The sequence below is a fragment of the Polyodon spathula genome, chromosome 38 (genome assembly GCF_017654505.1).
Source record: "Polyodon spathula isolate WHYD16114869_AA chromosome 38, ASM1765450v1, whole genome shotgun sequence".
Taxonomy (NCBI): domain Eukaryota; kingdom Metazoa; phylum Chordata; class Actinopteri; order Acipenseriformes; family Polyodontidae; genus Polyodon; species Polyodon spathula.
This window is the reverse complement of record NC_054571.1, coordinates 1,843,417-1,987,595: the sequence shown is the minus strand read 5'-3', so window position 1 is coordinate 1,987,595 and position 144,179 is coordinate 1,843,417. Positions and strand designations below refer to the sequence as shown.

General features: G+C 45.2%; 3 protein-coding genes across 6 annotated transcripts; 2 read left to right on the top strand and 1 right to left on the bottom strand.

The window, feature by feature from the left end:
• The first annotated feature begins 28,680 nt into the window (after positions 1-28,680).
• Positions 28,681-45,537, top strand: LOC121304492 (E3 ubiquitin-protein ligase Rnf220-like). Its single transcript, XM_041235657.1, has 12 exons — positions 28,681-28,714; positions 28,949-29,072; positions 30,958-31,012; positions 31,350-31,448; positions 31,533-31,575; positions 31,867-31,913; positions 36,582-36,699; positions 37,163-37,250; positions 37,629-37,712; positions 39,100-39,196; positions 43,448-43,522; positions 44,425-45,537. Exons 1-12 carry the CDS (start codon positions 28,681-28,683, stop codon positions 44,494-44,496), a joined length of 936 nt encoding a protein of 311 aa, XP_041091591.1. The 3' UTR covers positions 44,497-45,537.
• A 3,354-nt stretch (positions 45,538-48,891) lies between these two features.
• Positions 48,892-78,647, bottom strand: LOC121304588 (regulator of G-protein signaling 5-like). 4 transcript variants are annotated; one of them, XM_041235796.1, is made up of 7 exons: positions 78,383-78,647; positions 72,686-72,751; positions 72,217-72,263; positions 70,244-70,410; positions 64,981-65,144; positions 59,452-59,490; positions 48,892-50,197 (listed from the first exon to the last, which is right to left on the bottom strand). In XM_041235796.1, the coding sequence occupies exons 1-7, from the start codon at positions 78,424-78,426 to the stop codon at positions 50,164-50,166; spliced, it is 561 nt and encodes a 186-aa protein (XP_041091730.1). In that variant the 5' UTR covers positions 78,427-78,647; the 3' UTR covers positions 48,892-50,163. The 4 variants fall into 4 exon arrangements, with proteins under 4 accessions (XP_041091730.1, XP_041091731.1, XP_041091732.1 ...); XM_041235797.1 differs by lacking the exon at positions 59,452-59,490 and having other exon boundaries at positions 78,383-78,645; XM_041235798.1 differs by lacking the exon at positions 59,452-59,490 and having other exon boundaries at positions 64,937-65,144; positions 78,383-78,643.
• A 1,383-nt stretch (positions 78,648-80,030) lies between these two features.
• Positions 80,031-95,409, top strand: LOC121304472 (regulator of G-protein signaling 8-like). Its single transcript, XM_041235630.1, has 7 exons — positions 80,031-80,658; positions 82,009-82,430; positions 82,809-82,873; positions 87,997-88,110; positions 89,753-89,814; positions 92,333-92,499; positions 93,327-95,409. The coding sequence occupies exons 2-7, from the start codon at positions 82,089-82,091 to the stop codon at positions 93,498-93,500; spliced, it is 924 nt and encodes a 307-aa protein (XP_041091564.1). The 5' UTR covers positions 80,031-80,658; positions 82,009-82,088; the 3' UTR covers positions 93,501-95,409.
• The last annotated feature ends 48,770 nt before the right edge of the window (positions 95,410-144,179 follow it).

Below are 144,179 nucleotides of genomic sequence, written 5' to 3'. Positions count from 1 at the left end.
TGGGGCACTGTGGCAGTGGAGGATGCGTGGGGCACTGTGGCAGTGGAGGATGCGTGGGGCACTGTGGCAGTGGAGGATGCGTGAGGCACTGTGGCAGTGGAGGATGCGTGAGGCGCTGTGGCGGTGGAGGATGCATAGTGCACTGTGGCAGTGGTGGATGCATAGTGCACTGTGGCAGTGGAGGATGCGTGGGGCACTGGCAGTGGAGGATGCGTGGGGCACTGTGGCAGTGGAGGATGCGTTGTGCACTGTGGCAGTGGAGGATGCGTGGGGCACTGTGGCAGTGGAGGATGCGTGGGGCACTGTGGCAGTGGAGGATGCGTGGGGCACTTTGGCAGTGGTGACGCTGGCAGAGGTGCGGGGCACTTCGTCAGTGCCATTGGACAGTGGACTACATTCTACAACAAGGACTATAAAAAAAGGGAACTAATCTTCTCGGAGAAAGGATTCTCGAGGAGGTTCAGAAACATTTAAACTAGAAAGGAAGGGCGAAGAAATCAACAAAAAAACAAAAGGGAGACCACATCAAAAATTGGATAAGACAGCCATTAAATGTATTTATCTAAATGCTAGAAGTGTCAGGAACTAAATGTTAGAACTCAAAGCTACTGCTTCAAGTTCTAACTACAATGTGATAGGTGTTACAGAAACTCGGTTGTCTGAGAGTGATGGAAATTAATATAATATTAGTGGGTTTACACTGTATAGGTGTAACCGAGCTTCACTCACTCGGGTTTGTTTGTCCCTTTAAGAACGTAAGACCCAGACACACACTTGAGTTTTATAGCGCTTATGTGCTATTTTTAATACAAACACAAAATGAAAACAAACACCTAGCTCCTTCAAGCACTTTCTAGACACTTATGCAGTTTCCCTGACTAAATCTCAGGACAGCTAAGCTGTTTACCTGACATACACTACACAACACACAAAGTTCACACAGTGCCTTCGAACACATTATACGGTGTACCGTCAGGCAGTTCACACAGCAGCAGCCCTGTGCAGACTGACTGCTTTCCTTAAGTACTGGCAGTTGGCTCTAATTTGCAATATCGAGCCATTGCCAAAACAATGAAACAATTAACAAATAACACAGTTAAATTAAACAACACGTGCATACGCTCATGTTTTCTTTTTTAGCTGGGAGGAATTAACCCTTGCCCTTCTCACAATAGGAAAGACAGGCAGGACAGAAGAGGCGGAGGGATAGCGCTATAAGAAACAGTCTTGAAGCCCAGGTGTTAAATCTGGATGAAGAAAACAACGCTGAATGAAGGGCTTAATAATAGGAGCATGCTGTAGATCTCCAAATTCAGATGCCGACCAAAATAATCTGTTATAAATAGCATTAGAAATGTGTGTAGCAAAGGAGAAGCCATACTAATGGGGGATTTTTACTTCCTCAATATAAAATGGGAAAACCTGGTTGGGAGCACGACAGAGAAATTGAAATGGTGGAAATGATAAATGACTGCTTCTTAACGCAATTTGTGAAGGCACCGACTAGAGGGGAGGTAAGCCATGATTTTTCAAACAACGAAAACTGAATTTAACTCTATTTTCGTTTCTCCAACATGGACCCAAGACTCTTTATCCTAACTCTCCACGCCGCCCAGCTGCCAGCCACTCTGCCTGAGGATGCTGCACTGGTTAGTGACGGATCTATCCCTGTGTCTTTTATGTCTCTCATCGAGAGTGTCTTTTCTGTTTGTCTTCTCATTCTCCTTGTTCGACCAGCAGCTAAGAGACGCTGTTTGGCTAACATCCTGGACTGAGAGCTTTGTCTTTATTTGTTCTGTCTCTCATTCTCTAGCCGTTCAGCGCTGCGGATGCAGCCTGACCCTGTGAGACGTGAGAGTTCAAAGTGTTTTATATTGTACATCTTGTCCAGCTATTTTCTTCTCAAGCTGTCCAGCTTTATGTCTCTAATTCCTTGTTACACAAGCACCCCCGTTCCTCAAATCAAACCCCTTTTATACTACTCTACTCAAGCCCTTGTAAGCGACCATAGAGAAAAGTGTAAGGTACTGCACACAGGCAATAAAAATGTGCATTATAAATACCATATGGGAGGTACTGAAATTGAAGAAGGAATCTATGAAAAAGACCTAGGAGTTTATGTTGACTCAGAAATGTCTTCATATAGACAATGTGGGGAAGCTATAAAAAAGGCCAGCAAAATGCTCGGATGTATTGTGAAAAGTGTTGAATTTAAATCAAGGGAAGTAATGTTAAAACTGTACAATGCATTAGTAAGACCTCATCTTGAATATTGTGTTCAGTTCTGCTCACCTCGCTATAAAAAGGATATTGCTGCTCTAGAAAGAGTGCAAAGAAGAACGACCAGAATTATTCTGGGTTTAAAAGGCGTGTCATATGCAGACAGGCTAAAAGAATTGAATCTGTTCAGTCCTGAACAAAGAAGACGACGCGGCGATCTGATTCAAGCATTGAAAATTCTAAAAGGTATTGATAATCAGATAAAGGGGCATTCAGAACAGAAAATAGGAGACACTTTTTTACACAGAGAATTGTGGGAGTTTGGAACCAACTCCTCAGTAATGTTGTTGAAGCTGACACCCTGGGATCCTTCAAGAAGCTGCTTGATGAGATTCTGAGATCAGTAAGCTACTAACAACCAAACGAGCGAGATCCTCCTCTCGTTTGTAAACTTTCTTATGTTCTTAAGACAGTTCTTTTCCAGGGTTCAAGGGAAGTTGGCTAGCTGGAAAGGTGCATTAACTCATTGACGCGGAAGGGAAACGATGTTGCATTCGAGGATTGAAGGGGCGGCTGCACTCGTTTACCAAGGGGACATGGGTGACGGCAAAAAAGGGGACGGAGACACGCAATCTGTTCCTTCTCTTTGGTTTACAAATTGAACCTGAAAGGACTGGTGAGAGAACCAGTGAAAAAGTATCCTGAGTGTTTGTTTGTATAGTTCCATACATATTAACGCATCATTGTTACACAGATCTACTTTCATATACATGTCATAGCCTAAGCCATAGGAGGCTCAAGTTGCTTAGACTGAGGCTGGGACAGTAGCAGCACCTCTCGTCATGAAACAAGACAGGGTGCAGTGCTAGCCAGTAGAAACCACGCTTTGCACCCGAGAAAGACAAAGCTTGTTAAAAAAAAAAAGCTAAGAAAACATGTCAACTTTCTATCTGTCTGTCTGTCTAAATGATGTCATGAATGCTTCTTCATTTGCAAGGGAAGCAGATAATGAGAAAGACAGAGAGTGTGAGGGGGGGACCAATAGGATTCACAGGCAGCTGGTAAGCCCCCCCCCCCCCTCCCCCCCCTTACTTCCCTCTATCTCATTGTCACCTCTGAGACTGGTATTTAACTCTGGTGTTGAGAAGGGGCTGCTGTGACTTCTTGGACACTGGACTGACAAGACTTTAAAGTGTACTGTTGAAAATTGATAAACTGTTCCTGTCATAGAGAGAGAGAAAGAAAGGACGGCTAGGGTACTGGATAGAAAAAGACAAGACAAAAAGAAGAGGCTCAGTGAAAGAATAAGAAACAAGGACTCGATTTAAAGGACATTATTATGGGATAGGAGAACGCTGAAAAAGAAAACAGGTTTACAGAACACGCTTCGTCAAATGCAGAATTGATGCCACAAGTTAGAGTTGTATTCAATATAGATTGTTCTTAAGAAGAAAGATTATAGTTTTAGATTGGACAAGGAGAACTAGAAAGAAAGAAAGAAAGAATATCTATTTAAGAGAGTTAACTGGATATTTAAAAACACTGCCTTCTAAAAAAGTGCTTTTGCTGCTTGTCAATAAACTGAGAAAAATTCATCATCCCTGGACTTTACCCCATCCTGAACACCCAGCTCAACACAAACCCACGACACGGTAAGAACTGTTTCATATCTCCAGGGCAGGTCATTGTGTTTTGTACAAACTAACATTGCAGAATGAGCCAACTGAATTGTAATTTTCTGAGTCTGTGAGACGGTGACTTCTACCTCTCACCCGAAGAAGAGACTTTTGGAAAGCTAGTGGTATTTATACTGTGTTTGTGTGTGTGTGTGTGTATATAGATGTGTTTCATATCTTAGGCTCTTAAAGGTACAGTATCACTAAAAAGAAGTCTTGTTCATGCATATTCTACGTGGAACAGCTACTCACACTTAAAATAAAAAGTCTTTTAAAATATTTTGTAATTATTTATTTTTAGACAGACTAAGAAACTTGAATTCAATTCAAACGTTCAGTGTATTCAAAAAGGACTTCTAGTGAAAACGTTGAATTGAAGTTTCTTTTAGTATTTGTAAATTCAGGAGTGTTGTAATAGTTATGGATGAACTATATGTTTTTATTGTTATAAATATACAAATATACATCAATACGGAAGTGTATTATTAAATAATTAATATATTTGTTACATTCAATATTGTGTTTATCCACAGTTTAATGTCCTGCATTGTGTGTTTGGTCTAAAGATGCTGTCTGGAATGTAATGGGTTCTAGCTTTGTAAATTGTGACATCATCAGTAAATCAACCAATCAATCAATCAACCCATTAGTGAATTAATAAACAATGAATATGAAATCGTGGCGGTGAGGCTGCATGCACACGCTTCAGTCAGGGTTGTTTATTTGGGTTACAGTGTGTTTGAAGGAGCTGTGAACCCACACAGTGGTGCGCCTGGGCAGAGCGCAGTCCCACACAGACACACATTATAAACTTATTCATTGATTTGTACTTTCTCAGTTGAATTTGGACCAATGGAAGTTGATTCTGAAAGCCTTGTATGAAACAGGTTATCATAAATCCTAGTCTAGTCAAACACCAGAGCGAGGTTCATTGACCATGTCAGTGTTTAAATGAATAACAAATAATGTGAAATACATCAAGAATGGAGTGTTTGTGAGGGTCCCGGTCTTTTATTTATTTATTTGTATTTAGTCATTTCAGACCCAGGGTTTTCCTTTCTTTCCTTCCTCCTTCCCTCTTTTCCTTTCTTTTTCTTTCCTTCGTCCCTTTTCGTTCTCTTTCTTTCTTTCTTTCTTTCTTTCCTTTCAGTTTAAAGCTTTATTTTAATATTTTCACTCCTTGAACAGCAAAGTAATGAGAGGTCATTGAAGAAAACGCAAAGAACTGCAAACAGAGTTAATAGAAAGAATCCAAATGAAATAAACGAAGTGCTTTTAATAAGAGTGGACATTTTGTACAGACTCAAATTAGCTTATCTTCTTGCTTTCACAAGCTAACAGATGCTGGTTCTTACACATTGCTAACCTGTCTGTTTGTTGGTCATTTATTGAATAGAAAACCGTGTCGACCCATTTCTTTAGGATTTCATTTGCAATATTTTTTTATTGAATAAGTAAATTCTGATGCAGCTCTTTCAAGCAGTGTATCTCAGCAGAGAATGATTACAACAGCAGTTTCTGGGAGAAAATGCTTGTTTTCAATGCAATTAAACTAAACAACTACTCGCAGGTAGTCAATAATCCCTAATCTTCCATTCTAGTTTCTTTTACATTCTTTTCTATTTTGTTTTTTTTTAAAGCCATTTTTGTTCATCATAAATCAGTCCCCAGTGAAACCTACTACTAGCAGCAGCTGCACTTCCCAGAGTGTGGATCTGCACTCACAATGTATAACATCATTGAGAGTGTGGATCTGCACTCACAATGTATAACATCACTGAGAGTGTGCACTCACAATGTATAACACACTGAGAGTGTGGATCTGCACTCACAATGTATAACATCACTGAGAGTGTGGATCTGCACTCACAATGTATAACATCACTGAGAGTGTGGATCTGCACTCACAATGTATAACATCACTGAGAGTGTGGATCTGCACTCACAATGTATAACATCACTGAGAGTGTGGATCTGCACTCACAATGTATAACATCACTGAGAGTGTGGATCTGCACTCACAATGTATAACATCACTGAGAGTGTGGACCTGCACTCACAATGTATAACATCACTGAGAGTGTGGACCTGCACTCACAATGTATAACATCACTGAGAGTGTGGACCTGCACTCACAATGTATAACATCACTGAGAGTGTGGACCTGCACTCACAATGTATAACATCACTGAGAGTGTGATAGTGTGGACCACTCACAATGTATAACATCACTGAGAGTGTGGACCTGCACTCACAATGTATAACATCACTGAGACCTGCACTCACAATGTGGATAACATCACTGAGAGTGTGGACCTGCACTCACAATGTATAACATCACTGAGAGTGTGGACCTGCACTCACAATGTATAACATCACTGAGAGTGTGGACCTGCACTCACAATGTATAACATCACTGAGAGTGTGGACCTGCACTCACAATGTATAACATCACTGAGAGTGTGGACCTGCACTCACAATGTATAACATCACTGAGAGTGTGGACCTGCACTCAGTGTCAATAACAAAGCATTTGGGATGTTTAAACTACAGCAGACTCTGTATAAACAGATGCAGTACTTTTTAACTTCGATTTAATGACTTCTAACATGCTTTCTAAATGTTGGGTGGATGTCTGTAAACAACACGTACAAGTCATTTAGAAAACAAAAACATTCAATAACCAAAAATGTCCAAAGATTTAACATTCATTGAAAGATTTTTAAGTGAAAATGTGAATTCAAAGATTTTAAGGTGAAAGATTTTACAAAAGTACAAAACTAGTAAAACATTGAGCATACAGAAAAAATAAATTTCCAGTACGATAAGTCCTGAAAGCCTGGAGGATAGGACGCTTATACATCTGAGTTGCATCCCGTATGTTATAAGTGATCCTCTTCAGGAATTAGAATTGCAAATGCTGGCCCTGTTGCTGGAGGTTGCTGCTGGTTAATTCGAGGACAGAGGGGTGATTTTTTTTAAACAGCTCTTCACACCAGACTCAGAGATTTCCATATCCTATTGCTTTCCAGCGGAAACATCCTGACAGATTGAAGCTGTCGGGTTTAATCACGATCGCTGTCGAAGGCTCACTGCCCCCACACCTTTATTTTCTCAGTGCTAATGGGTTATTTATTTACAGAGTCCAATTCCAAAGAGACCCATTCTTTATACCTAAAGCTGGTCTCTAAAGCCTGAATATATTTTAATAATGACTGTTTTAACAAAAACAACATGAGAATGCTAATTGTAGCTATTTACAATGTGTTGTATAATTGCACGATTGTATCAAATTTTACAGTATAGTAAGTTCAGCAAATTACTCTATAGCAATGTTTCCTGTGTTATTTTAATTAGACAGGGCTGTCCCACGCATGGCTGTTGAATCTGTATGCTTCATGAGTGCCACAGTATGTCTCGCTTGATTTCAAGGTGAAATCTGAAATCTGTAGTTTTTAAGTAGAAAAGTCAGGATGCAAAAAAAGCAAATTATGTTATGTGAGTGTAAACATGTAAACATTGTAGAAAACATTTAATCTGGGATCAAATGTTATTATTGGAACTGCTGCCCTCATTGCTGCTTTTAAATTAATTACCAAATCACAGAAGGGTCTTTTTTTATCACAGGTGTTGTTTGTTTGGTGATTTGGTTGTTTTTTAAATACTGACAGCGGTGCTGGTTTTGAAAGCATAGGGTGGGCGCTTCCTACAGGCGGTGAGGCAAGTGTGCATCGTGTAAGTTCATGTATCTGTGTCAGGTGTGGTGCATGTGTGTGTGTGACATTTATTATTGGTTTCATTGGCATGTGTGTCAGTGTGTGGGTGTGTGTGTGTCAGTGTGCATGTGTCAGTGCATGTATATGTGTCAGTGTGTGTGTGCATGTGTGTGTGTGTCATTGTGTGTTCTCTTCATCACAACTGCTGTTTTACTGAGATATAGAGAAACAGAAAACAAAGCAAAGAAAGAGGCAGTGACTGGACTGACCTGAATTAAACTGAGGGAGAGAGATTAAGATAGGAGGGGTGCTCAGAGGGAGGGGAATATGCTACTCTAGTGATAGTCAGTGATAGTCACCTCTTGTGCAGGTAATGAGTTGGTTTGAGGCGCTCTTAGCTCTAAGTGATCTGTAATAGATTTTGTCACCTCGCCATTGTGTCCCCAGCACACAGCCTTTACAGGGACTGCCCTTTCTCATTGGGGCCCAGTTACAGCTCTCCTGGCTATTGTCAAACACTTCAGACTCTTATCTGCACAATCCAACCCCCCCTGTATAGACACACACAGGGACTGTCACTAATAAAACCATGGCGATGACTTGTCAGCGACAACACACAGACACATGCACATACACACAGACACACGCACGTACACAGACGCACAGACGCACACAGACACAAATACACAAACATGCACACATACACATGCACGCACACACACACACATACGCGCACACACACAGACACATACACGCACACACACAGACACACACACATACACACACACACATACACATGCACACACACACACACACACACACACACACACACACACAAACGTGCATTCACCCAGACACTCATAAACCGGTACTTATTTTACTTATAAAACAATTAGAAATGCATAAAACTCCCTGGTGTTTACAGATTTCACTTCAGTTCTTGTTGTTTTTGTAATTTGATTGTTTGTTTGCTTTTCTTACCTTAATGTTTTTAATTATTTTTGCAGCGACTGGTGAAAAGAAGACGACAGACATCAGAAAGGACGAGTACTGGAGAGAGAGGGTGTGTGTGTGTGTTGATTATTGTGAGTGTGCATACCTGTGTGTGTGTGTGTGTTGATTACTGTGAGTGTGCATACCTGTGTGTGTGTGTGTGTTGATTACTGTGAGTGTGCATACCTGTGTGTGTGTGTGTGTTGATTATTGTGAGTGTGCATACCTGTGTGTGTGTGTGTGTTGATTACTGTGAGTGTGCATACCTGTGTGTGTGTGTTACTGTCAGTGTGTGGCAGTGCCTCCCTCCTCCTCACAGAGCCATGGAGAACCCCCCTGGCCTGTTGAACCCGCTTGCCTCTCCTGCCCTCATGGTTCTGGCCTCCACAGCAGGGGATCCCTCTCGGGGGAGCCCCCCCTGCCAGCAGCAGCAGCCAGGACGCCAGTTTGGGGTGGACAGCCCCGTGCCCTTCCTGGGCGCCTCCTACTCTCTGGCAGCCATGTACCATCACTCGGAGAGGCTGAGCGGAGCTCGCGACTACTCCCCCTCCTCCTCCCACCTCCTCCCCTTTCCCCACCCCCCCGCTTTCGGGCACCCCGGCCTAGGGGGGTATGGAGCCCTGCGACCCTTCCACACGCCCCCCCTGCCCTTCCCAGATGAGGTGGAGCGCTTCTCCAGCGCCTACGCTGCAGCCGTCGCTGCCGCCAGCGGAGCCAAGCACCGCACCAAGCTGCCCGTGGAGCCCCCCCAGATCAGATACCTGCCGCTGGACAAAGAGGGGGCCCCCTCCTCCCCCCTCTCCCAACCACCAGGGTCCAGCTCCGCAGGGAAGAGAGCCCGCACCCCGGCCAGGCCTCTGAAACGAACTCTCAGCCCCCTGCCATCCAGCGTGGGCAAGAGAGGTGAGGAACTGCTTACATTATTGAACATGTTTAACCAGGAAAAACAACTCCTTCCATGGTGTCTGCTCAGTGTTATTATTATTATTATTATTATTATATTATTATTATTATTATTATTATTATTATTATTATTGTCTCAATGTCTTCAGTGTTTCTTTTAGTATTTCTGAAGTTCTGTTGAGCTTTTAACACGCTGTGCTCTCTCTTGGTTTATCCAGTCTCCAGAAACCCTTTGTTGAATTACACTGTACCATATTGCTGGGTGTCGATTCCTTCTTTAAAATGACAGCATTATTCAGAAACACCACTCGAGTGTTGGTGTGCACTTAAGGGTTTACTCATTGAGAAAGCACACCTACTAAGTGAGCTCTCAGTGAGTCTTTTGTCAAACTGGCTGAGTTTCGTTTGAACGCTGTACCTCGGAGTCACTTCATCAGCGGGTCAGAGCCATGTGGACTGGAGTTCGGTGGGAGTGTGTTAAGCTGTTGTCTTGAGCCTGCGAGTCTGGGGATTGAGAAGGGAGCTCAGGGACTGGAGTTCGGTGGGAGTGTGTTAAGCTGTTGTCTTGAGCCTGCGAGTCTGGGGATTGAGAAGGGAGCTCAGGGACTGGAGTTCGGTGGGAGTGTGTTAAGCTGTTGTCTTGAGCCTGCGAGTCTGGGGATTGAGAAGGGAGCTCAGGGACTGGAGTTCGGTGGGAGTGTGTTAAGCTGTTGTCTTGAGCCTGCGAGTCTGGGGATTGAGAAGGGAGCTCAGGGACTGGAGTTCGGTGGGAGTGTGTTAAGATGTTGTCTTGAGCCTGCGAGTCTGGGGATTGAGAAGGGAGCTCAGGGACTGGAGTTCGGTGGGAGTGTGTTAAGGTGTTGTCTTGAGCCTGCGAGTCTGGGGATTGAGAAGGGAGCTCAGGGACTGGAGTTCGGTGGGAGTGTGTTAAGATGTTGTCTTGAGCCTGCGAGTCTGGGGATTGAGAAGGGAGCTCAGGGACTGGAGTTCGGTGGGAGTGTGTTAAGATGTTGTCTTGAGCCTGCGAGTCTGGGGATTGAGAAGGGAGCTCAGGGACTGGAGTTCGGTGGGAGTGTGTTAAGCTGTTGTCTTGAGCCTGCGAGTCTGGGGATTGAGAAGGGAGCTCAGGGACTGGAGTTCGGTGGGAGTGTGTTAAGCTGTTGTCTTGAGCCTGCGAGTCTGGGGATTGAGAAGGGAGCTCAGGGACTGGAGTTCGGTGGGAGTGTGTTAAGCTGTTGTCTTGAGCCTGCGAGTCTGGGGATTGAGAAGGGAGCTCAGGGACTGGAGTTCGGTGGGAGTGTGTTAAGCTGTTGTCTTGAGCCTGCGAGTCTGGGGATTGAGAAGGGAGCTCAGGGACTGGAGTTCGGTGGGAGTGTGTTAAGCTGTTGTCTTGAGCCTGCGAGTCTGGGGATTGAGAAGGGAGCTCAGGGACTGGAGTTCGGTGGGAGTGTGTTAAGGTGTTGTCTTGAGCCTGCGAGTCTGGGGATTGAAAGGGGAGCTCAGGGACCGGAGTTCGGGGGAGTGTGTTAACAGTTGTCATCGATCACTGATCTGTGTTTGAAGTGAGCATCTGTTCTGAGACAGAGAAGAGAGGGACAGTCACTTGGGACCAAGTAGAGAGTACAGGTGGGAGTGTGTTAAGGGTTCCTTGAGCCTGCGAGTCTGGGGATTGAGAAGGGAGCTCAGGGACTGGAGTTCGGTGGGAGTGTGTTAATGGCTTGAGCCTGCGAGTCTGGGGATTGAGAAGGGAGCTCAGGGACTGGAGTTCGGTGGGAAACCTGTTGTCTTGAGCCTGCGAGTCTGGGGATTGAGAAGGGAGCTCAGGGACTGGAGTTCGGTGGGGGTGTGGGAAGCTGTTGTCAGCCTGCGAGTCTGGGGATTGAGAAGGGAGCCCTGGAGTTCGGTGGGAGTGTGTTAAGGTGTTGTCTTGAGCCTGCGAGTCTGGGGATTGAGAAGGGGGCTCAGGGACTGGAGTTCGGTGGGAGTGTGTTAAGCTGTTGTCTTGAGCCTGCGAGTCTGGGGATTGAGAAGGGAGCTCAGGGACTGGAGTTCGGTGGGAGTGTGTTAAGAGCCTGCGAGTCTGGGGATTGCAAGGGAGCTCAGGGACTGGAGTTCGGTGGGAGTGTGTTAAGCTGTTGTCTTGAGCCTGCGAGTCTGGGGATTGAGAAGGGAGCTCAGGGACTGGAGTTCGGTGGGAGTGTGTTAAGCTGTTGTCTTGAGCCTGCGAGTCTGGGGATTGAGAAGGGAGCTCAGGGACTGGAGTTCGGTGGGAGTGTGTTAAGCTGTTGTCTTGAGCCTGCGAGTCTGGGGATTGAGAAGGGAGCTCAGGGACTGGAGTTCGGTGGGAGTGTGTTAAGCTGTTGTCTTGAGCCTGCGAGTCTGGGGATTGAGAAGGGAGCTCAGGGACTGGAGTTCGGTGGGGGTGTGTTAAGCTGTTGTCTTGAGCCTGCGAGTCTGGGGATTGAGAAGGGAGCTCAGGGACTGGAGTTCGGTGGGAGTGTGTTAAGATGTTGTCTTGAGCCTGCGAGTCTGGGGATTGAAAGGGGAGCTCAGGGACCGGAGGGGTTAACAGGAGTCATCGATCACTGATCTGTGTTTGAAGTGAGCATCTGTTCTGAGACAGACCCGAGAGGGACAGTCACTTGGGACCAAGTAGAGAGTACAGCACTGTGGCCAGGGCTCCAACACACGGCCAGGGCTCCAGGCAGTGCAATACGGCTTACTGGCACTACAGTAAAACCCTGGGGATCCAAACCTCTCTCTTGCCAGAACAGCCCCCTGCAAGCCTGTCCTGTTGTGTGCTGTGCATCTCTACCAACCCTTCAATCTCTGCTATTTACAGTGCAGCAGGGTTGGCAATAAGACCCATTACATTGCAGTTTGATCCATTCCTGGTTTTACTATACGTTTAATCAGACACACCTGAGCTTGTTACCTGCACACTGCTGCTAATCAAGCTTGTAGTAAAACACGGACTGGGTAATACTGCTGTGCAATAGGAGTCTTATTGCCAGCCCTGGTGCAGCAGTGTATGTTATGTATTTAAAAGTAAAGGGGTAATGCATATCTTTTTAGGAGGTTTCTTGATTGGGAATGTAATTTAAACAGTTTTTCGGTAAACAAAATGTAAATGTTGTAAACAAATAGCAAAGTGTAGTGAAAAGATATTGAAAGCATAGCAAAGCACATACAGGGTTAGGAAAGTATAGTGCTGTAGTAATAAAACTGTGGTTACCAGTGGCACAGCCAACGCATCGTATAGGATTTGGAATGGAAACTATGTTTTTAAGGAGTGTTGTTAGCATTAAAAAATCACACATCTTCATCCTTATGTAATTTGTTCATTTTTAAAAAGCTGGTATAAGTGTAGCAGCCCCATCCTATAGTGTCTCCCCTCCTTCCCCCTCTAACACCCTTCTCCCCTTTTCTCCCCCTCTCCCCTTCTCTCCCTCTCACTCCCCTCTCCCCTTCTTTCCCTCTCATTCCCCTCTCCTCTCCATCTCACACCCCTCTTCCCTTCTCTCCCTCTCATTCCCCTCTCCCCTTCTCTCCATCTTACACTCCCCTCTCCCTTTCTCTCTGTCTCACACTCCCCTCTCCCATTCTCTCTGTCTTACTCCGCATTTCTCCCTCTCACACTCCCCTCTCCCCATCTCTCCCTCTCACACTCCCCTCCCCATCTCTCCCTCTCACACTCCCCTCTCCCCTTCTCTCTGTCTCACTCCCCTTGTCTCCCTCTCATACTCCCCTCTCACCTTCTCACACCTCCCTCTCACTCTCCCCCTCCCCTTCGCTTCCCTCTTTCTCCCTCTCTCCCTCTCTCCTGTCTCTCTCTCCTCGCCTGTCTTTTTTTCTGAGCATCGGTCCTGATCACAGATTGAATTAGCGGTGTGAAATGATCTCCTATTTGAAGTAGAAAGGACCCTGTGTCGAGGCCTTGTCCTGGTAATTGCCGCGTTAAGAGGGGAGTCAGTAGAAGCTGGTCCCTTTGTGTCAGGGGAGAGGAGGAGGGGGCACTGTAGAGGGGAGGAGGGGAGCGGAGGCAGGCGGGGGGAGTAGCAAGCTGTTCTGAGCAATTCACAAATTTGTTCAATCTCAGGGGGGTGGTATGGGTGGGTGCATACGATGTAAAGATTTCTTCTTCTTGGAAAGACACAAAAAAAGGAAGACACCCCCTGACCCTTTTTAAATGTGCTCCGAGGGGGGGGGGGGGGGGGGGGGGTGAAAGGGTCAGGGACTGTGATAATAATACTGTAGAAGTCTACATGTTCAGAGAGCTGCTTAGAATACATCCAGGACGGTTGTAAAGTTGAAACCTTAAAAGAAAACATAGCTATTTAATCTGAAGTGAATGTAGCCGTGCAAGTCAGTTAGAACTTATCAAAGTTTTGTAAGAATATGGGCCATATCCACAATGCATCTAGGAACTAGCAAGAAACAGCTCTTACACTAACCTCCCTTACACAGTGATTTTGCAGCTTTCCCCCATGGTTACACAATGCATTTACCAGTTTGCCATGTATGCTTTACCAGACCTCTCTTACCAGACCTCTCTGTGCTTTACCTTCCCTGCTTTACCAGACCTCTCTGTGCTTAACAATGCTTCCCTATGCTTTGCCAGACCTCTCTATGCTTTACAATGCTTCCCTGTGCTCTACCATACCTTTCTGTGCTTTACAATGCTTCCCTATGCTTTACCGTACCTCTCTGTGCTTTACAATGCTTCCCTATGCTTTACCATACCTCTCTGTGCTTTACAATGCTTCCCTATGCTTTACCAGACCTCTCTGTGCTTTACGATGCTTGCCTATGCTTTACCATACTGCTATGTGTTTTACAATGCTTGCCTATGCTTTACCATACAACTGTGCTTTACAATGCTTCCCTATGCTTTACCGTACCTCTCTGTGCTTTACAATGCTTCCCTATGCTTTACCGTACCTCTCTGTGCTTTACAATGCTTCCCTATGCTTTACCGTACCTCTCTGTGCTTTACAATGCTTCCCTATGCTTTACCAGACCTCTCTGTGCTTTACAATGCTTCCCTATGATCTACCGTACCTCTTTGTGCTTTACAATGCGCTCCTGTGCTTTACCATGTTTTCACTGTGCTTTATTACACTTGGCTGCACTTTTACTGTGGGGAGTTCTGATTCTCAAGTTCTGCAAGCTTGAAGGACCACGTTTTAAAACTCCTTGACCTTAGCTGAGAGTGTCCCAGCTGCTACGGGTGGAGCCGGGTTTAGTTCCCGTTTCCAGATTATTTCCACCTCTTGCTCTTCTTATTCTCCCTCTTATTATCATTCCTAAAGACCAGCTTCCTGATTTAATAGGATTAAGAGAGGGGGGCGAGGAGGTATAGAAAGGGAGAGTGGAAGAAAGAAAGGAAGGAAAAGTAGTGTATTCCTTTTAAATAATCCCCTGCTGCAAATTAACACCTAAGAACAAAGGGATTCTAACCTATTGATGTAAACAGCACCGTACCTAAACACTGCCGATCACTGAAGCCAAGCTCTGCGTGCCAGTACGTTATGAGAAACAACACGGCCGGGGAGACTTTAAAAGAAATAACATTGTGTATACCCTATTATAGGGGAGCAGGGTACAGCACAGGGGAGCAAGGTGCAGCACAGGGGAGCAGGGTACAGCACAGGGGAGCAGGGTGCAGCACAGGGGAGCAGGGTACAGCACAGGGGAGCAGGGTACAGCACAGGGGAGCAGGGTGCAGCACAGGGGAGCAGGGTACAGCACAGGGGAGCAGGGTGCAGCACAGGGGAGCAGGGTACAGTGCAGGGTACAGCACAGGGGAGCAGGGTGCAGCACAGGGGAGCAGGGTACAGCACAGGGGAGCAGGGTGCAGCACAGGGGAGCAGGGTGCAGCACAGGGGAGCAGGGTACAGCACAGGGGAGCAGGGTGCAGCACAGGGGAGCAGGGTGCAGCACAGGGGAGCAGGGTACAGCACAGGGGAGCAGGGTGCAGCACAGGGGATCAGGGCACAGTGCAGGGTACAGCACAGGGGAGCAGGGTGCAGCACAGGGGAGCAGTGTACAGCACAGGGGAGCAGGGTGCGGCACAGGGGAGCAGGGTGCAGCACAAGGGAGCAGTACTGTACATATTTAGCTTAACACATAAAGATAATAGATTGGAGGGCCCTAAAGTATAATCTTGACCAGCGTTTAGGTCAGCTGAATAGACCTAAATACTACAATACTAATAACACGAAGAGAAACGAAATTAAAAGGGAGACAATTGCTTCTACAAAGAGCCTTTTTATCAGCGTCGTACGTACAGACCTCGAAGTCAGCTTAATAAAAAAAAAAACTACCCCTCTCTCTCTGTACTCTCTGTCCTTCTTTTCAACAGACTGCTCTTTTTTTCTTTCCTTGGCTCGCACTACAGCCCACCCAAGTGCTATCATTTCCACAGACTTTCACACGTCCATTCAGATCCCTGTGATATCTTCCTTCAAGCACTTCCCTCTCTTCTCATGGAAATTAGAGTGATGAGCTGAACACTGCAGGGGGGGTGCGGGGGGGTGTATTGTTTAGCCACCTGCAAGAAGCTTAAGGAGAGCTGCTCTTTTTTCTTGGGGGGGGGGGGGGGGGGGAGGAGTAAGTGGAATAACAGGATGTTAAAAAAAATACAAGATTTAAAAGAAAAAGGTGGTGCCCTCGAATCCCCCCCCCATACTTAGATTCTTTAGCAGTCTTCTGAGCTGTGCGCTTGTAAATCAGGGGGCTTGTGGGGATCATAAAGAGACTAGTAGCAGTGGGTTACTGCTGTCACCTGCATGCCATGCGTTTGAAACGAGAGAGAGAGAGAGAGAGAGAGAGAGAGAGGAGAGAGAGAGAGAGAGAGAGAGAGAGAGAGGAGAGGGAGAGAGAGAGAGAGAGAGAGAGGAGAGGGAGAGAGAGAGAGAGAGAGAGAGAGAGAGAGAGAGAGAGGGAGAGAGAGAGAGAGAGAGAGAGAGAGAGAGAGAGAGAGAGAGAGAGAGAGAGAGAGAGAGAGAGAGAGAGAGAGGGAGAGAGAGAGAGAGAGAGAGAGAGAGGGTGTTTCTGTAGCATTGGAAGGCTTTTACAAGTTGTATACGGTTTGCTGATTGCAGATCAGAAGGTTAGGGGGGCTGAGTTTCAATTAAAACTCGCATATGAAGATAATTGCAATTCTGTTTTATTTTTTTGCTTACATTGAAGCAGTGCAAGTACTTGATTAGCCCCACTGATAATAGCTTTGCATTGAGTTAGGGGTTGATTTAAAATGACACAAATCCTTCCGCAAGTCAGCCGCTTCGGTTTATTACCTCCTAGTGCTGCAAGCGTAAGAGGGTGATGAGCTGCAGTGGGGAGTTGCATGTCAACAAGGTCTGCTTTTTTATTCTGATAAAGCAGTGTGTGTAAAACTGAACTCAACAAGAGAAATGATAAATTAGTTTAAATGTCAGCAGTGTTAATATCATTGAACCACAGTATATTTTGGATTCCCCTGCTGACCTATGCCCTCCCTACCCGGGCAGCGCTCGGCCAATTGTGCACCACCCCCTAGGAGCTCCCAGTCACTGTCGGCTGTAACATAGCCTGGACTCGAACCTGCGATCCCCAGACTATAGGGTGCATCCTGTACTCTACCTGGAGCGCCTTTACTGGATGCACCACTTGAGAGCCTCAACTGTGTGTGTGTTTGAGGGGGTGTGAGTGATTGAGTGGGTGTGTGATTGAGTGGGTGTGTCTGAGGGGGTGCGAGTGATTGAGTGTGTGTGTGATTGAGTGTTTCACTGGTTGAGTGTGTGCGTGTTTGAGGGGGTGTGATTGAGTGTGTGTGTGTGTTTGAGGGGGTGCGAGTGATTGAGTGTGTGTGTGATTGAATGTTTCACTGGTTGAGTGTGTGCGTGTTTGAGGGGGTGCGAGTGATTGAGTGTGTGTGTGATTGAATGTTTCACTGGTTGAGTGTGTGCGTGTTTGAGGGGGTGCGAGTGATTGAGTGTGTGTGTGTGTTTGAGGGGGTGCGAGTGATTGAGTGTGTGTGTGATTGAATGTTTCACTGGTTGAGTGTGTGTGTGTTTGAGGGGGTGCGAGTGATTGAGTGTGTGTGTGTGTTTGAGGGGGTGCGAGTGATTGAGTGTGTGTGTGATTGAATGTTTCACTGGTTGAGTGTGTGCGTGTTTGAGGGGGTGCGAGTGATTGAGTGTGTGTGTGTGTGTTGAGGGGGTGCGAGTGATTGAGTGTGTGTGTGATTGAATGTTTCACTGGTTGAGTGTGTGCGTGTTTGAGGGGGTGCGTAGTGATTGAGTGTGTGTGTGTGTTTGAGGGGGTGCGAGTGATTGAGTGTGTGTGTGATTGAATGTTTCACTGGTTGAGTGTGTGCGTGTTTGAGGGGGTGCGAGTGATTGAGTGTGTGTGTGTGTGTTTGAGGGGGTGCGAGTGATTGAGTGTGTGTGTGATTGAATGTTTCACTGGTTGAGTGTGTGCGTGTTTGAGGGGGTGCGAGTGATTGAGTGTGTGTGTGTGTGTTTGAGGGGGTGCGAGTGATTGAGTGTGTGTGTGATTGAATGTTTCACTGGTTGAGTGTGTGCGTGTTTGAGGGGGTGCGAGTGATTGAGTGTGTGTGTGTGTTTGAGGGGGTGCGAGTGATTGAGTGTGTGTGTGATTGAATGTTTCACTGGTTGAGTGTGTGCGTGTTTGAGGGGGTGCGAGTGATTGAGTGTGTGTGTGTGTGCGTGATTGAGTGTGTGTGTGTGTTTGAGGGGGTGCGAGTGATTGAGTGTGTGTGTGTGTCGAGTGATTGAGTGTGTGTGTGTGTTTGAGGGGGTGCGAGTGATTGAGTGTGTGTGTGATTGAATGTTTCACTGGTTGAGTGTGTGCGTGTTTGAGGGGGTGCGAGTGATTGAGTGTGTGTGTGTGTTTGAGGGGGTGCGAGTGATTGAGTGTGTGTGTGATTGAATGTTTCACTGGTTGAGTGTGTGCGTGTTTGAGGGGGTGCGAGTGATTGAGTGTGTGTGTGTGTTTGAGGGGGTGCGAGTGATTGAGTGTGTGTGTGATTGAATGTTTCACTGGTTGAGTGTGTGCGTGTTTGAGTCTCAGAGTCAGAGTCTCAGCCCGGCGCTGGTAATAGCGGGTGTGTCGGCTTGGTGTGCTGCCTCTCGGAGCTGTGTCTCCCGACGAGGAGCGCTGATCTGGTACAAATTGAAGCTTCTCACTGGCAAATGAGTGTGCTCTTACCCCCTGCCCTGCCTTCTCTTCTGCAAAATGAGCAACTAGTTCAACCCCATGGACTAAATCCCCTCTCCTCCTTCCTCCTCTTCTCTAATTCAAAATGAGAATCTACCAGTCTTCTTCCTTCTCTCTCTTCTCTCTCTCCTGAAGAAGTATTATTGTGAAGAAGGCACTAGCCTAAACGTTTGTCTACTTGACTTATTGTTCTATTACAATTTTGATTGAGATTGAATGGATGATTCTTATAGTTTAACCCTTTGTGTTGTTGAGCCTCTGTCTGTCGCATTGCCGTTAAAGATCTTATGGGAAAGTGAAAGAAGGCTGGACTTTACCCCTCTGACTGAACCATGGTGGCCTTTAGAAGCGCCATCTCTGGCAACCTGACTCTTTGTCATGGTAATCACAACCGTTTATTCATTCCTCCATTATTCTGAGCACTGGGGTTATTGTTCCTATTGGGGGGGGGGCTCTGAGCGGAGATGCACCAGATGGAGCTTTGAGGGAGGAGAGAGAGGGAGGAGGGAGAGAAAAAAAGAGCAAGAAGAGGCAGAGACGAAAAAGTTCAAACGCATTAAAAAGATATGAACAGTCTTCATATGCAGGATTCAAATGAATTATAAAAAGATATGAACAGTCTTCATATGCAGGATTCAAATGAATTATAAAGATATGAACAGTCTTCATATGCAGGATTCAAATGAATTATAAAAAGATATGAACAGTCTTCATATGCAGGATTCAAATGAATTATAAAAAGATATGAAGAGTCTTCATACGCAGGATTCAAATGAATTATAAAGATGTGAACAGTCTTCATATGCAGGATTCAAATGAATTATATAAAGATATGAACAGTCTTCATATGCAGGATTCAAATGAATTATAAAAAGATATGAACAGTCTTCATATGCAGGATTCAAATGAATTATAAAGATATGAACAGTCTTCATATGCAGGATTCAAATGAATTATAAAAAGATATGAACAGTCTTCATATGCAGGATTCAAATGAATTATAAAAAGATATGAACAGTCTTCATATGCAGGATTCAAATGAATTATAAAGATATGAACAGTCTTCATATGCAGGATTCAAATGAATTATAAAAAGATATGAAGAGTCTTCATATGCAGGATTCAAATGAATTATAAAAAGAAAAAGTTGTCTGGAGGCGTATTGTTCATCGAGGTACATCCACTTTTAAGTCAAGACTTTGAACAGAAACACATTATAAACCCTTAACACATTATAAACCCTTAACACATTATAAACTCTTGGGTGATTTCAACCTTCAAGTTGACATGAATTCTGAGTCTAATTTGTGAGGCTGGATTCCTCATGTTACTTGTCAAATGTTCTACGCGTAATTGTGGCCATACTTTAGATCTGGTCATTTCTCATGGTTTAGCTGTTAAGGACATCATAACCCTAGATCTTACTATTTGTGATCATCTTGCCATTCTTTGACGTGAATCTGCTGGTATCTACAAAGACTGTACATTTAAATCCCAGGTAATTAATTCTTCAGCTGCTGTTAAGCTTTCTGATGTATTGAGCTCATTCCTACAAAACTATTAAAAGATTAGGGCTTAGGTCGGCCAGGGTGTCCTCAGTAAAATTATTTCTGTATCTGATGCCGAGAGACTGATGCATGCCTTTTCTGGAGTCCCAGAACGTGTGGTACCCCGCTTGCAGCTTTTTCAGAATACCACCCCTAGAATTCTGACTAAAACCAGGAAAACTAAACATATCATCCATGTTTTGGCCTCTTTACACTGGCTCCCTGTGCAGCATAGAATTAATTTTAAGATTTTGCTGTTAACTTTAGCACCAAACCGCACTCTGAGATCCCAGGATGCGGGGCTGCTGGTTATTCCGAGGGTCAACAAAAGCAACACGGGAGGAGGGAGGGCTTTTTCTTGTAGAGGTCCGAAATTATGGAATGCTCTGCCTTCGTTTGTCAGGAAGCTGGAGCTGTTACAGTTTTCAAGTCAAGATTAAAAAAACACTTTTATAAAATGGCTTTCTTTTCTCAGTGGGTTTTAATGCCACTTTATAATTGCTGCTGTTGTGTTATTATGTGATTTCTGTTATTTAAATCTGTTATTTAAATGACTGTGGCAGTTGTATGTTTGACATGCTATACACACGCTTTGAGGTTTGTTTTTTTTCTGCTATGTACAGTGTTTGTGACACTTTTGTATAAAAAGCACTATATAGATGCAGTAAATAAATGATACAAGTTTCTCACAGTAAAAGTACAGCAAAGCATAATAAAGCACAGTGAAAGCATGATAAAGCATAGGTAAAGCACAGAGAGGTATGGTAAAGCAGTTTAATAAACATGTCAAACCAGGGTAAACTATGGTAAATGCACAGTGTAACCATGGGAAAACTGTAAAAATACTGTGGTAAACTTGTATAAGAGAAGTATAGCAGACAGGAAACCAAACAAAGGAATTAAGTAAGAAAAGGACACAGCTCTGGAAGTGTTAGCGCTGTGCTTTAGTGTTAGCGCTGTGCTTTAGTGTTAGCGCTGTGCTTTAGTGTTAGCGCTGTGCTTTAGTGTTAGCGCTGTGCTTTAGTGTTAGCGCTGTGCTTTAGTGTTAGCGCTGTGCTTTAGTGTTAGCGCTGTGCTTTAGTGTTAGCGCTGTGCTTTAGCTGTGCTTTAGTGTTAGCGCTGTGCGCTGTTAGTGTTAGCGCTGTGCTTTAGTGTTAGCGCTGTGCTTTAGTGTTAGCGCTGTGCTTTAGTGTTAGCGCTGTGCTTTAGTGTTAGCGCTGTGCTTTAGTGTTAGCGCTGTGCTTTAGTGTTAGCGCTGTGCTTTAGTGTTAGCGCTGTGCTTTAGTGTTAGCGCTGTGCTTTAGTGTTAGCGCTGTGCTTTAGTGTTAGCGCTAGAAGGATCAGAGATATACTCTCATACCTAGAAGCCCTGCAGCAGTCTTTCTGATGGCTGTATTCAAAACACTGTAAATAGTATAACGAAAGGAGAAACAGCTGGACGTAATCCGTTTTTTTATTTTATTGAGTGTTATATAAATAAATCAACAACTGAAGCGCATATATATATATATATATATATATATATATATATATATATATATATGAACGTTTCTTTTACGTATCAAAACATGTAAATAAATAAACATCTGAACAGACATTGGTTTACAGCATACATATTTATAAAACTGAAACGATAGCAATACATTTTAAACTTTCAGCAGCAATCGGCTGAGCAAAAGCAACTGAACAACATAGATAATATACTTAGAAGAAAACACTTTACAGAAGTGCACAGCACAGATTTATAAAAAACTTTTTCGACAAAAGGGTATCCCTTTACCTGGAGTCTAAGGCTGTTCACAATCAACATTCTTTGTAAAGTACCTGGGAGTTGATGGCTGCTGGATCCAATACATTGTAAAACACCTGAACAGACCACCGTCGGGAGCCAGCTTTCACAGAATACCCCATGCCATCTCATCCAAAACACCAACTCCATATTTTGTTGTGTTGTAAAACTCCACGGCTCTGGTATTTACTGTCACTAGTCCCGATGCTAATCGACTGACCAAAACAGCACAGCTGGCAAGCAGGGGCCAGCCTTCGAAGGGCTGATTGAAAACAATAGATTGTCAGTCATTCACTCAGGCAGAGAGTAGAGACTAATCAGATTACAGCTAAACACATTGCGGACTGGTAAATAACAATAATAAAGTAGAATACCGTTCTGTATAATCACAATGCAATTGTTTTCTGTGTGGCCATCAATGTGTCTGCTCTCGGCGCTTTTAGGTATAATGTAATATATCCTCTTTATTTCAGCACTCCTGCGTTTCATGCTTTGTGAGAATATTTAATAAATACAGACAGAAAGGTACATGAACGCGCAGCCCCATATGTGTTACGCGACTGGAGAAAATTACATTTTAAAACCAAAAACCGTCAAAATGACTGCCACGGGGCTTCTAGTGTTAAATATATTTTAGGCTAAACTATGTTCTAAACACATTGCTGTTAATGTTGAATACACAGTTAAGAGTGACTGGCGCAGTGTTTGTAATCCAGGTTGGATGTGATGCTCCTGTGTTGAATACACGGTTAAGAGTGACTGGCGCAGTGTTTGTAATCCAGGTTGGATGTGGTGCTCCTGTGTTGAATACACAGTTAAGAGTGACTGGCGCAGTGTTTGTAATCCAGGTTGGATGTGATGCTCCTGTGTTGAATACACAGTTAAGAGTGACTGGCGCAGTGTTTGTAATCCAGGTTGGATGTGGTGCTCCTGTGTTGAATACACAGTTAAGAGTGACTGGCGCAGTGTTTGTAATCCAGGTTGGATGTGATGCTCCTGTGTTGAATACACAGTTAAGAGTGACTGGCGCAGTGTTTGTAATCCAGGTTGGATGTGATGCTCCTGTGTTGAATACACAGTTAAGAGTGACTGGCGCAGTGTTTGTAATCCGGGTTGGATGTGGTGCTCCTGTGTTGAATACACAGTTAAGAGTGACTGGCGCAGTGTTTGTAATCCAGGTTGGATGTGATGCTCCTGTGTTGAATACACAGTTAAGAGTGACTGGCGCAGTGTTTGTAATCCAGGTTGGATGTGGTGCTCCTGTGTTGAATACACAGTTAAGAGTGACTGGCGCAGTGTTTGTAATCCAGGTTGGATGTGATGCTCCTGTGTTGAATACACAGTTAAGAGTGACTGGCGCAGTGTTTGTAATCCAGGTTGGATGTGATGCTCCTGTGTTGAATACACAGTTAAGAGTGACTGGCGCAGTGTTTGTAATCCAGGTTGGATGTGATGCTCCTGTGTTGAATACACAGTTAAGAGTGACTGGCGCAGTGTTTGTAATCCAGGTTGGATGTGATGCTCCTGTGTTGAATACACAGTTAAGAGTGACTGGCGCAGTGTTTGTAATCCAGGTTGGATGTGATGCTCCTGTGTTGAATACACAGTTAAGAGTGACTGGCGCAGTGTTTGTAATCCAGGTTGGATGTGATGCTCCTGTGTTGAATACACAGTTAAGAGTGACTGGCGCAGTGTTTGTAATCCAGGTTGGATGTGGTGCTCCTGTGTTGAATACACAGTTAAGAGTGACTGGCGCAGTGTTTGTAATCCAGGTTGGATGTGATGCTCCTGTGTTGAATACACAGTTAAGAGTGACTGGCGCAGTGTTTGTAATCCAGGTTGGATGTGATGCTCCTGTGTTGAATACACAGTTAAGAGTGACTGGCGCAGTGTTTGTAATCCAGGTTGGATGTGGTGCTCCTGTGTTGAATACACAGTTAAGAGTGACTGGCGCAGTGTTTGTAATCCAGGTTGGATGTGATGCTCCTGTGTTGAATACACAGTTAAGAGTGACTGGCGCAGTGTTTGTAATCCAGGTTGGATGTGATGCTCCTGTGTTGAATACACAGTTAAGAGTGACTGGCGCAGTGTTTGTAATCCAGGTTGGATGTGATGCTCCTGTGTTGAATACACAGTTAAGAGTGACTGGCGCAGTGTTTGTAATCCAGGTTGGATGTGATGCTCCTGTGTTGAATACACAGTTAAGAGTGACTGGCGCAGTGTTTGTAATCCAGGTTGGATGTGATGCTCCTGTGTTGAATACACAGTTAAGAGTGACTGGCGCAGTGTTTGTAATCCAGGTTGGATGTGATGCTCCTGTGTTGAATACACAGTTAAGAGTGACTGGCGCAGTGTTTGTAATCCAGGTTGGATGTGATGCTCCTGTGTTGAATACACAGTTAAGAGTGACTGGCGCAGTGTTTGTAATCCAGGTTGGATGTGATGCTCCTGTGTTGAATACACAGTTAAGAGTGACTGGCGCAGTGTTTGTAATCCAGGTTGGATGTGGTGCTCCTGTGTTGAATACACAGTTAAGAGTGACTGGCGCAGTGTTTGTAATCCAGGTTGGATGTGATGCTCCTGTGTTGAATACACAGTTAAGAGTGACTGGCGCAGTGTTTGTAATCCAGGTTGGATGTGATGCTCCTGTGTTGAATACACAGTTAAGAGTGACTGGCGCAGTGTTTGTAATCCAGGTTGGATGTGATGCTCCTGTGTTGAATACACAGTTAAGAGTGACTGGCGCAGTGTTTGTAATCCAGGTTGGATGTGATGCTCCTGTGTTGAATACACAGTTAAGAGTGACTGGCGCAGTGTTTGTAATCCAGGTTGGATGTGATGCTCCTGTGTTGAATACACAGTTAAGAGTGACTGGCGCAGTGTTTGTAATCCAGGTTGGATGTGATGCTCCTGTGTTGAATACACAGTTAAGAGTGACTGGCGCAGTGTTTGTAATCCAGGTTGGATGTGATGCTCCTGTGTTGAATACACAGTTAAGAGTGACTGGCGCAGTGTTTGTAATCCAGGTTGGATGTGATGCTCCTGTGTTGAATACACAGTTAAGAGTGACTGGCGCAGTGTTTGTAATCCAGGTTGGATGTGATGCTCCTGTGTTGAATACACAGTTAAGAGTGACTGGCGCAGTGTTTGTAATCCAGGTTGGATGTGATGCTCCTGTGTTGAATACACAGTTAAGAGTGACTGGCGCAGTGTTTGTAATCCAGGTTGGATGTGGTGCTCCTGTGTTGAATACACAGTTAAGAGTGACTGGCGCAGTGTTTGTAATCCAGGTTGGATGTGATGCTCCTGTGTTGAATACACAGTTAAGAGTGACTGGCGCAGTGTTTGTAATCCAGGTTGGATGTGATGCTCCTGTGTTGAATACACAGTTAAGAGTGACTGGCGCAGTGTTTGTAATCCAGGTTGGATGTGATGCTCCTGTGTTGAATACACAGTTAAGAGTGACTGGCGCAGTGTTTGTAATCCAGGTTGGATGTGATGCTCCTGTGTTGAATACACAGTTAAGAGTGACTGGCGCAGTGTTTGTAATCCAGGTTGGATGTGATGCTCCTGTGTTGAATACACAGTTAAGAGTGACTGGCGCAGTGTTTGTAATCCAGGTTGGATGTGATGCTCCTGTGTTGAATACACAGTTAAGAGTGACTGGCGCAGTGTTTGTAATCCAGGTTGGATGTGATGCTCCTGTGTTGAATACACAGTTAAGAGTGACTGGCGCAGTGTTTGTAATCCAGGTTGGATGTGATGCTCCTGTGTTGAATACACGGTTAAGAGTGACTGGCGCAGTGTTTGTAATCCAGGTTGGATGTGATGCTCCTGTGTTGAATACACAGTTAAGAGTGACTGGCGCAGTGTTTGTAATCCAGGTTGGATGTGATGCTCCTGTGTTGAATACACAGTTAAGAGTGACTGGCGCAGTGTTTGTAATCCAGGTTGGATGTGATGCTCCTGTGTTGAATACACAGTTAAGAGTGACTGGCGCAGTGTTTGTAATCCAGGTTGGATGTGATGCTCCTGTGTTGAATACACAGTTAAGAGTGACTGGCGCAGTGTTTGTAATCCAGGTTGGATGTGATGCTCCTGTGTTGAATACACGGTTAAGAGTGACTGGCGCAGTGTTTGTAATCCAGGTTGGATGTGATGCTCCTGTGTTGAATACACAGTTAAGAGTGACTGGCGCAGTGTTTGTAATCCAGGTTGGATGTGATGCTCCTGTGTTGAATACACGGTTAAGAGTGACTGGCGCAGTGTTTGTAATCCAGGTTGGATGTGATGCTCCTGTGTTGAATACACGGTTAAGAGTGACTGGCGCAGTGTTTGTAATCCAGGTTGGATGTGATGCTCCTGTGTTGAATACACAGTTAAGAGTGACTGTTACTTTAAGTTTCGCTTGTCCTTCACAGGTCTTTCCATAACCATGAGAAAAGGTAAAGATTGCTCAGCCACACCCCCGATATACCCTCAGTCCTGCCCCCTTTGCTATCGAGTGCAATCACGTCTCCTCCAATCCATGACTGACACATCTCCTACCGTATTAAGGCGCTGATTTCTGGTATTGTGACTCCTCCCCCTTCCTGGATTTCCGACTGACCCTGGAATGAACTGCCAAACCATCCAGTCCGGGGCACACTGGTCCTGTTATACAGCGCCCTCACAGGTTGGGAGGGAGATTGTTGACTAGGATTCATTCGCTCTCTGTCACAAATGCACTATGTGGTTCTACGACCCTTTTCCATTGTAAAAGCACAGCAAAGTATAATAAAGCATTGGGTAAGCATGGTAAAGCACAAGCAAGCATTGTTAAAAATAACAAGGTATGTTAAGGCATTTTGATAAATGTGGCAAACCAGGGTAACCAAGTGTAACCATGGTCAACTTTTATAGGGGTCTGCATGCTTCAGGTACATTCAGAAATATATACTGTGTGTGCAGAAATTCATATGGCAAATCCCATTACAATCCCAGAGAAGAAAGCACAGTTCAGCACAGCCATTAGCAGACCACTAGCAGTGGGAACGCAGTGGATGTGCGTGGGATCAGATATTACACAGTGCAGTACAGTGTCTTCATATAGTACTGTGCTCTTGCAGTGGATTACCAACACTGTACGTTGGTTCATATATCACTGTGGAAATATTCTCAGTGTGGTTCTATTCTCTACCAATGGCAGCCTCGTTCCATTCCGCACTGCTGCCATTGCCCCAGAATGCAGAACCATTGCATTGCCATTGCATCACCAATGTCTGTCTGCATTGCTGTTTGAGATCATTTGGGAAGGGAATATTTAGAATGCTGTGGTCCCATTCTACCAATACAAGCCTCATCCCATTGTAGCTGCCCTATACTTGTGCTACCCTTGCCCCTTTGCATAATTCACAACCATTGCGTTGCCATTGCACTGCCACTGTGTGTCTGTGTTGCAATTGGAGAGCATTATGATTTTGTTTTAGTGTACACACATTCAAATGAAGGGCTGTTTAATTTAGTGGTTTCTATAGACAGTAGTGCAGGGAGGGGAGTGCTTTTCTCATTCTATTTAAATACAAAGTCGATCAAATTTCACAGCCTTTTCAAGAGGATGATTAAACCTGCAGTTTTCTACTTTGGGGGTGATGTCAATTAACGGGAAGAACGATAACAAACAAAAAAAGAATTGAGAAGATCAAAGACCACTTGAGTCCCCATTCCAATTTTACGCTGATCGTTCAATGCTGTAATTTGTAGATGACCCCTTACCCCCCTAACTCAGCAGCCTGGCCCACAGTGCTTGTCAATGTATTCCATTCTCATCCTCCCAGATGAATTACAGCGCAGGGGTAAGAGGGTGTCAGCAAAGGTCAGCTGTTGCAGATTAGCACGGGTCAAGGAGTGGCCCTCCCCTTGTTTCACGCCAATAATAGACCCCCTCTTTCAGCACAGCCAGTCTCCTAATTTGTCCTTCTAGCGTTTGGCACGTCTTTTGTGTTTCAGTGGGCAAAGGGAGCGAGTGAGGGACAGTTGAAAAGATAACACAATAAACAGACTTGCTTGACTTTAGACTCAGGGATGGTGTGTGTGTGGGGGGTAGGGGGGAGAGTCAGTTCCATCTTGTTATTTCTCATGTCTTTCCAATTACCCTTCCCACCCGGTAGCGTAAAATTCCCGATTTCATCCTGCAGGGAGGCTTTGCTCCGTAACTTGTATCTGACATGGGGATGCATTCATCAGATATTTCACGCCCTGGGGGGGTGCTCCACTGTTGTTTTTTATCATGGCGAGGTGACAGATCATCGCTTTAAAACTTCTGCTAAAATGTTTTAGTGTCTATTTTTGTTGCTGCTGTAACACTGAAGACATTGAGAAAGGCTTCTAGTGGAAATGTCACTGAATGCGCTTTTTAATTTAGCATGACTGTGTTGTAATGGATCTCTTCCTAGTGGCTGATGAGTTAATCGTACTGATATCATCACAAGACCCGTGCTTGCCTCTGGAGTGCAGAGCTGGCTCTTTAGTTGAACAGTAAGTCACTTCTCTTTGAATCGTATGGTTAGCGGTTCAAGTCCAGCCATCGCCGTTCCATTCAATTCAGTGGGTTGACATTACAGTGACGCCCAATGGGAAGAGTCCTGACTGTTGTGGTTGAAACAGGTAATTAGAGCTCTGTGCTCTTTGCTGTAATTGAACTATAGCATGTCAGCGAGACATGTGACTCAGTAAAGTCACTCAGAATCCTGGGGGAGGGTGACGAGCCCTTGCCTCTCCATTCAGACCAATGAGGTGCCAATTCATTGCAGAGTGTGTAACGGTTATGGGTGAAGTTATAAGAGACGGAGCCGGTAGATATTTCTGCACAGGTGAGGCTCATGTTGATTTTCTTCACAGAGAAGCGCAGCGAGGGGACGCTGCTGAGTCTGCGATGCCCGCTGTGTCACCTGGAGCTCACCAGAGCAGACCTGCAGGATCATCTGCGCGGCGAGATCGAGAGACTGATTCAGCTCAGCCCCAGGTGAGACCAGCATAGTGTAGGGGGTTAGTGGCTGAGAGACCTGCACAGTGTAGGGGGTTAGTGGCTGAGAGACCTGCACAGTGTAGGGGGTTAGTGGCTGAGAGATCCGCACAATGTAGGGGGTTAGTGGCTGAGAGACCCGCACAGTGTAGGGGGTTAGTGGCTCAGAGACCCGCACAGTGTAGGGGGTTAGTGGCTCAGAGACCCGCACAGTGTAGGGGGTTAGTGGCTCAGAGACCCGCACAGTGTAGGGGGTTAGTGGCTCAGAGACCCGCACAGTGTAGGGGGTTAGTGGCTGAGAGACCCGCACAGTGTAGGGGGTTAGTGGCTGAGAGACCCGCACAGTGTAGGGGGTTAGTGGCTGAGAGACCCGCACAGTGTAGGGGGTTAGTGGCTGAGAGACCCGCACAGTGTAGGGGGTTAGTGGCTGAGAGACCCGCACAGTGTAGGGGGTTAGTGGCTGAGAGACCCGCACAGTGTAGGGGGTTAGTGGCTGAGAGACCCGCACAGTGTAGGGGGTTAGTGGCTGAGAGACCCGCACAGTGTAGGGGGTTAGTGGCTGAGAGACCCGCACAGTGTAGGGGGTTAGTGGCTGAGAGACCCGCACAGTGTAGGGGGTTAGTGGCTGAGAGACCCGCACAGTGTAGGGGGTTAGTGGCTCAGAGACCCGCACAGTGTAGGGGGTTAGTGGCTGAGAGACCCGCACAGTGTAGGGGGTTAGTGGCTGAGAGACCCGCACAGTGTAGGGGGTTAGTGGCTGAGAGACCCGCACAGTGTAGGGGGTTAGTGGCTGAGAGACCCGCACAGTGTAGGGGGTTAGTGGCTGAGAGACCCGCACAGTGTAGGGGGTTAGTGGCTGAGAGACCCGCACAGTGTAGGGGGTTAGTGGCTGAGAGACCCGCACAGTGTAGGGGGTTAGTGGCTGAGAGACCCGCACAGTGTAGGGGGTTAGTGGCTGAGAGACCCGCACAGTGTAGGGGGTTAGTGGCTCAGAGACCCGCACAGTGTAGGGGGTTAGTGGCTCAGAGACCCGCACAGTGTAGGGGGTTAGTGGCTCAGAGACCCGCACAGTGTAGGGGGTTAGTGGCTCAGAGACCCGCACAGTGTAGGGGGTTAGTGGCTCAGAGACCCGTACAGTGTAGGGGGTTAGTGGCTCAGAGACCCGCACAGTGTAGGGGGTTAGTGGCTCAGAGACCCGCACAGTGTAGGGGGTTAGTGGCTCAGAGACCCGCACAGTGTAGGGGGTTAGTGGCTCAGAGACCCGCACAGTGTAGGGGGTTACTGGCTCAGAGACCCGCACAGTGTAGGAGGTTAGCGGCTCAGAGGCTCAGCTCAGCCCTAGGTGAGCCCGTGACCCCCCCATATGTAATAGAAATATATTTATATGTACGAGTGTGGGGGGTTTGTAAAGTATAAAACAAAAAAAATCGAATTTATTTCATAACAACAAAATGTTCACAGCAATTGACCGATTGTGTGAGAAGGTATTTAAAAAACAAACAGCATGCCATCTCATCCACAATAATGTTTTACCCTTGAAAAGTAACAGCTCTCTAATGGAAGGCTTGTCATGATGGCTTTTCTGATTGCTTACAAAAAATGACCCAATATGTTAAAGTCGTTTAAACATGTTCAATTCTAAAGTTTGAAAGTTTAGGACATTAAACAAAATGTTCACAGCAATTGACCGATTGTGTGAGAAGGTATTTAAAAAACAAACAGCATGCCATCTCATCCACAATAATGTTTTACCCTTGAAAAGTAACAGCTCTCTAATGGAAGGCTTGTCATGATGGCTTTTCTGATTGCTTACAAAAAATGACCCAATATATTAGACTAACCCTGTGTGTGTCTGTGTGTCTGTCTCTCTCTGTCTGTCTCACAGAAGCCAGTTTCACGGTGAAGCAGTTCTGCAGAGCCTCACACAGCCCCCAGCACAGGTGAGTCAGCGTGCAGAAAACAAGAGCGAGGCAATGCATGTCCCTGTATGTGTGTGAGTGTATGTCCCTGTATGTGTGTCTGTATGTGTGCTTGTCTGTGCGCGTGTGTGTGTATGTCTCTGTATGTGTGTGTGTCTGTATGTATGCTTATGTGTATGTATGTCTATATGTATGTGTGTCTCTGTATGTATGCGTGTGTGTGTGCGCGTCTGTGTGTGTGTGTGAGTGTGTGTATGTCTGCGTGTGTGTGTGCGTTAGTGTGGGTGTGTATGTGTGTCTGTGTGTGTGTGTGTGTGTGTGTGTGTGTGTGACTAACGCCCACGTCTCTGTGTTTCAGTCTCCATCCCCAGTGTGCACAGTGAGACCGGGGGACTGTGACTCACCCCTGGGGTCCCCTCTGTCGGGGGACGAGCCACACAAACTGGACAGACAGCAGGTGAGTGCCGAGTCTTCACTTCACTTCATACAGCCAGGAATCGGGGGCGTACCATCTGACGAGCTTCTCCTTTTAACCCTTCAGATATTCCAGCAGGTGAAGACTAACAGGGAGGGCAGACTAGGAGGTGAGGCACAGTCTGAGAACCTTGTGATCAGAAATGCAGAAGCGCACGTTTCCAAGACTAGAATATAGAAAATCTGTGTTTTGTGTTCTCAGTCTGTTACTTTCTCATTTTATTTTTAGACTGGAGAGAATCATTTTTTATATATGTCCTCTCTCCCTCGTCTCTGTCTACCTCTTTCTTATTCCCACACTCTGTATCCCCCTATCTTCTCTCTCTATCCCTCTCCCTCTATGCTGCAGCGCCCCCTGCTGGTGGTCTCTGTGTTTATCTCTCTGTTTGTTGTTTTTGCAGCCAGAGCTGGCCGGTGTAAAAGGATGAAGATTGCCGATGATGAGCAGGTGCAGCTTTCTGACATATATATATATATATATATATATATATATATATATATATATATATATATATATATATATATATATATATATATTTCATTGTTTTTTCTGTGCAATGAACACCGGAAAACACCGGAAAAACTGTGGAAATGGTTAATCAATTCAGGTTGACTTTACCCTGTTTTCATAAAAAATAAAACCTACTACAAAAATAATAATAAATATACATTTCCCAGTGCTGCTGGGCAATGTCCCGCCTTCCTGACTTGTATCTGTCATTGATTCGTTCAGAATACTTTAAACCCGCCCCAACTACTGAGTGACAGCACATTCCTATATTTCTATTGGAGACTCTTCTTGCGAGATTTAAAACGAGATTACAATCAGGAATGGAGGCTTGTTAGCGGGATTGAAAGCAGTGTTACAGTTAAAATACAGAGGATTTAAAACAGCATTGTGGCAAAATGTACAAAAATGTCTCCACACAAAAACCCCAGAGGGATTTCGCTGTGGAAGACAGCAAAGGAAGGAAGGGACAACTAAGTGTGCAAGTCCTGTAGAGTTACTGCTATACATACTCTGACAGAAAAAAAACGCTCAAGCATTTTGAACGTAACCAAAAACACTAATTTCATACAGTATATCAAAAACGAAAGCGATGAAAAAAGGATTTACAAAAAACTTGCATAATAAAACCCGAAAAACAGAAGCCCTAAATATAATACATAACATCTGCGTTTAGACAGTGACAGCACTGCAGTGTATGTTTCAGTTAAACAGCTGCAACAGTGACACCTGGTGGCCGCAGGGTAAAACTTGGTTACTACTGCTTCTCTGTACAACATGTATATACTGTACAGTGGGGGTATGTAGGTCTTGGTATATATAGTAAATATGGACTGGAGAGGAGGGCTATAGTGGAAAATGATTTGACCCGAGGGAAGACTATAGTTGCTGGCAGGGCTATAATGCCGAAGCCTCAGGTAACAATAGTCTTCCCGAGGGGTATTTAGTTTTGCACTATGAGCTGAGTGTTCAGTATGAGTCAGTCAAAAACATAAGTGAGGCAAGGTTGGATAATAAATATGACTTTATATATGTTGTTTAAATATAGCTGATACAACATAAGTAAATCCATGTTATTTATTGAAGTTCAGCATACAGTAGTTTTGTAAAAGTTTTCTTGGTGTCCAGCTCTCCATGTGGCTTGCTGACTGCTGCATAATCCACATTATATTCCAGCTGTCCATATTTGTTTAGAAGGGCGTTCCTTTGAAATAACTATGATGTTGATAAGTGATTAAAACCAGAAACGTGGTTATCTGAGAGTGATGGGGATATTTGTTAATCACACTGTATAGGAAAGATGCAGGCAGGACAGACGAGGAGGAGGGGTAGCGCTATACAGGCCAGGATTTCCAAACTGTTATATATTTGTATGAGTTTACTTACACTGTATATTAAAAACCTGCAAAACGTACATGCTTCAAAATGAACATAGTTACTACATTGAGTTAAATAAACTTATTGCAATTTCTTCTTCCTGTGTGTGTGTCTGTGTGTGTGTGTGTGCTAATGGGACGGGCTGCTTCTCCCAAATAAAATGGGAAAACCCGGTGGGTGCTGTGCTTGAAATGGTGGAAATGACAAATGACTGCAGTGTAACAGTTTGTCAAGGCACCGCTGAGGGGAGGCATGCTCTTGATCAGTGTAACGAAGATAGAAAAACTAAAAACAGTGAACCACTCTCAAACTGAGGAAGTGTTTTTTAAATCCACAGTGCTGCTGATGGGCTGCTCTGTCAGTGTCAGTGTGCTGTGCTGACGGGCTGCTCTCTCAGTGTCAGTGTGTGTGCTGACGGGCTGCTCTCTCAGTGTCAGTGTGTGTGCTGATGGGCTGCTCTCTCAGTGTCAGTGTGTGTGCTGATGGGCTGCTCTCTCAGTGTCAGTGTGTGTGCTGATGGGCTGCTCTCTCAGTGTCAGTGTGTGTGCTGTGCACAGAAAGACGGGCTGAGTGTCAGTGTGTGTGCTGAAAATGGGCTGCTCTCTCAGTGTCAGTGTGTGTGCTGATGGGCTGCTCTCTCAGTGTCAGTGTGTGTGCTGACGGGCTCCTCTCTCAGTGTCAGTGTGTGTGCTGTGCTGACGGGCTCCTCTCAGTGTCAGTGTGTGTGCTGATGACGGCTCCTCTCTCAGTGTCAGTGTGTGTGCTGTGCTGACGGGCTCCTCTCTCAGTGTCAGTGTGTGTGCTGTGCTGACGGGCTGCTCTCTCAGTGTCAGTGTGTGTGCTGACTCTCTCAGTGTCAGTGTGTGGAAACTGACGGGCTCCTCTCTCAGTGTCAGTGTGTGTGCTGACGGGCTCCTCTCTCAGTGTCAGTGTGTGTGCTGACTGACGGGCTCCTCTCTCAGTGTCAGTGTGTGTGCTGACGGGCTCCTCTCTCAGTGTCAGTGTGTGTGCTGACGGGCTGCTGACAGGCTCCTCTCTCAGTGTCAGTGTGTGTGCTGTGCTGACGGGCTCCTCTCTCAGTGTCAGTGTGTGTGCTGTGCTGACGGGCTCCTCTCTCAGTGTCAGTGTGTGTGCTGTGCTGACGGGCTGTCTCTCAGTGTCAGTGTGTGTGCTGTGCTGACGGGCTCCTCTCTCAGTGTCAGTGTGTGTGCTGTGCTGACGGGCTCCTCTCTCAGTGTCAGTGTGGTGCTGATCTCCTCAGTGTCAGTGTGTGTGCTGTGCTGACGGGCTCCTCTCTCAGTGTCAGTGTGTGTGCTGACGGGCTCCTCTCTCAGTGTCAGTGTGTGTGCTGTGCTGACGGGCTCCTCTCTCAGTGTCAGTGTGTGTGCTGTGCTGACGGGCTCCTCTCTCAGTGTCAGTGTGTGTGCTGTGCTGACGGGCTCCTCTCTCAGTGTCAGTGTGTGTGCTGTGCTGACGGGCTGCTCTCTCAGTGTCAGTGTGTGTGCTGTGCTGACGGGCTGCTCTCTCAGTGTCAGTGTGTGTGCTGTGCTGACGGGCTCCTCTCTCAGTGTCAGTGTGTGTGCTGTGCTGACGGGCTCCTCTCTCAGTGTCAGTGTGTGCTGTGCTGACGGGCTGCTCTCTCAGTGTCAGTGTGTGTGCTGTGCTGACGGCTCCTCTCTCAGTGTCAGTGTGTGTGCTGATGGGCTGTCTCTCAGTGTCAGTGTGTGTGCTGATGGGCTCCTCTCTCAGTGTCAGTGTGTGTGCTGATGGGCTGCTCTCTCAGTGTCAGTGTGTGTGCTGATGGGCTGCTCTCTCAGTGTCAGTGTGTGTGCTGATGGGCTGCTCTCTCAGTGTCAGTGTGTGTGCTGATGGGCTGCTCTCTCAGTGTCAGTGTGTGTGCTGTGCTGACGGGCTGCTCTCTCAGTGTCAGTGTGTGTGCTGTGCTGACGGGCTCCTCTCTCAGTGTCAGTGTGTGTGCTGTGCTGACGGGCTCCTCTCTCAGTGTCAGTGTGTGTGCTGTGCTGACGGGCTCCTCTCTCAGTGTCAGTGTGTGTGCTGTGCTGACGGGCTCCTCTCTCAGTGTCAGTGTGTGTGCTGTGCTGACGGGCTCCTCTCTCAGTGTCAGTGTGTGTGTGTGCTGACGGGCTCCTCTCTCAGTGTCAGTGTGTGTGCTGACCTCCTCTCTCAGTGTCAGTGTGTGTGCTGCTGCTCTCTCAGTGTCAGTGTGTGTGCTGACGGGCTCCTCTCTCAGTGTCAGTGTGTGTGCTGACTGACGGCTCCTCTCTCAGTGTCAGTGTGTGTGCTGTGCTGACGGGCTCCTCTCTCAGTGTCAGTGTGTGTGCTGTGCTGACGGGCTCCTCTCTCAGTGTCAGTGTGTGTGCTGACGGGCTCCTCTCTCAGTGTCAGTGTGTGTGCTGTGCTGACGGGCTCCTCTCTCAGTGTCAGTGTGTGTGCTGACGGGCTCCTCTCTCAGTGTCAGTGTGTGTGCTGACGGGCTCCTCTCTCAGTGTCAGTGTGTGTGCTGTGCTGACGGGCTCCTCTCTCAGTGTCAGTGTGTGTGCTGTGCTGACGGGCTCCTCTCTCAGTGTCAGTGTGTGTGCTGTGCTGACGGGCTCCTCTCTCAGTGTCAGTGTGTGTGCTGTGCTGACGGGCTCCTCTCTCAGTGTCAGTGTGTGTGCTGTGCTGACGGGCTCTGACTCTCTCTCAGTGTCAGTGTGTGTGCTGTGCTGACGGGCTCCTCTCTCAGTGTCAGTGTGTGTGCTGTGCTGACGGGCTCCTCTCTCAGTGTCAGTGTGTGTGCTGTGCTGACGGGCTCCTCTCTCAGTGTCAGTGTGTGTGCTGTGCTGACGGGCTCCTCTCTCAGTGTCAGTGTGTGTGCTGACGGTGCTGTGTGTGCTCTCTCAGTGTCAGTGTGTGTGCTGACGGGCTCCTCTCTCAGTGTCAGTGTGTGTGCTGTGCTGACGGGCTCCTCTCTCAGTGTCAGTGTGTGTGCTGTGCTGACGGGCTCCTCTCTCAGTGTCAGTGTGTGTGCTGTGCTGACTCTCAGGGCTGTGTGTGCTGATGACGGGCTCTCTCTCAGTGTCAGTGTGTGTGCTGCTGTCTCTCAGTGTCTGTGTGTGTGCTGACGGGCTCCTCTCTCAGTGTCAGTGTGTGTGCTGTGCTGACGGGCTCCTCTCTCAGTGTCAGTGTGTGTGCTGTGCTAATGGGCTCCTCTCTTGTTTCTTTGTACAGCTGGAGAGTCTCTCTCTGAAGGGGATGAGGCTGCCACAGTCTGAGGGGGACAGTCTGGAGGATTTCGAGGTCCGCAGCCCAGCTCAGAGCAGCTCACACACACTGCTGGACATCAAAGGTACCGCAGAGCAGGAGGCTTACTGCAGTGTGGTGTGCATTGCCAGAGCTGCACCGGGCAAGCACAGGCATTTGAAGACAATGAGAATGGCTTCTAGACAAAATGTTTGCCATTGAATGTATTCGGTTTATTTTATAATTTCTATGGAAGACATTGGGAAAGATTTGTGGTCTCTTTTTTTGGTATTTGGTAAGTATTTCTGAGATTCAAATTCAGGTTTAGTTTGGGTGTGGGGGAGGGTCTTGATCCTGTTGTATAGAATTGTTAGAACTCTTAAATAAAAAAAAGAGTGACGACTAGAAGAATGGCTGTAGGAGAGAGAGAAGTCCATGTTAGAAAGCAGGTTTAAACAAAAGAACACAGTCCAGAGTTAATTCCCTTTCTTCATGTCTGTAGTTGGTAGTGCAGCAGTGGGATGTTCTGCACTGGCTTTGTGATCTCAGTGCTGCCTCCCTATCTCTAGGCTGCAGACTGGGGACCCCGCACAGTCCTGACAGTGAGCTGGAGATTGACTCGGACCCTGACGACTCCTCACACCTCACTCACACACAGTATCCTTTCACACAGCCAGACAGGACCCTTTACTACCAGCACCGTGCCAACAAACTCTTTACAGTGCACAGGGAAGCATCAGCTACTAGGGAATTGTATTCATTTTCATTCATATGATTTTTTTTTCCTTTTTTAAGTAGCTTGTGTATAATAATATGTACTACAGCAGCCTGCTTTATATTACAAGGTTTGGAGCTACGCCCATGTGTATGGAATCACACATCAGTCATTTGGAACTTCTATAAAAATACATTTTGATTTGTGTACCTGATGTTAATGAGGTCATTCCTGGTTTGGTTAGTTAGTGAGCCTGATTAAAAGCTCATGTTTCAGTGAGCCAATGACATTATTGCTTTCTGTAACCATGGACACTGTAGAAGCCCAATCAAAAACAGGGTCCAGTCCCGGGAGGCGGAGCCCAGCACACTACAGGAGGAAGGCTTAGCGAATCAGGGGACAGGGTAAGTGAACCAATTGGAGAGGGTCAATCATTCAAAGAGCTTTTATTGAAATTTCAATTTGTATTTTATTGAAATCTTTTATTGAAATTTCAATGGGTATTTTATTCTAATTCTTTGGTACGAAGAGAATAACCATTGAGGTGCACCATCTTGTTTACAAGGGTGTCCTGGGAGAGAGCACAGTCCAGTTACATCTCTCACACCGAGACATCACAAAACATGGGCAATGCACTTATATTGAAATATTACACACACAGCCTGTTTGAAATCATTCAGGGAAGTGCTTGTGAATTTGTGTTTGTTGTGTTTGATCTGTATGGTCTGGTGTAAGAGACTCACACACTGTCCAGTCCAGTCTGCATGCTGTGTTTGATCTCTATGGTCAGGTGTAAGAGACTCACACACTGTCCAGTCCAGTCTGCATGCTGTGTTTGATCTGTATGGTCTGGTGTAAGAGACTCACACACTGTCCAGTCCAGTCTGCATGCTGTGTTTGTTCTGTATGGTCTGGTGTAAGAGACTCACACACTGTCCAGTCCAGTCTGCATGCTGTGTTTGATCTGTATGGTCTGGTGTAAGAGACTCACACACTGTCCAGTCCAGTCTGCATGCTGTGTTTGATCTGTATGGTCTGGTGTAAGAGACTCACACACTGTCCAGTCCAGTCTGCATGCTGTGTTTGATCTGTATGGTCTGGTGTAAGAGACTCACACACTGTCCAGTCCAGTCTGCATGCTGTGTTTGATCTGTATGGTCTGGTGTAAGAGACTCACACACTGTCCAGTCCAGTCTGCATGCTGTGTTTGTTCTCTATGGTCAGGTGTAAGAGACTCACACACTGTCCAGTCCAGTCTGCATGCTGTGTTTGATCTGTATGGTCTGGTGTAAGAGACTCACACACTGTCCAGTCCAGTCTGCATGGCTGTGTTTGATGTGTATGGTCTGGTGTAAGAGACTCACACACTGTCGAGGGCTAACTAAACTAGAGGAAAAAAGAGTCAAAAGTTATGAACAGATTGTATTTTAAGACAGCCCTTATAAAAGTTTCCCCATGCTTTTCCCATAGTTATACTATACATTTACCATAGCTTACCCTGGTTTGCTATGTTTATTAATATGCTGTACCACACATCGCTATTCTTTACAGTGCTTACCTGTTCTTTACCATGCTTTCACTGGGCTTTATTACACTTTGCTGTGCTTTTACTGTGGGACACTTGTGGAGACCCCACAGAAGACTAGGGTATGGAGCGAGGGGGGGCACCAACAGAATTATTATGAAGGGAAAGCGCGTGGGACACGGTGTAATCAGACAATAAGTGATTGATGTTTTAACCCCGCTGCTGTGTGTGTGTGTGTGTATGTGTGTGTGTGTGTCATGTTTCAGCAGTGCCAGGGACAGTGCCGAGACCCTCAGGGCTCAGATCAGCGCCCTCACCCGAAGATTGCAGCAGAGGGAGTTGTACCGCTGCCACGTCTGTCTGGTGAGCTCTCGTAAAAATAACTCTTTAAATACATTGCTTCAATGCTTGGCTAGAATGTGTGTTTGCAAGTGCTGGGTGGCTCCCTCGAATAGAGTGGGGAGAGTATTTCATTCTCAGCACTCGACTTGATTAGAGGGAGCCACCCAGCATAAACATATTAGAAAGTCTTGAAATCTAAATAAACAAGCTGATATTAACTGATTTATTTAATGTGTTTCTATAGAACCTGTTGTGGTTTAATCATTCTGAATGCTTTGTCATTGTCATTGTGAGTGTGAGATGACACTGGCAGTGCTGTTGCAAGTGTAGCTGCTGCTGTAGGTTCCAATGAGCGCTCTTGTGTAAGTCTTACAGTTCCAGGGCAGGGTGAGGAGTTGCAGGGCTGTTTATTTTATAGTCTATATGTCCTATATGAACATGGCTGTCTGGTAAGTCCATGCTGGAAGCCTCTTGGCCCCCAGTCCCTTTTCCAATACATTCTGTAGAATTACATGAAACATAAACCATTCGCAGCCAATAAACACCAGATTTGGCCTTAAATCTGTATGTTATAGACACCATTCAGCTAAATGCATCGAGGAAGGGTTGGGTTGTTGTCTATGCTGGTCTCTCTGTGCTGTGTTTGATGTTGTGCTGGTCTCTGTGTTGTGTTTGATGTTGTGCTGGTCTCTCTGTGTTGTGTTTGATGTTGGGTTCTGAATTGTGCTGGTCTCTGTGTTGTGTTTGATGTTGTGCTGGTCTCTCTGTGTTGTGTTTGATGTTGTGCTGGTCTCTCTGTGTTGTGTTTGATGTTGGGTTCTGAATTGTGCTGGTCTCTCTGTGTTGTGTTTGATGTTGGGTTCTGAATTGTGCTGGTCTCTGTGTTGTGTTTGATGTTGGGTTCTGAATTGTTGGTCTCTGTGCTGGTCTCTCACAGGTATACGTACGACACAAAATGACATGTGATGGTATTTCTGGTTGGTGTATGTTCCACCATAAGACGATTACGACCAGTTGTGACAAAGACAACTACAAACAACGACCAAAGGAGTGTTTGACACCAGTCTGAATTATTCGCTGGTAACACACAAATGATGTTGGGGTTATATTGTTGGTGCTGTGTCTGTGTGTGTGTTTGATGTTGTGCTGGTCTCTGTGTGTTGTGTTTGATGTTGTGTTTGATGTTGTGCTGGTCTCTCTGTGTTGTGTTTGATGTTGTGTTCTGAATTGTGCTGGTCTCTGTGTTGTGTTTGATGTTGTGCTCTGTCTTGTGCTGGTCTCTGTGTTGTGTTTGATGTTGTGCTGGTCTCTTGTTGTTGTGGGATTGTGTTGTGTTTGATGCTGGTCTCTGTGTGCTGTGTTTGATGTTGTGCTGGTCTCTGTGTGTTGTGTTTGATGTTGTGCTGGTCTCTCTGTGTTGTGTTTGATGTTGTTCTGGTCTCTGTGCTGTGTTTGGTGTTGTGTTCTGATGTTGTGCTGGTCTCTGTGTTGTGTTTGATGTTGTGTTCTGAATTGTGCTGGTCTCTCTGTGTTGTGTTTGATGTTGTGCTGGTCTCTCTGTGTTGTGTTTGATGTTGTGTTCTGAATTGTGCTGGTCTCTGTGTTGTGTTTGATGTTGTGCTGGTCTCTCTGTGTTGTGTTTGATGTTGTGCTGGTCTCTCTGTGTTGTGTTTGATGTTGTGCTGGTCTCTCTGTGTTGTGTTTGATGTTGTGCTGGTCTCTCTGTGTTGTGTTTGATGTTGTGTTCTGAATTGTGCTGGTCTCTCTGTGTTGTGTTTGATGTTGTGTTCTGAATTGTGCTGGTCTCTCTGTGTTGTGTTTGATGTTGTGCTTCTCTCTGAATTGTGCTGGTTGTGCTGGTCTCTCTGTGTTGTGTTTGATGTTGTGCTGGTCTCTGGTCTTGTGTTGTGTTTGATGTTGTGCTGGTCTCTCTGTGTTGTGTTTGATGTTGTGTTCTGAATTGTGCTGGTCTCTCTGTGTTGTGTTTGATGTTGTGCTGGTCTCTCTGTGTTGTGTTTGATGTTGTGTTCTGAATTGTGCTGGTCTCTGTGTTGTGTTTGATGTTGTGCTGGTCTCTCTGTGTTGTGTTTGATGTTGTGTTCTGAATTGTGCTGGTCTCTGTGTTGTGTTTGATGTTGTGCTGGTCTCTCTGTGTTGTGTTTGATGTTGTGTTCTGAATTGTGCTGGTCTCTGTGTGTTGTGTTTGATGTTGTGCTGGTTGTCTCTCTCTGTGTTGTGTTTGATGTTGTGCTGGTCTCTCTGTGTTGTGTTTGATGTTGTGCTGGTCTCTCTGTGTTGTGTTTGATGTTGTGCTGGTCTCTCTGTGTTGTGTTTGATGTTGTGTTCTGAATTGTTCTGGTCTCTGTGTTGTGTTTGATGTTGTGCTGGTCTCTCTGTGTTGTGTTTGATGTTGTGTTCTGAATTGTGCTGGTCTCTGTGTTGTGTTTGATGTTGTGCTGGTCTCTCTGTGTTGTGTTTGATGTTGTGTTCTGAATTGTGCTGGTCTCTCTGTGTTGTGTTTGATGTTGTGCTGGTCTCTCTGTGTTGTGTTTGATGTTGTGCTGGTCTCTGTGTGTCTGTGTTGTGTTCTGATGTTGTGCTGGTCTCTCTGTGTTGTGTTTGATGTTGTGCTGGTCTCTCTGTGTGTGTGTTTGATGTTGTGCTGGTCTCTCTGTGTTGTGTTTGATGTTGTGTTCTGAATCTGTGCTGTGTCTGATGTTGTGTTTGATGTTGTGCTGGTCTCTCTGTGTTGTGTTTGATGTTGTGCTGGTCTCTCTGTGTTGTGTTTGATGTTGTGCTGGTCTCTCTGTGCTGTGTTGTGTTTGATGTTGTGCTGGTCTCTCTGTGTTGTGTTTGATGTTGTGTTCTGAATTGTGCTGGTCTCTGTGTTGTGTTTGATGTTGTGCTGGTCTCTCTGTGTTGTGTTTGATGTTGTGTTCTGAATTGTGCTGGTCTCTGTGTGCTGTGTTTGATGTTGTGCTGGTCTCTCTGTGTTGTGTTTGATGTTGTGTTCTGTGTGCTGGTCTCTGTGTTGTGTTTGGTGTTGTGTTCTGTATTGTGCTGGTCTCTGTGTTGTGTTTGATGTTGTGTTCTGAATTGTGCTGGTCTCTGTGTTGTGTTTGATGTTGTGCTGGTCTCTCTGTGTTGTGTTTGATGTTGTGTTCTGATGTTGTGTTCTGAATTGTGCTCTCTGTGTTGTGTTTGATGTTGTGTTCTGAATTGTGCTGGTCTGGTCTCTCTGTGTTGTGTTTGATGTTGTGCTGGTCTCTCTGTGTTGTGTTTGATGTTGTGTTCTGAATTGTGCTGGTCTCTGTGTTGTGTTTGATGTTGTGCTGGTCTCTCTGTGTTGTGTTTGATGTTGTGTTCTGAATTGTGCTGGTCTCTCTGTGTTGTGTTTGATGTTGTGTTGTGAATTTGTGCTGGTCTCTGTGTTGTGTTTGATGTTGTGCTGGTCTCTCTGTGTTGTGTTTGATGTTGTGTTCTGAATTGTGCTGGTCTCTCTGTGTTGTGTTTGATGTTGTGCTGGTCTCTCTGTGTTGTGTTTGATGTTGTGTTCTGAATTGTGCTGGTCTCTGTGTTGTGTTTGATGTTGTGCTGGTCTCTGTGCTGTGTTTGATGTTGTGCTGGTCTCTCTGTGTTGTGTTTGATGTTGGGTTCTGAATTGTTCTGGTCTCTGTGCTGTGTTTGATGTTGTGCTCTGTGTTGTGTTTGATGTTGTGCTGGTCTCTGTGTGTGTTGTGTTTGATGTTGTGTTCTGAATTGTGCTGGTCTCTGTGTTGTGTTTGATGTTGTGCTGGTCTCTCTGTGTTGTGTTTGATGTTGTGTTCTGAATTGTGCTGGTCTCTGTGTTGTGTTTGATGTTGTGCTGGTCTCTCTGTGTTGTGTTTGATGTTGTGTTCTGAATTGTGCTGGTCTCTGTGTTGTGTTTGATGTTGTGCTGGTTTCTCTGTGCTGTGTTTGATGTTGAGTTCTGAATTGTGCTGGTCTCTGTGTTGTGTTTGATGTTGTGCTGGTCTCTCTGTGTTGTGTTTGATGTTGTGTTCTGAATTGTGCTGGTCTCTGTGTTGTGTTTGATGTTGTGTTCTGAATTGTGCTGGTCTCTGTGTTGTGTTTGATGTTGTGTTCTGAATTGTGCTGGTCTCTCTGTGTTGTGTTTGATGTTGGGTTCTGAATTGTGCTGGTCTCTGTGTTGTGTTTGATGTTGTGCTGGTCTCTCTGTGTTGTGTTTGATGTTGTGTTCTGAATTGTGCTGGTCTCTTTGTTCTCTGGCAGGGCTCTTATTCTGTCCCTGTGGCTTCTATACAGTGCTGGCACATCCACTGTGAAGACTGCTGGCTCAGATCACTCGTGAGTGCATTACCATAATAACAACGAATGTAATAATACACTGTATATATTCATTCTCTCTCTCTCTCTCTCTCTCTCTCTCGCTCTCTCTCAATTCAAATGCAGTGTTATGTTACCATTCATTGCAGATTGTGTGCCGTGGGGATTTGCCCTGAAGCCCACCTATTCCCCTCTCTATTCTTGTCATGTTTATAGAGTGCAAGACCCCTTCTCTCATGTTCTCTAATTCTCTGTTTTAACAGTCCTGATTTTATCATGTAGATTCCATTACATGTTGTCCAAGTGATAAAACCCTTCACTTTAAACTTTTTTTTCCTGTGGAAGGGTGACATTAGTTACTTGTGCTGCGCTGCATTGAGACAAGAATAACATTAGCTATTTATGTTAGATAAAGGTGTTAGATCATGTGAATGTCTTCTATTTTAGAAAAAGGCAAGTGAACTAACATATCTCGTAAATGTGTGCCTCTCAACACAAAACAAGGCTTTAGAGAAGGCTGAACCCAAACACTGGTCACTAGATATGTCAATGTTTTAAAATTGTTTAAACTAAGAATTATATTTCTGTGTATGAAGTGTTCTCAGTGAGTTCCACAATTATCTGGCAGAAAGTGACTGCTGATTGCAACTCTTTTATTCAATGCCTCTCTGCTTCTCCCCCTCTCCCTCTCCCCCTCTCTTCTCCTCCCCCTCCCCTCTCTCTCTTCCTCTCTCATCTGTCCCTCCCTCTCTCCCTCCCCCTCTCCCTCTCCTCTCCCCTCTCTTCTTCTCTCCCTCTCCTCTCTCTCTCTCCCTCTCCTCTCCCTCTCACCTCTCTCCCCCTCCCTCTCCTCTCCCCTCTCCTCTCCTCTCCTCTCCTCTCCTCTCCTCTCTCTGTCCCTGTCCCTCTCTCTATTCCTCCAGGGTTTGAAGAAGTTATGCCCACAGTGCAGCACCATCACCTCCCCAGCTGACCTGCGCAGGGTCTACCTGTGACCTGTCCTGATCGTCCCTGACTGGGGATCCCGTGGTTTCAATGGAGCAGCGCTGCGAGGCGTCGGCGTGAAGGTGCAGCAGAGTGCTGAATCGGAACAGCACGGAGCAAATGAAACAAAACTTTAAACACCTGATATATGCATTACAATAAAAACAATAGAACATGTGTTTTTATTGTAATAAACATGTTCTGCACAGCATGTTACCTCTTCTTTAAGTGCTTAATACAGACTAAGATGAATGTATCCGAGGCTCAGCGGCTTCCAGTAAGAGGTAAGAACGTGGATTGCGTTGGTTAGCATTTCACTGTAATCGTTCTGCCCGGTCTTTGCAAGCTTTCCTGGGCATGCTTTATTACTTTACTGTGCTTATATCGTATCACCCCTACACTGTACCACTCACTGCATACTGCTGGACAAACATATTCGGAACCAATGATGCTAATTGCTTCTGGACACTCAGAACTGTTATAACTAGAGCTTTTCAGGGGGGAATTACAGTCTAGAATATTTGTAATTGTTTGTGAAATAAATTTTAAAAATAGCAGCAGGGAATTGTACCTCTCTAAAGTAAAAACACATCAGAATTACAGACTTGGTGCTGGAAAAGACAAAAAGCTTCTTTCAGTGTTATTAACTAGTTCTTGATTTTACGTTTTTATTGTTCTGATTTTTATAATTCATTTTGTGCTTGTTTGTTTTGTTTTTTTAATAAAATAAAATGTAAAATACTGCTTCAGGTTTTCATTACATTTCCACTTTTAAACGTACACACCTGAAGAGGCTTCAGAGGTCCTGAAAGCTGCTGCTTACATATCATAATGAACGTGATAAACAGCATCACATCTGCTTCACTTAGCTGCAACTAACAAAGTGGCTGATTCAGTAGCATGCTATACCTTTACCTGAGGGAGGTGGTCTTTGCTGTTGGAGGGATGGAGGGAGGGAGTCTGCTGTTGGAGAGATGGAGGAAGGTGGTCTTTGCAGATGGAGGGATGGAGGGAGGGAGTCTTTGCTGTTGGAGGGATGGAGGGAGGGAGTCTTTGCTGTTGGAGGGATGGAGGGAGGTGGTCTTTGCTGTTGGAGGGATGGAGGGAGGTGGTCTTTGCTGTTGGAGGGATGGAGGGAGGTGGTCTTTGCTGTTGGAGGGATGGAGGGAGGTGCTGTTGGAGGGATGGAGGGAGGTGGTCTTTGCTGTTGGAGGGATGGAGGGAGGTGGTCTTTGCTGTTGGAGGGATGGAGGGAGGTGGTCTTTGCTGTTGGAGGGATGGAGGGAGGTGGTCTTTGCTGTTGGAGGGATGGAGGGAGGGAGTCTTTGCTGTTGGAGGGATGGAGGGAGGTGGTCTTTGCTGTTGGAGGGATGGAGGGAGGCAGTCTTTGCTGTTGGAGGGATGGAGGGAGGGAGTCTTTGCTGTTGGAGGGATGGAGGGAGGGAGTCTTTGCTGTTGGAGGGATGGAGGGAGGGAGGTCTTTGCTGTTGGAGGGATGGAGTCTTTGCTGTTGGAGGGATGGAGGGAGGTGGTCTTTGCTGTTGGAGGGAGTCTTTGCTGTTGGAGGGATGGAGGGAGGTGGTCTTTGCTGTTGGAGGGATGGAGGGAGGTCTTTGCTGTCTTTGCTGTTGGAGGGATGGAGGGAGGTGGTCTTTGCTGTTGGAGGGATGGAGGGAGGGGTCTTTGCTGTTGGAGGGATGGAGGGAGGTGGTCTTTGCTGTTGGAGGGATGGAGGGGGGTGGTCTTTGCTGTTGGAGGGATGGAGGGAGGTGAGTCTTTGCTGTTGGAGGGATGGAGGGAGGGAGTCTTTGCTGTTGGAGGGATGGAGGGAGGGAGTCTTTGCTGTTGGAGGGATGGAGGGAGGTGGTCTTTGCTGTTGGAGGGATGGAGGGAGGGAGTCTTTGCTGTTGGAGGGATGGAGGGAGGGAGTCTTTGCTGTTGGAGGGATGGAGGGAGGGAGTCTTTGCTGTTGGAGGGATGGAGGGAGGTGGTCTTTGCTGTTGGAGGGATGGAGGGAGGTGGTCTTTGCTGTTGGAGGGATGGAGGGAGGGAGTCTTTGCTGTTGGAGGGATGGAGGGAGGTGGTCTTTGCTGTTGGAGGGATGGAGGGAGGTGGTCTTTGCTGTTGGAGGGATGGAGGGAGGTGGTCTTTGCTGTTGGAGGGATGGAGGGAGGTGGTCTTTGCTGTTGGAGGGATGGAGGGAGGTGGTCTTTGCTGTTGGAGGGATGGAGGGAGGTGGTCTTTGCTGTTGGAGGGATGGAGGGAGGTGGTCTTTGCTGTTGGAGGGATGGAGGGAGGTGGTCTTTGCTGTTGGAGGGATGGAGGGAGGTGGTCTTTGCTGTTGGAGGGATGGAGGGAGGTTGTCTTTGCTGTTGGAGGGATGGAGGGAGGTGGTCTTTGCTGTTGGAGGGATGGAGGGAGGTGGTCTTTGCTGTTGGAGGGATGGAGGGAGGTGGTCTTTGCTGTTGGAGGGATGGAGGGAGGGAGTCTTTGCTGTTGGAGGGATGGAGGGAGGTGGTCTTTGCTGTTGGAGGGATGGAGGGAGGTGGTCTTTGCTGTTGGAGGGATGGAGGGAGGTGGTCTTTGCTGTTGGAGGGATGGAGGGAGGTGGTCTTTGCTGTTGGAGGGATGGAGGGAGGTGGTCTTTGCTGTTGGAGGGATGGAGGGAGGTGGTCTTTGCTGTTGGAGGGATGGAGGGAGGTGGTCTTTGCTGTTGGAGGGATGGAGGGAGGTGGTCTTTGCTGTTGGAGGGATGGAGGGAGGTGGTCTTTGCTTTGGAGGGATGGAGGGAGGGAGTCTTTGTTGGAGGGATGGAGGGAGGGAGTCTTTGCTGTTGGAGGGATGGAGGGAGGTGGTCTTTGCTGTTGGAGGGATGGAGGGAGGTGGTCTTTGCTGTTGGAGGGATGGAGGGAGGTGGTCTTTGCTGTTGGAGGGATGGAGGGAGGTAGTCTTTGCTGTTGGAGGGATGGAGGGAGATGGAGGGGGGTGGTGTTTGCTGTTGGAGGGATGGAGGGGGGTGGTGTTTGCTGTTGGAGGGAGTCTTTGCTGTTGGAGGGATGGAGGGAGGTGGTCTTTGCTGTTGGAGGGATGGAGGGAGGTGGTCTTTGCTGTTGGAGGGATGGAGGGAGGGAGTCTTTGAGTTGGAGGGATGGAGGGAGGTGGTCTTTGCTGTTGGAGGGATGGAGGGAGGTGGTCTTTGCTGTTGGAGGGATGGAGGGAGGTGGTCTTTGCTGTTGGAGGGATGGAGGGAGGTGGTCTTTGCTGTTGGAGGGATGGAGGGAGGGAGTGGTGGAGGGAGGGAGTCTTTGCTGTTGGAGGGATGGAGGGAGGTGGTCTTTGCTGTTGGAGGGATGGAGGGAGGTGGTCTTTGCTGTTGGAGGGATGGAGGGAGGTGGTCTTTGCTGTTGGAGGGATGGAGGGAGGTGGTCTTTGCTGTTGGAGGGATGGAGGGAGGTGGTCTTTGCTGTTGGAGGGATGGAGGGAGGTAGTCTTTGCTGTTGGAGGGATGGAGGGAGGTGGTCTTTGCTGTTGGAGGGATGGAGGGAGGTGGTCTTTGCTTTGCTGTGGAGGGATGGAGGGAGGTGGTCTTTGCTGTTGGAGGGATGGAGGGAGGTGGTATTTGCTGTTGGAGGGATGGATGGAGGCAGTCTTTGCTGATGGAGGGATGGAGGGAGGGAGTCTTTGCTGTTGGAGGGATGGAGGGAGGTGGTCTTTGCTGTTGGAGGGATGGAGGGAGGTGGTCTTTGCTGTTGGAGGGATGGAGGCAGTCTTTGCTAATGGAGGGAGATGTTCTTTTAAACTGTACCCCTTCTGTCAGGAGGTTTCAGCTAAAGTACCCTTTACAATTTTCGCTCATTGAATGGTACCACAGTTGCAATAAAAGGCAGAATAGTCTGATAACACGTTTCTTTTTTCTCCCGTTTATTTAATATATAATTTTACTGGGACTGACAAATTGCTGAGACAGAAAACTAAACAGTAGGCTTCATTCTTAAAACTTGGATGCAAAGAATTAAAATGTAGTATTCAGGAATCTTTCGCTTTCTATTGGGAAATGTCATTATAAATAATACAAAATAGTTTGCACTGTAAATGTTTATCACATTACTATTTCCCACCTCAGCCCTTATAAATGTTTACAGTATCAAAAACATTAACCTCAAAATAAAACTAATTAATTACTAACTAAAAATGATCCAAAGGGACTCTGAATGTCCTTGTCACTTTGCACTTTCTAACTTTTGTGTTTTCCTTTGTTTTTCTATTGCAAGTAAGAAATGTATCAAACACCGAACACATATTCAACCAGCTGCTATTGCTGTTAATAAAATGCAGCCGCGGTAATAAAGAAAAAACTGTAAAAGTATGAGTATTGTGATGACTGTGCATGTTTACCAGAGCATTTATACTTCTAAAAAACACAGAAACACTGCGCTTCACTGATACAACTTGAAAACAGCAAAGATCATGAGCAGCACAGACCCTCTCCGGGCACAATCGCCAGACACCTGTTTCACCTAAATCCATGCACTCGAAACCGCGCATGTGTACAGGTGGAAAATGTGGACGTGATAGATTCTGTGTTGTTTTTTTTATTAGCCGTTACATTTGAGCTGCTAGACAAAGATTAAATAAGTATACATCAAGGTTTAGAGAATATATAATACCGTTATAAGTTCAAGATCATTATTTTCTCTTGCTTTCATTTTCAGTTATGCATTTCTGAGTCGTCTTGCGTCCCCCCTGTGACCCTTAGAAGTAGCCCCAGGGGTACACGTACCCCCGGGTGAAAACTCCTGAACTAGACCACTGCTCCAGCTTAGCCAGTGCTCCACACGAATGTGTCTGCATGGACCGAGAAGCAGACCACTGCTCAGCCTCAGTGCCTTGCTAAGGCATTGTTTAACACTGCCTACAAAGTTAATGCTTTGAAACTGAAGAAATAAATATACTGAATATAATTCTTAATCCCCAAACCCAGATTTCAACCCATTGCTCTACATGAATGTAAACAAACCAATTCTTTAAGTCAGCTCTGTTGTATGTTAAACAGTGCATCACTTCCGTGGATCCTTTACAGCATATTAACAATGCAAGGCGCTGTGCAGTGCATAAGAACATCATATGCACTGTAACCCTAATACAACTCCAAATACAGCTTGCTCCAAGAATAATGATGAGGGCTGCACCACATAGCCCCCCCTTGTGCCCTTGTGGATGCTAAGTGTAATAGTGTCTATAGCCCCCCCCTTGTGGATGCTAAGTTTAATAGTGTTATAGCCCCCCTCCCTTGTGGATGCTAAGTGTAATAGTGTCTATAGCCCCCCCTTGTGGATGCTAAGTGTAACAGTGTCTACAGCCCCCCCTTGTGGATGTTAAGTGTAATTGTGTCTACAGCCCCCCCCTTGTGGATGCTAAGTGTAATTGTGTCTACAGCCCCCCCCTTGTGGATGCTAAGTGTAATAGTGTCTATAGCCCCCCTTTGTGGATGCTAAGTGTAATAGTGTCTATAAGGCGATCACTACTGTGGGTGAGCAGTGAGGCTCCAGTTACGCATGCAGTCTGGCAAGCTCAGTTGACAGTGTAGGAATGTCATTGCCAGGGTTGTGTGTCGACAGCTGACTGAGATCCTCCGGGACAAGTGACATTCTGATCTTCGACTACTTGCAGGACTTCGATCACTCCTCTTGCTGCTGCCATGCAACGCCACATCTGTGCAATAAGAAATGGAGAGGGCAGTTTGACAGGGAAAGCTAGTTCCACATACAGTGTTAGAGTGCTTAGCTGTCACAGGGAGCCGGGTGGTGCAGGGGGCTAATTCAGTAGCTTTGTCTGCCTCTACCACCCCCCCCCCGAGGTTTGGGTTCAAAGCCAGCTCACAGTATAAGTGAACTGCGTGTGAAACAATCCACATGCAAGTGTGTTTCCACAGCGCATTGAGTAACTGGATTATATTTTAAACACACTTCTATTACGCCTTTCACATTAAAACTGCCAATCACCACCATCTCATTGTAAAAGGAATGAATTGAGGAAGCAGTGGGTGCTTGACAGTGGCATTAAGCAGCTCTCTGGATCGCTCAGTACAGCAAGACATTCAGTGTGTTTACATGTACATAAGGATTCTGATATTTTTTTGGAATACAGTTTTCCGTCCGATATCAAAAGCCATGTAAACGTATTAGAAAATTCCGAAAGTGAGTTTTTGGAAAACACCACCTAAAGTATTCCCAAAACGAATACAATGTACGCCACGTAAACACGCTTTTCAGAAAAAGGATTCTGATAGTGTACTGCGCATGAGCACACTTTGACGTCATTCCCGCACACGTGATTATTTAAGAAGCTATATCCACATTTCCAGCCAGAAAAACAAAAACAAAAAACAAACAGCAGCACTAATGATTAAACTTTTTGGACCTACAGAGATCAGACTTAAAACCAGAACAATGGGAGTTGGGAGAGCAGCAGTTTTGTTTTGTCACATTCCCATGTTGGGGACTTTGCTAGTTACATACCAAAACCAAAACATGTGTATGAACCCCTTGCTAGATTGACACTCGCATCCCAGGCTGGGTCACATGACCAACACTTGAGTACAGTCGTCCGCAGTAAGCGATGGGCGGTATAAACTCCCACACAATAACCTGGCATTCATGATGTCCCCCAATCACCAGTACAGTAAACAAACACGGTTTGCCGTTAAAAATCGTTATAAACTCCGCGCTGTATAATATAGACACCGGCATCTAAAACTTCAATTTCATCTTGCTCCGTCATTTAAAATGAAAGGGGAGGTTTGGCGCTTTCTAATTATGTAGCTCATGTTTTTCTCCATTGATCTGTTGTCGCGTAATCAAGCGCGAAAGTTGAACTCAGAGAGGAGATGGAGAGAGAGAGAGAGAGAGAGAGAGAGAGAGAGAGAGAGAGAGAGAGAGAGAGAGAGGAGAGAGAGAGAGAGAGAGAGAGAGAGAGAGAGAGAGAGAGAGAGAGAGAGAGAGAGAGAGAGAGAGAGAGAGAGAGAGAGAAGAGAGAGAGAGAGAGAGAGAGACAGAGAAGAGAGAGAGAGAGAGAGAGAGAGAGAGAGAGAGAGAGAGAGAGAGAGAGAGAGAGAGAGAGAGAGAGAGAGAGAGAGAGAGAGAGAGAGAGAGAGAGAAGATTCGGCCAAGATGGCGATGTAAGTGCATCGTATAAACGAAGCTCGTACCCAAAAAGTTACTAACAAGTTGTCTAGCATGCAAATCGGAAATTATGTAAAACACAAAAAATAACAAAGCCATGGATACTAATTTCGACTTCTAAAAATTAAAAAAGCAGATTTTTCGTCCTTAATAATTGAAAAGTTCTGCTTGTGGTAAATTAGCGGAGGAGACTCAGTCGATATATATGATATGCGCATGTGTGAATAATACTCCACTGAACAGATAACTAAAACAATAAAGAAAAAGAACGATAATATAAAACTTGAAAAGGATAAAACATACCAAGCTGCCATGAACAGCGGAAGAGAAAAAGCAAGTCAAAAAAGGATGCAATCCTTGACATGGAACATAATATAATTTCGACACAGAAACTCATAATCAACAAAAGAGCTGATGGCCTGCAAAAACTAATGGCTGTGAATACAATGAAGATCAAACAGATCAAAAAAACTATTGATTTCATGTCCGGTGAAATTAAAAATATGAAAAATAAGGTAAATCAAACGGAAGCTCGGGTAAATAATACAGACAAAAGACTGGATGATTTTGGTTTAAAAATAGCTGAACTGGAAAGATATAAAAGGTGGTGGGATTTGCATTTGTATGGACTGTCTGAAGATGAAGGAGAAAACACAAGAGAAAAAGTTATCAAGATCTGTCAAACCCTTGCTCCTGACCACAAAGTCAAACTACGTGATGTCACTGTGTCACAAAGACGGCTGAAGTGGGGGACGTCAGACCAGAAACAGGAACCAGGAAATAAACGACAGAGAGGTGGAGTTTGGTGGAGCTGAGCGAATGATCTCATTCAGCATTTAATAGTGCACAGACAGACAGAAAATAAAAGGTTGCAAGACAAAACAAAACACAGGACACGGCACTGGTAGCCAAAATAAACAGACACACAAAACGGACTAACACTAAACAAACAGGGTGAGATGATATTTTTAACTACTGTTATTCTTATTATTACCTCTGTCTCCAATCCCGTTCTCCACTCACCGAACACCCAACCCCGAGTGAGTGAAAACATGCAGCTGTACCGTGACTCGATTGCTAATCATCATTCAATTGGAGTCGCGGTACAACTGCACGTGAATTAATAAAGTGCAATTCCCCGTGCTCACATATTATTACTTTTTACTTGCACGTGAAGTGCTGTGCAATCCTCGTGCCTAAATACAAATATACATTTTAAACACTTGTGTTACACAGACCTGTTTATATCCTGTGTACCAATGACTACACACCAACATTAACACACAACATACACACAGGGGCATGCACTTTGCCACACACTAACAGTGTCCATAGGCATGAAACAACTTGGAAACTCACAACACCGTGGCATAATAATACAATTCACAATGAGACATTACCAGGACATTATCTGGAGATCTGCCAAGAAATCGACTTTTCTGAAGGAAAATAATCTTCAGTTTGCAGAAGACTTATCCCCAGGCGATCGAGAAATTCTGCGACTACTAAAAGTTGTAGTAAAAAGGCGCGCAAAGAAGGGAAACAAGCCTATTTTGTTGGTGCAAGGGCTTTCATGGAAGGCGTCAAAGTTTGCTAGTCTAACATGAAGAAGTCGCAATTTCGATTTTTTCAAAACAGAACTACTGTATATAGGCCCTGGTTATGATAATTACAAGTGAAGTAAGCTAGTTCGTATTCATTATTATTATCTATTTATTTTAACGGTATTATAAATAGCTGATCTTTCTAATCTTTCTTTTAATGCCAGGGGGTTAAGAGATCAGCTTATACATAAAGCTTTATTTCTCTATGCTAAAAATTTGAATTCAGACTTTTGTTTTATACAAGAATCTCATTCCTGTAGTAACGATAACAATCTTTGGAGATCTCAATGGGGAGAAGATATACGGATGGCACAGGGCTCAGCCCGTGCTGCAGGAGTTGCTGTTCTCAAACACAGATATATGGATGGCACAGGGCTCAGCCCGTGCTGCAGGAGTTGCTGTTCTCAAACACAGATATACGGATGGCACAGGGCTCAGCCCGTGCTGCAGGAGTTGCTGTTCTCAAACACAGATATACGGATGGCACAGGGCTCAGCCCACGCTGCAGGAGTTGCTGTTCTCAAACACAGATATACGGATGGCACAGGGCTCAGCCCGTGCTGCAGGAGTTGCTGTTCTCAAACACAGATATACGGATGGCACAGGGCTCAGCCCGTGCTGCAGGAGTTGCTGTTCTCAAACACAGATATACGGATGGCACAGGGCTCAGCCCGTGCTGCAGGAGTTGCTGTTCTCAAACACAGATATATGGATGGCACAGGGCTCAGCCCGCTGCAGGAGTTGCTGTTCTCAAACACAGGGAGTCAGCCCATGCTGTTCTCAAACACAGATATATGGATGGCACAGGGCTCAGCCCATGCTGCAGGAGTTGCTGTTCTCAAACACAGATATACGGATGGCACAGGGCTCAGCCCGTGCTGCAGGAGTAGCTGTTCTCAAACACAGATATATGGATGGCACAGCCCAGGGCTGCTGCTGCAGGAGTTGCTGTTCTCAAACACAGATATATGGATGGCACAGGGCTCAGCCCGTGCTGCAGGAGTTGCTGTTCTCAAACACAGATATATGGATGGCACAGGGCTCAGCCCGTGCTGCAGGAGTTGCTGTTCTCAAACACAGATATATGGATGGCACAGGGCTCAGCCCATGCTGCAGGAGTTGCTGTTCTCAAACACAGATATATGGATGGCACAGGGCTCAGCCCGTGCTGCAGGAGTTGCTGTTCTCAAACACAGATATATGGATGGCACAGGGCTCAGCCCGTGCTGCAGGAGTTGCTGTTCTCAAACACAGATATACGGATGGCACAGGGCTCAGCCCATGCTGCAGGAGTTGCTGTTCTCAAACACAGATATATGGATCAGCCCGTGCTGCAGGAGTTGCTGTTCTCAAACACAGATATATGGATGGCACAGGGCTCAGCCCGTGCTGCAGGAGTTGCTGTTCTCAAACACAGATATATGGATGGCACAGGGCTCAGCCCATGCTGCAGGAGTAGCTGTTCTCAAACACAGATATATGGATGGCACAGGGCTCAGCCCGTGCTGCAGGAGTTGCTGTTCTCAAACACAGATATACGGATGGCACAGGGCTCAGCCCACGCTGCAGGAGTTGCTGTTCTCAAACACAGATATATGGATGGCACAGGGCTCAGCCCACGCTGCAGGAGTTGCTGTTCTCAAACACAGATATATGGATGGCACAGGGCTCAGCCCATGCTGCAGGAGTAGCTGTTCTCAAACACAGATATATGGATGGCACAGGGCTCAGCCCGTGCTGCAGGAGTTGCTGTTCTCAAACACAGATATACGGATGGCACAGGGCTCAGCCCATGCTGCAGGAGTTGCTGTTCTCAAACACAGATATATGGATGGCACAGGGCTCAGCCCGTGCTGCAGGAGTTGCTGTTCTCAAACACAGATATATGGATGGCACAGGGCTCAGCCCATGCTGCAGGAGTTGCTGTTCTCAAACACAGATATACGGATGGCACAGGGCTCAGCCCATGCTGCAGGAGTTGCTGTTCTCAAACACAGATATACGGATGGCACAGGGCTCAGCCCGTGCTGCAGGAGTTGCTGTTCTCAAACACAGATATACGGATGGCACAGGGCTCAGCCCATGCTGCAGGAGTTGCTGTTCTCAAACACAGATATATGGATGGCACAGGGCTCAGCCCATGCTGCAGGAGTTGCTGTTCTCAAACACAGATATATGGATGGCACAGGGCTCAGCCCGTGCTGCAGGAGTTGCTGTTCTCAAACACAGATATACGGATGGCACAGGGCTCAGCCCATGCTGCAGGAGTTGCTGTTCTCAAACACAGATATATGGATGGCACAGGGCTCAGCCCGTGCTGCAGGAGTTGCTGTTCTCAAACACAGATATATGGATGGCACAGGGCTCAGCCCGTGCTGCAGGAGTAGCTGTTCTCAAACACAGATATATGGATGGCACAGGGCTCAGCCCGTGCTGCAGGAGTTGCTGTTCTCAAACACAGATATACGGATGGCACAGGGCTCAGCCCATGCTGCAGGAGTTGCTGTTCTCAAACACAGATATACGGATGGCACAGGGCTCAGCCCATGCTGCAGGAGTTGCTGTTCTCAAACACAGATATATGGATGGCACAGGGCTCAGCCCGTGCTGCAGGAGTTGCTGTTCTCAAACACAGATATACGGATGGCACAGGGCTCAGCCCATGCTGCAGGAGTTGCTGTTCTCAAACACAGATATATGGATGGCACAGGGCTCAGCCCGTGCTGCAGGAGTTGCTGTTCTCAAACACAGATATACGGATGGCACAGGGCTCAGCCCGTGCTGCAGGAGTTGCTGTTCTCAAACACAGATATACGGCTGCAGGAGTTGCTGTTCTCAAACACAGCACAGGGCTCAGCCCGTGCTGCAGGAGTTGCTGTTCTCAAACACAGATATACGGATGGCACAGGGCTCAGCCCATGCTGCAGGAGTTGCTGTTCTCAAACACAGATATACGGATGGCACAGGGCTCAGCCCGTGCTGCAGGAGTTGCTGTTCTCAAACACAGATATACGGATGGCACAGGGCTCAGCCCGTGCTGCAGGAGTTGCTGTTCTCAAACACAGATATACGGATGGCACAGGGCTCAGCCCATGCTGCAGGAGTTGCTGTTCTCAAACACAGATATACGGATGGCACAGGGCTCAGCCCGTGCTGCAGGAGTTGCTGTTCTCAAACACAGATATACGGATGGCACAGGGCTCAGCCCATGCTGCAGGAGTTGCTGTTCTCAAACACAGATATACGGATGGCACAGGGCTCAGCCCGTGCTGCAGGAGTTGCTGTTCTCAAACACAGATATACGGATGGCACAGGGCTCAGCCCGTGCTGCAGGAGTTGCTGTTCTCAAACACAGATATACGGATGGCACAGGGCTCAGCCCGTGCTGCAGGAGTTGCTGTTCTCAAACACAGATATACGGATGGCACAGGGCTCAGCCCGTGCTGCAGGAGTTGCTGTTCTCAAACACAGATATACGGATGGCACAGGGCTCAGCCCGTGCTGCAGGAGTTGCTGTTCTCAAACACAGATATACGGATGGCACAGGGCTCAGCCCGTGCTGCAGGAGTTGCTGTTCTCAAACACAGATATACACAGGAGCCCGGCACATGGCACAGGGCTCAGCCCGTGCTGCAGGAGTTGCTGTTCTCAAACACAGATATATGGATGGCACAGGGCTCAGCCCGTGCTGCAGGAGTTGCTGTTCTCAAACACAGATATACGGATGGCACAGGGCTCAGCCCGTGCTGCAGGAGTTGCTGTTCTCAAACACAGATATACGGATGGCACAGGGCTCAGCCCGTGCTGCAGGAGTTGCTGTTCTCAAACACAGATATACGGATGGCACAGGGCTCAGCCCGTGCTGCAGGAGTTGCTGTTCTCAAACACAGATATACGGATGGCACAGGGCTCAGCCCGTGCTGCAGGAGTTGCTGTTCTCAAACACAGATATACGGATGGCACAGGGCTCAGCCCGTGCTGCAGGAGTTGCTGTTCTCAAACACAGATATACGGATGGCACAGGGCTCAGCCCGTGCTGCAGGAGTTGCTGTTCTCAAACACAGATATACGGATGGCACAGGGCTCAGCCCATGCTGCAGGAGTTGCTGTTCTCAAACACAGATATACGGATGGCACAGGGCTCAGCCCGTGCTGCAGGAGTTGCTGTTCTCAAACACAGATATACGGATGGCACAGGGCTCAGCCCGTGCTGCAGGAGTTGTTCTCAAACACAGATATATGGATGGCACATCTCAGCCCAAAACACAGATTTAATGGTAACGTTCTATCTCATGATAGCCACCCATATGGCCATTTTACTTTATTAATGGTTGCACTTAATGATTGTTTCTTACTATTAATTAATATATATGGTTATAATACAAAGAAAGAAAATAACTACTTAATAGAAACATTGGAGGGTAAAATTAAGCAATTGCAAAATAAATACCCAAATCTCAAGCTTGGGATTGGAGGTGACTTTAACACAGCACCCAATGAGATGCTTGACAGATGGCCTCCTAAATCCTTTCATAACACTAATCACACATTTAATAATTTTATTAATGAACTTGATTTGGTGGATATTTGGAGAAATAAATTCTCCCAGGTTAAAGAATTTACATGGTGTAATAAATCTCGCTCTCAGCAATCCAGAATCGATTTTTTGGCTAATTTCCAACACCTTTATCTGACCATATATCTATAATTTTACAATTCGATTTATCTCTTTCTCATGAAGCAAAATTAAAAAATTGTTACTGGCAACTGAATAACTCCTTGTTGAAAATGAAGTTATTGTAAATAAAATAAACAATACTATTGGTTTATACTGGGAGAACGCGTTAGAAGAAAACGTGATCAGAAAAAACGGGGAACTGCTAAAATACGAACTCAGAAGATTTACAATGAAAAGTGGAGCAGAACTAACTAAATCCAGGCGACAGGAGGAAACTCAGTTAATAGTCGTTATTATCTTTATCCAAATTATCTCCTGAAAACAATGCAAATAAGGTCCAGCTTACTGAATTACAGGGCAAATTAGATCAAATGTATACATTTACAAATCAAAAGGAGCTTTTATTCGTTCAAGAGAAATGGTTGGAGGAGGGTGAACAAAATTCAGCTTATTTTTTTTAAATTGGAGAAACATCTCTATAAGAATAATTCCATAAATAAACTTAACATTAACAACACACTTACAGAGAACCCGAAGGAAATAGCTGAGTTTTGTATGTCTTTCTACCAAAATATATATGAATTTAAGCTCTCTTTAGATTCAATAGTATACTTCTTTGCATCAATTGAAGAAAATATAAAGACAATTGATGAGAATGATAAAAGACTGTGTGACGCTCCCCTGTCTCAAGAGGATGTTGTAGATTGCATTAGAACCCTTCAAAGTAGTAAGTCACCAGGTAACGATGGGCTCACTTCTGAACTTTATAAAACATTTTCTAAAGAACTGGCTCCTTTCCTTCACAAGGTATTTTTGGAGAGCGTTGAATTTGGTTGTCTTCCTGCCTCTATAACACAAGGCTTAATTAATTCCAAAACCCTCAAAAGATACTTTATTTTTAGGTAATTCGCATCCTATTTGTCTATTGAATAACAACTATAAAATGGCTCTAATATTTGCAAAGAAAATTAAGAATATTCTTAATATAATTGATAAATCACAATCTGGTTTTATGAAAGATAGACACGTTGCAAATAATATTAGACTAGTCCTCGATATTCTGGATTACTCTGATCAGAAGACAGTCTTATTCTTTTCTTTCTATAAAGCCTTCGACACCGTTGAGCATCATTTTATTTTCAAAGCCTTTGATTTATTTGGTTTTGGTGAAGGCTTCATTAAAGCCTTTATAGAAATGGTAATCACTCCATCAAATTACAACATGGACCCTCTCAACGATTCAGTGTAAACAGGGGGATTCGCCAGGGCTGCCCTGGCTCGCTACACTTATTTTTATTAGCCTTGCAACTATTAGCAATTCACATTAAGCAAAGTCAAATAGAAGGAATCTCAGTTGCTAATAAAACTGTCTTTATTAGTCAATCAGCTGATGACGCAACACTTTTCTTAAGAGACAAAACACAAGTGTCAAAAGCTATTGATGCAATACTCTTTCACAAGCTTCTGGTTTCTTCCTCAATATAAAAACATGTGAGCGATTACCTGTTAATAAATGTACTGATGCAGAGATTCATGGCATCCCTGTAAAAGAAAATGCAAAGTAAACATTAATAAAGACCAACTCTCAAGAATCTCCCTCAACTTTAACCCGCTCATTGTCAGCGAACAACAAAAACTCAATTTATGGCTCCAAAGAGATTTATCATTGAGGGGAGGGTGTTTATCCAGATTGATCTACGTGGCACTATCGCTTGATGTTTCTGATGAAATATGCAAAAAAAATGGATAGAATATTATTTAATTTCCTTTGGAAAAACAAGATCCGCTATTTAAAAAAAAAAATCTGTTTTAATGAATGATTATAAATCTGGGGGTCTAAACTTTTTAGACTTCTCCTCCCTAAACCAAACTTTTAAAATCAAATGGATTAAACCATTTTTTAAGAATCCAGCCTCAATTTGGAACTTTATTCCTGCCCATGTCTTTAATCATTTAACTGGCTTAAATGTCATGCTCTTATGTAATTATGATATTAAGAAAATTCCTATAAAACTTTCAAATTTCCATGAACAGATTGTTTTATGCTGGTCTCTAATTTACAAATATAACTTCTCACCTCATAAATATTTCATTTGGAACACCAGAGATAATAGCTACAAAAATGAATCTTTATTTTTTCCCAGTTGGTTTGATAAGAAGATACTCTTGGTTAGTCAGCTTCTCAACCCTACAGGCCCTTTTCAGTTCTGCAGCGTTTCTGTCTGAGTTTACATTTCCTGTCACAGTTCAGGAATGTGCTGTTGTTTTTGATGCCATTCCCTGTGCTGTGAGAATGCTTTTACAGAGTGCAGCCAAAGGTGCTTCTTGATTACATTCTTCATAACAAAAAGAATAACAGTAAGGAGATCGGGTCTCTTATTCAGAGTGACAGTATCTCCTTTGCCTCTGCTGTTGCATACTGGAATTGCATTATTGTAGGTGTTAACTGGGAAGACTCCTGGCCACTCTGTAATAAATACTTATTGGCCAGCAAGGTTAAGGATATATCATATAGGATTATCCATAAATGTTACCCAGCTAAATACAACCTAAACAAATTAAAACCTGACATTGACCTTCACTGCTCCTCCTGCAATATTTACTCTGAAACTACGACTCGTTTATTTTGGAACTGTATTTACTCCATTTTTTTTTTTTTTGGACTGACCTAACAAACTAAATACATAAAAAGATAAATAATAAAATTCAATTCAATCTGGGCTACATCTTATTATTAATAACTAAATATGTGAAAACAGACCAAAATGAAATCTTTCTGGTAAATCTCCTGATTTGTTGGCCAAGTTCCATATCCATCAATGTAAATTTACTCTCCAAAAACCTCATTTTTTCATGTTTTCAAAAGAAATGGAACAATATGTAAAAAATAAGAGCGAGCGAGAGAAACAGAGCGAACGCAACAACAAAAATACTGAATATATAATTCTGAAAGAAAAACATACTGCAAATGGTATCTTCAAAGTGTGGAAAAAAAACTAAATGGACTTGCTTCAGAGGTTTCAGAAGAGAGAGAGAGAGAGAGAGAGAGAGAGAGAGAGAGAGAGAGAGAGAGAGAGAAACCGAGCGTGGTGGAGGCTCAGGTAGAGAGAGAGCTGCGATTCTACGGAGGAGAACGCATACGGGGAAGGATTGGATCGTTTGCAGGACATGTAAGTATAATATTCTTTCTAATTGTACTTGTTTATGTAATGCAGTTTGTTGGAAAACATGGATTGAGAATTGATTAGCAGTTTGCTACGCATGTGGACTGGCAGAGCTATACTGGTGTTCTTTTCTGAAAAGAGACTAATATTTCAGGTAGCAGACTGTTTGGTTCAAATTGCATGTACTGCTAACAATTGATAGAGACGATGCGTCTACAAGCTTCTTGCCCAACATTGACTGCAAGCTAACGAGATAACAATGCTGTGGACCAGAAGGGGCTAGGCTCTAAGACTTTTGGAATGCAAAGCATAAAGGAGTTAAAAGGCTCCCTGGGACTGGCGTTGGACCCAAAGGTTCTCAGGGACAATAAGAGATAACGCCACTGGACTCAAAGGGTCTCAAGCAAAACGGAGAGATATGAACAAGGAAGATGACAAAAACTAGATGTATGGACCTTTTGGGGCTCCAGGGGTCTGTAGAATGTACTGAGTTCAGAGGTCATCACACAAGACTACACACACAGACACACACACACACACACTAAATTAAATATATGGTAACAGAATAATGTGTTGTACCTTTGCTATTGGTTAAGTGTCAGAGAAAGAGGAGGTGGACCATCTATACAGAAGGGTATTTAATGTCATGCAAACATTGTAATGATGGGTATTCTGTATGTCCTGTACCTGGGACCAGACTCCCTGCATATTTCAATAAACCCAACAACTGATTGAAGAAAAGGACTCTGTGCATTTTCTTGAATCTACTTACTCACCATCTATTTTTTACCTACTCACCATCAATACCCTAACCCTAACCCTTACTAACCCTAATACCCCTAACCCTTAATCTCACCCCTAACCCTAACCCTACTCACCATCAATACCCTAACCCTAACCCTTAATGTCACCATCAATACCCTAACCCTAACCCTTAATGTCACCATCAATACCCTAACCCTAACCCTACCCCTAACCCTAACCCTAACCCTAACACCATCAATACCCTAACCCTAACCCTAACCCAATACCCTAACCCTAACCCTACCATCAATACCCTAACCCTAACCCTTAATGTCACCATCAATACCCTAACCCTAACCCTTAATGTCACCATCAATACCCTAACCCTAACCCTACTCACCATCAATACCCTAACCCTAACCCTTAATGTCACCATCAATACCCTAACCCTAACCCTTAATGTCACTGTCAATACCCTAACCCTAACCCTTAATGTCACCCCTCAATACCCTAACCCTAACCCTTAATGTCACCATCAATACCCTAACCCTAACCCTTAATGTCACCATCAATACCCTAACCCTAACCCTTAATGTCACCATCAATACCCTAACCCTAACCCTTAATGTCACTATCAATACCCTAACCCTAACCCTTAATGTCACCATCAATACCCTAACCCTAACCCTTAATGTCACCATCAATACCCTAACCCTAACCCTTAATGTCACCATCAATACCCTAACCCTAACCCTTAATGTCACTGTCAATACCCTAACCCTAACCCTTAATGTCACCATCAATACCCTAACCCTAACCCTTAATGTCACTGTCAATACCCTATCCCTAACCCTTAATCTCACTGTCAATACCCTATCCCTAACCGTTAGTGTCACTGTCAATACCCTATCCCTAACCCTTAATGTCACTGTCAATACCCTAACCCTAACCCTTAATGTCACTGTCAATACCCTAACCCTAACCCTTAATGTCACCATCAATACCCTAACCCTAACCCTTAATGTCACTAACAATACCCTAACCCTAACCCTAACCCTAATGTCACCATCAATACCCTAACCCTAACCCTTAATGTCACCATCAATACCCTAACCCTAACCCTTAATGTCACTGTCAATACCCTAACCCTAACCCTTAATGTCACCATCAATACCCTAACCCTAACCCTTAATGTCACCATCAATACCCTAACCCTAACCCTTAATGTCACTATCAATACCCTAACCCTAACCCTTAATGTCACCATCAATACCCTAACCCTAACCCTTAATGTCACCATCAATACCCTAACCCTAACCCTTAATGTCACCATCAATACCCTAACCCTAACCCTTAATGTCAATACCCTATCCCTAACCCTTAATGTCACCATCAATACCCTAACCCTAACCCTTAATGTCACCATCAATACCCTAACCCTAACCCTTAATGTCACTGTCAATACCCTAACCCTAACCCTAACCCTTAATGTCACTGTCAATACCCTAACCCTAACCCTTAATGTCACTGTCAATACCCTAACCCTAACCGTTAGTGTCAAATGCCCACCTCTGTGGGAGTTCATTCTTTTCACAATGTGAAGGTGGTGATTGCCAGTTAATTTGTGAAAGGCTCAATACAAGTGCTTTTAAAGTATCATTGAGCTAAACTCAATGTCAAAGTGCTGGGAAGAACACCTGTAGCAAGACAAGGCTTGAACCACAACACCTGTGTCCTTCCTCTTCCACGCCACCAACACCCATACTTACGAAAGGAACTGGATTTGAACTCATTTTATTATCCCACTGCGGCAGGGGAAAGCTTTGTTTCACACAGACTTTAAAGTATGAACCAGCTCTTACAAAATGAAAGAAGAATGAGGTTGGGTTGGAACTCACTGCTCAAAAGAGAATAGCACAACATGCGCCACCTCACTTCCATAGTTTATCAACGGCTATAAGGTAAATGAACCAATTCTTATAACATAAGGTAAGACCTCAGCTGGATTTGTACCCAGTCATCATAGAAGAGCAGCGCTGCACCACCTCTCTGTATTGGAGAAGCGCCCTTTCTCATTGACCCTCTAGTAAATAAACCCAGTCCTCCAAGAGGAATGGCATAGCAAGCTGCTGCTCTAGCCCACTGCACCATCTCACTTCCTTGGAGAAACCAGGTCTACCTGTGCACTCTGGTACTTGAATTAATATCAAAGTTTGAGCCCACAGTGCTGGGTTCAGGTTTAGTCAAAGAACTTGCTTGACTTCTGGGTTAAACCCTCATTCGTAGCAAAATTAATTCTCATCCATAACTATTTTACACTCAACAAATGCTGAATTTAGAAATACTAAAAGAAATCTAATACAGGCAATAACGGTTCGACTTGAAAAAAAGATACTGACAAAGAAATGCACACCTGAAGATATTGAAAAAGAAATGCGTACCTGAAGATATTGACAAAGAAATGCACACGTGAAGATATTGAGAAAGAAATGTTTGTTATTGAACGTATTAAGTTCCTATTTGTATTTCTAGAAATAATTCTCACCTCGATATGTTATTAAAAACAAGGTTATTTTAGTATTTCTAAATGAGTGAAAGACTGGGAGCCAGCATGGTGTACTATGTTATTAAAAACAAGGTTATTTTAGTATTAGTAAATGCGTGAAAGCCTGGGAGCCAGCATAGTGTACTAGTTTGTTGTGCAGTACAGTATTAGAAACATGTATTAGGGTTAATGACAGCGTGTATTAGTTAAATATTAAATATACAACATACTATTCCAGAGGTGAAAGGGTTAATACATGGAAAAACAGCTACAGAATGTTATCTTATAATCTGTTATTTTCTTCACTGTTAAAATAAATCACATTAGGATTTACAGTGGTGTGCGTTTGTTACAGTGCTTATATATACAAAGGGGGCTGTGTAGTACACAAAATTAAACAAAGTTACAATCCCAGAGGTTATCGAATGAAATAAACTACAAACACAGACAAATACAGCTGATAGTATTGCAGCTCCAGCAGCACTGCCCCAGGTAACTGAAGGTAGTTAGCATAGCTGTGTTTTAGTGAAGTTACAGATTCACGCTGTCTCCTCCTGAGGGCCAGGGGGTGCCGCTCACAGGCTGCGCAGGGCCTCCAGGCAGTAAGAAGACTTCAGGAAACGAGGGAAGGAGTCCTTCTCCATCAGGGTGTAGATCCTCTGCTGGGCCGCGCTAAAGGAGGCGGGTGTGGGCTCTGACACGCACACGGTCACGGCTTCACGTGTCTCTGAGTCGAGGTTCACCTGGATAACATACACATCAGTGTTATTAATGTATTGAGAGTGAGAGGGGGGTCAGTGTTATTAATGTATTGGGAGGAGTGAGAGGGGTCAGTGTTATTAATGTATTGGGAGTGAGAGGGGTCAGTGTTATTAATGTATTGGGAGGAGTGAGAGGGGTCAGTGTTATTAATGTATTGGGAGGAGAGAGAGGGGTCAGTGTTATTAATGTATATGGAGTGAGAGGGGTCAGTGTTATTAATGTATTGGAGGGGTCAGTGTTATTAAGAGGGGTCAGTGTTATTAATGTATTGGGAGTGAGAGGGGTCAGTGTTATTAATGTATTGGGAGTGAGAGGGGTCAGTGTTATTAATGTATATGGAGTGAGAGGGGTCAGTGTTATTAATGTATTGGGAGGAGTGAGAGGGGTCAGTGTTATTAATGTATTGGGAGTGAGAGGGGTCAGTGTTATTAATGTATAATGGGGTCATGTTATTAATGTATTTGGAGTGAGAGGGGTCAGTGTTATTAATGTATATGGAGTGAGAGGGGTCAGTGTTATTAATGTATTGGGAGTGAGAGAGAGGGGGGTCAGTGTTATTAATGTATTGGGAGTGAGAGAGAGGGGTCAGTGTTTTAACAGCATTCAATTCAAGACCCTGGTTCTTACTTGCCACTCTGTTCATCACACTGCCCCCTTACCTTCAATCCCTCGTGTCTCCCTACATCCCCTCTCACCCTCTCCACTCCTCCTCTACAGGCTGACTGGTCATCTCCATCCTCCCATGCCTGCTCCTTCTCTTCCCTAGCCCCTCTGTGGTGGAACAGCCACCGGAGAGATTCCGGACTGCCCCGTCTCTCACTGCCTCCCCCTGCCCCCTGTTCAGACTGCACTTGTAAATCTCCTGCTCTACCCCTCCTATTATACATTGGACTTGCCTGACCTATACATCACGTTACTGCATTCTCAGCTAATGCACTATCCTTGCACTATTGCACTACTGTATGTCATTGTAGATAGAACTTGTTGTAATCCTGGTTCATATTATATTTTAGCAGTATTATTTGCACTTATTGTAAACTACACTGCATTTAAATATTGACCTGGCATTGTAACCCTTTACTGACCTGTAACACCTATAAGTCGCCTTGGATAAAGGCATCTGCCAAATAAAGTTATATTAATAACAATAAGAATAAAGTTTAGGGTCATATTGAGCCGGTGTAATTTTAAACAAATTGAAGCAGCCTTGAATATTCATTATTTGCATAGCTTTTACTGTTCTACATTAAATATTATTACTGATGAGCCCCAAAAATGGTGAAACATGTCTGCAGCTACTGTATTTGGACTTTTAAAACGCTGTGGCTGTAGAAGCAGTTAGGCAACTTTCACGCGATTTGATTGGCTCTTGTAATGCTTTATTTGCATATTTCCCTACAACTTATTGTTTTTAAAATGTATTGCTTTCATTCACCTTGACTCAAAAGCTACTTGTTTTTTTATATTAAATATTAGAAATTAATGTAAACTCTCAAAGATATATTTAATTGCATTATAAATGTTATGTGACCATTTTATTTCACAAAAAAAAAACCCTTGTATTGTACCTTCATATTTGGAGAATGAATATATGATAGAGCCCATCGATGCGGGCTGTACTGTGTGGTAGATGACCGCGACTGGAGTTATGCGTCGAAAGTCAAGGTCATCTACCACACAGTAGAGCCCGCATCGAGAGGGCTCTATCACTATTAGAAAATTATTTATTTCTCAATTTTCTCTTTTAAAAAAAACTTTAAAACCTATATGATATTTCGCAGGGTAACCTTCTGCTGAGGAAAATAGTCCCCAGAATAGAAAAACGACAGACACGTAGAGAAAACGTTTATTATCATGATGACATTGCCAGATAAACTAACTGTAGGATTGTTGAGATTGGATTCGAAACTTGTTGTTGGAGGCGGGGCGTCATTCAAGCAGGCAGGGAGCTGATTGGCTAGTGCGTAAGGAACTGAAACAGGATTGGCAGTTTGACTGGCTGGTTTGGAGGGAGGGTGTTGTTTGGATCGATCCGATGACAGAATTGTGGACCAATGTTGTCTTTCCTATTGATTTGCTGTCCAGTAGCTGCAAATTGAGCCTTCATTCCGGTGTCCTGTCACAGACATGATTCCCCTTGTCTCTAGACCAGCGTCAGAAAGTAGCAATATTTATATTCATGTTAGTTGAAGATTACAATGTTAAGGGAGAAAGCCGGTATTTCTGCACGGACTGGTTTAAAATGTAATTCACAGTTAAGCACTTCAACGTTCCAGGGGGCATCTATGCTAAATAGAAGCCCGCTAGATCTGGAAGCTGATTGGCTGTTCGCACTCAATCGTTTTCTAAATGAAGCTTGAGCATAGTCCAAAATTTGAAGTATGTAAAAAAAAAAAAAAAAAAAATACTTTTCCTAAAGTACTAATTATAACTATGGTACAATAATTTCCAATAACATTTCTTATTAAATGTCACAATAAATGTGGATATACACGAAAACAGGACATTAGGGGGTAGCTGTAAGGCTAGGCGCAGCGCAGATAATTGCCGATGCAAGATTCACGTCGCAGAGCGGCCAGGCAATTATTTTGCACTGCACCCTATGTCAGCTTAACAGCAATGCAAATTACTCAACATGCACTAATAATAATCCGTAATTATGATAACGAGGGTCTCAATGAGCGCATCGGTCTATTGAGCGGCTGCACTTGCACAGTCAGGAGTACAGAGAGCAGCAGGCGATGCAAGACATTTGTCGTACAAACCAAAAAACAAATGAGTCAGAGGAAGAGCAGCAAAGTCAGATTGGAGCACAGAAAAGTTTTCTGAGAGAGAGAGGGTGAGGTCACGCAGCGTGAAACTAAGTTGTTTGGAAACACCTCAGCCAACATTGGTAATGCTAGTATCCTTGGGAAATGAGATGTATTGGCCTGCCCTTCTCAGCATGGCATCCAGAAATATGCCCAGCACTCTGGAAAAGGTGGATTGGGCTGTCCCTCCACACCTTCCAACTGTGATGTGAAAGGAAGCAGAGGCTGAGCAGTGCAGAGAACACAGCACTTTCACATGTGCAAGGATAGCGGTCCCTAGATTGACACTGGGGTCTAGCTCACCCCTCAATTCAGCTGTTAGGTCTAGGATGACCCGCGGAGTGAGATTATAATGCTTTGGCACCTCATCCTCCGGCATCCCAAACAAAGTGACCCTGGGGTTGCATATTCGGGTCTTCCTCATCTTGCCCTTCTCCTCCAAACGTGCTCCTGCCTCTCCACAACAAGAGCCAAGTGTCGCCGCTTCAGGAAGTGAACCACAGCGGCCACCCTCAAGCCAGTGACAGGTCTCTGCAGGTGTGTGCTTTTCTCCAGCTCTTGGTTACTCGCTTCTACAATGGTTTGCAGGACAGGGGTGGGAGACCCCTGTTGTAGAAGATGACCAGTGGCCAACAGACAGTCGTGTGTTGACAGGTGTAGGTTGCTGTCAGTTTATCCACGTTGTCAGTCAATCTCACCTCTGGCTTCTTGTCATCCCTGGTACACACTGGTGCATCCTTGTGCTTCGTGCTCTAACAATAGCATTCTTGCTCTTTTTGAAACATAACAGCAGCTGCCATTTCTCATTTAGTGGGAAATGAACAGTACATTTGTGTTTCATCAGCGTTGCAGTGAAATCCAAGGTTATATTTAGCAATGATGGATGCAAGGGGGAGCAGATATATGCTAAACAGCAAAGGGCCAAGCACAGAGCCTTGTGGAGCTCCGTACTTCACATCGCCACTTTCAGAAAATGAGTGACCCAAAGAAACACTTTGGTGCCGGTGTGATAAATATGAGCAAAACCAATCCAAGGCAATGCCTCCCATTCCAGAAAGATTATACATTCTCTCCAATAAGATCCTGTGGTCCACAGTAGCAAAAGCGGCCATAAGATCCAGTAAAACTAAAACAGAATCAGCAGACCAAAGGAGATCATTACAAACCCTTACTAACACAGTCCCTACTCGAACAATGCTGTCTCACTGCTATGTGCAGCATGAAATCCAGAATGACATTTTTCATATGCTCTATTAAGAGTTAGAAAAGTGTAATTGATTTGCAACAACTCTCTCTAGAACCATATCTAAAAATTGCAGATGGGCTTGTAATTAAGGACTTAGGGGTCCACATTGTCTTTGTTGAGCAGTGGCGTTACCACAGCTACCTTACATAGGGAACTATACCAGAGGAAAGTGATCCACTTGTAATGTAAAATGTGAGTATTAATAACACCAACATGTTTTTAAGTTTTAGTAGGAATGGGATGAAGAGAATATGTCTCATATGCAGGGCTAGCTCTGTCAGTTCTTGTAAGGTAATCAAGGAAAAAGCCTCCATAGTAGCCTTAACAGGTCTAATTGGTACAATTATAGCGGAATCCTCCTAATCAAAGGAGTCTGCGAGTCTTTACTGTCTTCCTGATATTCCTCTTCCACGTCAAAGCCTCTTGTCCAGCTCTCCTAACATTTCTTTGTCTGTAAACACTTGGAACTGCACATTCTTATTTTTTTTTTAAAATTTGGAATGTCCGGTTATGTTTTTTCTCCTCAAGCAGCGAGTCTCCACACAGCACAGACGCTCTGAGGGTGTGTGAGCGTTTTCCGATCTCACAAGCCTGAAACCAGAATCGCTTTTACGCTTTGCAATCCAGACCAGAGAAGGGCGGGGCTACCGATCCCGGGGAACAGAGACCAGCCCTGCTTCTTATCCACTCTGAATGTGCTCGGCGTCTGGCCAGTAGGGTTCACTGTTGCGCGATGAGGAGAATGAGTACCTGTCTGTTTCCCATCGCCCAAGTTTGTGACCGCAACCTTGGAAAAGTAAACATTTCTGAGGGCTACGGTAGTTTAGCATGGTTTGTTTTTTGATAAGCTTCACCATACCTCGCTATACTTAAATACTCTTGTACCGTACCTCTCTGTGCTTTACAATGCTTACCTTTGCTTTACCATCATGCTTTCACCATGCTTTCTTACACTTTGCTGAACTTTTATAACAGTAAAGTTTAATCGGGCGAGGGTAGCGAAAGTAAAGGCTCTCTTTCTCACCTCCTGGGGAGCCTGCACAGCCACGAACTGGCTGTAGATGCGCTTGGCTTTGGGGGCCAGCTTGCCAGGGGACTTGGTGCCACTGTAATCCTGGCAGGCCAGCCAGAACTCGATATTCTCTTCACTGAACTCCGAGCGCAAGAACGAGCGGAACGCTGCCACCCCATCTGAGAGAGGAGAGGAGATAGTGAGAGAGAGAGGAGCGAGGGAGAGAGGAGGTGAGGGAGAGGAGATGAGATAGTGAGAGAGGGGAGCGAGGGAGAGAGGAGATAGAGAGAGGAGGTGAGGGAGAGGAGATGAGATAGTGAGGGAGAGGAGAGGAGAGAGGAGAGAGAGAGGGGGGAGCGAGGGAGAGAGGAGATAGAGGTGAGGGAGAGAGGAGAGGAGAGAGGAGGGAGGGGAGAGAGAGAGAGAGGAGAGAGGGAGAGGAGAGAGAGAGAGAGAGAGAGGGGAGGGAGAGGAGATAGTGAGAGAGAGAGAGAGAGAGGGGAAGGAGAGGAGATAGTGAGAGAGAGAGAGGGGAGTGGAGGGGAGGGAGAGGAGATAGAAAGAAGGAGAGAGAGAGAGGGAGAGAAGGGGCAAGAGGGAATCAGTCATATGGATTGAAATAAGACTCCTATTGCATAGCAGTTTCTCCCATGCCAGGTTTTAATATGATCTTGATTAGATAACAAGCTCAGGTGTGTCTTATTAAACTCACAGTTAAACCAGGAATGGATCAAACTGCTCTGCGATGGGAGTCTTATTTCCATCCTTCGGTTATAGATAGACCAGCCCACAACTGCACATAATCAGCAATGATGCAATACTCATTTTAAATCAGTGCACTCTCTGATGTCATTTCCTCTCTAGTTGATGAATCTATGTTTCTTTTTTTTCTCCACATTTTGGAACAGACAGACAAAGGTTCTTGTTGAAGTTAGAGTACAGGAATGAGAGAGGGAGAGGAGTGAGGAGAGGAGAGGGGAGAGGGGAGAGAGGAGTGAGGAGAGGAGAGGGGAGAGAGGAGAGAGAGAGGAGAGAGAGGAGAGAGGGAGGAGAGAGGAGAGGAGAGAGGAGAGAGGAGAGAGAGGAAGGAGGAGAGGAGAGAGGAGAGAGGGGAGAGGAGTGAGGAGAGGAGAGGAGAGAGGGGAGAGAGGAGAGAGAGAGGAGTGAGGAGAAAGAGAGGAGAGAGAGGAGTGAGGAGAGGAGAGAGAGAGAGAGAGAGAGAGAGAGAGAGAGGAGAGGAGAGGAGGAGAGAGGAGTGAGAGAGAGGAGAGAGAGAGAGAGGAGAGAGAGAGAGAGGAGAGGAGAGAGGGGAGGAGGAGAGGGGAGAGGAGAGGTGAGAGAGGAGAGGAGAGGAGAGGAGAGGAGAGAGGGGAGAGAGAGGGGAGAGAGAGGAGGAGAGAGGAGAGAGGGGAGAGGAGAGAGGAGGAGAGAGAGAGAGGGGAGAGAGGAGAGAGGAGAGAGAGAGGAGAGAGGGGAGAGAGGAGTGAGGAGAGGAGAGAGAGGAGAGAGAGAGAGGAGAGGAGAGAGGAGAGGAGAGGAGAGAGGGGAGAGAGAGGAGTGAGGAGAGGAGACGGGAGAGGGGAGAGAGGAGAGGAGAGGAGAGAGGGGAGAGAGGAGTGAGGAGGAGAGGGGAGAGAGAGGAGTGAGGAGAGGAGAGAGGGGAGAGAGAGGAGAGAGGGGAGAGAGAGGAGTGAGGAGAGTAGAGAGGGGAGAGAGAGGAGAGAGGGGAGAGAGAGGAGTGAGGAGAGGACAGGGGAGAGGAGAAAGAGAGGAGAGACAGCTAAACACAATAGCAGGCACACTTTATGGGGACTTAATGTAGCCTCGTGAATTCTCGCTAATTTTCCCTTGATCAAGATTAGCCAGCTGTACTGTGACAGTGTGAGAAAAGATTGTTTTTGTAGAAATTTATTTAAACAATAAAAATGAGAAAGTGGATGAGCACAGTAGGAATAACTCATATGATAAAAAAAGCTCTTACGTACGTTTACTGCTCAGGAGTTTCTCAAAATCCTGCAGCAAGCTCTCTTCCCTGTAAAAGATGTAATGAAGAGCAGGAGTTTGATTCGTATTATTAGGCTCAGTTAAGTTACAGTACTTACAGTTATTTATCAAAGGTTTTTTATTTGTTGCATTTTATTTGTTTTATTTGTTGCACACTGTTTACATCAGACCACAATAACCAGAAAATCAGACACCCCCTCCAACTACTAACGTGCTGTGAGTCCAGAAACAGGCAAGAACTTTAAATAAATAAACAGAAATAGGGGCTGCATGAATCTGGCACGGAAATACTATGCCAAAAGAAAATGAAAGGACAGGCGCTTTTCCAGTGAAACAGTGTAGACACTGAGGAAGACCAGGAGCCTGTCATTGGATTTCCAGTTTCTTTTTGTATTTTTCGTTGTTGAGATTGCTGATTCCTTCCCTCTTGTCCAAAGCACTAAGACTCACTTGTGGCGTGGAGCACGGTCCTGCTTGTCTGCTAGATGAGCCAGCTTCACCTTCATCTCCTTGGCTCTGTCAGGGGAACGACACAACAGTGGGGGTAAACAACCAGCTGAAACTACAACACAGCACAGAGAGGGTAAACAACCAGCTGAAACCACAACAACACAACAGAGGGGGTAAACAACCAGCTGAAACTACAACACAACAGAGGGGGTAAACAACCAGCTGAAACCACAACAACACAACAGAGGGGGTAAACAACCAGCTGAAACCACAACAACACAACAGAGGGGGTAAACAACCAGCTGAAACCACAACAACACAACAGAGGGGGTAAACAACCAGCTGAAACCACAACAACACAACAGAGGGGGTAAACAACCAGCTGAAACCACAACAACACAGCAGAGGGGGTAAACAACCAGCTGAAACCACAACAACACAACAGAGGGGGTAAACAACCAGCTGAAACCACAACAACACAACAGAGAGGGTAAACAACCAGCTGAAACCACAACACAACAGAGAGGGTAAGCAACCAGCTGAAACCACAACAACACACAGAGAGGGGTAAGCAACCAGCTGAAACCACAACAACACAACAGTGGGGGTAAACAACCAGCTGAAACCACAACAACACAACAGAGGGGGTAAACAACCAGCTGAAACAACAACAACACAACAGAGGGGGTAAACAACCAGCTGAAACCACAACAACACAACAGAGGGGGTAAACAACCAGCTGAAACCACAACAACACAACAGAGGGGGTAAACAACCAGCTGAAACCACAACAACACAACAGAGGGGGTAAACAACCAGCTGAAACCACAACAACACAACAGAGGGGGTAAACAACCAGCTGAAACCACAACAACACAACAGAGGGGGTAAACAACCAGCTGAAACTACAACAACACAACAGAGGGGGTAAACAACCAGCTGAAACCACAACAACACAACAGAGGGGGTAAACAACCAGCTGAAACCACAACAACACAACAGAGGGGGTAAACAACCAGCTGAAACCACAACAACACAACAGAGGGGGTAAACAACCAGCTGAAACTACAACACAACAGAGAGGGTAAACAACCAGCTGAAACCACAACAACACAACAGAGGGGGTAAACAACCAGCTGAAACCACAACAACACAACAGAGGGGGTAAACAACCAGCTGAAACCACAACAACACAACAGAGGGGGTAAACAACCAGCTGAAACCACAACAACACAACAGAGGGGGTAAACAACCAGCTGAAACTACAACACAGCACAGAGAGGGTAAACAACCAGCTGAAACTACAACACAACACAGAGAGGGTAAGCAACCAGCTGAAACTACAACACAACAGAGGGGGTAAACAACCAGCTGAAACCACAACAACACAACACAGAGAGGGTAAGCAACCAGCTGAAACTACAACACAACAGAGAGGGTAAGCAACCAGCTGAAACTACAACACAACAGAGGGGGTAAACAACCAGCTGAAACCACAACAACACAACAGAGGGGGTAAGCAACCAGCTGAAACTACAACACAACAGAGGGGGTAAGCAACCAGCTGAAACTACAACAACACAACAGAGGGGGTAAACAACCAGCTGAAACCACAACAACACAACACAGAGAGGGTAAGCAACCAGCTGAAACTACAACACAACAGAGAGGGTAAGCAACCAGCTGAAACTACAACACAACAGAGGGGGTAAACAACCAGCTGAAACCACAACACAACAGAGGGGGTAAACAACCAGCTGAAACCACAACAACACAACACAGAGAGGGTAAGCAACCAGCTGAAACTTAAATACAACACAACACAATATCAGTCAGTCAATCTTTATTTTTGTTATTTTTCTAAACTAGAAAGGAAGGGGGGAGAAATCAACAAAAAAACAGAAGGGAGACCGCATCAAAACAAGAACAACAACTCAGGTAAGACAACCATTAAATGTATTTATCTAAATGCTAGAAGTATCAGAAACAAAATTCTAGAACTTGAAGCTACTGCACTGACAGGTAACTATGATGTGATAGGTGTTACAGAAACGTGGTTATCTGAGAGTGATGGGGACGAATATAATATTTGAGGGTATACACTGTATAGGAAAGACAGGCAGGACAGAAGAGGAGGAGGGGTAGCGCTATACATAAGAAACAGTCTTGAAGCCCAGGTGTTAAACCTGGACAAAGAAAATAAAACCGAATCAATATGGGTCAGAATAACGGACAAAAATTCAAAGGGCATAATAATAGGAGCATGCTATAGACCGCCAGATTCAGACGGTGAGCACAATAATCTGTTATACAATTACATTAGAAATGCGTGTAGCAAAGGAGAAGCCATACTAATGGGGGATTTCAACTTCTCCCAAATAAAATTGGAAAACCCGGTGGGTAGCGCGAAGGATGAAATAGAAATGGTGGAAATGACAAATGACTGCTTCCTAACACAATTTGTCAAGGCACCGATTAGAGGGGAGGCATGCCTTGATTTAGTCTTTTCAAATAACGAAGACAGAATAACTAAAACAGAGGTCAGAGAACCACTGGCAAACTTAGACCACAACATGGTCTCATTTGAAGTGTTTTTTAAATCCCCAAAAGTAATGACTAAAGCTAAGGTTTACAATTTTAGAAAAGCAAACTATGAAGGTATGAAACAGAGACTAACAGAAGTAGATTGGAGTAAAATAGAGAAAACACCCACAGAAGAAGGATGGTTGTTCTTCAAAAATGTAGTACTAGAGGCGCAAAACAATTACATCCCTAAAGTAGACAAATCTAAATGTAAAACTAAATTGCCAAAATGGTTTAATAGATCAATTAAAAAAAATATTCAGCGAAAAAAGGCACTTTATAGAGCATTAAAAAAGGACCAAAAAGAAAGTACACAGAAAGAGTACACAGAACTGCAAACGCAAGTCAAAAAGGAAGTTAGAAAGGCCAAGAGAGAAATAGAAATGAACATTGCTAAGGGAGCTAAAACCAATTCCAAAATGTTTTTCCAATATTACAACAGCAAGCGAACATTCAAAGAGGAGATTAAATGTTTAAGAGATACAAATGGCAAAATCGTAGATGAAGAAAAAAAAATAGCAAATATATTAAATGATTACTTTTCACAAGTTTTTACAAAGGAAGATACTGACAACATGCCCCACATGTCATCCAGTTCATATCCAGTTTTAAATAACTTTAGCATAACTGAGGCAGAAGTGTTAAAGGGACTAGGAGCTCTTAAAATAAACAAATCCCCTGGGCCGGATGAGATCCTCCCAGTAGTACTCAAAGAAATGAAAGAAGTAATTTACAAACCGCTAACCAAGATCATGCAGCAGTCTCTTGACACAGGGGTGGTACCAACAGACTGGAAAATTGCAAACGTAATACCGATCCACAAAAAGGGAAACAAAACTGAACCAGGTAACTACAGACCAGTAAGCCTGACTTTTATTGTATGCAAACTTATGGAAACTATAATAAGATCCAAAATGGAAAATTACCTATATGGTAACAGGGTCCTGGGAGACAGTCAACATGGTTTTAGGAAAGGGAGATCGTGTCTAACTAACTTGCTTGATTTTTTTGAGGACGCAACATCGATAATGGATAATTGCAAAGCACATGACATGGTTTATTTAGATTTCCAAAAAGCTTTTGACAAAGTCCCGCACAAAAGATTAATTCTCAAACTGAACGCAGTTGGGATTCAAGGAAATGCATGTACATGGATTAGGGAGTGGTTAACATGTAGAAAACAGAAAGTACTGATTAGAGGAGAAACCTCAGAATGGAGTGTGGTAACCAGTGGTGTACCACAGGGATCAATATTAGGTCCTCCGCTATTCCTAATCTACATTAATGATTTAGATTCTGGTATAGTAAGCAAACTTGTTAAATTTGCAGACGACACAAAAGTAGGAGGAGTGGCAAACACTGTTGCAGCAGCAAAGGTCATTCAAAATGATCTAGACAAGATTCAGAACTGGGCAGACACATGGAAAATGACATTTAATAGAGAAAAGTGTAAGGTACTGCACGCAGGAAATAAAAATGTACATTATAAATATCATATGGGAGATACTGAAATTGGAGAAGGAATCTATGAAAAAGACCTAGGAGTTTTTGTTGACTCGGAAATGTCTTCATCTAGGCAATGTGGGGAAGCTATAAAAAAGGCTAACAAGATGCTCGGATACATTGTGAAAAGTGTTGAATTTAAATCAAGGGAAGTAATGTTAAAACTGTACAATGCACTAGTAAGACCTCATCTTGAATATTGTGTGCAGTTCTGGTCACCTCGCTATAAAAAAGATACTGCTGCTCTAGAAAGAGTGCAAAGAAGAGCGACCAGAATTATTCCGGGCTTAAAAGGCATGTCATATGCAGACAGGCTAAAATAATTGAATCTGTTCAGTTTTGAACAAAGAAGACTACGTGGCGACCTAATTCAAGCATTCAAAATTCTAAAAGGTATTGACAGTGTCGACTCAAGGGACTTTTTCAGCCTGAAAAAAGAAACAAGGACCAGGGGTCACAAATGGAGATTAGACAAAGGGGCATTCAGAACAGAAAATAGGAGGCACTTTTTTACACAGAGAATTGTGAGGGTCTGGAATCAACTCCCCAGTAATGTTGTTGAAGCTGACACCCTGGGATCCTTCAAGAAGCTGCTTGATGAGATTTTGGGATCAATAAGCTACTAACAACCAAACGAGCAAGATGGGCCGAATGGCCTCCTCTCGTTTGTAAACTTTCTTATGTTCTTATGTTCTTATGCTCTAAAACAATGATCAATAGTGTGGAACACAGCACTTAAATCTAGTAACATAAGAAGCAAATCTGAGCCTGTGTCAGAGGATAAGGGCACATCATTTAGCACTCGAATAAGTGCTGTCTCAGTGCTATGAGAAGACCTGAACCCAGTCTGAAATCTCTCAGATATGCCATGAACGCCCAGAAATGTGTTGAGTTGCTCAGCTCCTACTCTTTTTAAGACTTTAGACAGAAATGGCAGATTGGAAGCAGGCTTGTAGTTGTTAAGAACACTGGGATCTAAGGCCGGTCTCTTGAGCAGAGGTTTTACTGCAGCAGTGTTGAATGAGTTCAGAACAGTACTGATAAAAGAGAACTGTTAACAATATTAAATATCTGATTTCTAATGCCAGTGACTTTCCTGTTAAACTGATTCGCATTGATCAACACTTGATAGAACAATACAGCAGAACATAACACAATCAATACAATACAGCACAACATTATGCAAGATAATACAATCAATACAACATAACACAATATAATACAATTAACACAATACAATATACTGCAAGACAACAGAAGGGTAGATTTAAACTGCAATACAGTCGCCTCTTGGCATTTCAAAACAGCTTTGATTCTGTACAGGACATGTACCGTATGTACTGAAATGTGTCCGTATAGACGTACATGGAAGAGAAAAGCTTACAAAAATCAACTCCCTAAAAGATGAGTGCTGTAAAAGCAAAGTGTAGTGAAGGCATAGAGAGCGCATGGTAAAGCACGCGTAAGAACAGAGGCTCACTGGCAACAAACTGGGGTAAAGCACAGCAAACACACAGAGAAGCAAATGGAAAAAAAAAAAAGACTTGTCACTGCAAGAATTACCAAGCGCATACACCGTGGCATTGCCACAAGCTGTTATAACAATCTCACCTCTCCAAACACGTGGATGGCAGTGCGGACAGTCCCTTGCACATTTTGACGGCGGTCTCGTATTCCCCAAAAAGAACAGAAATAAAAGTGTTCCTTGTATTTTTTGTAGAGTAGTTTTAAAATGAAATGCCTTAGAACTGAATCCTGATCAGTGCGCTCTACAGATACCTGTGGATCAGTACGTGTATAGAAGCTGCAATATATATTCTGTATAACAGCCAAGAACAAACGCGAGCGGCCAATAAACTGGCGAGAAGCAGCAATTATGCAATGCCAGCTAATGGCATTGACCTTCAGAGTGCTGACAAGATGGGCAGGGAGAGAGAATGAGGGAACACAATGGAGCAATCAGGCACGGTCGCTAGAAAGCCCTCGACCCCTCAACACCTGCCAGTCTTTCATTTGCGTTTGAGTTTTCCTATTCTTATCAAGGCTTTTATTAAGGGATGGCGTCTATCACGAAGCTGTCAAAGCCTGGGCGTGGGCAACAGGTTGCGGTTGAAAGAGTTTTGACGGTTGTTTTTAAATTAAGATTTTTTTTATTTTTTGTTACTGATAAATAACAAGCATGTTCTGTCAGACCCAATCAGGCCAGTATTGTGTGCTGGGTTTGCATGTCAGGTGCGATTGAGAGGCAGGTGCATTGCATGCTTGTTTGGAACAAACCTAGGCATTTATTTTTATCGTTGTTATACACTGCCAGGCCACTTTATTGGGTTTGGCATTGTCTCTGAATTACACATGTGCAGATTAGGTTGGTCATGTGATGTGACATGTGATCCCTGCAGCAGTATAAATTTGGGGAGGAGCACAGTTGCAAACAGTACCAGAAATGGGAAAGATCTGATAGCATTCGAGACTGAACGGCTCCCTCCCTCACCCCCTAAAAGGGTGCTCCCTCCAGCCCAGGACAGGCTTGAGGAATGGAGACTAAACTGCTCCCTCACTCACCCACTAGAGAAAGGGTGCTCCCTCCAGCCCAGGGCAGGCTTGAGGAATGGAGACTAAACTGCTCCCTCACTTACCCACTAGAGAAAGGGTGCTCCCTCCAGCCCAGGGCAGGCTTGAGGAATGGAGACTGAACTGCTCCCTCACTCACCCACTAGAGAAAGGGTGCTCCCTCCAGCCCAGGGCAGGCTTGAGGAATGGAGACTGAACTGCTCCCTCCCTCCCTCACCCTCTGAGAGAAATGGGGCTGCCTCTAGTCCATTTAATGAGAGTAAAAGACAGTCCTACAGGTTATCACTCGTTCTGCGTCAGTGCAGAAGGAACTTTCTTTGCTTTTCATCTTTGCTTTTTTTAAATCTACTGTATTATCCAAATCGTCTATCGGAGTCTGGGAGTGTGTGCTATAAGTGTGGGGAGGACGGTGAGAAATCAAAGCAGTTATATGACAGACACGGTATTGTTATTGTGTTGTGTAATGAGTGTTTGTGCTCATTAATAAAGATTGCATGCTCGCTGCAGCCTTTCACACACAATCCATAATGGTGTGTTACCGTGACAACGCTGGACTCTTCCCAGTCCCCCTCAGAATGACCCCTCACCGCCCTCCCGGTTTTTCCCCTATTATTTTACTGCTCTCTGATTGGCTATCTGAAGATTGCTTTGCATCTCTTTGCTTGAACGTTGCTGCGGGTAACCGTTTCCAAGACTCAGTCGAGCATGCTGATTGGTTGTTATTTTTTGAGTGAGGATTTTGTTTTTGAGTGGTATTGTGTGTATGTCTGAGCTGGGTTTTTTTTTCAGGAAAAACAAAGAAAGGGGGATTTATATTTTCCTGGGAAACGGTAAAAAAAAACAAAACAATAGAAAAAAGAACGAAGGAACATACGAACAACAAAAAGAAAAGAAAAGAAAAGAAAGACCAAGGGGCAGACTCTGGCTTCTTTCCTTCTCTTTCTTCACAGTTCAGCCTCAATGATCTGGGAGCGTCTCAAAAGGGAAAACTAAACAGGACTGCCATATTTTTAAATTTTTGGAGGATTTTGCTATTTTAAAAGGTTAAAAAAAACAACACTTCTTTATTAAGCCGGTCCATGCTCTTCTCCTCCTCCTTCCCTCTCACCTCCTCCTTCTGCTCTTCTCACTCCCTTTCCTCTCTTGAATTAACCTCATCACGCCTTTAGGCTTCAGAATTCATCCTCAGTAAAGAAATCTGTATTTTATTTGCATAAATATATAACTTCTAGATATTACACACCTTTTTTGGTAAAGAATCAGAGGGAATATTTCAAACCCGTCCCTGAAAAACAGACCTTCTACAGAAAAATAAGGTATGTTTCTCATTGAGAAAGTCTGCTGTTGAAATCATTACGTTTCTCTGAGCACTTCTAAAGTCAGCATAACTGAGTGTTTAATAGTTATAGGTGTTATGTCTAGAGACAGACTCCTGATCAAAATGATTGCCATTGAATTAGTATCTTTCAGTATTTCTAAGTTTAGCAACTGTGTATTTTTATTGTTGGTTAATTTAGTTTTAAAGCTACTGAAAAGGGCATCCCCTTGTCTGTCTGTCTGTCTGTCTGTCTGTCTGTGTAAGTTTTAGCTCTCTCGATTTTAATAAACACCAAGATCTGCCTCGAGACAGTAGCATTTCTAAATGTGCATATATTATGATAACTTCTACTTGTAGCATCAACTTTGCTTTGCTGAGGCCTAGGGTTGCTCCTCATTTCATCTTTGTAAAGGTTTTCTGTGCAGGTTCAGCTCTCCTGAAGCCCTGGGGTCAGTCCTGTGCTCCTCATTTCATCTTTGTAAAGGTTTTCTGTGCAGGTTCAGCTCTCCTGAAGCCCCGGGGTCAGTCCTGTGCTCCTCATTTCATCTTTGTAAAGGTTTTCTGTGCAGGTTCAGCTCTCCTGAAGCCCCGGGGTCAGTCCTGTGCTCCTCATTTCATCTTTGTAAAGGTTTTCTGTGCAGGTTCAGCTCTCCTGAAGCCCCAGGGTTTGTCGTGTGGTACTCATTTGATCTTTGGCAGGCGCTGGTTATTTGACAGGCCTGGGTGCACACTAAATCTTATGAAGGTTTACTGTGGTTTACTATGATACAAGCAGAAGTGGTAAAGCAATGCAAAAGCATAGTGAGCTGAAGGAAGAGCACAGGCACTGTGCTGTAATAGTAAAGCACAGTAGTTTAGATTTCCAGTATAAAAGTGAGAAAAGCATGGGAATCTACAAACTCAGCTTTTCATCTTTCATAAACCCTTTGGTCAAGATTTTTTAATTAACATTTGTTGAAAGTTTTTAGAACTGTTTAAGGGGTAAAAGAAGTTGCCTTGCCAAAACATTCACTGTATACATTATAATGAATACCACAGATAGGAAACTTAACATGGTACAAGTATACTTGCAGTGATCGAGGGGGTAGATTCTTACATTTGAGAGCATGGCGTTTACTTTGTTTATTAGATTTTGGTAACAGCGTTAATAGTTCGAAATACTTTGCATGAAAATAAATATTTTTAATACGTCACTGGACTGGGGGACTTTGTGTTTTATATGATTATACATTTAGCTTTTTTTTAAACTTAGTTTTGCATAACAGTTTTTTTGGTTACAAAAATGTACCCAAAATGTTCCAACAACCTAAACGGAATCTCACACCCTGCTCGTGTCCTACCTTGGCAGGGCAGAGAGTGGCACAGGACTCTCCCGGAGAGGGGGGAACACGATGGGACACTTTCCAATCCCAGTCCCATCTCAGGGAGATGAGTGAACAGCAACAACAACCCACAAAGGCACTTAAATACAGGGGTAGCGGGATTCGCGGGTCGGAGCCCACGTCGTTTGGGGGAAGCAACGAAGTCATCGCCGTGATGTCATCGGGACTGTGTGACTGCTTCCTGTTATGTCGTCATGGCGCCGCGAGGGCTGGGGGGGCGCCGGGGGAACAGGAGTCTCGGGTGCTTTCACGAGAAGCGCTGATGTCACAGGATCTCGTGTACCAGGAAATCTCTGTCAGCTCTCAGCCTGAAACCCAGAACCAAGCCCCGCCCAAGCAAGACCCTGCCTTCACCCCCAACTTCAACACCTTCCACACCTCCACACTGGTGAGTGCCCCCTCTTCTGAAACCGTCCTGCTGTGCACAAGAGCTCCTGCACTGAGTCCTGGGGTTCAGAGATCCCCTTAGTGAAGTCTATTATTGAAATGATCAGGCGCCAGGAGTTTAAGCAGGGTTAGAACTCACCCAGTCCTGGCTCCTAATCATTTCAGTAATATACAGTATTTAAGCAAGGGCAGTTCTGAAACCCAGGTCTTGGTGCAGCAGGGATAGAGCGAGTTTCTAAATCACCTCACAGTCTGTTTTACACAGTGATGTAATTTCCTTCTAGTTCATTTTTAAATTATATAAATAAAAAAAACATGGATGGCCTACATCACTAATCATTGATCATTGTTTTAAATGTGTCTGTCTGTCTGTCTCCAGCTGATTGACAGCAGTAACTCATCCAAGAGCACAGTGAAGTCCAATGAGAAAAGAAACAGCACCATGTGAGTACAAACAAACAAACCAGAGTCTCCCCGTTTCACAACAGAAACAAACAAACACACCAGAGTGTCTCCCGGTTTCATAACAGAAACAAACCAGGGTGTCTCCCTGTTTCACAACAGAAACAAACAAACAAACCAGGGTGTCTCCCCGTTTCATAACAGAAACAAACCAGGGTGTCTCCCTGTTTCACAACAGAAACAAACAAACACACCAGAGTGTCTCCCCGTTTCATAACAGAAACAAACCAGGGTGTCTCCCTGTTTCACAACAGAAACAAACAAACAAACCAGGGTGTCTCCCCGTTTCATAACAGAAACAAAACAAACAAACCAGGGTGTCTCCCAGTTTCACAACAGAAACAAACAAACAAACAAACCAGGGTGTCTCCCTGTTTCATAACAGAAACAAACAAACAAACAAACAAACCAGGGTGTCTCCCTGTTTCATAACAGAAACAAACAAACAAACAAACACACCAGTGTCTCCCCGTTTCACAACAGAAACAAACAAACAAACAAACAAACAAACCAGGGTGTCTCCCCGTTTCACAACAGAAACAAACAAACAAACCAGGGTGTCTCCCCGTTTCACAACAGAAACAAACAAACAAACTAGTGTCTCCCCATTTCATAACAGAAACAAACAAACAAACAAACCAGGGTGTCTCCCCATTTCACAACAGAAACAAACAAACAAACCAGGGTGTCTCCCCGTTTCACAACAGAAACAAACAAACAAACAAACCAGGGTGTCTCCCCGTTTCACAACAGAAACAAACCAGGGTGTCTCCCCGTTTCATAACAGAAACAAACAAACAAACACACCAGAGTGTCTCCGCGTTTCACAACAGAAACAAACAAACAAACCAGGGTGTCTCCCCATTTCACAACAGAAACAAACAAACAAACAAACAAATCAGAGTGTCTCCGCGTTTCACAACAGAAATGCTCAGTGTCGCCTTGGGATCCTGTTGCCCAGCCAAAGTGCTCCCGAGGAGACACCCTTATAGCAACAGTCAGGCTCAACTGGACGGGTTAGCGTGTGGTAATCTTGCTCCCTAAAGCAGCAGAGGTATAATCAGAAACCAGATTCCTTATTGAATAGCAGGACGGACTTAATTGACCATATTAAATGCATTGAGGACTCTCTATTACTCACAAACAAGAAGAAACAATGTGTAAACTGTTCTCAAAATGCACCTGAAAACATGCCTGTGCGTTTTATTATTCAATACAATGAGAAAACTTTAGAATTCAAAAGCAAGGCCCTTTTCATTCGATTCTGCCATTCCTCATCATAAAACAAACACAAAAAAAAAACAAGAAAAGTTTTAGTCTAGGAAAGTGCAAAGAAAGCAGCTAGTTACGCAGGGCTCGAAAAACAAAAGTTATGCTGATCAATAATCGATAGGACTAACTGTTGCATCTACAAGAAAGTGATGAAAACCTTTGGCTCGATAAACTCATTACTCTGCCCAGGAATCCAAACTTTAAACCAATTTTTTTTTTTAAAACTGCAACCCTGTTGATTCAATAGCATTTTCATGGTAACTGACTGTTAGCTTCGCTCTTTCTTTCTTTATTGAAATGCATTTCCTTGAGAAGAACACACACAAACAGATCCGCACAGAGGAGCTGTGAGGCTTATTCACAAGGGTGACCTTTCCAACCAGCAAGAGAATTTCCATTTCAAAAGCGACAGCTATCCACCAAAGAGAAAATGCAAAGCACCAGATACTGACTAACTCAGGATCCAAAACAGGTTCAAACCAGCAGGGGGAGCGTGGCTGGAACCATGTGAACACCCCCCCCCCCCCCCCCCCCTACCAAAAACCTCTCTCCACTCTCTCCCCTGTACTCTCTCCATTCTCTCCCCTGTACTCTCTCCACTCCTTCCCCCTCCATCCTCTCTTCTCTCTACCTTCTCTATTTCTCTACCACTCTCCTCTTATACCTTCCTCTCTCTCCACTCTCTCCCCAGCCTGCTGCTAGCCTCTCGTGCTGCTACTGTGTGGCGTGTATAACTGTTGTCTTCAATAAGGACCAGAACACTATTTATTTTAACTGCTGGAATGAAATTCCCACACAATAATAAAACTGTATTTATTTTAACTATCGGGGTCTATGTCATCTCTGCAATCCTGTTCCTCGCAGTTACAAATCTGCTTTTTCTGAATTTGCAAAGAACCCATTAAACTACTTGAAATCAGTGTTGTTTGACCCTGTTTTCTATCCCCCTGTGTTACACATGAGCATTGATGGCCTCTGGTTGCCCACTTGGTTAGAGGGCACTGCACTGGTCAGGACCCCTCATTAAAGATCAGGTGGAAGGAGGGTGAAGATGGAACAGTGGTGTAGTACTAAAAGAACAAGTGGCTAACCTAACCTTTTTGGTGTTCCTGGTGGACACTAAGGGTGTGCAGAGATGCAGAGGTGCTGGGACAGTTTTTATAGTGGGGGTGCTGAAAACCATTGAACAAAACTGTCAGCCCTGTTTATGATGGAAGCTGTGCATTCAGTTGCTATTATGTTAAACGTGTTAATTAAATGAAGCAGCATCAACACCTATTTATCTATTTCAGTGAAACACATGCTTTAACCATGGTCCTTGCAACAGTGTTTACAACATGCTTGCCATAAAACGTTTGGAGCAAACCTGTGTTGCCCAGTGAACTCATGTGATGCAACCTGCATTTTGTATTGCATTTTTTCATTGGCACGTTTGGTGATGTCATCACCTCTGCATCCCCTGGTCAGTTTTGCTGTCAGCTGAGTGGAGGAAATAAGAGAAAATGTGGAAGTTGATTTTGCAGTCCTAAGAAAATAAAAAAACCCTCAATTGGCAGTGTGCTGTTTCAGTGTCCCTTATTGAGCAACACAACACAGCTGGTCTAGAAGGGCAGGGAACACTTCACCACACAACCCAACACAGCTGGACTAGCAAGGGCAGGGAACACTTCACCAAACAACCCAACACAGCTGGACTAGCAAGGGCAGGGAACACTTCACCAAACAACCCAACACAGCTGGACTAGCAAGGGCAGGGAACACTTCACCAAACAACCCAACACAGCTGGACTAGAAGGGCAGGGAACACTTCACCAAACAACCCAACACAGCTGGACTAGCAAGGGCAGGGAACACTTCACCAAACAACCCAACACAGCTGGACTAGCAAGGGCAGGGAACACTTCACCACACAACCCAACACAGCTGGACTAGCAAGGGCAGGGAACACTTCACCAAACAACCCAACACAGCTGGACTAGCCAGGGAACACTTCACCACAACCCAACACAGCTGGACTAGCAAGGGCAGGGAACACTTCACCACACCAAACAACCCAACACAGCTGGACTAGCAAGGGCAGGGAACACTTCACCAAACAACCCAACACAGCTGGACTAGCAAGGGCAGGGAACACTTCACCAAACAACCCAACACAGCTGGACTAGCAAGGGCAGGGAACACTTCACCAAACAACCCAACACAGCTGGACTAGCAAGGGCAGGGAACACTTCACCAAACAACCCAACACAGCTGGACTAGCAAGGGCAGGGAACACTTCACCAAACAACCCAACACAGCTGGACTAGCAAGGGCAGGGAACACTTCACCAAACAACCCAACACAGCTGGACTAGCAAGGGCAGGGAACACTTCACCAAACAACCCAACACAGCTGGACTAGCAAGGGCAGGGAACACTTCACCAAACAACCCAACACAGCTGGACTAGAAGGGCAGGGAACACTTCACCACACAACCCAACACAGCTGGACTAGCAAGGGCAGGGAACACTTCACCAAACAACCCAACACAGCTGGACTAGCAGGGCAGGGAACACTTCACCAAACAACCCAACACAGCTGGACTAGCAAGGGCAGGGAACACTTCACCAAACAACCCAACACAGCTGGACTAGCAAGGGCAGGGAACACTTCACCAAACAACCCAACACAGCTGGACTAGCAAGGGCAGGGAACACTTCACCACACAACCCAACACAGCTGGACTAGCAAGGGCAGGGAACACTTCACCACACAACCCAACACAGCTGGACTAGAAGGGCAGGGAACACTTCACCAAACAACCCAACACAGCTGGACTAGCAAGGGCAGGGAACACTTCACCAAACAACCCAACACAGCTGGACTAGCAAGGGCAGGGAACACTTCACCACACAACCCAACACAGCTGGACTAGCAAGGGCAGGGAACACTTCACCACACAACCCAACACAGCTGGACTAGCAAGGGCAGGGAACACTTCACCACACAACCCAACACAGCTGGACTAGCAGGGAACACTTCACCCCACAACCCAACACAACGCAGAGTCCCATAGAAGTGGTATCCAGCGCAGAGAGGAGTGCTGGCTTGCAGAAGAGTAACAACACAAGAACAGCCAGCAGGTTCCTAAGGTTTGCAATGCTTTTTTGTCACGAGGGGACGTCACTGTATATGTGTGTTTTGATTAGTATTAGTTGTGACAAGCTGATTTTAGCAGGTGGTGCTGTTGAAGGATTTATAAAAAAAATAAATCTGATATTCTTTTTTGGGACATTTTCAAGAAGCATTCTACTGTACTCGCTAATGCTAATCGACTCTCGCGAGACGGCGACAGCGTGGTTTGTAAAATATCCTGCTGTTGTCATTTGTGTTCTAAAGCAATGTAAAGATGCAGTGACCTGCACACACGATCATAAGAGTCACGAAACTAGCAGGATTTACCATTGCACCAGCAGGTGCACAGCACCCCTGATCTTCAAGCCAGACGTGTGCCACACCCCCAGCGCTCGTAGTTCCCGCTCCCCTGATTACGCGCATGTCAGCTGTGGTGGTCGTGCAGAACTGTGGGGTAAAGGTTAATCAGGATTCTGCTCATCAATACTTGCACCCGAGTCACTTCATATAATAAATTGGAATGGGCCTTGGCGTTAACCTGTGGAACAGCCAGAATTTTATTCCTTAAATGAGAAGTGATAAACTAAGTTTACCCTCGACTACTCCACTAGGATGGAGGATATTGAATCAAACTCAAAAACACCTTGCATAGTTTTGCACGTCCTCTCTCTTTCATCTATACCCACTCCTCCTCTTTCACTCCTTCTCTCTCGCTCCAGCGTTAAAGAAGTGAAGAATAGGCTGAGTTTTCTGCTGCAGAAACCTGACCAGTCCTCCAGCGACCAGAACACGTCCAGCGAGGGCAGCTCTGAGAAGCCAGACAAGGATGACAAGTGAGCATTAACACTTTATTACCAGTCCCCTCTTAGCAGCAATGACATTTATCATTTCTCTGACAGGGTAGAGAAATCTTACACTCAGAATATCAATGACAAAGCATTTGAAACCTTTAAACCACGACACAGTCTACATAAAAAGATTAAATACAAAAAGAGAAAGTACTGTAAAATGAAAGAAAGAAAAAGGCAGCACTCCTCACCCCTCTCTTCTACTCTCCTTGTCTAGTCTCACCCTCATTAATACCACATCATTAAACAGCTCTCTAATGGAGGGCTTCCATGAAGGCCTTGGTTACAAAAATTGAAATGTTTAACCGTGTTTAATCGTAAAGTGTAAAGATTTAGGAAATGAAACAGAACTCAGCAGGCTTCTTCCCCACCCTGTGCAGTATCTGTTGACAGCAGTGACCCCCCCCCCCCCCCCCCCCCCCCCCCCCCCCCCAGCAGTGATTCTCCTCCCCACCCTGTGCAGTATCTGTTGACGGTAGAGACCCTCCTCCCCACCCTGTGCAGTATCTGTTGACGGTAGAGACCCTCCTCCCCACCCTGTGCAGTATCTGTTGACGGTAGAGACCCTCCTCGTCCCCTGTGCCCACCTGTGCAGTATCTGTTGACGGTAGAGACCCCTCCCCACCGTGCAGTAGGTTGACACTACTGTTGTCACACTGTATTGGGGGGGGGGGCTGTGCAGTATCTGTTGACGACAGTCACCCCCCCATCCAACTGTGGCAGTATGGCTGGCTGTTGATGGTAGTGACCCTCCTCCCCACCCTGTGCAGTATCTGTTGATGGTAGAGACCCTCCTCCCCACCCTGTGCAGTATCTGTTGACGGTAGAGACCCTCCTCCCCACCCTGTGCAGTATCTGTTGACGGTAGAGACCCTCCTCCCCACCCTGTGCAGTATCTGTTGATGGTAGAGACCCTCCTCCCCACCCTGTGCAGTATCTGTTGATGGTAGAGACCCTCCTCCCCACCCTGTGCAGTATCTGTTGATGGTAGAGACCCTCCTCCTCACCCTGTGCAGTATCTGTTGATGGTAGAGACCCTCCTCCCCACCCTGTGCAGTATCTGTTGACGGTAGAGACCCTCCTCCCCACCCTGTGCAGTATCTGTTGATGGTAGAGACCCTCCTCCCCACCCTGTGCAGTATCTGTTGATGGTAGAGACCCTCCTCCTCACCCTGTGCAGTATCTGTTGATGGTAGTGACCCTCCTCCCCACCCTGTGCAGTATCTGTTGATGGTAGAGACCCTCCTCCCCACCCTGTGCAGTATCTGTTGACGGTAGAGACCCTCCTCCCCACCCTGTGCAGTATCTGTTGATGGTAGAGACCCTCCTCCCCACCCTGTGCAGTATCTGTTGACGGTAGAGACCCTCCTCCCCACCCTGTGCAGTATCTGTTGATGGTAGTGACCCTCCTCCCCACCCTGTGCAGTATCTGTTGACGGTAGAGACCCTCCTCCCCACCCTGTGCAGTATCTGTTGATGGTAGTGACCCTCCTCCCCACCCTGTGCAGTATCTGTTGATGGTAGAGACCCTCCTCCTCACCCTGTGCAGTATCTGTTGATGGTAGTGACCCTCCTCCCCACCCTGTGCAGTGTCTGTTGATGGTAGTGACCCTTGTTTCTCTCGCAGGCCAACCTCACAGGAGGCGCTGGAATGGAGTCGATCACTCGAGGTGCTCCTGTCCCATCACCGTGAGTGACAACACCTGTCTTACAAAAAATAAAATAGAATAATATATTTGTAAAAAAGCTGGAAGAAGAGACGAACTGCTAAGGGTAGTTCAGAGAATCAACAACCTGGAAGGCTTTCTCAGTCAGACAGCTCCTGCTTTTCTAACATCATATTCTTCCCTCCCCTCTCATATCCTCCCTCCATATATATGCTCTTTCTTCTCACTATCTCCATCTCCTCTCTCCTTCCCCTCTTCTCCTCTCTCCCTCTCTATCTCCTCTCTCTCCCTCACTCCCCTCTCACTATCTCCATCTCCTCTCCCTCACCTCCTCTCTCTATCTCCTCTCTCCCTCGCTCCCCTCTCTCACTATCTCCTCTCCTCTCCCTCACCTCCTCTCTCTATCTCCTCTCTCCCTCGCTCCCCTCTCTCTCACTATCTCCTCTCCTCTCCCTCACCTCCTCTCTCTATCTCCTCTCTCCCTCGCTCCCCTCCTCTCTCCCTCCTCTCTCTCTCCCTCACCTCCTCTCTCTATCTCCTCTCTCCCTCGCTCCCCTCTCTCACTATCTCACTCCTCTCCCTCACCTCCTCTCTCTATCTCCTCTCCCTCACCTCCTCCTCTCTCACCTCTCCTCTCTCCTCTCTCCCTCGCTCCCCTCTCTCACTATCTCCTCTCCTCTCCCTCACCTCCTCTCTCTATCTCCTCTCTCCCTCGCTCCCCTCTCTCTCACTATCTCATCTCCTCTCCCTCACCTCCTCTCTCTATCTCCTCTCTCCCTCGCTCCCCTCTCTCTCACTATCTCCTCTCCTCTCCCTCACCTCCTCTCTCTCTCCTCTCTCCCTCGCTCCCCTCTCTCACTATCTCCTCTCCTCTCCCTCACCTCCTCTCTCTATCTCCTCTCTCCCTCGCTCTCTCACTCTCTCCTCCACCTCTCCTCTCTCGTTCCCCTCTCGATCACTATCTCATCTCCTCTCCCTCACCTCCTCTCTCTATCTCCTCTCTCCCTCCCTCACCTCCTCTCTCTATCTCCTCTCTCCCTCGCTCCCCTCTCTCTCACTATCTCCTCTCCTCTCCCTCACCTCCTCTCTCTATCTCCTCTCTCCCTCGCTCCCCTCTCTCTCACTATCTCATCTCCTCTCCCTCACCTCCTCTCTCTATCTCCTCTCTCCCTCGCTCCCCTCTCTCTCACTATCTCATCTCCTCTCCCTCACCTCCTCTCTCTATCTCCTCTCTCCCTCGCTCCCCTCTCTCACTATCTCATCTCCTCTCCCTCACCTCCTCTCTCTATCTCCTCTCTCCCTCGCTCCCCTCTCTCTCACTATCTCCTCTCCTCTCCCTCACCTCCTCTCTCTATCTCCTCTCTCCCTCGCTCCCCTCTCTCTATCTCCTCTCCTCTCCCTCACCTCCTCTCTCTATCTCCTCTCTCCCTCGCTCTCTCTCTCTCTATCTCCTCTCCCCTCTCTCCCTCGTTCTCCCCTCTCTCACTATCTCCTCTCCTCTCCCTCACCTCCTCTCTCTATCTCCTCTCTCCCTCGCTCCCCTCTCTCACTATCTCCTCTCCTCTCCCTCACCTCCTCTCTCTATCTCCTCTCTCCCTCTCACCTCCTCTCTCCTCTCTCCCTCTCTCTCTCTCCTCCCCTCCTCTCTCTATCTCCTCTCCTCTCCTCACCTCCTCTCTCACCCCTCTATATCTCCTCTCTCCCTCTCCAAAACAAAAACTATCTCATCTCCCCTCTCCCACTATCCCGGAAAATCTTCTCCCTCATCTCACTATCTCTCCTCCTCTCTCTCTCTCTCCCTCTCCCTCGCTCCCCTCTCGATCACTATCTCATCTCCTCCCTCACCTAGGCAAACTCTATCTCCTCCTCTCTCTCTATCTCCTCTCTCCCTCGCTCCCCTCCTCTCTCACTATCTCCTCTCCTCTCCCTCACCTCCTCTCTCTATCTCCTCTCTCCCTCCCCTCCCTCCTGGTCTTTATTATGCTCCCCTCTCTCTCTCTCTCTCATCTCCTCTCCACTCTCTCTCTCTGCTCTCATTTGGGGAGAGGGGGCTCTCTCCCTCGCTTCCCTCTCTCTCACTATCTCCATCTCCTCTCCCTCACCTCCTCTCTCTATCTCCTCTCTCCCTCTCCCTGGACTCTCTCCACTATCAGCCTCTCACCTGGGACATAAAAGAGTTGAAAAGTCTATGCTAAAGCTCTCTCAGCTCAGAAGTAAGGGGAAGGAAGAACCTCATAATTGGATCGAGAGAGCTCCCTCCCCTCTCTGCGTGTAGGGGAAGCACCGGAGGAGAGAGGTGCACCTCGTCTCTCTATCATCTCATCCACCCCCTCCTTCTTCGTTCTTGCAGAATATCTGGTTTGGGTGTTCGGTTAGTAGACGTAGACCGGGGCAAGGGTCTGCACCTCCTCTCTGCACTGCAGACTCTATCTACATCAAAGACTTCTCTCCCCTCTCTCTCTCTACTCCTCTCCTCTCTCTATCTCCTCTCTCCCTCCCCTCCTCTCCGCTCTCCCTCTCTATCTCCTCTCCTCTCTCAGATGGGGTGGCAGCGTTCCGCTCGTTCTTGCGCTCGGAGTTCAGTGAAGAGAATATCGAGTTCTGGCTGGCCTGCCAGGATTACCGCAGCACCAAGCCAGCCACAAACATCATTCCCAAAGCCCGGAAAATATTCTCAGACTACATCGGAATACAGGCTCCCAAAGAGGTGAGGTAAAAAAAACAAAAAAAACTTTGCTTCTTGCAGAAAAATACAAAACCTACAATAAATAAAATAAAACATACAGAAAAAAATCGGAGTTTTTAATTAGATTTCATCAGAACTAGGCAAACTGGACCTGAACCTTTTATTAATTTACATCTACATACAGCTGTGTCGATATTCTACAGTAAGACTGAATTCTCAAAGCTATTTACTCCAATTCGTCGTTGGCAATTGTTTTTCAGAGAGGAGAAATGCACCCAACAAAGTTACCAAACCAGATAAAACAACTGTGGCTTTTAACTGAGGAACTTGAGAGTAGTCTTAAGTTCTTTGTAATGGTGTGTGGCAGAGCAAAGCTCTGCCCTTTTTAAATTGGCAGGGATGGGGTTAATTTCCCCTACCTGCCTGGGTTTATTATGTTCAGGTGGCTGGGGTTGATTAGTTGATTAGGTTGATTAACGATCAATCAGCGCCCAGCCACCTGATATAAAAGGAGGCCTCTGCTTCTCATTTGAGAGGGAGCTGAGGAAGCAGGTTGGTTTTTTTTTTGGTTGTTTGGAAAGTTTGAATCCAGTGAAGGCATTGCCCAGCCTGGAAATTGTTATTTTTGTAAGTTTTGCTTTTTGTCTTTCTTTGTGTTTAAATTGCTTTGTTTTTGCCCTTGTGCACGTTTATTTTGTGTTTATTTATAATAAAAGTATATTTGTTTGAACTGAAGTCTATCTCTGGGCCTCTATCCACTCGCCAGCCTGCCACATGGTGTTTTTTCACTTTCAGATACAAATTTCACACATGAAGATTTGGAGTAAAATTCCCCTTCCTTCTTGCAGATTAACCTGGACTCTGAAACCCGCGAGGCCATCACGCACAGCCTGGCTCAGCCCACGAGCAGCTGCTTCGATGCGGCGCAAACGCGGGTCTACAGCCTCATGGAGAAGGATTCGTACCCGCGATTCCTCAAGTCAAAGATCTACCTGGACCTCGTGAAGCAAGGCGAGAGATAGGGAGGGAGAAAGAAGCAAAACCTCAAAACCCAAACCCACAAGTCATTCATCTGCCCCGTAAAGGGTCTGCACTGCAGACTCTACATCAAAGACTTGGAGCTGCTGAGCTAAAGGGTCTGCACTGCAGACTCTACATCAAAGACTTGGAGCTGCTGAGCTAAAGGGTCTGCACTGCAGACTCTACATCAAAGACTTGGAGCTGCTGAGCTAAAGGGTCTGCACTGCAGACTCTACATCAAAGACTTGGAGCTGCTGAGCTAAAGGGTCTGCACTGCAGACTCTACATCAAAGACTTGGAGCTGCTGAGCTAAAGGGTCTGCACTGCAGACTCTACATCAAAGACTTGGAGCTGCTGAGCTAAAGGGTCTGCACTGCAGACTCTACATCAAAGACTTGGAGCTGCTGAGCTAAAGGGTCTGCACTGCAGACTCTACATCAAAGACTTGGAGCTGCTGAGCTAAAGGGTCTGCACTGCAGACTCTACATCAAAGACTTGGAGCTGCTGAGCTAAAGGGTCTGCACTGCAGACTCTACATCAAAGACTTGGAGCTGCTGAGCTAAAGGGTCTGCACTGCAGACTCTACATCAAAGACATCAGCATCATATTTATCCTGCAAGTGCAGCCAGTCCACCAGAGTGTGACCCTCCCCAGTGCAGGTGAGAAGTACCATGTTTGCAGAAAATACTGCCAACAGTAACTGAAACCAAGCCGGACATTACAGTACAAAGTCAATTAACCAGACAATGGGAGTGTGGGCAGTCTTGCTTACCTTCTGAAAACTACTGAAAGCACCTAAGTGTTTCAAAGTGCAACGCTGCCGTTTAGAAACTGTTTTAAACCAATGAAGAAATTGACAATCTGGCTGATAAGACGTCTGGATAGTCATCTCTGTACTGTATTGTTATAACATTGCTAGCTGTGGTTAAGTTGTTTGCCATTGTCAGTGGGTAGATGCTGTAATACGGAAGTAGCTGTAAGGACAGAGAACGCTGGTAATATTGTGAACTACAACACGCAGAAATCAAGAAGAAACACGACAAGGACTGAGCGCTCTTTCAGCTTCTCTCAGTGAGAGTCCGGACAAGGACTGAGCGCTCTTTCAGCTTCTCTCAGTGAGAGTCCGGACAAGGACTGAGCGCTCTTTCAGCTTCTCTCAGTGAGAGTCCGGACAAGGACTGAGCGCTCTTTCAGCTTCTCTCAGTGAGAGTCCGGACAAGGACTGAGCGCTCTTTCAGCTTCTCTCAGTGAGAGTCCGGACAAGGACTGAGCGCTCTTTCAGCTTCTCTCAGTGAGAGTCCGGACAAGGACTGAGCGCTCTTTCAGCTTCTCTCAGTGAGAGTCCGGACAAGGACTGAGCGCTCTTTCAGCTTCTCTCAGTGAGAGTCCAGACTCTTGAAAAACAATTTGTGAACCAAAAATACGTAAAGTGATGTTTTAGGAAAGTGGGCCACAGAACAAAACGAACAAAACAAGAGAAGTATAAAAAGCCAGCAGCACTGTTTTGCAATGTTATAACCTTTCAACCATTACGAGGTGTGTCGACTGTCCTTTTCTTTGAGTGTGCTCTGAACTCTCCCTCAGCAGGGATTGTATTTTCTGGAAGGGACTGGTTCTGACAGATCTCTTCAGCTGTATTCAAGTTTCTCAGTACAAACAGATTCTGACCAGTAAAAACGCTGTGTACAGTTGTAGCAAATTACTTTCTAAGTTAGAGATGATACTTTTGCTGTAACTAATAGTGTTTCAACAATTCTACATATTTAGCATCAATTTTGCTATAAACAACAGGTACAAAACCAAGTTACCAAGTAAACAAATATACTTGTAAATATAGTGCTAAGCAGACCCCTCTCTCTCTCTATTGAATAGTGCTAAGCAGACCCCTCTCTCTCTCTATGGAATAGTGCTAAGCAGACCCCTCTCTCTCTCTATGGAATAGTGCTAAGCAGACCCCTCTCTCTATGGAATAGTGTTAAGCAGACCCCTCTCTCTCTCTATGGAATAGTGCTAAGCAGACCCCTCTCTCTCTCTATGGAATAGTGCTAAGCAGACCCCTCTCTCTATGGAATAGTGCTAAGCAGACCCCTCTCTCTCTCTATGGAATAGTGCTAAGCAGACCCCTCTCTCTCTCTATGGAATAGTGCTAAGCAGACCCCTCTCTCTCTCTATGGAATAGTGCTAAGCAGACCCCTCTCTCTCTCTATGGAATAGTGTTAAGCAGACCCCTCTCTCTCTCTATGGAATAGTGTTAAGCAGACCCCTCTCTCTCTCTATGGAATAGTGCTAAGCAGACCCCTCTCTCTCTCTATGGAATAGTGCTAAGCAGACCCCTCTCTCTCTCTATGGAATAGTGCTAAGCAGACCCCTCTCTCTCTCTATGGAATAGTGCTAAGCAGACCCCTCTCTCTCTCTATGCTAAGCAGAATAGTGTTAAGCAGACCCCTCTCTCTCTCTATGGAATAGTGCTAAGCAGACCCCTCTCTCTATCTATGAATAGTGCTAAGCAGACCCCTCTCTCTATGGAATAGTGCTAAGCAGACCCCTCTCTCTCTCTATGGAATAGTGCTAAGCAGACCCCTCTCTCTCTCTATGGAATAGTGCTAAGCAGACCCCTCTCTCTATGGAATAGTGCTAAGCAGACCCCTCTCTCTCTAGTGCTATGGGAATAGTGTTAAGCAGACCCCTCTCTCTCTCTAGTGGCAGACCCCTATGGAATAGTGCTAAGCAGACCCCTCTCTCTCTCTATGGAATAGTGCTAAGCAGACCCCTCTCTCTCTCTATGGAATAGTGCTAAGCAGACCCCTCTCTCTATGGAATAGTGCTAAGCAGACCCCTCTCTCTCTCTATGGAATAGTGCTAAGCAGACCCCTCTCTCTATGGAATAGTGCTAAGCAGACCCCTCTCTCTCTCTATGGAATAGTGCTAAGCAGACCCCTCTCTCTCTCTATGGAATAGTGTTAAGCAGACCCCTCTCTCTATGGAATAGTGTTAAGCAGACCCCTCTCTCTCTCTATGGAATAGTGCTAAGCAGACCCCTCTCTCTCTATGGAATAGTGCTAAGCAGACCCCTCTCTCTCTCTATGGAATAGTGCTAAGCAGTCTCTCTCTCTATGGAATAGTGCTAAGCAGACCCCTCTCTCTCTAAGCAGACCCCTCTCTCTCTCTATGGAATAGTGCTAAGCAGACCCCTCTCTCTCTCTATGGAATAGTGCTAAGCAGACCCCTCTCTCTCTATGGAATAGTGCTAAGCAGACCCCTCTCTCTCTCTATGGAATAGTGCTAAGCAGACCCCTCTCTCTCTCTATGGAATAGTGCTAAGCAGACCCCTCTCTCTCTCTAGTGTTATGGGAATAGTGCTAAGCAGACCCCTCTCTCTCTCTATGGAATAGTGCTAAGCAGACCCCTCTCTCTATGGAATAGTGCTAAGCAGACCCCTCTCTCTCTCTATGGAATAGTGCTAAGCAGACCCCTCTCTCTATCTATGGAATAGTGCTAAGCAGACCCCTCTCTCTCTCTCTCTCTATGGAATAGTGCTAAGCAGACCCCTCTCTCTCTCTAGTGCTAAGCAGACCCCTGGCAGATAGTGTGCTAAGCAGACCCCTCTCTCTCTAGTGCTAAGCAGACCCCTCTCTCTATCGAATAGTGCTAAGCAGGAATAGTGCTAAGCAGACCCCTCTCTCTCTCTATGGAATAGTGCTAAGCAGACCCCTCTCTCTCTCTATGGAATAGTGCAAGCAGACCCCTCTCTCTCTAAGCAGACCCCTCTCTCTCTCTATGGAATAGTGCTAAGCAGACCCCTCTCTCTCTAAGCAGACCCCTCTCTCTCTCTATGGAATAGTGCTAAGCAGACCCCTCTCTCTCTCTATGGAATAGTGCTAAGCAGACCCCTCTCTCTCTCTATGGAATAGTGTTAAGCAGACCCCTCTCTCTCTATGGAATAGTGCTAAGCAGACCCCTCTCTCTCTAAGCAGACCCCTCTCTCTATGGAATAGTGCTAAGCAGACCCCTCTCTCTCTCTATGGAATAGTGCTAAGCAGACCCCTCTCTCTATGGAATAGTGCTAAGCAGACCCCTCTCTCTATCGAATAGTGCTAAGCAGACCCCTCTCTCTAGTGCTAAGCAGACCCTCTCTCTCTCTATGGAATAGTGCTAAGCAGACCCCTCTCTCTCTCTATGGAATAGTGTTAAGCAGACCCCTCTCTCTCTCTAGTGGCAGACCCCTAGTGCTAAGCAGTGTTAAGCTCTCTCTCTCTATGGAATAGTGCTAAGCAGACCCCTCTCTCTCTCTATGGAATAGTGCAAGCAAGACCCCTCTCTCTCTCTATGGAATAGTGCTAAGCAGACCCCTCTCTCTCTCTATGGAATAGTGCTAAGCAGACCCCTCTCTCTCTCTATGGAATAGTGCTAAGCAGACCCCTCTCTCTCTCTATGGAATAGTGCTAAGCAGACCCCTCTCTCTCTCTATGGAATAGTGCTAAGCAGACCCCTCTCTCTATGGAATAGTGTTAAGCAGACCCCTCTCTCTATGGAATAGTGCTAAGCAGACCCCTCTCTCTCTCTATGGAATAGTGCTAAGCAGACCCCTCTCTCTATGGAATAGTGCTAAGCAGACCCCTCTCTCTCTCTATGGAATAGTGCTAAGCAGACCCCTCTCTCTCTCTATGGAATAGTGCTAAGCAGACCCCTCTCTCTCTCTATGGAATAGTGCTAAGCAGACCCCTCTCTCTATGGAATAGTGCTAAGCAGACCCCTCTCTCTCTCTATGGAATAGTGCTAAGCAGACCCCTCTCTCTCTCTATGGAATAGTGCTAAGCAGACCCCTCTCTCTCTCTATGGAATAGTGCTAAGCAGACCCCTCTCTCTCTAAGCAGTCCCCTCTCTCTCTCTATGGAATAGTGCTAAGCAGACCCCTCTCTCTCTCTATGGAATAGTGCTAAGCAGACCCCTCTCTCTCTCTATGGAATAGTGCTAAGCAGACCCCTCTCTCTCTATGGAATAGTGCTAAGCAGACCCCTCTCTCTCTCTATGGAATAGTGCTAAGCAGACCCCTCTCTCTCTCTATGGAATAGTGCTAAGCAGACCCCTCTCTCTCTCTATGGAATAGTGCTAAGCAGACCCCTCTCTCTATGGAATAGTGCTAAGCAGACCCCTCTCTCTATGGAATAGTGCTAAGCAGACCCCTCTCTCTATGGAATAGTGCTAAGCAGACCCCTCTCTCTATGGAATAGTGCTAAGCAGACCCCTCTCTCTATGGAATAGTGCTAAGCAGACCCCTCTCTCTATGGAATAGTGCTAAGCAGACCCCTCTCTCTATGGAATAGTGCTAAGCAGACCCCTCTCTCTCTCTATGGAATAGTGCTAAGCAGACCCCTCTCTCTCTCTATGGAATAGTGCTAAGCAGACCCCTCTCTCTCTCTCTCTCTATGGAATAGTGCTATGGAGTGCTAAGCAGACCCCTCTCTCTATGGAATAGTGCTAAGCAGACCCCTCTCTCTATGGAATAGTGCTGTCCATTGGGAATCAGCATGTCGGTCTGTTGTGAATACTACTTTCATTTTTAGGCATGACATGAAATAAAGAATTTTCTGGGGAATGTTGTCTTGTCATATTGTTTAAGGATCTAAAGCCGAAACATTGTAGCTAATTATTAAAATAGTGAGTTTTCAGTTTATCAATTACTTTATTTCTTCATTAAATATTTCTAGTGACTGATGAGTATCCTGTTGGATCCTAATTCTCCTGGGTAAACGGCCTGCCTCTCTCTCTCTCTCTCTCTCTCTCTCTCTCTCTCTCTCTCTCTCTCTCTCTCTCTCTCTCTCTCTCTCTCTCTCTCTCTCTCTCTCTCGATACTCTGGCACAGTTTCAGGAATATCAAATTGGATTTATTGACAAAAAAATGTGACTTTGAAAAAACATTGCCACCGCTAACATCAACACAAATAGAAGGAGCACACTATGATTGTAGCGCTACTATTCCTGAATGAAAATCCACTAGCCCCTGTCCTTATTCACTTTGACAGTGCCATTTTATGGTAATTAATAGAGGGGCTATTATAATATTTCTGATGTCATGCATCAAGACAATCTACACAATGATGGAATGGTGATGTCAAAATTCATTGCAAACAACATAGCCATTGACCCGTGTGCCGTGGCTGCTAGTGTAGGAGTCTCCACTAGAGGGAGCGTGCAGTCCAGTGCATCTGAAACGTGTGTTCAGTACCCTTAAACAAGAGCATCTACAGTTTGAGATCTCCTGAAGGTGACTGCCAGGGTACAATATTCAATGCAGAGTCCTTAACCAGAAGCATGTCACAGCCAGTCACTATGCATTATTTGTAAATGGATTAGATTTGGGGGATCACAGCACTTGTGGGAGAGACTGTTCATTAAAATGTCCTGCATGCTTTTAAAGAGGAGATGATTTTCTATTCAGGGATACCAAGATATTTGGTGAGAAGTATCTGAGTGAAGATATCCAGCAACAAGCTCCCCGTCCCCAGTCGTGCTGCTTTCATAGAACCAGGAGAGCATTTCAGGGGACCCTTCTACTTTGCTCTGTTGCAGACAAACACGCAGTGTTACACACACACACACACACACACACACACACACACACACACACACACACACACACACACATTCCTGACACACACAGAACATAGGGCTTTACAGTAATCTCGACAGGATGAAACACTCAGGACTCAGGCACTCTGAGATTTCAGGTTACAAGTCAAGCATTTTATCCCAGATGGTCTTTGCATTGTCGTAGCTGAGCCAGACAGACAGACAGTCAGTCATTTGAGAGGGAACATTGGGTCCCATTCTTCTCTGTGCTTGCATGAAATCAGAGGTCGTGATGTTTTTAATTTTGTTTTATTTTTCTTTTGCTCTTAAATGACAACATAATCAACCACCATGTCAACAGAACGAGAAAAATCTTTGATAAAACGATTACACTCCTTAATCATGCAATCCTTGGAAAAAGTCAAATTTAGAAATACAACAATACACTTTATTGTGGTATTTCCAGATTTCGCACTGTGGCTGAGTGTTTTACAGTCACACATGGTTAAAATAATTAGAACGCACCAGACCAGTTTCATTGATATAGAGCCCTTCCTGTACAAGCATCCCAGGGGGCTTCACACAAATATAACAAACTAGAAACGTCTTGCTCGTAACAGTGGGAGGGGATGGAATGGGCTACCTACTTTGCTGTTGAGGCAGAAACACTGGGATCCTTTAAGACTCGACTTGCAAAGTTCTGAGATCAATCAGCTGCTCGGAACCGGACGAGCTCTGGTGGGCCGCTCTGATGTTCTAATAGAACCTGGAAGTGAGTTTCAAAGTGAAGGATCTTGAAGTGAACGCCCAGACTAGGGGTGTGATGATACTTGAAGTAAACGCCCTGCCTAGGGGTGTGCCGATACTCGTACTTGCCTTTTTATTAAGTATAACGGTAGGTATTAAATAAATCAATGTATTAATAGGGCTACCGAGTGGTAAAGGCGCATCCGGTGAAGACGCCCTGCGTGCGGAGTGCAGGATGAGTACCACAGTCACGAGGTCGCTGGTTCAAGTCCGGACTATTCCACTGCCAACCGTGAAAGAGAGTTCCCAGGGGATGATGCACAATTGGCCGAGGGCCGACGGGGGTGCATGGCGGGCCTGCAGAGTGAAAAGAAGCAGTCAGCTGACGGCACACGCTTCGGAGGACAGCATGTGTTCATCTTCACTGCTCCTGAGTCACTGCAGGGGTGGTAGCGGTGAGCTGAGCCTAAAATACAATTGAATATTTCAAATTGGGAGAAATACAGGGTCAAATTAATTGGCAACTAGTAAATTAAATAAATAAACGTGTTGACTTCAAAACAAGAAACAATGTCCTTCCTTCACCTTTACAACAGAGTACCAATCAATGGCAGCTAACTTCCACACTGAGTGTTAAGAGCTGATTGGAAGCACATTTCTGTTCTTCTTTAAAGACAATTCCAATGAGAGGATCAGCCCTCTCATTACAGTTACATAATAGTTAACGCTGTGTGAATAGAGGCCAGGATGTTAACATGGTCTGTTCTGAGAAAAATAAAATGAAGAAAAGGTCTGCGCTCGACATCTACAGCTCTGGCCAAAGATTCTGCATCACCTTATAGAATGAACTCATCTCCATAAAGTGGAATGAAAGCTGCTGAACAATGTTACGTTAACATATTGAATTACACACAGCTTTGTAGTTGTTCATACACTTAACAAAAAAATGAAATCATGTAATACTGTAGTACTATTATGGCTTTGGGTAGACTTTTATCATTTTGTAGTTTTTGATTACATGATGTTACAAATATCAAAATTATGTTCATATAGTTTTTTTTTTAAACTATGTCTCAATCCTAACATTTTAGGTGATGCAAAACTTTTGGCCATAGCTGTAGTTCCAATAATGGACAATGATGGAGTTTTTGTTTCAGAGTGGGTTTGCGTCCCAGATGAAAGGAAAATTATTTTCTACTCGTCTCAGAAAACACTCAGTGCAGCAGTTCATTGGCACTGATTGGTAAAGAGCAGCTTTTCCTGTTTTGAAATCAACACATTAATGAATGAATGCATTTAATACCTGCTGACAAATACTTCTTAAAGGAAATTACTTGGAAAATGCGAGTATCAGATCAATAATCAGTGTCCCATGTGAGTGTCAGCCCCCCTAATGATCATCACTCCCCATGCTGTCCCATGTGAGTGTCAGCCCCCCTAATGATCATCACTCCCCATGCTGTCCCATGTGAGTGTCAGCCCCCCTAATGATCATCACTCCCCATGCTGTCCCATGTGAGTGTCAGCCCCCCTAATGATCATCACTCCCCATGCTGTCCCATGTGAGTGTCAGCCCCCCTAATGATCATCACTCCCCATGCTGTCCCATGTGAGTGTCAGCCCCCCTAATGATCATCACTCCCCATGCTGTCCCATGTGAGTGTCAGCCCCCCTAATGATCATCACTCCCCATGCTGTCCCATGTGAGTGTCAGCCCCCTGTCCCATGATCAGCCCCCCTAATCACTCCCCATGCTGTCCCATGTCAGTGTCAGCCCCCCTAATGATCATCACTCCCCATGCTGTCCCATGTGAGTGTCAGCCCCCCTAATGATCATCACTCCCCATGCTGTCCCATGTGAGTGTCAGCCCCCCTAATGATCATCACTCCCCATGCTGTCCCATGTGAGTGTCAGCCCCCCTAATGATCATCACTCCCCATGCTGTCCCATGTGAGTGTCAGCCCCCCTAATGATCATCACTCCCCATGCTGTCCCATGTGAGTGTCAGCCCCCCTAATGATCATCACTCCCCATGCTGTCCCATGTGAGTGTCATCCCCCCTAATGATCATCACTCCCCATGCTGTCCCATGTGAGTGTCAGCCCCCCTAATGATCATCACTCCCCATGCTGTCCCATGTGAGTGTCATTCCCCCCTAATGATCATCACTCCCCATGCTGTCCCATGTGAGTGTCAGCCCCCCTAATGATCATCACTCCCCATGCTGTCCCATGTGAGTGTCAGCCCCCCTAATGATCATCACTCCCCATGCCCCATGCTGCCCCCCTAATGATCATCACTCCCCATGCTGTCCCATGTGGGTGTCATCCCCCCATCACTCCCCATGCTGTCCCATGTGAGTGTCATAATGATCATCTCCCCATGCTGTCCCATGTGAGTGTCAGCCCCCCTAATGATCATCACTCCCCATGCTGTCCCATGTGAGTGTCAGCCCCCCTAATGATCATCACTCCCCATGCTGTCCCATGTGAGTGTCAGCCCCCCTAATGATCATCACTCCCCATGCTGTCCCATGTGAGTGTCAGCCCCCCTAATGATCATCACTCCCCATGCTGTCCCATGTGAGTGTCATCCCCCCTAATGATCATCACTCCCCATGCTGTCCCATGTGAGTGTCATTCCCATGCTGTCCTAATGATCATCATTCCCCATGCTGTCCCATGTGAGTGTCATTCTCCATGCTGTCCCATGTGAGTGTCATTCTCCATGCTGTCCCATGTCAGTGTCAGCTGTCCCATGTCAGTGTCATTCTCCATGCTGTCCCATGTCAGTGTCATTCTCCATCATGCTGTCCCATCATTCTCCATGCTGTCCCATGTGAGTGTCATTCTCCATGCTGTCCCATGTCAGTGTCATTCTCCATGCTGTCCCATGTGAGTGTCATGCTGTCCCATGTCAGTCATCATTCCCCATGCTGTCCCATGTGAGTGTCATTCTTCATGCTGTCCCATGCTGTCCCATGTCCCATGTCAGTGTCATTCTCCATGCTGTCCCATGTCAGTGTCATTCTCCATGCTGTCCCATGTCAGTCATTCTCCATGCTGTCCCATGTCAGTGTCATTCTCCATGCTGTCCCATGTCAGTATCATTCTCCATGCTGTCCCATGTCAGTATCATTCTCCATGCTGTCCCATGTCAGTATCATTCTCCATGCTGTCCCATGTCAGTGTCATTCCCATGTCAGTATCATTCATGCTGTCCCATGTCAGTATCATCATGCTGTCCCATGTCAGTTTCATTCTCCATGCTGTCCCATGTCAGTGCTGTCCCATGTCAGTATCATTCTCCATGCTGTCCCATGTCAGTGTCATTCTCCATGCTGTCCCATGTGTGTCATTCTCCATGCTGTCCCATGTCTCATTCATGCTGTCCCATGTCAGTGTCATTCTCCATGCTGTCCCATGTCATTCTCCATGCTGTCCCATGTCAGTGTCATTCTCCATGCTGTCCCATGTCATTCATTCTCCATGCTGTCCCATGTGAGTGTCATTCTCCATGCTGTCCCATGTCATTCATTCCCATGCTGTCCCATGTCAGTATCATTCTCCATGCTGTCCCATCATTCTCCATGCTGTCCCATGTCAGTGTCATTCTCCATGCTGTCCCATGTCAGTATCATTCTCCATGCTGTCCCATGTCAGTGTCATTCTCCATGCTGTCCCATGTCAGTGTCATTCTCCATGCTGTCCCATGTCAGTGTCATTCTCCATGCTGTCCCATGTCTGTCATTCCCATGTGTCCCAGTCATCATTCTCCATGCTGTCCCATGTCAGTATCATTCTCCATGCTGTCCCATGTCTGTCATTCTCCATGCTGTCCCATGTCAGTCATTCTCCATGCTGTCATTCCCATGTGTCCCATGTCAGTCATTCTCCATGCTGTCCCATGTCAGTGTCATTCTCCATGCTGTCCCATGTCAGTGTCATTCTCCATGCTGTCCCATGTCAGTGTCATTCTCCATGCTGTCCCATGTCAGTGTCATTCTCCATGCTGTCCCATGTCAGTATCATTCTCCATGCTGTCCCATGTCAGTATCATTCTCCATGCTGTCCCATGTCAGTGTCATTCTCCATGCTGTCCCATGTCAGTATCATTCTCCATGCTGTCCCATGTGAGTGTCATTCTCCATGCTGTCCCATGTGAGTGTCATTCTTCATGCTGTTCCATGTCAGTGTCATTCTCCATGCTGTCCCATGTGAGTGTCATTCTCATGCTGTCCCATGTCAGTGTCATTCTCCATGCTGTCCCATGCACCAGCAGTGATCCGGAGTTGTTTTGTGTTCATGCTGTGCGCACATGGAGCCCAGACCGAGCTTGACCCCAGGGAGACCTTGACCGGAAGGATCTGGAGAAAAATAAAGAAAGAGGACAATAATCAGACAGACATCTGGGAAACATTATGCACAATGAGGAGGATCAGAGAGAGACAGAGAGACAGCGTGGGCCACCATAGTGCAGCTGGGAATTGATAGGAGTACTGTACTGTACTGCACTGTACTGTACATAACAGAAATGAAAAAAAAAAGAACAGAAAAGAAACACACTTAATCCCAGCGCAGCACACCCGCAGAGTCTACTGTCTGCTGAGGAAACGTGTTAGACGACAAAGAATCTCTTTCTCTCAAGCCTGTGAGCAGAATCAACCCTGAGATAACTTTATCGTGGGCCAAGCCAAACTAGCCATTTTAAAATCGCACAAGTCAAAGAGAGTTTTAAAAGGAACTGCTGTGTTAACAAGGCTCTTTGTGAGCTTAGCGAGGATGAGGAGCTAAATACACATTTAATTTTTTTTTGTTGTTGTTGTTGTTGTGTTTTTTATATTGATTAGTTTCTTTGTTTTTATGGTAATTGTTTATGTTTTTATATTGATTTTATAAAAGTCTAGTCTCCCCCTCTCCCTCTCTCTCGCTTCCCCTCGCTCTCTCTCTTGCCCCCCCCCCAGGTATTTCATACCTTTGAGACTGGCTGACTGGCACATGTTTTTTAATTCAGATATATGAAATGAATGTTGAATTTATAGCCTGTGAACAATGCGTAACATGTCTGTGAGCGGGTTAGTGGGGGGGGGGGGGGGGTTTTATATAAGCAGGTATGTGATTTAAGGTGGTTTATATAAGCAGGTATGTGATTTAAGGTGGTTTATGTAAACTGGTATGTGATTTAAGGTGGTTTATGTAAACTGGTATGTGATTTAAGGTGGTTTATATAAACTGGTTGTTTATGTCTCATTTTGTCAGTCGAACAGTAAGATGTTCCTATTTGACAGCATATTTTGCAGTTTGTGTCCAGCCCCTGCCTCTCCATTCAATTCGATGGGCTGAGATACCAATTCGTTACACACTTTGGAGTAAAAAACCTTTGGAAATCAGTCCCTAGGAGTCAATTAAAAGACTGGAGCAAAAGGATGGTGGTATTTAGATCTTCCATTGATTAGCTCAAGTTGACTAGTTGTTTTAAGCGCTTTCCGAACACTGAAAAGCACAGGGATGCTGCGTGAATCTTTTAGGAAAACCGTTCTCCCTGGTCTGGATGAAAAAAAATAAATCTAACCGTTTAGGAAACTTGTTGACATTTTTGGATCAGGGGAGGGTGTTGGGATTCCTGAAATGCTTGAGAAGTCTTGGTCAGTTCCCTCTAATCTGGCAGAACAAAGGCTGTCTCTGTTAGCACCTGGACCCCAGAAGGGGAAGTTTAGGTGGGACCAGGAGGGGAAGAGAGGAGGAGTGTGTGTGTAAATAATGTATTTTTGTTTTGTGTTTACATTTTTTTCAAATAAAGATTGTGTTAAGTATAGCAGGGCTGGGAGGTTAGAATCTCCCCACCTAATTGAAATTCATGTGCAGCATGTGACCAGGTGCTGAGGAATAACTGATATTCAATTAACCCTGACCACGTGCCTTTAAAAGGGGACTGAAAAGTTTTGTCTTACATAAATAGATTCAATGTAAAATTTGAAATGGTATCAGTCCCTGTCTGCCAGTCAGAGGATGAATGAACCTGAGACAGGATTCACTCCCAATCCTCATCTGAGACATTGAAACCTAAATCTGATTCCAACAACAGTTTCATTATGGAAAGTGAAGGGCAATGTCGGGGCAAGCCAGTGGTGTATATTTGTCAAATCATGCCTTGCAGTCTGGGTTACACTCAAGTATAGAATCATAGGAGATTTGGGGGGGGGGGGGGGGGGGTGACAGGAAATTAGCAGACTAAATTCTGGACCTGTAGGTAACAGAAAAAATAAGTTCTGGGACGATTACATTTTTGGGAAAGTTGCTCAAATGATGCACAACGATTATCAATGTGTGGTTCTTTAAGAGACGCAATACCCTTTTCATGCCAGATATAAAAGGCCAGGTCCCCCAGAGAAGAAGGGAACAGGTGATTGGCATAGAGGCAGATTGCAAGCCAAAGTGCTTCTTGAACTGCGTCCAAATCCTGAGTGACTGTGGAACTAGAGGGTTAGATCTGGACTGAGAGGTAGAAAGAGGTAAGGAGGAGCAGAGCAGAGTGAATAGAGATGTAGACCGACAAGAAGGTGCTTCCATACATAGCCATGCAGGGCCAGCCTGATGACGATGGGAGCGCTACCAGTGGGCAAGACTACGCATGCTAGCTGGCCAGCAGTAGAACTGAAACTTAGGCAGCGGCAATCCTCCCAAAAGCTTTGGTCTCTGCAGGGAGATTCTGCGAATACGAAGAGGCCTTTTGTTCCAAATAAAAGAGGAGATACTTTGATCAAGTTAGTTGAAAAAGGATTTGGGGTTTGGAAGACACTGGAAGAGTTATAAAAATGTAGGTAGCGTGTTGGAATCAACACGCTACCTACATCTGGAATCAACTCCCCAGTAATGTTGTTGAAGCTGACACCCTGGGATCCTTCAAGAAGCTGCTTGATGAGATTTTGGGATCAATAAGCTACTAACAACCAAACGAGCAAGATGGGCCGAATGGCCTCCTCTCGTTTGTAAACTTTCTTATGTTCTTATGTTCATCGTTATGCAGTTAATAGGTCAGCAAGCACGAAAGGTAATGTGGACCAAAGTCTTGTTTGGTGATCTAATGAAGTGAAATTAGATTTTAAAAAGTCATTATACAAACGTGTTATTGCGATATCCAAATATGTGAAATTATTTTTTGGAAGCAAGTTTGAAAGTAAAGGTGGAGAGATGATAATTTATGGCAGCCCAGTTGATGAGGAACAATTCACTCTTATGGAGATTCAATTTATACCCAGGGAATTAGCCAAATTGATCTACTATAGAAAGAACGTGGGGGCAGAGAGGATGCAGGGTCAGAAATGTACAAAAGAATATCATCTACATAGAGAAATCTTCTGCTCCTGCACCCCTCACCCCCCTGACCACGCCCTGCACATCCCAGCTGCCACGCAGAAGGACAGAGAGAGGTTCAAGGGCATAGCAAACAGGTAAGGGTGAAAGAGGACAGCCCTGTCTGCGATGGAGTGGAAAATATTTGGAGAAAGTCAGTACAGAGAGGCTAGAGGAGATGAATAAAGAAACTTAATCAAGGAGATAAAGTAACAACCAAAACCAAACCTCTGGAGGGTAAAAAAGAGATAGTCCCAATCAACACGATCAAAGGCCTTCTCAACATCAAGTGAGGCGAGAACTTCTGGTTGAAGTTGATGGGGAGAATATAATATTGACCTGGCGCCAAAGATTAAAAAAAGAGTGCCTGTTTTGTATAAAACCTGTCTGATCTAAGCAGATGATGGAAGTTAAAACTGATTCAAAGTGATGGGCCAGCACTTTTGCTATGACCTTAATATCAACATCAAGGAGGGAGATAGGGCCATATGAGGGGGTCCTTGCTCTTTTTTAATAACAATAATATTGAAGCTTGGCAAAGGCAGAGGCAAGGACTGAGAAAGAAAAGATTCAGAAGATAGTAGAGGGGAGAGTTGAGGGGAGAATGTCTTTAAAAATCTATCGGGACCAGATGACTTGCTGCTTCGATTTAATGATTAATTGATTTATTTCCTCAATGGCAAAGGGCTCTTCCAGGTGAGCTTTAGAGTGGGGATTGATGCTAGGAATAACATGAATCTATGAGGGAGGGTTATCCAGGGAATTCAGATTTATGGAGTGGAACACAATACCTTGAATTGGTTGTTTGATCTCCTGTTAATCAACAGCAGACTGTCTTAGCTAATGCGCTAGAATTTTACTGGAGAGGCCATCAGCTGTCTAGTAACATTTTCCACCATACCCTCAAAACTAAACAGAGAAACTATTAGTAATAATGATTGTGATAATAAGTGAATCAATAAAAAACACTTCATACTATTTTCAGGAGTATAGCTTAAATAAGAGAATAGTCACTAAACATAGATTACATATATGCCTATCGAGAGAATGTTGACGCTCTATACACACACACTGTATACCCGCATACTGTATACACGCACACTGTATTCATATATGCATACACACACGCAATGTCCCCATACATACACAAACATCCTCCTCTTACTTCACTTAAATAGGGACCACATTTTGGAAAGAAAAGAGAGGAAAAAACAATTCATTGAAAAACAATGACATGTATGACAAACTTGTGCACTCAGCCATACCACACAATTATCACACATATGATAATGAACAACACAATGCAGTAACTCATAGACCATGCTCAACAAATAGACAGAGCACTATCGCAGAGCACTATCACAGAGCCAAGGAGAAGTGTGCTCGATCAATCAAAGCTCTCCTCACCAAGTACCTCTGTGAAGAAAGACGCTATAAAGGTAGTTGGCCTAGACACCTCAGCCCCCTCTGGTTTTCCAATCACCCTGACCTTCTGCTTGCGAACCAGTTTCCAGATCATCCAGCTTCAGCTTCATTTTTGTATTTTCAGCAGACAGGGAAGAGCACAGTGACTCAACAGATGTGAGCCGATTGTCAACGAGTACTCCATATCCTTAAGCTTTTGTCCCTGAGTTGAAATTGTGGTTTGTAGTGCAGACACTGAAGAGCGAAGCTCTGTGAGGAACTTGGTCCGGAGTGCCGACACCTCGGCTCGAATGCTGGTGAAGAGCTCTCTAATCGAAGCCGAAGCCCACTCATCATCAGTGATCGCCAAGTTGTCAGTAGTTGACAGGGCCCTGTCCAAGTGACAGGCAGGAGATCGAGACGGAGGTTGAAGTTGCTATGCCTAGCAGGCAACAGGATTTATTTATATATCAACACACTGAACAGCTCACGTGGCACTACCAGCAATGGCAGCGCACTGAGCGCATACAACACAAAAACTTTGGTAGGATCTACAATCTCTCAACTAGTCTTCTCTGTTCAATAATAACTAACATTGCTGAATAGGTTGATCATGGCGGATCTGTGATGGATTACTGTATTTATTTTTATGTACACTTGTTTGTATATCCTTCCGCACTAGGGCTACCATTGCTGGTACCCTAGTGACAACCCCCACCTACTGCACCTGCCTGTAAATTCTGCAATAAAACCTCCACCTCTGTGTCTCTCTTGACAATCAGCGGATACCCACACAGTAAAAGAACACCCTGTTACAGAACTTTTCAGAGCAGACTCAAAGTTTTGAACTGGAACACTCGACACAAACCACAGCAGCTCTCCAGCTGCACTGCAGCGATCTGTGCCAATAAAAAACACTGAATTAATTCGATAAATAAGCATGAAAAAATAGTGGTGGGATGCTTTAGGAGAGGACTGCGAAACTGAGAAGGAAGCAGGAATTCTGGTTTTTAAAAGTATTTACTGTGTCAACAGCACAGACACACACACACTTTTTATTTTTAGAGCTCAGGGAGAGGGAGGCAGGCTGCTCTCTATCCAATATTACACTCATGCTTTTTACAGCGTGACTATTTTGCTGAAGGTTGTTTTTTTAATATAACTTTCTTTATTGAAACACCAGTATTTCAGAATGGTGATACCTTATAAGCTGAAAATACTACATCTTTTTGGAGACTTTAGCAGTTTTATTCTACACATTTGTGTTTATTACTATGCGTCTTTCTGTCCTTTACAATAGTTACCTATGCTTTATCAACTTTATTACAGTTGTACCATGGTACACTTTTCTAAGGGTCTATCTATACATCATTTATTTCATTTAATTTTGAAAACATTTGAAATAATGAAATAAGATTATTTTTTTCATTGAATCTGTTGCCTTTGTATTACCATATTTCTGCATCAACTGAATATTTAATGAAAATTAATTAAGCGCTTAAAAATGTAATTCCAATGCAAGTACTTTGGATCTGAAAGTTCTCTAGAATGGCTTTTACTATGGGAATCTTTATAACGGGACCTATAGGTGAATATTCATTTGGGTTCTGAAAACAAACACACGTTTCGGAAGCTCGGTGGCTGCAAAGTTCAGGCTTCTAATCCTCTTCCAAGACTGGAATACGAAGCAATGACTAACATGTGGGATATTAGCTGTGGAGCCAGATGGCAGAGCGACCACATGAAAGAGCAATGCGCTGCCTGATCCTCTCCGAAGCTGCGAGGATGAAGATGGGTGTGGTGATTGGCTTGGTGGGACATGCGAGGGGTGAGGAATGTTCGGATTCCCGGCCGGGATGTAGCGTGTGTGCTGTAGGTGCGGCTGGGTGAATCGTGAAAACGGCTTTGTTTGTTTGAGTCTGGAAACGTTAAGGGAACGACTGCAGAGGTTGAGATCTCTCTCCCTCTCCTCCTCCTTCTCCCTCCCTCCCTCCCTCTCCACAGGCGAGTTTCTGTCTTAAAAATAAACCTGGAAGTGGCCTGCATTCCTTCATGTCCTCTTTTTTTCTTGTTTAAGGAACAGGCTGTGCTTCTGTGCAAGCCTCTCACTGATCCAGGGCAAAGCTGCGCAAACAGAGACACACAAAGAGAGCAGTGTGGTAACGGCAGAGGGCTTTTAAAAGAGAGAGAGATAGAGACTCATTCACTCCTCTGCAAGCCCCACACAGGAAATCTCACCTCCAATGACTATAAAACATAAATATTTATATGAGGATTTGACCAGAACAAGCTTGACATTTTTTTTTCATAAATAAAAAAAAATCTGCTTTTTATCTTACTGCACCCTATGCTATATGTTTATAATGTATAATTAGGAACTAAACAGTGTAGCTAATCTTAAAGTGGTGTAATTTCCACCTCATGCAAATGATCTGATACAAGCCACCTGACGCAAGCTGTTAAAAGAAATGTCATCAGTGGCGTAGCTAGGAATAGATTTTTACTGAGGCAAAAATCACATTTTTGTCTAAAAGAACCCACCCCTGCATATCCTGTATATGTTACAGAGGTGAAAGTTATCATCTTATAAAGCCTGGAGACCATTAATGCAAACTGCAAAGCAATATATGTTGCTAACTCTTTAGCCAGTGACCCACCTTGGATGATGTTTGAAAATTCATAACCCATATGTTTTAAAACAAATTGTCTCCCAGCAAAACCACACCACCCTAAAATGACCCTATTCACATTGTCAGAAATATGTGATATTAAAAGGACAAGAATACAACTTGGTTGACATGCGTTTGGTTCACTGCTACTGAAGTTAATGCTGAGACTAGTGACACTGATGCTACAACTGGAACTGGTCAGACTGGTGCTGACACTGTTGGGACTGGTCAGACTGGTGCTGCCACTGCTGGGACTGGTAAGACTGGTGCTGCCACTGCTGGGACTGGTAAGACTGGTGCTGCCACTGCTGGGACTGGTCAGACTGGTGCTGCCACTGCTGGGACTGGTCAGACTGATCCTGACACTGCCGGGACTGGTCAGACTGGTGCTGCCACTGCCGGGACTGGTCAGACTGGTGCTGCCACTGCTGGGACTGGTCAGACTGATCCTGACACTGCCGGGACTGGTCAGACTGATCCTGACACTGCCGGGACTGGTCAGACTGGTGCTGACACTGCCGGGACTGGTCAGACTGGTGCTGCCACTGCTGGGACTGGTCAGACTGGTGCTGCTGCTGCTGGTGCTGGTCAGACTGATCCTGACACTGCCGGGACTGGTCAGACTGATCCTGACACTGCCGGGACTGGTCAGACTGGTGCTGCCACTGCTGGGACTGGTCAGACTGATCCTGACACTGCCGGGACTGGTCAGACTGATCCTGACGCTGCCGGGACTGGTCAGACTGATCCTGACGCTGCCGGGACTGGTCAGACTGGTGCTGCTGCTGCTGCTGCTGGTCAGACTGATCCTGACACTGCCGGGACTGGTCAGACTGGTGCTGCTGCTGCTGGTGCTGGTAAGACATATACAGGGTGATGTTAACAAATTTGCCAAGTCTAAAGAGTTTATTCGTGATTACCTGTGTAAACATGCTACTTAAAACTTTGCTACATATTTCCTCTTTCGATATTCACAGGAATGTGGTGTTTATTCAGCAGTTTATGTTCATTGGTTTATATTTGATACAAAGTGTCATTCTGTGTGGAAAGCAGATGAAATGTATCAATCTGAGCTCGAGGTGTAAGTATGTATCAAATCTGGTGAGATGCATTCGAATGGATGCTCTAAGACAGGGGTTCTCAAACCCTGTCCTGGGGACCCCCTGTGTCTGCTTTTCATTCAAACCGAGCTCTCAGCCACTTAACTAAACCCTTCATTGAACCAATAACTTGCTTAATTACACCTTTTTAATTGTTTTCAGCTCTTAACAGATGCAGAGTTCAAGTTACTTATAAAATGTTACAGCTAGCTTAAAATCTGCAGCTGTTTAAAAGCTGAAAACAAGCAAAAATGTCTAATTAAGCAAATTATCAGTTAAATGAAGGGTTTAGTTAAGTAATTGAGAGCCCAGCTGGAATGAAAACCAGCAGAGACACAAAGGGGGTCCCCAGGACCGGGTTTGAGAACCCCTACTTTAAAATAGAGTTAAACTGCATTCTTACACGTCTTTTTGTAAAGCACATGCATGACATTTTTTTTTTCAGTGATGTGAGAGTAGTCTAATGTCCCTACCTAGCTGCTACTGTAAAACAATTAAAACAACGATGCTGTACCGCTCTGTGTTTAATGCAGCAGCAGTGGGTAACTGTGAAATGTTTACTAAACCGGGATAAGAATGCCATCTCGTTGTAAACTGGTCCAGGTACTGCCTGTTTTTTTTTCTCATTTGGCACAGAGAATGTTCATTGCTGATAGAGCTTAACCCCCTCCCCAATGTTTTTGAAATGACGCCTCTGATTAGGAAAATATATACAGCATTTTTTTCGAAGCTGTCACCAAACAGTGAATATATGGATTGAAATGCCTCCAATTCTTCTTGCCCAGGGTATTGGATATCAGGGTATGCCCCTGAATATACAGCACAGTGTAACACATTAATATCACAATGTACACTACACCCCTGAATATACAGCACAGTGTAACACATTAATATCACAATGTACACTACACCCCTGAATATACAGCACAGTGTAACACATTAATATCACAATGTACACTACACCCCTGAATATACAGCACAGTGTAACACATTAATATCACAATGTACACTACACCCCTGAATATACAGCACAGTGTAACACATTAATATCACAATGTACACTACACCCCTGAATATACAGCACAGTGTAACACATTAATATCACAATGTACACTACACCCCTGAATATACAGCACAGTGTAACACATTAATATCACAATGTACACTACACCCCTGAATATACAGCACAGTGTCTCACATTAATATCACAATGTACACTACAATATACAGCACAGTGAACATTAATATCACAATGTACACTGCACCCCTGAATATACAGCACAGTGTAACACATTAATATCACAATGTACACTACACCCCTGAATATACAGCACAGTGTAACACATTAATATCACAATGTACACTACACCCCTGAATATACAGCACAGTGTACATTAATATCACAATGTACACTTAATATCACAATGTACCCCTGAATATACAGCACAGTGTATACATTAATAGCACAGTGTATCACATTAATATCACAATGTACACTACACCCCTGAATATACAGCACAGTGTAACACATTAATATCACAATGTACACTGCACCCCTGAATATACAGCACAGTGTATCACATTAATATCACAATGTACACTGCAACCCTGAATATACAGCACAGTGTCTCACATTAATATCACAATGTACACTACACCCCTGAATATACAGCACAGTGTCTCACATTAATATCACAATGTACACTACACCCCTGAATATACAGCACAGTGTAACACATTAATATCACAATGTACACTACACCCCTGAATATACAGCACAGTGTCTCACATTAATATCACAATGTACACTACACCCCTGAATATACAGCACAGTGTCTCACATTAATATCACAATGTACACTACACCCCTGAATATACAGCACAGTGTAACACATTAATATCACAATGTACACTACACCCCTGAATATACAGCACAGTGTAACACATTAATATCACAATGTACACTACACCCCTGAATATACAGCACAGTGTCTCACATTAATATCACAATGTACACTACACCCCTGAATATACAGCACAGTGTCTCACATTAATATCACAATGTACACTACACCCCTGAATATACAGCACAGTGTAACACATTAATATCACAATGTACACTACACCCCTGAATATACAGCACAGTGTAACACATTAATATCACAATGTACACTACACCCCTGAATATACAGCACAGTGTAACACATTAATATCACAATGTACACTACACCCCTGAATATACAGCACAGTGTCTCACATTAATATCACAATGTACACTACACCCCTGAATATACAGCACAGTGTCTCACATTAATATCACAATGTACACTACACCCCTGAATATACAGCACAGTGTCTCACATTAATATCACAATGTACACTACACCCCTGAATATACAGCACAGTGTCTCACATTAATATCACAATGTACACTGCACCCCTGAATATACAGCACAGTGTAACACATTAATATCACAATGTACACTACACCCCTGAATATACAGCACAGTGTATCACATTAATATCACAATGTACACTGCACCCCTGAATATACAGCACAGTGTAACACATTAATATCACAATGTACACTACACCCCTGAATATACAGCACAGTGTAACACATTAATATCACAATGTACACTACACCCCTGAATATACAGCACAGTGTCTCACATTAATATCACAATGTACACTACACCCCTGAATATACAGCACAGTGTCTCACATTAATATCACAATGTACACTACACCCCTGAATATACAGCACAGTGTCTCACATTAATATCACAATGTACACTGCACCCCTGAATATACAGCACAGTGTCTCACATTAATATCACAATGTACACTGCACCCCTGAATATACAGCACAGTGTCTCACATTAATATCACAATGTACACTGCACCCCTGAATATACAGCACAGTGTCTCACATTAATATCACAATGTACACTGCACCCCTGAATATACAGCACAGTGTAACACATTAATATCACAATGTACACTACACCCCTGAATATACAGCACAGTGTAACACATTAATATCACAATGTACACTACACCCCTGAATATACAGCACAGTGTCTCACATTAATATCACAATGTACACTACACCCCTGAATATACAGCACAGTGTAACACATTAATATCACAATGTACACTACACCCCTGAATATACAGCACAGTGTAACACATTAATATCACAATGTACACTACACCCCTGAATATACAGCACAGTGTACATTAATATCACAATGTACACTACCCCTGAATATACAGCACAGTGTACACACAATGTACACTACACCCCTGAATATACAGCACAGTGTAACACATTAATATCACAATGTACACTACACCCCTGAATATACAGCACAGTGTAACACATTAATATCACAATGTAATATGGGCAGGAAGCACTAAACAACAGAATTATTAATTGTCAAGTTTAGGAAAGGTCATAAATTGCAGTGTTGATGCTGGATACCTCAGCTGGGGTTTCCAGTATGTGGAATAACTTCTTATGTTTTCCAGACACATCTCAGGGAGTGAGAGAGGGAGGGAGCCTCACAGAGAACACATAATATTGACGAGTATAGAGTTGCATTCTCTGGAAACATTACAAAACCAATAAGAAAAAAACAACCTTCGCTATTCCAAGGGTTGAAGCCATGGCATATTCCAATGGATTATATGAAAAGACTCGATTGCATTTAATGATGGGCAGAATCTCTTCTGATTAACTTTGAACCTATATGGCCACCACACTGACAAGCACGTAATCTACTGGGCATCTCTGCACACCCTTAGTGCCTTCCATGCCACTGCCCACCTGGAACCAAAAAGGTTAGCATGTATTCCTCTCTGCCAATAACACCACAGCACGCATTCGATTCAGCACTACGACAGTGACTGCAGCCCTTCACATGCAATATCTTCACAGAGGCATCTGTCCAGAGCACACAGCGCTGCACAAGACAGTGACAAACAGACTGCAGCCCTGCACAGGCAATACATTCACAGAGGCACCTGCCCAGACCACACAGCGCTGCACAAGACAGTGACAAACAGACTGCAGCCCTGCACAGGCAATACATTCACAGTGGCACCTGCCCAGAGCACACAGAGCTGCACAAGACAGTGACAAACAGACTGCAGGCCTTGACAGGCAATACCTTCACAGAGGCACCTGCCCAGAGCACACAGCGCTGCACGGGACAGTGACAAACAGACTGCAGCCCTGCACAGGCAATATATTCACAGCGCTGCACGGGACAGTGAGAAACTCCCTGGAGGGAGACAGAACGCAAGGGGAGTGCTGGAGAGCGCTCCCGCGATACTGCATCCTTCCATAATTCACTGATGTGGTTAGCTCACTGTTAGGCAAGCGTGCTGTTGTAAATGGTCTGTTATTTTCCTGTATAAGAAGAGGCCCTTCACTAAGTCACTGTTTTCAATCATTCCTGTTTTTTTTTCTGATTTGAAAGTTAGATAACAAAATAAAGAGGAAGCAAAGTGATAGGAATGTCTTTCTTTACCCCAAATATATATTTAAAAATAGTGAGTAATTATAAATCCTCATAGAGAAAGGATATACAGACAAATTAGAGCCGAGATTAACCAAAACACTAAATATTGTGCCAGGGCAGAGGTCCTGTCTCTTTAAGTGTGAAGGTCATGTGGCTGGCCACCATCTTGGTTCAGCAGCGGAGGTACAGCCTGGAGCCAAGATGGCCACCTCTGCACAACCACATGGCCTTGATTAGAACAACTTGATAATAAGTTATGGGTTAACGTATTAATTGTTAATTGGGAAATGTATTAGTTGATTAAGACACCTGTATGCAGTTAAGCTGCATCTCAGCAAGGCAGGGAAACCCTGCTGTGGGGGTGGTGAGGTGAATACTCCAGAGGAAGAAAACCAGTGAACCAGTGAAAACCGTCTCGGCTCGGCTTGGCTCAGGCAGGCAAACAACAGCAAATAAAGCAGCAAGAAGTAAAAGAAAACCAGTGAAGGCAGAGTCACTCAACAGCTTACACACACACACACAACACGAGCAGAGCAACTCAACAGCTTATACACACACACACACACGACACAACACAGCACACACACACACACAACAGCTTACACACACACACACACACACACACACACACACACACACACACACACACACACAGCTTACACACACACACACACACACACGAGCAGAGCCACACAACAGCTTACACACACACACACACACACACGAGCAGAGCAACTCAACAGCTTACACACACACACACACACACGAGCACAGCAACTCAACAGCACACACACACACACACACACACGAGCAGAGCAACTCAACAGCTTACACACACACACACAACACGAGCAGAGCAACACAACAGCTTACACACACACACACACACACACACACACACACACACACACACACACACACACAACACGAGCAGAGCAACTCAACAGCTTACACACACACACACAACACGAGCAGAGCAACTCAACAGCTTACACACACACACACACACACGAGCAGAGCAACTCAACAGCTTACACACACACACACACACGAGCAGAGCAACACAACAGCTTACACACACACACACAACACGAGCAGAGCAACTCAACAGCTTACACACACACACACAACACGAGCAGAGCAACTCAACAGCTTACACACACACACACAACACGAGCAGAGCAACACAACAGCTTACACACACACACACAACACGAGCAGAGCAACACAACAGCTTACACACACACACACACACACACAGCAGAGCCACACAACAGCTTACACACACACACACACACACACACGAGCAGAGCAACTCAACAGCTTACACACACACACACAACACGAGCAGAGCACACACACACACACACACACACACACACAGCAGACACACAACACACACACACACACACACACACGAGCAGAGCAACTCAACAGCTTACACACACACACACACACACACACACACAACAGCTTACACACACACACACAACACGAGCAGAGCAACTCAACAGCCGACACACACACACACACACACACACACACACCGTGTCACAACACACACCACACACACACACACACCACACACCACACACACGAACACCACAACACACACACAAGTGTGTTCACACACACACACACACGAGCAGAGCAACTCAACAGCTTACACACACACACACAACACGAGCAGAGCAACACAACAGCTTACACACACACACACACACACACACACACACAGCAACACACACACACACAACAGCACACACACACACACACACACACACACAACACACAGCTTACACACACACACACACACACGAGCAGAGCACACAGCACACACAGCACACACACACACACACACACACACACACACACACACACACACACACACACACACACGGTCTCGTTGAGTTGTCGAATGTGTGTGTGTGTGTGTGTCGTGTTTGTGTGTTGTCGAATGTGTGTGTGTGTGTTGTGCTGGTGTAGTGTTGAGTTGGTCGAATGTGGCACACACGAGCAGAGCAACTCAACAGCTTACACACACACACACACAACACGAGCAGAGCAACACAACAGCTTACACACACACACACACACACGAGCAGAGCAACACAACAGCTTACACACACACACACACACACACACACACACACACACACACACACACACACACACACACACACACACAGCACACACTCACACACACACACACACACACACACGACACAGAGCCACACAACAGCTTACACACACACACACACACACACACACACACACACTCAACAGCTTACACACACACACACACACACACAGCACACAACACAACAGCACACACACACACACACAACACGAGCAGAGCAACACAACAGCTTACACACACACACACAACACGAGCAGAGCAACACAACAGCTTACACACACACACACAACACGAGCAGAGCAACACACACTTACACACACACACAACACGAGCAGAGCAACACAACAGCTTACACACACACACACAACACGAGCAGAGCAACTCAACAGCTTACACACACACACACACACAACACGAGCAGAGCAACACAACAGCTTACACACACACACACACACACACACACACACACACACACACACGAGCAGAGCAACTCAACAGCTTACACACACACACACAACACACGCACAGAGCAACTCAACAGCTTACACACACACACACACACACACACACACACACAGCCACAACACAACACACACACACACACACACACACACACACACACACACACACACATACACACACACGAGCAGAGCAACTCAACAGCTTACACACAAGCTATGGACTAATAAAAAAAAAAAGAAAAAAATATTCATCGTTCAGGGCATGGCTCAGTGGCTTTAATTTTCTTCCAACAATTCCTTGTAAAGGTTTTACTAAAACACGTTGACCCAGGCTGCAGACATCATCAGATGACATCGTCCTTGTTAAACTGCTAGACTTGCGCTGCTTTTCCAATTCATAAAAATATTAATCAAAGAAAGAAAGAAAAAAAACCTTTACAATTTTTTTCCAGCCAAAGGGTTGACCCAGAGCATTCATAGTTTTCGGCTTACGCTCGGCAGGCAGATGTCGCGATTTCTTGTTAATGCAAAAATCCTTGGCAAGCAGTTTACTATAAAACTAAAAAGGAAGGCTCTGAACCTTATAAAATTCTGCTAAAGCTGATTAGTATTACATTGAAACTTCTGGCTTGATAGCTGATTGCTTGGACCAGACAGTTTGTATCAGATGGAAATAAAGTCACATTAAAATGAGCTAAACTGCCTAATTAGTCTTCTAAGTTACAGAACACACAGCACAGGGCGGAGAGTGCAGTGTGAGATACAAGCTGTAAGTTACAGAACACACAGCACAGGGCGGAGAGTGCAGTGTGAGATACAAGCTGTAAGTTACAGAACACACAGCACAGGGCGGAGAGTGCAGTGTGAGATACAAGCTGTAAGGTACAGAACACACAGCACAGGGCGGAGAGTGCAGTGTGAGATACAAGCTGTAAGTTACAGAACACACAGCACAGGGCGGAGAGTGCAGTGTGAGATACAAGCTGTAAGGTACAGAACACACAGCACAGGGCGGAGAGTGCAGTGTGAGATACAAGCTGTAAGTTACAGAACACACAGCACAGGGCGGAGAGTGCAGTGTGAGATACAAGCTGTAAGGTACAGAACACACAGCACAGGGCGGAGAGTGCAGTGTGAGATACAAGCTGTAAGTTACAGAACACACAGCACAGGGCGGAGAGTGCAGTGTGAGATACAAGCTGTAAGGTACAGAACACACAGCACAGGGCGGAGAGTGCAGTGTGAGATACAAGCTGTAAGGTACAGAACACACAGCACAGGGCGGAGAGTGCAGTGTGAGATACAAGCTGTAAGGTACAGAACACACAGCACAGGGCGGAGAGTGCAGTGTGAGATACAAGCTGTAAGGTACAGAACACACAGCACAGGGCGGAGAGTGCAGTGTGAGATACAAGCTGTAAGTTACAGAACACACAGCACAGGGCGGAGAGTGCAGTGTGAGATACAAGCTGTAAGGTACAGAACACGCAGCACAGGGCGGAGAGTGCAGTGTGAGATACAAGCTGTAAGGTACAGAACACACAGCACAGGGCGGAGAGTGCAGTGTGAGATACAAGCTGTAAGGTACAGAACACACAGCACAGGGCGGAGAGTGCAGTGTGAGATACAAGCTGTAAGGTACAGAACACACAGCACAGGGCGGAGAGTGCAGTGTGAGATACAAGCTGTAAGGTACAGAACACACAGCACAGGGCGGAGAGTGCAGTGTGAGATACAAGCTGTAAGGTACAGAACACACAGCACAGGGCGGAGAGTGCAGTGTGAGATACAAGCTGTAAGGTACAGAACACACAGCACAGGGCGGAGAGTGCAGTGTGAGATACAAGCTGTAAGGTACAGAACACACAGCACAGGGCGGAGAGTGCAGTGTGAGATACAAGCTGTAAGTTACAGAACACACAGCACAGGGCGGAGAGTGCAGTGTGAGATACAAGCTGTAAGGTACAGAACACACAGCACAGGGCGGAGAGTGCAGTGTGAGATACAAGCTGTAAGTTACAGAACACACAGCACAGGGCGGAGAGTGCAGTGTGAGATACAAGCTGTAAGGTACAGAACACACAGCACAGGGCGGAGAGTGCAGTGTGAGATACAAGCTGTAAGGTACAGAACACACAGCACAGGGCGGAGAGTGCAGTGTGAGATACAAGCTGTAAGTTACAGAACACACAGCACAGGGCGGAGAGTGCAGTGTGAGATACAAGCTGTAAGTTACAGAACACACAGCACAGGGCGGAGAGTGCAGTGTGAGATACAAGCTGTAAGGTACAGAACACACAGCACAGGGCGGAGAGTGCAGTGTGAGATACAAGCTGTAAGTTACAGAACACACAGCACAGGGCGGAGAGTGCAGTGTGAGATACAAGCTGTAAGGTACAGAACACACAGCACAGGGCGGAGAGTGCAGTGTGAGATACAAGCTGTAAGGTACAGAACACACAGCACAGGGCGGAGAGTGCAGTGTGAGATACAAGCTGTAAGGTACAGAACACACAGCACAGGGCGGAGAGTGCAGTGTGAGATACAAGCTGTAAGTTACAGAACACACAGCACAGGGCGGAGAGTGCAGTGTGAGATACAAGCTGTAAGGTACAGAACACACAGCACAGGGCGGAGAGTGCAGTGTGAGATACAAGCTGTAAGTTACAGAACACACAGCACAGGGCGGAGAGTGCAGTGTGAGATACAAGCTGTAAGTTACAGAACACACAGCACAGGGCGGAGAGTGCAGTGTGAGATACAAGCTGTAAGTTACAGAACACATAGCACAGGGTGGAGGGTGCACACATGCACAGTGAAAGTATAGCAACGTGTAATAAAGCACAGTGAAATCACAGCAAATTGTAATAAAGCACAGTGAAATCATAGTAAAGTGTAAGAAAGCAGAGTGACTATGGTAACTTCACAGTGTACCCATGATCAACTACAGTAAATACACAGTATACCGATGGAAAAGTATTGGAAAGGTTTAAAATGATCCGCAAACCTCCCATGGTAACATTTCTAATCAGAAAACAACAAGATATTTCTGGGTCCCAAAGAGGATGCAAACCAGTCACAGGATGTAATGACAGTGTCTGGCAGAAGTAATTAATAGTCTCTTCAATGCCTTTCTGTCTGTAACAATACTAATGGCAGCATGTTGATCTGGTTCTGGGTAGTGCTGAATACACAGATGGTATTTACTTTTTACACAGAGAGCTACATACTCACAGCCATTTCCTCCAATTCCTAATCTACACAATTTTCTTTTTTCACAGGAGAAACACACCCGATATAGTTATCAACCCAGAAATAAACAACAACTAAGGCTTTTCATTCAGAGTCTTGAATGAAGTATTCAGTTATTCCTTATTCATTTTTGACAGGTAACTGGTGTTTTTTCCCCATTTGAAAACAATTGCATTAATGACTATGTAAGAGAATTCAGGACATCAATCCTATTCTGTGCTAATAAAGGAAGATCCTCTTGCAGGGGCAAGCGATGTGCTGCAGTGTGATTGGACGAGCCTTGATGAGCCATGTTTGGTTGCACTAATTTGCATGGGCACATATAATCCCTCAGAGATGAGAGGAGTCAACACAGGATCACAGCTAGAAGGCTCTCACAGAGAATCTCTCAGAGCTGAGAGGAGTCGACACAGGATCACAGCTAGAGGCTCTCACAGAGAATCTCTCAGAGCTGAGAGGATTCGACACAGGATCACAGCTAGAGGCTCTCACAGAGAATCTCTCAGAGCTGAGAGGAGTCGATGCAGGATCACAGCTAGATACTCACACAGAGAATCTCTCAGAGCTGAGAGGGGTCGACGCAGGATCACAGCTAGAGGCTCGCACAGAGAATCTCTCAGAGCTGAGAGGAGTCGATGCAGGATCACAGCTAGATACTCACACAGAGAATCTCTCAGAGCTGAGAGGGGTCGACGCAGGATCACAGCTAGAGGCTCGCACAGAGAATCTCTCAGAGCTGAGAAGGGTCGATGCAGGATCACAGCTAGAGACTCACACAGAGAATCTCTCAGAGCTGAGAGGAGTCGATGCAGGATCACAGCTAGAGGCTCTCACAGAGAATCTCTCAGAGCTGAGAGGAGTCGACACAGGATCACAGCTAGAGACTCACACAGAGAATCTCTCAGAGCTGAGAGGGGTCAACACAGGATCACAGCTAGAGACTCACACAGAGAATCTCTCAGAGCTGAGAGGAGTCAACACAGGATCACAGCTAGAGGCTCTCACAGAGAATCTCTCAGAGCTGAGAGGAGTCAACACAGGATCACAGCTAGAGACTCACACAGAGAATCTCTCAGAGCTGAGAGGGGTCAACACAGGATCACAGCTACAGGCTCTCGCAGAGAATCTCTCAGAGCTGAAAGGAGTCAACACAGGATCACAGCTAGAGGCTCTCACAGAGAATCTCTCAGAGCTGAGAGGGGTCAACACAGGATCACAGCTAGAGGCTCTCACAGAGAATCTCTCAGAGCTGAGAGGGGTCGACACAGGATCACAGCTAGAGGCTCTCACAGAGAATCTCTCAGAGCTGAGAGGATTCGACACAGGATCACAGCTAGAGGCTCTCACAGAGAATCTCTCAGAGCTGAGAGGAGTCGATGCAGGATCACAGCTAGAGGCTCACACAGAGAATCTCTCAGAGCTGAGAGGGGTCGACGCAGGATCACAGCTAGAGGCTCTCACAGAGAATCTCTCAGAGCTGAGAGGAGTCGATGCAGGATCACAGCTAGAGGCTCTCACAGAGAATCTCTCAGAGCTGAGAGGGGTCGACGCAGGATCACAGCTAGAGGCTCTCACAGAGAATCTCTCAGAGCTGAGAGGGGTCGATGCAGGATCACAGCTAGAGACTCACACAGAGAATCTCTCAGAGCTGAGAGGAGTCGACACAGGATCACAGCTAGAGGCTCTCACAGAGAATCTCTCAGAGCTGAGAGGAGTCGATGCAGGATCACAGCTAGAGGCTCTCACAGAGAATCTCTCAGAGCTGAGAGGGGTCAACACAGGATCACAGCTAGAGGCTCTCACAGAGAATCTCTCAGAGCTGAGAGGGGTCAACACAGGATCACAGCTAGAGGCTCTCACAGAGAATCTCTCAGAGCTGAGAGGAGTCAACACAGGATCACAGCTAGAGACTCACACAGAGAATCTCTCAGAGCTGAGAGGGGTCAACACAGGATCACAGCTAGAGGCTCTCGCAGAGAATCTCTCAGAGCTGAGAGGAGTCAACACAGGATCACAGCTAGAGGCTCTCACAGAGAATCTCTCAGAGCTGAGAGGAGTCAACACAGGATCACAGCTAGAGGCTCTCACAGAGAATCTCTCAGAGCTGAGAGAGGTCAACACAGGATCACAGCTAGAGGCTCTCACAGGGAATCTCTCAGAGCTGAGAGGAGTCGATGAAGGATCACAGCTAGAGGCTCTCACAGAGAATCTCTCAGAGCTGAGAGGAGTCGACGCAGGATCACAGCTAGAGGCTCTCACAGAGAATCTCTCAGAGCTGAGAGGAGTCGACACAGGATCACAGCTAGAGACTCACACAGAGAATCTCTCAGAGCTGAGAGGGGTCAACACAAGATTACAGCTAGAGGCTCTCGCAGAGAATCTCTCAGAGCTGAGAGGAGTCAACACAGGATCACAGCTAGAGACTCACACAGAGAATCTCTCAGAGCTGAGAGGGGTCAACACAAGATCACAGCTAGAGGCTCTCGCAGAGAATCTCTCAGAGCTGAGAGGAGTCAACACAAGATTACAGCTAGAGGCTCTCGCAGAGAATCTCTCAGAGCTGAGAGGAGTCAACACAGGATCACAGCTAGAGGCTCTCACAGAGAATCTCTCAGAGCTGAGAGGAGTCGACACAGGATCACAGCTAGAGACTCACACAGAGAATCTCTCAGAGCTGAGAGGGGTCAACACAAGATCACAGCTAGAGGCTCTCGCAGAGAATCTCTCAGAGCTGAGAGGAGTCAACACAGGATCACAGCTAGAGGCTCTCACAGAGAATCTCTCAGAGCTGAGAGGGGTCGATGCAGGATCACAGCGAGACAAGCGCTGGTGAGAAAATTGCTCCCCTGCTGGGAATACCAGACATTCCAGAGGTGGGCAGGGGATTGTAGTCCTGGGAAAAGTGTTCTCTCTGATAAACACCTTGTTCATGAAAAGGTCTCATTAATGTGACGAATCAGTTTTGCAGCATATTTTAATTGTCAGTTTGCAGCCTCTGTACCGCAATGAAAATGTCAGCACCCCAGATGAGAGGAGAATTCACTTCCAATTAGCTTTTAAAACATTCAAGGTGTAAGTTAATTGAATTAATTGAGACCTTGGTACTCAGTTGTAAATGTGAGGGAAGGACAGCTTTTCTTGTTTTGAAATCAACGCGTTAATAAGTAGGTGTGTTTGATTTATTTGATACCTGCCGACAAATATGAGCATCAGCGCAGCCCTGCTAATTCCGTGACTGGAGTATAATGTGTGAGCATCACGTGTGTGTGACTCCTGTGACCGCTCACCTGCATTTAACAGACGCTACAATATTACTTTTTATATTTCTTTAGGTTAAGTGATAAATCAGCGTTCTTATTTTCATAAATGCTGTTTCTCATCAAAACCCTGAACAATCCATTATAAAAAAAAGTAAAGCATTTATTATGTTCTTTTGAAAGCCGGAACCCTTCCCAATGCTGGGTTCGTTTTCACATGAACACTAATATGATGATGTCATGCTGCTGTGATTCTCCAGCTCACATCCATGGCTTTGACATTTATTGAGCGAGTCGTACAGATCATCACAATGAAAAAATGCAGCCGCACTTTTAGACAAGAAGAGAAGTAATGCCAGGCTTACAAAGCACAGGGAGAGCCCTTTCATTACAGGCTATTGGGAAACAACAACCACCACATTATACACTAACGATAACAATAATCCAGCCAGAATTAATTACAATCTCATCCACATTAGAACATGTATGAATACTAATCTGGACACTTCTGTGGTTGTTGTTGCCAAATCGAATGAATACAGCTGACTGCCTAGTATTATGAAATCAGCTAACCCTACACAATGCTCTAGTTAGAGCCCACCTAGAATACTGTGAACAGTTTTTGTTCACCTCACTACAAGTAAGACAGTATTCCACTCGAGAGGGTACAGAGAAGGGCATCTAGGCTGATCCCAGGACTGAGCGACATGAGCTTTGAGAACCGATACAAAGACTCAAATCTCTCCAGTCTGGAAAAAAGAAGGGGAAGAGAAGACTGGCTGTAGCTGAAGTTTATAAAATCTTAAATGGTACAGATCAAGCTATTAACCCAAGTGACACCTTCACATTTAGCACAGAGGGAAGGATGAGAGGACATGGCTGGAAGTTGAGTGACAGACAGCATGTTTAGCACAGAAGGAAGGAAGAAGGTTATAAATGCATTTGATAGCCCACCAGGTGAAGTGTCTAAAACACAAGGACAGGGGTGCCTACAGATGGCTCTTCCAATGCTGGTCTTTGTTCCAATCCTGTTGTTTAATTGAATTGAATTGAACCAATCACACCTCCATCCAGACTCTGAAGTAGCTCATCACATCATTTCCCCTGTTAAACCAGAAGTGCTGTTGCCCTCCAGGTCTGTGACGGCACATCCCTGCACTGATTATACACACACAACAGAGATCAGATAACCTCACCACACACAACAGAGATCAGATAACCTCATCACACACAACAGAGATCAGATAACCTCACCACACACAACAGAGATCAGATAACCTCACCACACACAACAGAGATCAGATAACCTCACCACACACAACAGAGATCAGATAACCTCACCACACACAACAGAGATCAGATAACCTCACCACACACAACAGAGATCAGATAACCTCACCACACACAACAGAGATCAGATAACCTCACCACACACAACAGAGATCAGATAACCTCACCACACACAACAGAGATCCACACAACAGAGATCAGATAACCTCACCACACACAACAGAGATCAGATAACCTCACCACACACAACAGAGATCAGATAACCTCACCACACACAACAGAGATCAGATAACCTCATCAGACACAACAGAGATCAGATAACCTCACCACACACAACAGAGATCAGATAACCTCACCACACACAACAGAGATCAGATAACCTCACCACACACAACAGAGATCAGATAACCTCACCACACACAACAGAGATCAGAGATCAGATAACCTCACCACACACAACAGAGATCAGATAACCTCACCACACACAACAGAGATCAGATAACCTCACCACACACAACAGAGATCCACACAACAGAGATCAGATAACCTCATCACACACAACAGAGATCAGATAACCTCACCACACACAACAGAGATCAGATAACCTCACCACACACAACAGAGATCAGATAACCTCACCACACACAACAGAGATCAGATAACCTCACCACACACAACAGAGATCAGATAACCTCACCACACACAACAGAGATCAGATAACCTCACCACACACAACAGAGATCAGATAACCTCACCACACACAACAGAGATCAGATAACCTCACCACACACAACAGAGATCAGATAACCTCACCACACACAACAGAGATCAGATAACCTCACCACACACAACAGAGATCAGATAACCTCACCACACACAACAGAGATCAGATAACCTCACCACACACAACAGAGATCAGATAACCTCACCACACACAACAGAGATCAGATAACCTCACCACACACAACAGAGATCAGATAACCTCACCACACACAACAGAGATCAGATAACCTCACCACACACAACAGAGATCAGATAACCTCACCACACACAACAGAGATCAGATAACCTCACACACACAACAGAGATCAGATCAGATCACACACACAACAGAGATCAGATAACCTCACCACACACAACAGAGATCAGATAACCTCACCACACACAACAGAGATCAGATAACCTCACCACACACAACAGAGATCAGATAACCTCACCACACACAACAGAGATCAGATAACCTCACCACACACAACAGAGATCAGATAACCTCACCACACACAACAGAGATCAGATAACCTCACCACACACAACAGAGATCAGATAACCTCATCACACACAACAGAGATCAGATAACCTCACCACACACAACAGAGATCAGATAACCTCACCACACACAACAGAGATCAGATAACCTCACCACACACAACAGAGATCAGATAACCTCACCACACACAACAGAGATCAGATAACCTCACCACACACAACAGAGATCAGATAACCTCACCACACACAACAGAGATCAGATAACCTCATCACACACAACAGAGATCAGATAACCTCACCACACACAACAGAGATCAGATAACCTCACCACACACAACAGAGATCAGATAACCTCACCACACACAACACAGATCAGATCCTCACCACACACAACAGAGATAACCTCACCACACACAGATAACCTCACCACACACAACAGAGATCAGACAACAGATCAGATAACCTCACCACACACAACAGAGATCAGATAACCTCACCACACACATCCAGATAACCTCACCACACACAACAGAGATTATGGTCACACACACAAGACCAACAAACACACTTCACCACACAACAAAGAGCTATAACCTATAAGGAGATCAGATAACCTCAACACACAACAGAGATCAGATAACCTCATCACACACAACAGAGATCAGATCCAGAGATCAGATAACCTCACCACACACAGAGATCAGATAACCTCACCACACACAACAGAGATCAGATAACCTCACCACACACAACAGAGATCAGATAACCTCATCACACACAACAGAGATCAGATAACCTCACCACACACAACAGAGATCAGATAACCTCACCACACACAACAGAGATCAGATAACCATAACCAATCATAACCTCACCACACACAACAGAGATCAGATAACCTCACCACACACAACAGAGATCACACAACAGAGATCAGATAACCTCACCACACACAACAGAGATCAGATAACCTCACCACACACAACAGAGATCAGATAACCTCACCACACACAACAGAGATAACCTCAACACACAACAGAGATCAGATAACAACACAGATCAGATAACCTCACCACACACAACAGAGATCAGATAACCTCACCACACACAACAGAGATCAGATAACCTCATCACACACAACAGAGATCAGATAACCTCACCACACACAACAGAGATCAGATAACCTCATCACACACAACAGAGATAACCTCACCACACACAACAGAGATCAGATAACCTCACCACACACAACAGAGATCAGATAACCTCACCACACACAACAGAGATCAGATAACCTCACCACACACAACAGAGATCAGATAACCTCAGAGATCAGATAACCTCACCACACACAACAGAGATCAGATAACCTCACCACACACAACAGAGATCAGATAACCTCACCACACACAACAGAGATCAGATAACCTCACCACACACAACAGAGATCAGATAACCTCACCACACACAACAGAGATCAGATAACCTCAACCACACACAACAGAGATCAGATAACACCACACAAACAGAGATCAGATAACCTCACCACACACAACAGAGATCAGATAACCTCACCACAACAGAGACACACAACACAGATCAGATAACCTCACCACACACAACAGAGATCAGATAACCTCATCACACACAACAGAGATCAGATAACCTCACCACACACAACAGAGATCAGATAACCTCACCACACACAACAGAGATCAGATAACCTCACCACACACAGAGAGATCAGATCTAGCAAACCTAGTTTAGAATTCTGATCCGTTTTGAAAGTTATGGTCCAGACAAGACAACAAAAACTTTAACTAAAGCTATCATATAAGGAGAAAATAAAATTCATGGAAACATCCTGAGGTTATTTCTGCAAAGTTTCCAATCAATTATGAGAAGAAGTGTCACAAACACATTCCAATACAGGTCAAAACAATTTGGCCTCACTAAATTCAGCACCCCGAGCTAATTCTGGAGAAGAAAACACAACTACTAACCTGGGATAAAAAGGGCTATCAAAGGGAGGAAAAACACCATGTGGGATACTGGCCCTAATCAATTACTGAAAATGTCATCGTTGCCTATCCCAAGCAATGGGTTGCCGATCTTGGCTTCAGGTCCAAGTGGAACATTTGAAAGCTGACAATGACTTCAAACAGAATGCTTGGCTCTCAGACTTACTACCAAAATGCTGTAAGAAAGAAAGACAAGGGAACAACAATCAAATAACACCATTATTATACCGGACCACAAAACCTGTCCAATTTCAGATATTCCCAAATCACTGGACCACAAAACCTGTCCAATTTCAGACCACAAACCACAAAACCTGTCCAATTTCAGATATTCCCAAATCAATGGACCACAAAACCTGTCCAATTTCAGATATTCCCAAATCACTGGACCACAAAACCTGTCCAATTTCAGATATTCCCAAATCATTGGACCACAAAACCTGTCCAATTTCAGATATTCCCAAATCGCTGGACCACAAAACCTGTCCAATTTCAGATATTCCCAAATGTAAAATTCCCATCCTGTAAATCGTGACTATGACCAGGATCGTGTGTATTAGAATGGTTTTCTTTTCTGTGCTTTTATTTTGTGTTTTTGTCCTGTTTGAATGATGTGTCTCTTTTTGCCGTTGGTTTTATAATGTTGTTAATTCTTGACGCCTTTGCTTGCCAGGACCCCCTTGCAAAATGAAATGCATATCTCAAGGGTTCTATCCTGGTTAAGTAAAGAAATTTGGAATCTGAAAGCGCCAGTCACACCTCTGCAAGGTCAATGTGTGATACCAGCCCAGCACACTCACACCCCTCTTAATAACACAACCATTAGGAGAGCCTTCACACTTCACCACTTGGGGTGGGTGCAGTCCCCATCACTCAGCGACACGAGGATCAAAACTTATCTTTGAAGACAATGAAAAAGTCTTAGAGGATGAACTGTTTGTTGTTGAACTTGCTAAGTTTCTTTCATTGCCCCCCCCCCCCCACTCCACTAACGCCACGCTGTGCAGAAACAGCAGCGCAGGAATCCCAGGAACAAATATTGGCCAGCATTCCTTCCTTTGATCCACATTCCGATGCCTTCTGGAACCAATTTCTCACTAGATTTCCTCTCCCGTCGCTTTATATTTTTTTTAAAAAAGAGCCAGAATGTGTTATTAATAACAGCAGCTCTCACAACCTGCGCTACCCAGATAAGCAGCCCCTTCTTGAGCAGAAGACCGCTGCTTGGAGGCTTGCCTGCCTTCGGGTGTTGACTTTTCGCAATTTTTAAAACACTCAAACTCTTTTTTTTGGCTGCTTCTCACACTTGTATGTGATTGATACATTGCAGCTGAAAACCCCCTGTAGAGAATGGAGACCTTTATTCATTCCACAGAGAAGAAGCGGGTTCCTACTATCATGTGCTACAGCTGGGACAAACATGGGCTGTTTGTGTTTTAAACAAATATTTTCAAATATTATTTTATTTTGATTTCGCAATGTACCATATAACAGTTAAATAACCCCAGTACCTCACTGTGGAGGGCAGAAGCCCTGAGTATGAAGAGTGGGTTTTCCTGTGCATGCATTGTAAATAGTGTGTGTACATTTATTGCAGTTAGTACTTGATGCTCCAGGGAGAGCCTGTTTCTGTGGGATTACCAGCTGTGGAATCTAATCAGCAGGCAGGTGTGTTCCAGCGGGCTGTCAGGTACAAAAAGGTCCCGTTTACACACTTCATGGCTGCTGCAAAGCCATAGCCAAAGGGCTGAAGATCGTCCATGCTACCCGGACAGAGACTTAAACACCTTGCTGAAATCCTCTGATCGCCGTAAGGGTGACCCGGGATCAGAGCCTGAAGAAAAAATCGAAACCACAGACAATAGGTAGCTGTGGTTATGAGTGTAGCTGGAGTCAGCTTTGTTCACTTTGAAGAACAAAGATTAGTTGAGGGATTGTAGATTCCCTAAAGTACAGCGAGGGGTATACGCGTTACCTCCATTTGTTAGGGGGTAACGCGCTGTTTTTACAACACCATTTACAGGGTCCTCTGTGCGCTATCGTTGTTGCTAGTGTCCGTTGAGCTGTTCCAGTATGGTTCTATGTAATAAACCCGTGTGTCTGTGGGGCATCGTGTATGAATCAGATTCTTTTGCATGTTATCTGCTTCAATGCCAGTCATTCCTAAGCACTGTTATGTGAACAAATGCAAACACGGTCATTTTTTTGCCACCAAATACATTTTAATACACCTTTGTATTAATATGAAGTTTGTAAATTCAAGTTTAATACGAGAACCCAGACCCCACAGTTTTTTTGATCATTTCAAAAGAACCCTCTGTGTATTGCTGATCTGAGCGACTGGCATTTTGGAAAAGTGCCTTTTCTAAATTACAGTACTGGTCTTTTCTTTGTTCTTTTCTTTTGTTCAAGCTGGGATAATCCTGCAGCCTTTCTGTACAGAGTGTTCCTCTGGCACTGCCCTCCCTGTCAGTGTTGTGTCAGGAACACAGTGTCCACCTTGAGTGAAGACAGGCCAAGCAGTGTGATTCAAAAAGTATTAGCAAGGGAATAAACACGTGCTTCTAAATAACATTTAACGCAGGCTCAGACACTTCCACCAACATTGCACCCAGTCCTGGGTTTCAGAACTCCCCTTGCTTAGGTATATTACTGATAAGAACAGGTGCCAGGAGTCTGCACGCTCGGGCACCTCATGAATCTGCTCTGAATTAACTGATTGCACCCGAGTAAGTGTCACCTGCGTCTGGGTTGACTGTTAGAAGTTTCTCAGACTCCTGGCTACTGAATAGTTTAACTTATGCTTAATTGATGGTACGGTAGTTCGGAAACCCAGGACTGGGGGCGGGGCTAATGTGAGTTTCTAACCATGTTTAATGCACAGTTATGGCACAGAAGATTTCATAACATAACCTCAATAAGCTACTGTGGCAAAGTGGTTTGCAGGGCGCAGGTGTAGAGGTGATGCAGTGCTTAGTAATAACAAACACAACACAGTTCACAGTGAAAAACAGCTCTTTATTTGTGCTGGGTTGCTTATTTAAATAATAATACAATGTGTATCGTGCAGGTAAACCACAGGGTTCAGTCCTGAATAATGATACTCATAATGACTTTATACACACACTTTCACAAGTTCAATAGTGAGGGCTCCCCGTGCAAGTGGTGATTTAATACAGTAACAGTGGTGCAGTGTAGTCTGGCTTAACACCACATCTCAGATATTCAGCTGTCTAGAATAACAAATAACAACAGTTGAACAGATAAGACAGCACTAAACACTCACGGTACTTTTTTGTTTGTACGTCCTTTACAGGTCTTTTCGTAACCATAACAAAGGTACAGATCGCTCAGTCCTGCCCCCTTTGATAGCGAGTGCAATCACTTCTCCTCCAATCCATGACTGACACATCGCCTACTGCATAAAGGCGATGACTTCTGGTATTGTGACTCTGCTGAATGACTTTTCTGAATGGCTGACTTCCAACCATCCAGTCCGGGGCACACTGGTCCTGTTATACAGCGCCCTCACAGGTCGGGAGGGAGATTGTTGACTAGGATTAATTCGCTCTCTGTCACAGCTACTCTCTTACTCAAAATAACCTCTCTAGCAGGATGTCAATTTCAGGGCAGTTTTATGACACAATTTACAAGGCTCTAGTCATGGCCTTGAACCCTCTGTGCCCTTCAAACCCCCCTAGCCCTCACAACAGCCTTCAGCTCAACTGTGCGTGCAAACTGTAGACCCCCCGAGGCTTTAGGAATGTCACCCCCTCCGTCCTGTCCACCCCACCCCTCCCAAAAATAAATTCCTCACCTCTTCGCGAAGGCTGTAGCATGCTGGCTTAGCAGTGACCTTCTGTACTATTTGATAGCCTGCCTCCTCCTCTCCTCTCTCCTTCCCCACATAACCCAGCTAAAGAAAGCACTCAGCTTCCAGTACAATAGCAATTTCAATAAACAAATACAATAACATTTCCTGCAAAGTTAACGTGGACTGCAAGTCCATTCCCCTATATAAGTTTGCTACTTGATTTACCATACCTCTCTAGGCTACAATGCTTGCCTATGCTTTACCATACCTCTATATGCTTTATCATACCTTTCTGGGCTGTACAATGCTTGCACTGTGCTTTATTACAGTTTGCTGTGCTTTTACTCTGGTAAACTTTTATAAGGGTTACTTTACCATGGTTTGTTTTTTAATATGCTTTACCACATCTCTCTATGCTTTACCTTGCTTTCATTGACCTTTGCTGTGCTTTTACTATTTGATGACTTTATCCTCAGCGGTGCTAAAGGGGTTAAATGACTCCTGAATCCAACCCCCACTCCCCCCCATTCCAGGAATGCTGGAATTCAATCGAGTGGGGTTTTAAGCCAGTGGAGCGTTTCCAATCTGCCTCCTGGGTGAATGTTAAGCAGGCTGCCCTATTCAACCCCCATTGGTCTGCACTTTTTCAGTTATTTCTGACTCTGCATTCCCCTGGTTTTCCAGGGGTGACCGAGCGCAGCAGGAGAGATGAGATGACTTCATAGTTCAAGGCCCCCCTGAGAGGGGATGCTGGCAGAACTGCACATGAATACCCTGGTTTGTAAACTTAACTCTGCATTGGGTTTCCTGCATCATGCCAAGCATTGTTTTACAATGGCTGGTCGATTCTGTAATGTGGAGACAGACTTAGGAAAGCGGGTAGGAGTCACTTCTTTACAGAGAATGATGAGGGTATGGAATGGGTTACCAAGGGTTACCAAGCCATGTTGTAGATGCTGAATCATCGGAATCTTTCAAGATCCAACTTGACAAAGTTTAGAAAACAATCAGCTCCTTGGAGCCGGACAAGCACTGATGACCTCCTCTCGTTCCTAAATTGAATTACGTTCTTATAGTATTTCCCATAGTTAACCCTAACCAATACCTAAAGCACAATACAGAAACCAGGACCAGAGGACACAGTTGGAAATGATGTGGAGATAGACTTAGGACAGAGGGAAGATATTTCTTCACAGAGAGTCGGGGTATGAACAGGTTATCAAGGGTTATTAAGCCATACAGTTGATGCTGAATCATTGGAAGACCCAACATTCCGAGGTCAACCAGCTTCTAGCAAAGGGACAAGGACTGATTTGCAATTGATAACGAGTCAATACTTTGTGTTTAGAGTGTCTCTTTCTGATTTGTAATTGATAATGAGTCAATACTTTGTGTTTAGAGTGATTTGTAATCGATAATGAGTCAATACTTTGTGTTTAGAGTCTCTTTCTGATTTGCAATTGATAATGAGTCAATACTTTGTGTTTAGAGAGTCTCTTTCTGATTTGCAATTGATAATGAGTCAATACTTTGTGTTTAGAGTGTCTCTTTCTGATTTGTAATTGATAATGAGTCAATACTTTGTGTTTAGAGAGTCTCTTTCTGATTTGCAATTGATAATGAGTCAATACTTTGTGTTTAGAGTGTCTCTTTCTGATTTGCAATCGATAATGAGTCAATACTTTGTGTTTAGAGAGTCTCTTTCACACGGATTGCGCAGCCAGTCTCTCCCACAAACTGCACCAGATCACATGTGTTAAGAGGCTCCCTACACACGATGCACTGACTTATATAGCAAAGCACTCAGACTGCTTTAAATAGATATTACATGCAAGCTTTCTCCTAAAGAAGTGGGTGAGGGAGGCAGCAGTTCAGTCTCTGTTCACTCTCCATGCACATTCAATCTTTGGTCATGGTGTTCAGACATTAGATAAGTGTTAAACATTTTGAAATTAACCGTTCTCAAATGCAGGCCAAATATAGGTGCTAGCCACTGTAGCAAGTGTACCATGCAGGTCAGTTTATTTCCTGTCAATATCTGTCACAGTCTTCCACAGATAGTCAACTGCTGCACACATGCAGTCTAATACACAGACATGTGGTTATAAATGATGGCTTTCCTGACTAGTTACAAACATTTCCAATATGTTTGAAGTTAAAACATTTGACAGAAAAGTTTAAGGGTTTAGGTAAATAAAGGGAATCTCTGACAGCCCTGGTAGGAAAGCCCCATCTGTTGCAGGGTTAATAACACTCCGGATGGCAAGGTCTGAAATGGACCGGGTCGCAGAACACCTGCTTCTGCCTTGGACTTGAACACCTCCAAAATAAAACAAAGAACACCTGCTTCTGCCCTGGACTTGAACACCTCCAAAATAAAACAAAAAATTCTCACAACCTTTGACCTAGCAGGAGTCCTATTCCTAACTTCTGGATTTTATTCCTGTAGGTGTTGTTGACACTATGTGTGTGTGTCTGCGCATGAGTGTGTGTCTGCGCATGTGTGTGTGTCTGTGCATATGTGTGTGTCTGCACATGTGTTTGTGTCTGTGCATGTGTCTGCGCATGTGTGTATTTGCCTGCACGTGTTTGTGTCTGCACATGTTTGTGTCTGTGCGTGTGTTTGTGTCTGCGTGTTTGCGTCTGCGCGTGTTTCTGTCTGCGCACATGTTTGTGTCTGTGCGCGTGTTTGTGTCTCTGCATGTGTTTGTGCCTATGTGTGTGTCTGCACATGTGTTTGTGTCTGTGCATGTGTCTGCGCATGTGTGTATCTGCCTGCACGTGTTTGTGTCTGCACATGTTTGTGTCTGTGCGTGTGTTTGTGTCTGCGTGTTTGCGTCTGCGCGTGTTTCTGTCTGCGCACATGTTTGTGTCTGTGCGCGTGTTTGTGTCTCTGCATGTGTTTGTGCCTACACGTGTTTGTGTCTGCACATGTGTTTGTGCCTACATGTGTTAGTGTCTGCACGTGTGTTAGTGCCTACACATGTTTGTGTCTGCATGTGTGTTTGTGTCTGTGCGTGTTTGCGTGTTTGAGTCTGCGCGTGTGTTTGTGTCTGCGCATGTGTGTTTGTGCCTGCGAATGTGCATTTGTGTCTGTGCATGTGTGTTTCTGGAGTTTCCTTAAACTTCTTGCAATTTGTTATAGAAATGTTTTTGTGTTGTAAACGAGGTATTTCAAGTTTAAACCCTGTCCTGTTCTGTTTTGGTAGGGGTCATGTGTGTGTGTCTGTGTTTGTGTGCCGTGAGTGCCTGTGTGTGCGTCTCTGTGCTTGTTTTGGTAGGGGTCGTGTGTATATGTGTTTCTATGCATGTGTGTCTCTGTGCGTGTGTGTCTCTGTGCCTGTTTTGGTAGGGGTCGTGTGCATGTGTCCCTGTGCCTATGTTTCTCTGTGAGTACGTGTCTGTCTCTGTGTTTGCGTGTCTGTGTTTGGCGTGCGTGTCTGTGTGTGTGTGTGTGTGTGTGTGTCTCTGTGCGTCAGGGTTGAGTACAACTGTATTGGAATATAAAATACCTGAAACTTACCAATGCAAATGCAAACACAAATGCGTGCAACTCAGTTGCATTTAAACGCAAATGCATTTGATAACTCACATTCAAATGCAAATACTTTTGATGCATTGTTGTGTAATGTACATAAGATAGATTTATGTGAACAGATATAACACTGTTTATTGAACTATAGAAATGTACTGATCAACATAGATAAATATACATGCACAAGTAATTCACACATTGTTCCCCTTTCTATGTTAAAGATTTCTCCCAGAAACAGGTTTTGTTAGGCTGTAATTGATTCTCTTCACTATTTTTTTTTACAGTAGCATCTTTGAATTTGTCTCCTTTTTTCAGAACACTCTGGGGAACATTATCAAGTACTTCAGAAACCAAACTGTTTGCTTTTTATTTTCAACAGAATATTTCAGGGGGGGGTTAAATGTTAAGTATTTTTATTATTATTATTTATTCTGATACATGTATAAAATGTGTTATTGTCACCCGAGGGATCTTATAATACTTCCTAAAAGCTGGCAGATTACAAGACATTGTTTCACCTGAGTGATTGCAGTGACATCATACACGTTCATTCTCAGGGTCTTTATAAGCAATGATGGACACTACTCTCCATTACTTTCTCAAAATAAATATTTATAAGGAAAAAAGTATCTGACAAATATATTTGTAAATGTTTTCCCATTTTCTATGTTTGCTGTAAACGAGTTATTGTATGATGTTTTGTTTCTGAGAGATTCTGAAAAATGTCACCGCCCTTGAAAAATGAAATGCACCTCTCAGTGACGTCACACCAAAAGCAGGCACCGAAATCCAATCCCTCCCTATCCAGTGAAATGCATTAACAAGCTGAACTACAAAGTCAAAGAAACAAAGTGCGTTTTTTATCATGTTACACGATCACGGTCCTGTAAGGGTTAATACGCATCACAGTTGCTGTCAGACAGCCTTGTCCTCTCAGGGTGAAAAAAGAACAGCCTCTGGACAGGAGCAGAGGAGGCAGGAACACACAGGTAGTGCTGAGCAAGCCAGGGGAATCGGTACTGGCTGCCTTTCCACAATGCAAGAGGATCTTGATTGTAGGGGATGCAGGGTGCTTGGAGGTAGGTTTCCCTTTCTTGTGGACTCGTGACATCAACTTGGGGCTCATCTTCAAAGGAGGGGAATATGCAGCTTTTCTTGCATGGAGGGGGAGGACTCCTCTACCTGGGAATGTGAATCTATGGTGAAGGTGCTGCTCAGGGCGAGCAGGGCCTCCTTGAGGTGTGAGGACTGATCACGTTGACAACAGTGAAGCTTCAGGTGTGGATCCAGAACAGGTGCTTCTCAAAAGATGTCTTTAAACATTGATAGGTGCTTTTCAATGGCATTCATGAGGGCAATCACAAGCTGTTGTACTCTGATGGGGAAGAGAGCTGTCTCCTGATCCCACGGATAGAGGGGGTGACCATATTAGCTGTGATAACTTGGTCTCCCTGTTTCCCTTTCCTTAAATAGGTGATGACACTGATGAAATCCCTGAGAACGCGTCCGTCTCTGGCAGTGAGGGTAGTTTTATCCAGGGAGTCAAGCTTCTCCTTGTCGGTGCTCAGTACACGTCTCACCATAGTGGTTTTCTTCCAGGAGGTCATGGCTATTGTAGACTCCCTGATGTGGGCTGCAATGGATGAGACTTTGACCAGAACGATGGTGGTCTGTGTTGCTGACCTGAATCCATCCCTCATAACAAGTTGAAGTGAATGTGTGAAACAGCGCTCGTGTTGAGGCAGGTGTTCCATGGGGCTGTCAACTGACACACTGTCACCATCTTCTGACAGGTCACTTTCACTGGAGTCCTGAGAAGCTTGGGCTTGCGACTGGAACCCTGGCAGGCCACAGGCTTGGCCCATGCTGGAAGCATTGTCAGTGACAATACTGACAATTTTACTTGACAATTTGCTTGTAGTACCGGAATATGTTTTCAGCTGAGTGTTTCCCCTTTGACACGTTTGCAGGCAAACAGCACTGTCTTTAAGGCGTAGTTGATGATCATGTGATCAGTTCATCCCATGCAAGAACGCATCTGCTTACTCGACCATAAAGCAATAGTCAGGCAAGCGCTGGGCCGATTTGACAAGTTCCTCCAGCTTACTGTGCAGAAAGGTGTGCTGCTCACGTGCCAGTGAATGGACAGTGCTTGAAGCTGGGGATGTTGTAGGCAGGTTTGGTTTCTTGCATGAAGGCAAAGAAGAGGGAGCTCTCAAAGGACTACACTGGCAGAATCTTCAGTGTCATTCGATTTTCAAGAGAGAGACGAACTGCAGACTTCAAATCCACAACACTTCTACTGTCGACAGCAGTGTCACTTTTGAGGTGAGTCTTGATGAGGCTGGTAATGGGATACACACTTGAAATTGAAACAGACTGCTCTGAGTTAAAAACTATTGCAGTATATTTTAAAGCAGAGAGAACAGGTAAAACATCTTCCATCAGTTGCCATGGAACATTGTGTAGCTCAAAGGCGCGAGCATCTGCCAGTGTTGTAAATGTGTGATCTGCTGTTATTGCCTATGGTTGTTCACCAAGTCTTTCAAACATATCGTGAATTGAATTCCAGTGAGTTTTACGCGACTGGATCAAGAGGTGTTGCTTTACCTGAAGCTGCATCCGTTCTCTCTCCAGTGCTTTAACAGCAACAGTGCTTGGTGGAAGTGTGCAAACAGCCACCATCAACATTACTGACAGAAAAGCAGTCATGTGTGGCTAGCTGTAGTGTATGTGGAAAACAATAAACAGACTCCCATGACACATACCTTGGTGTGCTGGCAAGAACAATATTTGCTTGCATTATCATGAATGCATGCTACGACACAGCCAACAAGACCCCATTTCTCAACTGCAGTATTGAGTCTTTCAGAAAGACTTTCTACTGTATGTCATTCAGGCATGTTTTCTGTTTGAAGAACAGCAGACTGAAGCTCCCAGTTTTCAATGTAATGATAAATAATTGTGATGTAGCTTTCAGTGTTCAGTGTTGTCCAACAGTCTGTGGTAAGTGCCACTTTATCAGCGGCCTGCAGTTTGTCACGAAGTGAACTCACACACTCTTCATAGTGTTTCTCCCTTAAAAAATAATATTCCGGCTCCACAAAAGCCATTCATTTGAGAAACCCTGCAACTTCAACTAAATTATCGGCAGCATGCCTTCAGTTATCATGGTGAATAAAAGCTCTGTTCATTTCTTAACCCAGGTTGTGCCGCTTCTGCGTGAACTTTCAGAAGCAAATCTTTTCAGTTTTGTTGTTTCTTGTCATCTTTATTTGCGGTTGAAACGCACAGGGGTTTAAACTCCCAATGACGTAGCATTGCTCCAGTGCTGTTTTAATAAGTAAGATCTGCGTTACCTAATTTATATTTAACACAAGTTTCCTTAACTTCTTCAGAACGATTCCACACATAGCTCCTTTTTTAATGATCCACGATGTTAGCTAGCAGCTGGATTCTCCTGCAATGGTTCAATCAACCAGAGCTATTTTCCCTCAGTTACTACACACACATTTTATGGATGTACACAAGAGGTATTTATGTAATTTTTTTTTATTTATTTTTTTACTCAAGGTTAAACTAATTACTGTATATTCTAGAAGTTTAAGAAAATGGTGAGTATAGAAATACAAACGCTGAGTATATTTCTTGATCACATTTAAATGCAAATACACTTAAGCCTAACCCTTCTGTGTGCGTGCGTGTACCTGTTTGTGTGTGCGTGCCTATTTCCGTGCATGTGTGTCACTGTGTGTGTGTCACTGTGTGTGTATCACTGCGAGTGTGTCCGTGTGTCTGTGTGTGTGTGCGTGTCACTGAGAGTGTCTGTGTGTGTGCGTGTCACTGCGAGTGTCTGTGTGTGTGCGTGCCACTGCGAGTGTCTCTGTGTGTGTGTGTGTCACTGTAAGTGTGTCTCTGTGTGTCACGTGAGTGTGTCTGTGTGAGTGTCACTGCGAGTGTGTCTGTGTGTGTGTGCGTGTCACTGCGAGTGTGTCCGTGTGTGTGCGTGTCACTGCGTGTCTGTGTCACTGCGAGTGTGTCCATGTGTGTGTGTCACTGTGTGTCACATGAGTGTGTCTGTGTGAGTGTCATTGCGAGTGTGTCCGTGTGTGTGTGTGCGTGTCACTGCGAGTGTCTGTGTGTGTGTCACTGCGAGTGTGTCCGTGTGTGTCTGTGTGTCACTGCGAGTGTCTCTGTGTGTGTCACTGAGAGTGTGTCTCTGTGTGTGTATGTCACGTGTGTCTGTGTGAGTGTCACTGTCAGTGTGTCTCTGTGTGTGTGTGCATGTCACTGTGAGTGTGTGTGTGTGCCACTGCGAGTGTGTGTGTTTGTGTCACTGTGAGTGAGTTTGTGTGCATGTGTGTGTGTGCACGTGTTCCTTTCCTAAACTCTTCCCGTTTTCACCAGGTTGCGAGATCCCATTTTCCCAGGCCTTCTGTGTGTCCTGCAGTTTGCTGCGAAGCGCTGGAGGGGTCGGTACGGGGAAGTGTGTGGGCTAGCGAGGGGGTGTGAGATCCGCAGGGCTGCAGCTGTTTGTCTGGGAGGGAGGGAGGCAGGCAGCCTGAGCACTGCTATATTGTCTTAAGACTCCAACAGACTCTGCTAGACACAATATGGAACCTGCTTACTGCAGGCTCGTCGAACCTGTGCATGCACTCAACGAAATCATTTTAACTTAATATCTATTGCCGAAACTTTTCTATTTTTTTCTTTTTTTTTTAAGATAATAAATGTATTTATATTCCTTCTAAAAGTTTACCACAATATTTCTGCAGTTTTACCACACTTTTCCCACGGTTATCTATGCATTCACCACAGTTTACCCAGGTTTACCCACTGGACTTTAGAATCTTGAAACTCAGTATTAATTTCAAGCAGCCTCAGCGGTCCAAACACATTTTAAAAATGTCTTCACAGGAGTCCCCGTGTGGCTCATCCTGTTAAAGGAGGAACACAGGAGGAGTCACACAGCTTGGACGGCGCCGGTTTGCGTCCGGGCTGTGCAAAGAGGCCAAACTTTGCCGGGGACCCCGAGGAGGGCGTCACGTTGGCTCTGACGCTCCCAGGGTGGGGAATGGGGACACTGGCAGGAACTCATTCTCCTCATCGCGCAACAGTGAACCCTACTGGCCAGACACCAAGCACATTCAGAGTGGATAAGAAGCAGGGCTGGTCTCTGTTCTCTGGGATCGGTAGCCTGTCCACCTCTGCTTTGGATTGCTCAGTGTAAAATTGATTGTGGCTTTAGGGTTGTGAAATCGGAGGATGCTCAC

What these genes read in the sequence shown, in the direction of transcription:
- LOC121304492 (XM_041235657.1), top strand. Translation starts at nt 28,681, where the DNA reads ATGGGAAGAGTCCTGACTGTTGTGGTTGAAACAG. An exon ending in CACACTGCTGGACATCAAAG is followed by an intron (nt 36,700 to 37,162) that starts GTACCGCAGAGC and finishes CCCTATCTCTAG; the next exon opens with GCTGCAGACTGGGGACCCCG. An exon ending in TCACACCTCACTCACACACA is followed by an intron (nt 37,251 to 37,628) that starts GTATCCTTTCAC and finishes TGGACACTGTAG; the next exon opens with AAGCCCAATCAAAAACAGGG.
- LOC121304472 (XM_041235630.1), top strand. Translation starts at nt 82,089, where the DNA reads ATGAGTGAACAGCAACAACAACCCACAAAGGCACTTAAATACAGGGGT. An exon ending in AAGCCAGACAAGGATGACAA is followed by an intron (nt 88,111 to 89,752) that starts GTGAGCATTAAC and finishes TTTCTCTCGCAG; the next exon opens with GCCAACCTCACAGGAGGCGC. An exon ending in GGTGCTCCTGTCCCATCACC is followed by an intron (nt 89,815 to 92,332) that starts GTGAGTGACAAC and finishes CTCCTCTCTCAG; the next exon opens with ATGGGGTGGCAGCGTTCCGC.
- LOC121304588 (XM_041235796.1), bottom strand. Translation starts at nt 78,426, where the DNA reads ATGTGCAAGGGACTGTCCGCACTGCCATCCACGTGTTTGGAGAG. An exon ending in GAAACTCCTGAGCAGTAAAC is followed by an intron (nt 70,411 to 72,216) that starts GTACGTAAGAGC and finishes CTCCTCTCTCAG; the next exon opens with ATGGGGTGGCAGCGTTCCGC. An exon ending in CTGTGCAGGCTCCCCAGGAG is followed by an intron (nt 65,145 to 70,243) that starts GTGAGAAAGAGA and finishes TATGTTATCCAG; the next exon opens with GTGAACCTCGACTCAGAGAC.